Source organism: Rhea pennata, chromosome 3, assembly GCF_028389875.1.
Source record: "Rhea pennata isolate bPtePen1 chromosome 3, bPtePen1.pri, whole genome shotgun sequence".
NCBI lineage: Eukaryota > Metazoa > Chordata > Aves > Rheiformes > Rheidae > Rhea > Rhea pennata.
In genome coordinates this window covers 79,125,760-79,245,478 of record NC_084665.1, presented here as the reverse complement: position 1 = coordinate 79,245,478, position 119,719 = coordinate 79,125,760, and the positions used below count along the sequence as shown (strand labels likewise).

The 119,719-nt window shown below is 40.8% G+C and overlaps 2 protein-coding genes across 15 annotated transcripts; one reads left to right on the top strand and one right to left on the bottom strand.

The window, feature by feature from the left end:
• Positions 1-3,774: 3,774 nt before the first annotated feature.
• On the bottom strand, positions 3,775-84,760 carry SESN1 (sestrin 1). 3 transcript variants are annotated; one of them, XM_062572663.1, is made up of 10 exons: positions 84,341-84,760; positions 13,034-13,099; positions 11,850-12,050; positions 10,770-10,952; positions 9,256-9,498; positions 7,816-7,963; positions 6,896-7,008; positions 6,456-6,646; positions 6,070-6,214; positions 3,775-4,906 (listed from the first exon to the last, which is right to left on the bottom strand). In XM_062572663.1, exons 1-10 carry the CDS (start codon positions 84,635-84,637, stop codon positions 4,820-4,822), a joined length of 1,674 nt encoding a protein of 557 aa, XP_062428647.1. In that variant the 5' UTR covers positions 84,638-84,760; the 3' UTR covers positions 3,775-4,819. The 3 variants fall into 3 exon arrangements, with proteins under 3 accessions (XP_062428647.1, XP_062428648.1, XP_062428649.1); XM_062572664.1 differs by lacking the exon at positions 84,341-84,760 and adding an exon at positions 56,191-56,249; XM_062572665.1 differs by lacking the exon at positions 84,341-84,760 and adding an exon at positions 20,169-20,278.
• A 566-nt stretch (positions 84,761-85,326) lies between these two features.
• On the top strand, positions 85,327-109,542 carry CEP57L1 (centrosomal protein 57 like 1). 12 transcript variants are annotated; one of them, XM_062570974.1, is made up of 12 exons: positions 85,327-85,403; positions 93,578-93,722; positions 97,971-98,118; positions 99,961-100,140; positions 100,735-100,856; positions 101,270-101,386; positions 101,692-101,769; positions 103,524-103,622; positions 104,334-104,411; positions 104,520-104,749; positions 106,832-106,988; positions 109,102-109,542. In XM_062570974.1, the coding sequence occupies exons 2-12, from the start codon at positions 93,720-93,722 to the stop codon at positions 109,324-109,326; spliced, it is 1,437 nt and encodes a 478-aa protein (XP_062426958.1). In that variant the 5' UTR covers positions 85,327-85,403; positions 93,578-93,719; the 3' UTR covers positions 109,327-109,542. The 12 variants fall into 12 exon arrangements, with proteins under 12 accessions (XP_062426958.1, XP_062426967.1, XP_062426968.1 ...); XM_062570976.1 differs by lacking the exons at positions 85,327-85,403; positions 93,578-93,722 and adding exons at positions 94,341-94,363; positions 95,598-95,737; XM_062570977.1 differs by lacking the exons at positions 85,327-85,403; positions 93,578-93,722 and adding exons at positions 95,185-95,230; positions 95,598-95,737.
• The last annotated feature ends 10,177 nt before the right edge of the window (positions 109,543-119,719 follow it).

Here is a 119,719-nt window from a genome sequence, read left to right as displayed (position 1 = left end):
AGCCTCAGTGCACCAGACAGCGCATCCAGCAGAGGCTCTCTGGCTCCTGTGCAGCTGCACCAGTCCGTGCTTTTCTCTGAGCAGAATTCGTAGGTAATGATTATGAGCCCTGAAATGTTGAATTTCTGATGTACTCTTATGGCATCTCCCACCATTTGACTGACTTTGCCACAAATCTCAATTCAGACGCTCTCTAGAAATTTCAGCAGCTCATTCTTGTTCAAGGAGCAATTTTTTTTACCCTCTGTCACTAATATTTGTTTGGGTTTTTTGGAAGGGGGTGTGTGTGTGTGTGCCTACAAACTTTTGAAGTGAAACTTAACTGCAAAGATGATTGGAAGATGAGCACTGATGGTTATGAATGTTCATTGCTGCTCAGCGGGCAGATGGATCTGCTGCATTTCTCTAGGCACAGATTAAAGAACAAAATTCTGTAGCCAGCCATTTAGTTCACTCGCCTTGGGCTGGTGCAGACAGGGTGTTCCCATGCTGTTGCTGGGAGTGAAGGGAAGTGCAGCACCACCTTCTTCTGTGTGACGAGTGGCCTCCTTTCAGGCCCCCCCACCTACGTCTTCCTTTGGGGAAAGTCACTGACCCTTGACGTGCCCATGAGAGTTGAGGATCAGGGGCCATCGCTGCTGCCTGTGGGCCACAGCACTTTGCAGCTGCGGACTGAGGCTCTGCAGGAGCTGCCTGTGAGCTTCCTGGGCTCACAGCTGGCACCAGCCAAGGGCAGCTCAGACCAGGCCGGGGCAGGGGCAGTGTTGCTCCTCAGTCCTTGCGGTCTGCATGCCGTGCAGCTTCTCTGTGTGGTGATGGACACTTCCATGGCATTTCTGATGACTTCTAAGGGTTTTTTTGTATTTAAGACTGTCCTCCACCAACTTTAGTTGCCACTGCGCTTAACAGCCTTGCTTGTTCTCTTCTTCTAGGGATCACAAATGCCTCCATGTTCTTGATGGAAAAACACTAGACATTTTCAGCTGTCTCCCACCTGTGTTGTCTTACTACTTGTGCCTTATGTTTAATGGGCTCTAAGCGCTAGGGAATGGCATAGCCTCTGACAGGTCTTCCATTTTGTTTTCAAATGAAAGATCTCTGTTTTTATTGTGAGCTGCCTTAAATGCAGGATAAAAAATCTTGGTACCTGTGGGCCTCCTAAGAAAGATCAGTGGGCTGGAGAGCATAGGACTGCTTCATAGAAATTATACATAGAATTACACTGGGATAAGTAGAAAGAGCAGGTAAATGCAGGTCTCTCATGAACTTCTTCATTAAACTGCTATCAAATGACCCCCAGTTGAAGGTGGGTGTTTCTTAGCAAAATCAGTAGATACCACTTGAAATTCTTTAGACAGTCCAGTAATAGAAATGCTCAGAATTCAGCGTGCATGTTGAAGCAGGAGCTGCTTTTTAGTAAAAGCAGAAAAATATCTGCTTGCTTTAATAAATTACTGTCACAAGACAGATGACTAATTTTTTTTTTAACCTTCTGGTTTAGAGAGATGCCATGTGTTTGTGCAGCAAAGTTATCAGAGCTCCTTAAAGGACTTCTTCAGATAAGTCCTGAGAGAATCCTAGCAGTGCCCTTGTGTAATGTAGGTCGCTGCTTGTAAGTCACTTTCTAAGTGTGGATTCCCATGAGCGGGTCTAAAATCCTTAGCAGTTTTTTAAAAATATTCAACTCCTTTCTCTACTGTGTTTATGTGACCAACCATGTATGCACCAACTGACTGCTGTGTCTGCCTGTGTAAAAGACTAATGCTGAGGCCAAGTGTGTGTGGGGGGGTGTTTTGTACTCTCTCTCTCCTTTTTTTTTTTTTTTTTTTTAACAGAAGTTACGGGATTAGCAGGCTCAAGTTTAACTGAAACTGGACAAAATCAGTTAGAAAAACAAAATCAGTTAGAAAAAAAATGGTATCTTCCTAAGGTAACAGGGTTGGTTGATAGTGACTTTATAGGTCTTTGTCTTCTGCAGCTGTGTACAACTGGGCTTCTGGTTTGGAAAAGTAACTGTGTACAGCCCAGGGTTGAGCCATGCTTTAGTCTTGCCATTGGACATCATACAAGAATACTTGAATAGAATGCATCCAAAAGAATCTGAATGTGAGCATATGGGGTGTAAATGCACCAGCAGTAAAACAACTATAAACATGCCCTTTCTCCAAGGTAAATAGCTTTGTGTTTAGTCCAGATATTGCATGCTCACTAGAGTTAGTTACTGCTCTGTTTGAGAATGGTTATGAAGCCACTTGCACACAGCAGTGTTGTCCTGCTTGGAGTATGTGCATGCACCTGTGCGCATCTGGAGCTCTCTGGCTGGAAATGGACAGTTTACCCTTCTTAAAAGGTTTCATGTTTCTCTCTGATTTAAAAACAAACAAACAAAAACCTGCAGAAACTTCATTTACAGACAGATTGGGAATATGCTTTTTGTACGTCTTTAGGAATAGTTTAGTTTTATAATTTGCCCTTAAACAGGAAAGTTTTGCTCTGTTTTTTGGAACTTTAAAAATCCTGTATTTTTAGTTAAGAGGAAGTAGCAGATGCTTCCTGTTAGTCACAATTTTGTGACAGTTTATTAATTGCTCTCCCCTAGATCATTTCAGGTATTTTAGTTTCTTGGACTGTAAGCATAAAACTGTTCTCAGAATGTTCTGCCGTTACACTGGGCTTTAGTTTTCAAGTATTGTTTGCTTGGGCTCCTTAGGAGTAAGAACGGACGGTGCAGCCTCTTTCCTCTTGTGTCACGGCAGCAGTCAGGCAAAGTACCTCATGTAATCCAGCCACCCTGGCCAGAAGCTGCACATCTCTGTGGTAACACCTTTCTCTGGAGGGACCCACAAAGCAACTGTGTGTTTATCTGTCTTTATGATGAGCAGTTTAAGGCCATGGACATCAGGTTTGTAAGAGCTTCACCTTCTTTCATTTCTTTTTGTACAAATGTTCCGTGTGCATCAGAACGCTGTTCTTAGTGCTGTCCTGCAGGAAGGGGTGACTATTCCATCTTGAACAGAAACCACTTTGAGCTAATTCAGAACTAGCTCAGGGAACAGAGGTCTGTCTTTAACTCAATTCTGCATGTGGGCTTGGGTAAATCCCTTTCTTTCCTGCCTTACAAATAAGGCTGGAGCAGTATCCATCTCCCTTCTTGCAGGCAGGCAGGAGTTTCTGCAACATTTGAGTGTACAACCCCACTGCACACCCAGCTCTAGGAACACATCCAGCAGTTTGTCTGTCACTTGTACGGTCCTGTCAGAGCTGTACAGCCAGACTAGCCCTTCTAATGCCAGGTATCTGTTTGGCACTAGCCTAACGTGGAACTAAAAGTTCACTACTGGAGGGTTTTAAAATCAATTTAATTCTCCAAACAATATTTAAAGCTAGTTATTGAAAAGAGGTGATTGATTATATAAAAATACAATTGAAATCTCCAACTGTATCATACCACCTGTGAGGAAAGAGAGAACTGATACAGCAGTGCCTGCCTGACTGTACGATGGAGAACTATGGGAATGATGAAAAGAGCAGGAGGCTGTGCTGGTATGAGAGGAATTCCTTCTGTAGTTTCAGTGAAGATCTACATGCATTTTTTTAACTTTTTCTCCTCGTATTTCAGACTCTTTTGAAAAATTCACAGTTGGTCATTTTAAGAACATTTGCTCAGTTACTGTCTCAATTGTTTTAGAAGTCTTTAATATAACAGATCCATGAATAAGGCAGCATTATAAACCAGTGAATAAAAGTGTAAAGTAACACAAACACACCAAGAAGAAAAGTTGTTACCCTTTATTTAAAAAATACCAATAATACTGACAAATTTAAAAAGCAGTTCACACTCATACAAAAGTATTCATGTGTTCTCCAAAACCACTGTATATTGAACGTCAGCATTTTAATCATGTTTTGATTTACTAAAAATAGATGTTTTTAGCCTAGTTATTTAAGCAACTGCAAAAATCAGTAAGACCAGCATTGGGCATGTAATACAGTAGGACTGTTTGGCAGTCTAGAACAACATTCCCATACTTTGTCTTAGCTCCTGGACAGGTATCAGTTCATCCTTGAAAAAACAGGAGGAGGAGCAAATGGACACTTCATGCAGTTAAACATCTAAAATGCTCTGAGGACCGAAATCCTCTTCTTTCCATAGGAAGACCATTGCACTTTGGAGCTCATTAAAACAATGCTGAACAAATGTCCTATAGCATTTTAAGGCTACACTACTCAAGAAAATTGACTGCTATCTTCCAAATTGTCAGTGTGGACAGAAGAGGTTTAGTTCTGATTAAAAAATAAAGCTAAATAACAAGGCTTTTTTGAAACCACATACAATAAAGGCTCAGACAATAGCAGTGCTCACTTTCACTTTTAGCTTAACTGGAACAGCCTGCATCTGTTCACTCCACCAGCACAAATAGCAGCATCAAGATTTTCTAGAATTATTCTTGTAGGGAAAGCAAATGTCACCAAGTCCCCCTTCTTTTCATGCTCCAACTCCTGTTGTATTTGCCTTAATACAAGATTTATATATCTATCATTTGCTATATTGCCACAAGTTCATAGAGTGTCCTGTGCTGTCTAAAGCCAAAATACCATGATCAGGCAGCACTTCTGCACAACTCTATCTTTTCAACTGCCAAGCATTCACTGCCTAGTGGCAGCAGTGATATTCCAAACACTGAAATAGCTGAAACTAAAGGAGTTATGGCACAATGGGCATCTGAATTTATAGCTACTGTTGGTCCTGAGGCTTCGTAGCTTCCTCTGCCATCCTGCAGCTGCGGAACATTCCAATGTCAACGGGTGGCTGGAGGCATCAGGTCATATAGCGAGTAATAGCTCTCAGAGCGTAAAGTAGTTCGGCTTGCATCCGAGCTTCTACCAGAAGCAAATTAACATGGACCTTGGGGGGGAGGGGAGGACAAAACAAAACAAAACAAAGATGTTGCACTTTAAAAATGTGCTCAGAATAAAGTTACTTTAGCAAAAAGAAGCGTGTGTGGGTGGGGCTGTGGTTTTTCATCCTAGTTTCTGAATTAGTGGCAGGAGCATGCACTTAGCATGTTACAGCTACCCCAATAATTCGTTCCATCTGTAAAGCTTTCTGAAAAAAGGAAAGATTTAACGGACAAGCTTTCGAGCTCACAAGCCCTTCTTCAGCAGCAGGCTATGTGCAGCTTGCACAATAACAACTGTTCGAAGTGAACCTAAACAATTTAACCAGTCTATTAAAGGCAAAAGGGTGGTTGATACCTATGGAGCAGGAGGGGTTTGTTATCAAAGGAAGAGGTGATGAGGTTGTTTGCCCCTGTGGGACGGACACACGCGCACACACACGCGCACACACACGCGCACACACACACGCACACACACACGCACGTAATTATCACCTGAACAACATGCAGTGGTTAGCTGAGGTGAAGCACTGGAGATATTGTAACATGCCATAAAACTGTTCTCGCTATTGGATATTATGGAGAGGCACAGTTTCAGACCTTAAAGAAGGGTTTGTGTGCTTAAAAAAATCTCAGCTTTATCAGTCAGTCAAATGAAAAATTACTTTCTATATGAAGTATTTTATTTCCACCCTTAAATCATCACAGCTACAGTGCTACTATGATAATTGCATATCTCTAAACTATTTTCACGAGGGGCTTAATGAGAAATAGAGCCTCAGATGATATTTACACTGACCTTAAGATATTAGACTGCTAAGACTTTGGCTAGAAAGCAGGCTGCTCTGGGTCTGAGGGCAAGGGATGGATCCTGCATCATTTCCCTCGCCTCTCTGGGTCCCAGGCAAAACTAATCGACAGTGGAGAAGAATACTGCAGCCCAGATGAAGCTTGAAAGCGTTCCAAAACTAAGCCGTATGCATCTAGCTGTACTTCATGTACTTCAGCGTTAGCTAGCAAACGTTCAGTATGGAAAGTTATTCCAGGCTATACCTGCTAACAGTTTTACTAAATACAAGCAGAATCAACTGCAGTTTAAATGCTGTCTGGGTAGTTGTGGCTGCTCATGCGGCAAACAGCTGTAGCTCCTGTGCCTCCCAGAACACTGTACCTTCTCAGAGTGTTCGAACTGCCTCCAGAAGCTGTCATACATTCTTTTTGTGGTCTTTTCAGGAGTGCAAACCACAGTCTTGATATAAACTTTAAAGCTGCGGTCCAACAACTGATTAATTTCACCATAGTCATAATCATCGTATCTGTTCAGAATTGAAAGAAAAGACTTTCATTTCAAGAACCATTTTTTTTTCACTTGCATTGCTCGTAAGTTTCTATGGGAAAGTAAATTATTACATAATGACCCTTCCCCATCATATAGCAACAGACAGTAAAAGATGCATGTATATTTGCATAATAAATGGCTTTGCTTCAATCTGAGAAAAAAAAAAAAGCCGACACTAAGAAATCTGATGTGTATAAAACAAAAGTGGTAAAACTGACCTTATTCCAAACATACAGTGAATATAGTTCCAAATAGCTCGTCTTAGCATTGAGGTATCCACATCTTTGTGCATAGCCATTGTGTTGTAAGTCAGATTATAAGCAATATGAAACTTTTCATCAAGTAGTTGTCCCACATCTGGGTAAAGACGATTAACCAAGGAATAGCCATGGTCTTCCCACGAATAATCCTTAGAATAAATAAAAATGCAGAGTGGAACATATCAGAAATCAACTTCTGAAGGCCTCACTAGCGCTTTAATGTAATTTTTCTCAGGGAAAACAATCCAGTGTGGGAGTTTTGTCTGTCTGCTTGTTTTTAAGTCTTCTCAGACATGGAGAAATAAGTTAGTTACAGCAGAGAAATTTCTAGTTTTGGCACCCAGCCCAAGCGGCCAATTGCACGGTATGCTTCCTGCGCCAGCCCCCCGCTGCGGTACCTGGACGCGAAAGGTGGGCACGTGCATTCCGTGTCTGGAGAAGTCTTTGTAACCATAGCTGGTATCCTCAAAGTGGCGAGACACATCTCTTGCTGGTGCCGATTCTTCGTCTTCTGTTAATTGCAAACAGAATTGCACAAATCTCAGTCAGAACACAAACTGGAAGAGTACTAGTGGGGCCACTATAGATAAATGAGAGTCTCCGTTAAATAAGCACATCGTTTCACTGGACTACCTGTATTATGGCTTTTTAAGAGGCAACACTTGAAAAACATTCAGATTCTTTCTTATAGGGAAACATCTTTTCCTCGCTTCTTTTGTGTACCAATCTCCCTGCACTCCAAGTCTAGAGGACACTTGTCTCCTAACTCAGGGGGGCTGTAAAAATGTCAAGGGAAAAGTGTGTTTTGGAATTGAGAGTTTAGGCAAAAACAGACCTTTAAGTCTTCTATACCATGTTTATTTTAGAGAGAAACTCTGTGGAAGAACCAAAAAGAAAGCTAAGCTTGTAACAGATTAACTGTCATTTCAAAGTCATCTAAAAAGTAGTATTTTCATTAGATAAGAAAGTCTTTTAAGACACCTAGCTTTTCTTTTCTTTCTTTTTTTGTTTTCTTTTTTTCTTTTTTCTCTTGTGAGATTTATGTTTCACATTTCTGTTGGAGGTAAGTTTCTAGCAAATATGTATTTGTCAGTCAGTATTATGGTATGTTTGAGAGATGTCACGAACTTTGGCACTACTTTAACTTCTAAGTGTCCCTGGAAGAAAACAACGCACTCAGTCTTGATCCCTTTAAAGTAATGGTACTGGTTTTGAAACATCTAAAAAACCTTTTTTCCCCTCCTTTGGTAATAAATACTTCTCCAAGTAACTTGGAAAAGTCTAAACAAATGGATATACTACATCTGTGCATCTCTACCTGAGGAGCACACAAACATGCTTTCTCTCTTCTCTCTTTCAAAACGTGTAGCCATCTCTTCCTGGCTGGCTTCTTCTTCATCTCGACACTCCTGTAGCTGCTTCATTTTCTCCATAAGAGCTTCAACTTCACAGACAGACTCTGTAGTCTTGAAAAGGAGAGACAAACATGTCAATCTCCTGTGTAACAAAACTGACGTCTATAGTAGAAATCTTCAAGCCCAAAAATTTAAACTCAGGCTGTGTCCTTTATTTGCATCTTTAAATACTGATTTTTTTTTAGGAAAACAGCTCTTGAAAGAAATCTGTACTGACCCAACAGTTCAAATTTAGTCATAATCTTTTCTCAATTAGATCCCTGATATTTTTAGTATATTTGAAGAGTCACAGCTTTTTGGAACAAGTGGTTCTCACACTAAAATGAAGATTATTTCTCTTGCTAAATCTAAATGTTAAACAACTGAAAAACAAGGAGCTGTAACAGAAATTCTCATAGAGGAAGTAACCGCAATTTACTACCCAACTGTATTTTTCCCCTTCTCTGCTCACAAATATATCAAAGGGAAAAGGAAGACTGAGTGTAAATGGAGGCTTTATGAAGCCTCAAAGGACAGCTAGTCCAAGCTAATCTTATTCCACGAAAGGTGTTTTAACACTTTCACAACACAATATTAGTTCAATATCTGGTCACGTAAAAATCTATCAGCACAAAGCAAAATAAACTTATGCTCAACTTAAGACTATTCTGCTCCTTTCCTCTCTACCTTTCGCAATCAGCCTGATAGTTCAGACAACCAGCAAGCTCATCAGACAAAATGCAAATACCACCCACATTATTGCAGAAAAGTCTCACAGGCAAGGAACGCATATTGAAAATATCCTCTTGTCACTGCCCTTAAACCGGGCTCAGTTCACATCATGATCTTCAATCAGAAGCAGGTACAGATCACTGAGCAGAAGTGCTGCGGGTAGGAAGTGCTGTTTTAGACACCCAGTCACAAAATTGTGAATGATCTGTTGTGTGGTGCATCAGAAACACCTCAAAGCAGCAAAGCCAAAGAGATGGGAATCAAAGAGTCGGATCTCCACTGCACAGATCAAACAGGCGTTCCTGACCGCTGCTGCTCAGGACGAGCATCACGAACTAGCCAAGGCCAGCAGTACTCTCAGTTTGCCTGTCTGTACTGCAAGAGACAGAAGACACACAACAGAGATTGTATCTCTGTCACTTCCTTTAGTCGCTTCCTCCAGCTTGCCAGTGACATTTCGGCTTCACCTAAACGCATCTTTCCAACTGCTCAATCCTCATCTTGATTAGCCTGATCAGCTGTCCCACTCTCACTGAGCAGAAAGAGATACAGACATGGGCATCTGCTGTGTGTTAAGTCTGCCCCAAAACTGTTAGTACTGAAAGAGACAGTTTGTTCAGACATATACTTACTGGAATACTTCCCGCTGGGCTGCCGTGATTCTCATCCACCCCGTGGTAACCATTTGCAATATCACATATACAATAGTTACTGACGGAAGGGGGCCTGAAAGTATGACCACCTTCACAGTCAATCTCTGGACTGATTCCACATCCAAACGTGAAGGAAGCAAGGGAGTGGTAGTGTGTGAGGAGAACTACTGCATGAATCAGCTCTGCCAGGGACCAGCTGTTCTCTTCAGTCTTCAAAAGTTGCTTTAAAAATAATGTAAGATGAAAGTGCTGATTTTAAAAAGTGGTTCAAATGATTCTACTACCTACTGCAGTAAAGATAAAATAATTTATCTACACATTTCTTTGCCAGATAAAGTTGTTATTCCAAGATCCACAGCTGCTTCCTAACTCTCTGCTGCCCTTAGCATGCTCAGTGTCCTGTTACTGGGTTATTTACTACCCACAGATTCACATGGTTAAGCTGTGTAGCAGATAACTCCTCTCTGCCCTTCCAGTCCCTAAACAATTATTGAATCAGTTGTGGTTTTTACTTTGCACCTTCAGGTTTCTATTAAACCCAGGCTGACTTGTGTTGAAATTTCACACCTCTGATGAGGATGCAACCACAACAATCACTTGTTTCTTCAACTGCTCCTTACAGTCTCAGAAAATCCTGGACAACAAGATCGCATAAATTGGTTGCATAAAAACCTGGTATTAACGCAGGACTCCCTCCATCTTGTCCCTGTGGGTGGAATGCTCTACTTTTGTTGAGAAGTTTCAAACCCCAGCTTCCCCTTCGGGCAGGAAAGTGTGGGAGGTTCGGGGCCTTCTGGCAGAGCGTGCGCCCTCCCCCACAGCCCTGCGTCTTGCCTCCCAGCAAGGCCCGCCACTGCCTGTCCACCTGGCAGACAGCACTGAGCAAGTCCCAGCACCCACTTCCTCCCTGCCAGGGTTAAAGAGGAGCAGAGGAGGACAGTAACCGCAGCCAGCTCACCATGCCACGAGAGCTGCCATCACAGCTGCCACCTCTTATTAATGAAATCTGCTTTTAGAAAGTTATCTTAGGTGCAAACACCAGGGACTCAGAAATGCCTGCACAGAAGATTAGAGGAAGAGATCTGAAAACTATGAATTTGAACCAGCAGCAACTGAGAAAAAAAAACATACTGGCTGGCTTGTGTTCAGTCTAACCTCTGACACCATCTCAGAAATGCTCAGGGCTTCTGCTTACTGAAAGCGTATGACTTCAAGGAAATGCACATTTATGCACACTGTCATCACACCAACAATTCTGACATGACAACTCTGAAGTGTCACTGTATTGTCAATTAAGTTTGTTAGTGATCTGAGACCAATAATGATCCTAGTTTTACAAAGGTATTGCAGGGCTTCAGCATAAGTGATGTATCATGCCGTATCACAGCAATATAACATTGAAATAAAAGTCACTAACACAGAGCATCTTTCCCTGTCTCTTAACCCTATGAATAAATAAGAGTATGTTCCATGTTATTTAACAAAATATTTACCTCAATATGTTCTTTGGTGATGAGCCAGGGTCGGTGGGCCAACATTTTGTTCAGTTCTCCTAAATTTTGCAGTTTTTGAGGTGCATTTTCCAGGCCATTCAGCCATTTGGGGTCTCCACCGACATGAAGGAAATCATTCACGTGGAGGTTAACAAGGTAAGAGCACTGATGTCTTGCTGCAGCCTAGAAAGGAAAACACAACTGTGATACAGAAAACAATTACAGTAAGTGATTGCTTTATGATAAATACCACAAATCATCATTTCCTCCAAGTATTCAAGAATGAGACTTGTGGTAAAAGAACTTGGGGGAGGGGAGGGGAAGAAGGTGGCCAGCGCAGTAGCCTGTTTTGATTATTGTTCTAACACCACAAATATTTTTCATTCATGTAAACTACAACAATACTGACTACAGGTGCAATATGCCTATGTCCAGGGAGGAGAGGTACAGGCGTACATTTATCGTCTGTCCTCTCCAGCATGGTAGAAGCAAGATTGCCTCTAGCTGAATCTTTAACCAGCTAAAATGAAGGCAGATTGTTGACTGCAGAGCCAGAGAAACTAAAGGCAGCTTTTCAGCAGAGAACAGATCAAGTATTACTTATCTATACAGTAATACCTTCTCCATCAAATGAAGACAACCTTTAATAAAACTTGCAAGGACAAAGACTGTTGCACTAGCAGATTGGAAATCATAAAAACCAACCACTTCTGACAGAAAACTTATTTTTGAATGTAGAGATTCAGAAGTGGATGGTGGAACTGCTGAGTTAGAACACACAAAAATAGACTGTCTTAAAAAAAAAAGATCAGAGATACTAAAGAAACCAAGAGTAAACAGTTGTCTTATTTTTATAACAGAGGTTTTTCTCTCTTCTTCACATTCCTACTGAAACTATGAACATAAAGTACTGGTCTTACAAAACAATTTATAAAACAGATACAAACAAACCTACTCTACTTTTCCCCTTAACTCTCTCCAACTAGAGACTACAAAACACAATAATAACTGCTATAAAAGAAGATCAGAGATCGTTGCCAAAGTGGCTGTGTCTGCTTGCTGCGTTATGTTCCAGCATACCATTATCCCGATGTAGTGTCGGTAATGAAGAGGGAGTGGACCATCCATTTGCAGGAGATAGTGCTGAGTTTTTAGAAAGCTTTCAAGATACTGTGGGTGGAAAACCATCACCAAGGTAACATTGTCCAATCGGCCCAACGTAGCAAAAGAATCCGCAAACAGCGTGTGCATCATGGCGTCTTCGTTTCCCACTTGAATGGTCTGATTCAACAGAAAGAGCAATTAGCAATATTGTCTAAGAAGTAACAATAAATTAAACAGACTAACTAAGTAAATATATTACTACAACACCCAGAGACCCCAGTGAAGTTCTGCTGAACATGCACCAGCAAGAAACTGTATAATAAATCTATTAATGGCATTAAATCAGTGTACATAAAGCCAGGCACATAAGATATTCTTTAACACCTCTCATTCTGGAGATCACAAATGGTTACACCAGCAAAAGGAGACTTTTGCCATTACAGTTTCTCATGTGCAACGCTGACTTTTCACTTTTAATTGTTTCATCTTCACTTTCTTGAATGCCCTAAATAGATCTCACTTACTTATTTATAATAGCAACAGGCAAACTGAATAATCATTTTTACTGAGGCAAAAAAAAAAAAAGCAAAGAAGTAAAAAGCTAGCAACAATGACCAAAGAGAGAAATAAAAGGAAACTGAAGCTTAAGGCTCTAAAAATCCTAGAAAACTGCTGGCATGTTACAAACCTTTCAGCTACTCCAAACTTTCTTGCCAGCCCACTGAAACACAAGCACCAGAAACGCTCAGCCACGGCTCTTTGAAGCTTGTCAGATTATTCAAAATGGTAGTGACAGCTCAAGAAAAAGCACCAAACCCCAGATCAGAGGGGTAGGTGCTGCGTGGACCAGTAGGAAATTACATCCGGACGTTCACAAGGAGTGGGAGCTCGCAAACAGACACTCTTACAGAAAACAGTATTGGGTTTCTGTTATGCTAGGTAGGTAGTACAAGAGGTGTCAGAACCGTTCCAAAGTCCCCCGGGATCTCATGGCTTTTGTACATTAGAACTGTGGCCAAAGTCTCCGCAGGGCTGAACGCGATCACTACTGAAAATGTTTTGCAGTTCAGCAGCTGTCCTGAAACCAAATGTGGGTTACTACTAAAAAGCTGTTCCTTAAAAGCATAAAGTTCACTGTGTACTTGAAAACAGCACCTCACCTCCTTCTCTGGGATGAATCTGCTTGGTCCGTGCCCCAGTGGTCTAGGAATTCTTATTCCGAGTTCCTAGAAAAGAAAATTACACCATCTCAGCATTTAGTTACAAACAACCTCTTGGCTGCGGTTGCAAGAAAGAAAAGAATCCCTCATTCAGAGCTGGGCTTGTTTGGTACTTATGGTAGGTACCCTTATTTGGGTACTTCCACTAGTACCAGTTGTACCAATGCAGTTATTTTTCTGCAAGTGCTTCATAACTAACCACACTCGTTTACAGTTGCTGGAGTATACTGAAAACTCAACAACAAAAGCCCTACCAACCAAAGAAAATACACACAAGCATATACATACACTACAACTTGCTTCACAGAAAATTTTTGCATAAAGCATGTTTTGGCAGAGTGTCCAGGACAAGTAGTTCAGTACATAGCTGGCTGCTATGTGCTTATGCCACTGATACAAAATAAGACTGATGTACGTGTGTATATCCGCAGTAAGCTGGCACATAACACTCCGTGCATCTGTCAGGAAATGAAACAGCTGTAACCCTAATCAGATTTCTTTTTCCCAACCTCAGAGAGGTCTTGAAGTGCTAAAGTACCTGATCTACGTTTGCATCTGCTTTCTTTTCAAGACAAGATAAATAGCTATTCAAGTGCACAAGGATGGAAGGGATTTTTGCCCAGTCAGAAGAGCAACAAGATCCTTGCACGCGCTTGCGCGGACCTCGGCCCAGCAGTTCACCGCCTGCGCTCTCCCGCCTCAGCTAGACGGAGCTTCCTACCGAGCCCGCAGCACCCTCGGGCCCTTCGCGCGGCCGAGGAGCAAGCTGCGTTAGAAGACCTGAGCGCGCCCGCGGCCAGCCAGCTCCCTCGCGCAGGACGGGGGCCCCGCGGCAGGGGCCGTCTCCGCACTGGGCGCGGAGCGGCTTTCAGCGGCGGCGGCCACGGGGCAGGCGCCAGGCCCGTCGACGACGGGGCACAAAGCGGGACGCGGCCTCGCCTCCCTCACGAGCCGCAGCCCCAGCGGCGCGCGCGGCACTCGCTGCCCGCCGCTCTCCTGGACGGGTTGTTCCCCACCCGGCGGCGCAACCCTCCCGGGAAGGACGGAAGCGCCCGCGGTCACCCAAGCAGCTCCCCGCGGGGCAGCGGACGGCCCGGTGCTCGTACCCGTGGAGGGAGACGTGGCATTAAAGCCGGGCACGACACCGAGCCTCTGCGTCCCGAGCTCGAAGCACTGGATTATAAACTAACAGCAAGGGCTCCGTATTTGTGCCCGCTCCCCTGGCTGGCCTTTAAAACCCATCAGTCGCCTCCATTTCACAGACAGCCAAAATCACACAGAAACGTGCTACACGTTTCCTGAAATTACCAACCAGATCAAGGCCCTCAACTGGGTTTAGACGAACAAATACTCTTTCTTGAGCTAGTTTTAGGTCTCAGGGTCAAATGGAGCCCCTAATACTGCCTGCTGAATCCAGTCTGAAGCTTTGCTTCTCATGCAATGAACTTGTGCAAATAGAAACCTCAGCTAAATACAGAAAAAGTGCAGTAATAAGCGACACCAGTATTGCTTGTTTATAACAACCTTTATCTAAGTGGAGAGAATGTAGCAATTTTATTAATCAGTTACTGTTCCCTGAACTTTCCCCTAAGATTAAAAGCCAACTTCAGAAAGCTGGAAACAAGCGGCGGCGATCTAAGTCAGACTGTCCAAATCCACCAGGGCTCTGACAGCCTCCAACTCCTCCTTAAATCCCAAGTCAGATGCTTTCACTTCTCAAGTCTCATTTGGATAAAGCGAGGTCAAAAAGCAGCTCTTACTGCTAAGCCTCTTCCCGTTTTCCAGGGGACGGTGAAGGGTGCGGGGCAGCCGTGCGCCGCGCAGGGTCCCAGCGTGCAGCGCGGGGAGGGGGGACGACTCGCATCCCAGAAACGCTCGCTCGCCTCAAAGCTCTCGCACAACTTCTTATCTTGGCTGCAGCTACGCTAGTGAATTAGAGAAACATCTTACATCCAAATGACAGCGAGAAAAAAGGCTGTACACAACATTAAATTTAGCAGATGTCTGCAGTTGTCTGCCAACTCAAACACTCCGAGAGAAATACCTTGAAGTTTAATTCCTGAACAACTACGTTTCAGCCTTTCTCCCTTCCCAGAACAGTCGCAGGAAGAGAAAAACGGAATTCCACAACCTGAGATTCTGCTAATCCTGAGAGCCTGCTAATGTATTTTGTCTCACAGTCTAAAATACATAAATACACTTTGTATTTTTTAAAATATGCAGGGGTGAAAGTACTACTATGATAATGCTGCAAAAAGCAGGTTACATTAGAAAGACATACTAAAGTAAAGAAAAAAAAAACCCTCTCTGCAATGTGACTGAGGGTTTGGGGTTTTTTGTTTGTTTGTTCTGGGGGGAAGATGTAGAAGGAGCTGCTGCTTTTTTCCTGGGAGAGGAAACGTCCCCCCAAAGTCAGGGCACCAGCGCAGCACTCGAGGAGCCGGCATCCCCGTCTGCCCCCACCGAGGTACCTATCGCAAAGGGGCTGTGAACACGTCACTTCTCCGGGCTCCAGCTTCCCATCTGCAGAAGGGGGGTAGAGAGAGGCGTGGAGAGAGAGAGAGAGGCGCTTATGGTCAAAAAGGAGCTTGGTCAGCACAGTCGCAGGGCTGTTCATTACTCCAGGCCCAGACGAAGCCTTCTGATAATGCTTATTCTTCAGTTACAGGCTGTAACAGACCTTTTAGAAATGGTTTCCACTCCTGGTCCTAAGCAGCATTTAATCAAAATCTCCTAGTACTGCAAAAACACCAGGCATCTCCAGGTAGTCCCAGTATCCCCGCATTTCAGGTGCTATACAGACAGCACACTACTAACTCACAAAACACTCCCAGAGGATCCCTTAGTTTCCAAAGATCCCTTAGATCCCAAACACTCCCTTAGTTTGAACACACGATGCCCTTCACTAAGCCTCCGTTTTCCAAATACTTTCAACTCAAGGAGCGCCTTCAGCCTTCTCCTCCCCTGCAGAGCCCAGACCTGCGCCCTGACTCGGGCGCAGCCCCAGTGCCCCGTCCCGCCGCGCGGTGCTCCTCGCCTCGCGCACCGGCCGGCGATCAGCCGCGCAGGGCTGCCGAGGCTGAGCAGCAGCTACACACCACCAATATTTATTTTGGTTGTTACAAAAGCACAAGCAACTTTCACGCAATTCCAGACCATCAGGCTACACACCTAAGTGACCTAAGTGCTGCGTTTTCTACATCAAACTTTTCCTGCCTTCTTTCCTCCTGTTTGTTATCCTTGCCACACCACTTCCTTCAGTCTAGAAATTGCTGCTGAACACATCTCCAAGCTCAGCAGAAAGCCAACCACAACTGAGGCTTCAGGTGCAAACAGTAAGTAATAATAATCCATCACAGGCACGCCATCTTCAAAGCCAGACTATAAAACCCAGTTGGTTACAAAGCTGCACATCAAGGGTGGAACTGGCTTCACCAGCAGCACCCAGAAAGCTTGAGAGCTGCTGGAGAGGGGCTGGTGTCACCATCCACCCCAGTGCTGCTCACCATCCAGAGGCACCTCTGGGGAAAGGCAAGACTTCAGCCATGCAAATGCTGTGTCTCTAGGCTGGAAGAGACAAACTCCCGAAATCAGGGAGAAGTCACCTCTCTTCCCTTCCATAATGTAATTATGTTTCTGCATAGCCACTATTATTATTCCCAGGGGAATCACGTTCATAGATACCTATCATTTCCAAATCTGCGTGGTCCTTATCACTGCCATATCTGAGCATCTCTCACCTTTTATATATTTAATTCACACAACATTCCTGCCACGTAAGGAAAGTGTATTATCTCCCATTTAAAAAAAGAACTGAAAAGCAGAAAAGCTACACATCTAATAGAGGCTGCTAAAGGAAGATCGGAGGCTTGACGAAAGCTCTCTCAAGTCACAGGCTAATGCCCTAACCATTAGGCTAGATGCCTTTTCGGAGAGACTTTTTCAGCCAGGAAGAGTGTTTTAGTTTATGCAAATTTATACCACAAAACTGAGCTTTTCAGAGTGGGGAAATGAGAGTTAATGAGACAAGACTGCAAACTTAAATATACTTCTCAACTACCATACCATTCTCTCTCACCAATCCGATTCATTTAGTACATCTACCTCAGTGGTGCCAACCAGACCAAAAATCTGTATTGCCTGCACATACATGCTGAGAGAAGACCACTCATTATACAACTACAAGCATATATAATTTCTCTCTACTTCTGGCTTTTCTGTAACTTGACTCTGCCAATCAAGCCCATTTTTTTCGCTAAATTTTTTAGAAGTGTCTTTGTCAAGACAGCATTCCTATCAAACGCCAGTAAAAAGCTTGGAGTGGAATGAAAGCTCATCTATAAATGTTTAAGTAACATTTTTCAATACCTAAAGAACAACATGCATCAGCTCTCTTAGCAACAGAGTATCATCTACTTTGGTTATGATCCTCTTCAAAATACAAAAGAGGAAAAAAGTGTTATTTCTAAACAGGCACCCACCATCAGAAATTCCACCTTGAAATACTGAAGCACAGTTAAGCTGCAAGCAGAAATGAAAAAGCAAGCCTGGCTTCTTCACCTTACCATAGCTGTTGCACCACACGGAGCCCGAAATGCTGTTTCTGATCACTGTCCCTCCCTCACTACTGGCTCTCAGCAGCTTAAGCTCTGCCTCCTCTCACCAACCTCTCCCAAAACTCGGTTACAGTTTTGTCAGAGGAGGACGGTGCCTGTTACCAAGCTGTTAACTTTCAGTTATTCAAGATACATGAGCTGAGCGCTAACCATGAACCGCAACCTTCAGACTGCTTCCCTGGTGTTAACACAGCGAGTCATTTTGCTCCCCTCAAGTACAGGCAGTACCAATATCAAAGGTTACATCTCCCACAGAGACTAATTTACCTATTTACTTAAGCCCCTCTAAACAGCAAAACAGAACATTTTATCACAGACAAACCACGGGAAAAGCAGAAATATAATGATCAATTTACTTCGCTAACTGCATTAGCATCTTCATGCGAATCATCTGTGCCTTGATTAAGCACTAAATGCTGCTAGATTCAAACAAAAATTACACAAAAATCACAAGCTGTAATGCAAAATAAAACCATCTAAAAGAAGAAATCAAAGCATGTAGGGAAAGGGAAGTGAGCTGGAGACGACCTTTTTTTGGTAGTACCTTCCTTGACAACCAGTGGCCATTTTACATTATCAAAGCACATTCCTAGCCAGGCTTAGGATTAAGAAAGATACAAGAATCATAAGCTGAAAACTCCTCAGCTGAATTCCCTGGTAGATTTACAATTAAATTTTTTTGTGTCCAATGTGCCAGTGCCAAAAATTCAATTTAGCATATTATGATAAGCTTTTGAAACTGAGGTTAAAAAAACAAAAGAAAAACAGAACAAAAACACAATACAACCCCCCCCCCCCCCGGTTCAGCACTTTTTCTTATGGGATGAGGTGCCACATGGGATCTAAATGACCAAGAACCTTGCACTGCATTTTCAAGAGAGACTTTGGCACTGACCAGTTTAAGAGGCTCCTTGATGCTGCTGTAGTTGCTGTGTCTGGTTCCCTAATTCCCCCTTTAAAAGTCAATGCAAGCAAGATCTTACTGGTGGGAACGCTGACTACAAGGCTACGAATCTGGAACTTCCTTGTTTAGATCTTAAGGACACGGACAGACACCCTGGCATCACAGGACAAGTGACTCTGAACTCCCTGTGCTCTGTCTCCAAGTTGACACATACTCAACTGAAATGCCACGTTCTCAGTTCTGCTAAACATAGCAACTATTGAGGCCTCACTGCACGGGTAGTTTCTGGAAATAAATGAATGAAGAAATGAAAAATGTGGACCAAGTATGATTAACCCTTCTCCTACAAACACTTAAAAAAAAATCCACAAGCCCTACATCTTTTTTTAAAGATGTGGCTAAGTAGAACTGACAGTTTTCCCTATTTTGTTCAACACACTGACCAAATCCAAAGTATTTCCAACTGCCTACTGCTTTCCTAGACAAACCAGAATTGATATTAAAGTGGCAGAAAAGCAACGCAGAAGATGCTAACCTACTCGAAACGTTTGCACTGGTTTCATTCGCTGGGTCTCTTGGAAGCGTCATTCAAGCAAGCGGACATGTCTGCACATGTATGCCCCTGGACAACTGCAAGCAGCTCTTCCACTCAGCCACAAAGTGCCTAATTCAATAGCCCTACTGCTCTTCACTGTAATTAAGAGCACAGCCAGCATTGAAAGGTTTCTATTTTAAACACATTATTCTTATTTTATTTCAAGTATTGAAGTTATTTTAATTAAAATATCCGGAAGTGTATTTTCTCTGAATGTCTCGCAATCCTTTAAAATATCAGATGTTAGAAGCATCCTAAGCTGCTTTATGTGGCTTAATTCAACATGCAGGCTCAAGGCACGGGGTATGTATGTGCCTAAGGCCCAGTCTCAGTAGCCCACAGTGGAAGGACTATAAAACCAAAGCCTTGAACCCTCCGTCTCATGCGCTACCTACTGCCTTTTCTCTGGTGATCTTCTAGGATTAAACAAGAAGAGCGGGTCCAGCTAGAGCAGTCTCACGGCACCTAAGTGTTACTTCATTCGTCCTCGGCAGCAAAAACTCCTTTTCGAGTCCCTGAGGTGGCTTTGTGGCACAACTGTCTGGAGACCACAACCAATTCACTTACGGTATGAGCTCACTGAAACCAGGAGCCCGAATCTGAGTGGTTAGAGTCTAGCTTGTCTACACGCTGGTTCAGTAATGCACAGTGGAAATAAAAAGTTTCAAGAGACAAAAGATTTGGAAGGAAGGAGGGCAACTTCCATGCCGTAAGCAATGTTTAAAACCCAGTAAACCAGGGACACAGAAGGAAACAGCTCTGCACACCCCAGTTATCACCTGCGATACGCAGACTGCACTGATGCACCGTGTCAACACAAAGCATTTTGCGCCGAACTGGTACTGTGCCTGCACGGACCAGCAAAACACGAAATGCCTTCTCCAGCGGCCTGCAGTGGAGTCTGGGGAGTAACAGGCTTAAATAATAATAATAATAATAATAAAAAGGAGAATGCCTTACCGGGGGGAACGGGAGCCCTCCGCCAGGACCGCCGCGGCAGCACTCCTCCGCGCACGGGCTGGCCGGCCGCGGCGCACGGCGGGGGCACCCGCGGCTCAGCTCGGCTCGGCTCGGCACCGAGGGGCCCCGCTGGCCGCGGGCACCCGGCGCGGGGCCTCGCCGCCCTGCTGCTGCTGCCGCCGCCGCTGCTGCTGCTGCCGCTGCCGCGGCAGCGCCGAGCACGGGGCCGGCAGCGACGCGCCCGCCGCCGCCGGGGAGGGAGCGGAGCGGAGCGCAGGGGCGGGACGGGGGCGGGACGGGGGCGGGACGGGGGCGGGGGTCCAAGAAGAGCAACCCCTCCTCCCCCCCCCCCCCCCAAAAAAAAAACCTCCCCAGAGAGGGGGCAGCAGCCAACCCCCGCAAAGCTCCCCCCCCCCGCGCTCCTCCGTGCGGGGGTCCCCGAAGTACCTGCTCCCTCTCGGGGGCACCCCTGCTGCTGCGGCAGGAACCTGCCCGTGGGCCCCCGCCTGTCCTGCCCCGCTCTCCTCGCTGTCCGTCCGTCTGTCCTGGACAACACTTTGGGATTTTTCCTAGAAGGCACGGCTCCTTTCGCCACTCAGGAGTTTCTACCTTCTCTTGAAGCCCCGAAACAACGATGCCTTTTGGAACCGAGGAATCGCAGCAGGTCAACACGCCGCAGAGATGCGTGTGACTAAGTGTAGGGCTGCAGCAGTTTGGCCTCGTGCCTATTCCCAAGATCATAGCAGTCCTGGGCAAACATATGTTTTGCAATCACATCAGCAAAACACTCAGCCTTTGTTTGCAGCAGTCTGTACTTCTCTCACCGACCCCCCAGGGCTATAAACTCTACCCAGATGCCTTTCATCTCCCACCTCTTTTAGTTTGGGATTTTATGGCATCAATTATTTCAAAGGAAATAAGTCCCCGAACCAGACCACACGATTTTTAGTCTATAAAGATCTATAAAGCTGAATTCCATTAAATCGTTTTCAATCAGATTTTCTGAATTAAAAAGTATGACCGACCCTAAGAGGAGAATTTCCATTACTTTTTTGATCTGAGGCGGCGAGGACAGGTACAGACCCAAGTCTGAATCCTAATAAGCTATCTAATAACCACGCAGGGAAATTCCATGATTCTGAACTTTACACTTTTGTTAAACGTAAAACTGAACACTGGAAAACTGTGTAGGCTGTTCCTGTTGTGGATGAACGGCCCTCGCAGCCAAACGCAGTAGCCACCGAGCACAGCACCGTCCGGGGAGCGTAGCAGCACGACTCAAGGCAGCAGTTCTGCAGGTTTCTAAAGAAAAGCTTTAAAGGCTTCCTTTCCTCCCCACTTTCCAAATACCACCACCTCCCCGTGCCATGCAATTAAATTCTGAAGAGGCAAGGGATAGTTTCTACTTCTGCAGATCTAGCAGAAAGGTAATATCAAGTTAGCTAGAGAGGCGCAGGTACCACAGCTCCTTACTTGGAGACTTGCCTTTAAGTTGGTAAGTCTCTCCAGACGAAATTAAGTGCGCTTCATGCCTATTTGTACTTCTTAAAGTGCTCAAGAGAAGCACAGAAAAAGAAGAATGCAATATTGGCAGAAAGGTTACATTTTGTGAGCTAATAAAATAAATTAATAGAGAATGTTGTTTAATTCCCACTGACTACTTTCTTACTTCAAACTAAAACATAACACAGAGTCAAGGAATGGGCTCCTCTTACAACACAGGCTTGTGCTCAGAAACACTGCTGAAAAAGAGTAATTCCTGAAAATCTGAAATGAAAGCAGTCTCACCATGAGGAGTCTTCTTGGATGTTAGATAAAATGTTTTGCCTTTCAATGAATTCAATTAATACCCTTGAAGAAGAAGAAAATGGCAGCATCCCCTCAGTTCCCTGCAGCGTTTCTCTTGCGCCTTTTGCTGATTGCCTTGTCTGGGGATTTGCGAAGAAGCTTGTTTATATTAACACTTGCTCCTATATAAAGGAGCTCGGTAGATAAAGATTTCTCTCGGACGTCAGCCAAGAGAGACTATCTATCATAAAACAGCCAAGTCAACAGCAAAAAGTGATTAGGAAATTCTACCATGTTCCCTGTTTTCTGTACCGGGATAGATAAAGGCAGTGATAATCTGTCAGGAAAAGTGCCATCCACAGAAGGATTACATTTAACATCTGTGCTCTCCAGCTTACGTCACCAGAAATACAGTTTTTCCTTATTGCTGCAATTAAAGAAATGAAGCAATGAAGTCAAAAGGAGGCCGATCAGCTACAGTGCGAAAGGCCTGGTCCCACTGACACTCACGGCTACACTCCCATCCACAACTTGGTCTGGTTCCCTTGCAGCCCAACACGGTGACTTCTTGAGTAAAGTTCAGCACGTACAAATGAATCCGAAGACCTGGCAAGCCGAACTCTTAAATTCTTTCCCTAGCAAAGCTATCCAAGCAGAAACACTCGAAATGCCTGTTCCTTCAATACCCTTGACATCAAATTAATATCTCAGAGGATGATCAGACTATTCTTTCCCAGAAACATTTACAAGTAAAAAAAGATAATTCTTTGCTGCTCTGAACACCTGATTTGCGTGAGTTCTTAGAACTGTATTTTTCTCTACTGTGGTTTCACAACATGGTGCCAACTTTGGCAAGACGTAGCAAGTTTAGCAGAGCGGACAGGAATACGCCAGCATTTACGTCCGAGAGCCTTCGAAAACCCTGGGGTGGCTAAAGGGCGCAGGCGCCCGCCTGCTCGCATCCACGGATACGCCAGCCGAAGGGGTTATGCTACCAACCCGCGCGCCACTGCCCCCCCCTCCATCGGTTGCTCTCTCTCTGGAGACCTGCTCAGGGGGCTGCTGCTTTGGAGCCTTCAATGACCACAGCAATCGGATACTCACTCTGCTTTAATTGCTCTAGCTCGTTTTGACTGATAGGGGTTGGCATCACTAACGCGGACCGATCACACGGGCAGGATGCACGGGGGCAACAAACTCCTTGGCCAGAACGGTTCAAGCAGCAGCACGTAACCCGGCGCCTTGAGCAAGTCACCAGGTGTTTCATGAGCGACGGAACGGCCCCACACCCGCTACTCCGAACACTTCGCCATTCCTCCCATTCCCGGCTTTCCAGAGCCGCTATCCTCCTCATCGCAATTTTCAAATATCTCCTTACGACTTTATTATTACTTGTTATTTCTGCCACAGCAAATCGTCTTGATCACAGTAACAATATGGGAGGCACAGCAACTGAACCATATATTGATCAAATCGATTTCAAAGCGTTTTTTATTTAATCTTAATTTAATTTGTCAATCTTCAAAAAACCTAGCTCTATTATTAGAATTAGTGCGTAATTCTTGGGAGGGTAAACTATATTCTTTACATATAACAGTCTAAATTCTTACTGTACACACCACACAGGACCAGGCCTTAGCATCTGGTATTTTTATAGTAGTGACAAAATGCAAGTTATTTAGACAAACAGAGGGCTAACAACTGACCACAACAGAAAATCTTAAAGCAATATATAAAAGCTTCCATTTCATAGTCTTTAGGATTGAAAGCCTGGTTAAGATTAAAAACTTTAGAATATTAACAGATTATATTTACTGCTTGTTCCTGGAACCTTATCTATACTTGAAACACTATTTTATTTTTCTGTTTGTAAGTCTTATTTAAATGTTGCTTTCTTAATAGACACATCAACAGGCAAATGACTTGTAAGTAATCAGTTTTGTGATCAATTGCACATCAGCCCATTCCTAGCCTATTGCAGCCCCACAGTAAGACCCCAGAGCCTCTTTTCTCAGAGCTGCAAGAGGCTGTAAAAGACTCAGTTGCCACCTCTGAGCTGTGCTCCCAGCTGACCGGCTTTAACTCACTAAGCTCAGATAACTTCAATGCCTTGTAGTCATTTATCTGTTCCCTGAACTTTTTGGTTTGACACTTGGGAGTCTTTTCTCCTATTCCACCAAAAAAAGCCATTTTCTGTCAGTTCTAGCAATTTCTGCCTTTGTTCAAGATTTCTACAGCTCATCCCCATGTTGACATGTGGGTGTGCAATAAAAAAGAAAGAAAGTGTCCGAATTTAACATCCGATCCTGCAATTATTAGGTATTAGAAGTACTTTGAAGTTTAATTTAGGGAGCTATAAGAAGTTGAGACCTTGAGATTATTTATGTTCTGGCAAGGACACAAAAACAGACTTATGGTTTCTAAAATTACTCTAAATAGGTAGATTAAAGATGCATGTCTGAAGCTTAGTAGATTGAAAGAATGTCTTACCAGATTATTCTGCCCTCTTTTAGGAGGGTACACAGCTCCTCCTAGGCCAATAAACAGCAACTGAAGCCATTTGGCGGACTTGCCGTGCTCATCCAACATTAGGAAGAGAAAAACTCTGCTACGGTTGTGGGCTTGTGCACTGTCCCCTCTGCGCTATGCAAGCGAACTCCAGGGTCAACGTCTCCTCCAGGGCACAGCTCTCCCAAAGTGAAAGTCTGCGTTAACTAAGTTCAAAGCAGACCTTGGTAACCCACCGGTAACTTCTGACCTCCGGGGGGGCAGATAGTACCCAGAAAGGCGATGGGGTCTCCAGCGGCAGGCTGCTGCCCCCCCGGGGGAGGCAACACCTGCCAGCTGCCAGCCACGCTGCGGTCACTCTTGGTACTAAATCAATGCTAAGGTTAAAGAACTAATTTAACCTTAATAAAGGGACGTATTTGGAGCTTAACCAGGGAAAGTAGAATTTTAGCTAACTTATAGCTTCGTAGAACTGGCGTGGCTAAAAGACACCTCTCGTCCTTTCGGTTAGCCAACTAGCAGGCCGCATCAACTCCCACGACATCTTGCAGAGCCCCCTGGAACTGGGATCCTATTTTGCTACCTTTCTGTCAGGCCTTCCCTCCCGCAGATGAATATTGAAAAGGGACAAATACCCTTTCTCAGTTGAGCGAAAATCCACCCTCTGCAGCCTCCTGCAGCTCGTCATCCTGGTGGCTGATTCAGTTAACAGCAGCGAGGCAACACCGTATCCGACGTTAAACCCGCGTGCGACCCCGCGCTCCTCGCAGCACTGCCTGACGCGGTACCTCTTCTCTGCTGCAGGGCCATCGCAGCGCTGTCCGGGACGCGCTGACGCTGCTGTCTCGCTTTAGGCAATCCAGGGCAAACAAAGCCTCTTACCCCATGCAAAGGCATTTTTTTAGAGCAAGAGAAGGCCAACTGCTTCATCCCGACGTGTGAGTTTAAGGTTTCTGTTTTGCTTTTTGTAAACCACGTATAACCTCAGAAATTGTCGTTACGTGAGAACAGGAGAGACAGCAATGAAACACAGCCCACTTTTAACTTCTGACAAAAATCAGACACACTAGCAAACACACGCTGGGGGAGGCAGAAGTACTCGCCTGTCAGCCCGGCTTGCTGGAACTGGATCAGGCCACGACAGCAGGTCATCACAGCTGCCCTGCCGTGAAGTCACAGCGAGCACGCAGCGAGCGCTGCGGCTCTGTCTGCTGAAGAACACCCAGCTAAAACCTATCCTCATCCTCTGGTTTACACAGACCTCCAGCCCAGAAGCTGTTCTCTGCACTAAGAACATTTTATCATCTTTACCCTTACGGGGCTAAAGTGTGTGTCCACAAAACTGCCTGAAACTTTGAACTGAGGATCATGCCTGACCGTGTTGCTTTTGCAGGTATACCAAACAAAAAAGCTCATTTCTGCAGAGCCTTCACCAAAGAATAGGCTAACAACTTACAAAACATTCTGTTACAGTTAGACAATCTTTAATCTCACCTGTATCCACCTTACAGCCAAAACTTAAGCGACTTTTTTTTTTAATAAATTCAACATTTTTCCCTCGAAAAGAAAGGCAAGATGAATGTGGCAATTAACAGGCTGCAGGGAGACACTCTGCTATCTTTCCATAGCCTGATTGTTACCGAAAGATAAAATCAAATAGTGCTAAACGAACATAGAAGTACCACCACAGATTCAGAAACCCCTGATTCAGTTACTGCAGTTTGGGGAACTGTTTTGTGGCTTTCTTCTTATGCTTGTCATTTTTAGGAACAAAGCAGCAGACAGGAAAGAAAAAGAAAAAACTTTTTTGGTTATTTTATTTTGAGTTTCTATAGTCTAGCTGTGACTTAAGTCGCATCGGCCAATACATATTAGGAGGAAAAAAAAAGAGTTTGCTGGTTTTTGAAAACTATCAAGGCATTTATATTAGAAAAAAAAAAATCCAACTATCTACAAAGCTGTACTGTCACAGCATCTCCTGAAGTGACCAATCTTGATGGTCAGGCTACAACCTCCTCAAGACTGAACCTTCATTCAGTCTTGTTCAATACACATAGAATGACATTGCAGAACTGACCAACTCCTTCAGAACATTAACTTGCCAAGACGTACACATCAACATCCTAGGAAAGTATCTCACACCACAGATTTAACTACAGTGCTTAGGAAAACAGACCATCCTCCAGGTGCTATTCGTGTCCTGACTGCTGTAAGCTAGAGAGACAACACCTGAACTCCCACTGCCACATCAAAGCTGCTTCATTTTCTTTGATACTCAAGGATAGGTCCACAAAGTCCTCCGCTTGAGGAGAAACATGGAAACAAAAGCCAGATGAACCACAGATTCCTTAGCGTTTTGGTAAATTATCACTGGTGCTTTGTTAAACTCGAGACACTGCTGCATTTCCCGTTCCCTGCCTGAGAAGGACGTAACCCAGATACGACATTTTGACCCAGATCAGTGTACTGGCCTCCGTCTTCTGTAACAGGCAACCGTGCTACAGCCCTAGCGATGTGAGCCCTGCAAGGGCCACCTCCTACTCACTCATCGAGACCGGTTCCTTCAGTAAGTTTTATTACTTTGGTATCTGCATTTATGTGCCATTTCTTGATATTACCGTCAGTCAGAAACACACTGACAAACCAAGGAAAATACTTAAAACCCTGATTTCAAATATCGGGTGCCTAACTGATCTATATTGTATCACGTTACCTGACCAAGGGCAAGTTGAGAAAATTCAGACTGCTGAACGGCACACACGGCCATAACCTTTTAGTGCAATAAGCTGCAGTCTTTTCTGATACCTTGAAAGGTTTATCACTAGCGGCTTGATCAGTTTGAGAAAAACCTACTCCGCGTATTAGGCACACGCGGACCGAAGCGCTCCGGCTCCCCGCGGCCGCAGAAGCCACGCGCTCAAACCAGCCCCCTCCGCGGGAGCGGGCGGGGCCTCCGGCGCGGGCGGGCGGCGCCGAGAGGGCCCCGCCCCGCCCCGCCCCCTGCCCGCCGGCCGCGCCGCGGCCCGGCAACAGCGCCAGCCAATCGCCGCCCGCCGAGGCGCCCGCGCCCCTGCCCGGCGCGAGGGGAGGCGCGGGGGGAGCCGCGTGACGCGGCGCGGCCCGCCGGGGCGGCGGCAGCGCGGGGCGGCTCCGCGGCCGCGGTGCTCGGGACTGGTCGTGCCGTCGCCTGGCAGATCCGCGTTTGGTGGTGGGACGGGGTCAGAGGCAGCTCGGAACACGTGCGAGCAGCCTCTGCTCGCACGCGCGTCTGTTTGAGAGCAAAACAACCCTTAGCCACAATTTTGGAACTTGGCCTTAAAACCACGGTTCGTTAACAGACGTAACTTTAAAATCAGCCAGTTGCAGTTCGGGGGGGGGGGGGGGGGGGGGGGGCGGCGGGGGGAGGAAGGGCCACCTGCCCCAGCCGGACCACCCTTGTCGTACCACGCTGTACTTACGGCCCTGGGAAAGGGCAGCACTGACTACGTAGCCCCTCAGGTTCAACACTGCTGCCACCGCCCACCAGACGGGCCACAAAATGCTTTCAGGTTTCCATAGCAGAATCAATATTTTTGCAATCAAAATACCATTACAGTTTGATTTTTAACAGTTTTCAAATACCAGAGGAACAAAAGGATAAGTAAATAAACAAAATGCGCACGCACACACACACACTATACTTGAATGTATTTTTCCTTGTTCTAATACTGACTCAAGATAAAGAAGGGCTCTGGGGTTTGCAGCTGACATCTCAGCTTAGAAATCTGTTCTACTGGATATGAAGCAGTAACAGTCAAAACACCTCGCCATTTGGGCAGTAAAGGTAGAGATCTAAACCTGCCCACCTGTTTCTCACCAGTGTGCCGACTACCATCAAGCTGCTTAGCAGCAGCTCCAAGACAGCACAGTAAGAGGCAAATGAAAACTTCAGCAGTGCTGGACCAAGTTTTTGCTGCTGATGAAGACACAGCACTGACCACCAAAGCTTGTAAACTAAGTTACCTGCACAAAGTTCTGGCTCATTCACTGATATCCCTGTATTACTGGCAGTAGGATGATTTCCCCTTGTCACACCAAATGTTTGGTATGTTTGTCATCTTCCTGGGAATTCCTCCTCATGAAAGAGACTCCCACAAAAAATGGCTGCACTATTTGCATTTACCACTGGAAATATATTTCCCCTTTTGTAAGGTAAATGTCAGAAGAGCAACGTGAGTTGGGACATGAAATTTGACTCAAAAGAACTTCATAGAATTTTACATTCTCTGTGTCACTTTTCTGAGGCTGGCAGGACTAAGGCTAAAACTAGGCTAGGACTGTAGCCAGCAAGGCCCAGAGACCTCACCAGAGGGCTCAGGCCAGAAGCAGCTGTCACACTAGATTGAGGACGTGGCACGCAGGGAATTACTTGGCAAAGCTTAGGCCTGGAGTTGTCAGGGATCACTGCAGCATGGCTAAAGCAAACTAGATGGGGCTGAGTCCAGAAGTCATTTTAGTGGGCTTAGGTCTGGGGCTCTCCAAGAACCCAGAGCCAGGGGTCTGCGTTACAGCTTGGGCCAGCAAAGGCTGCTAGGGCAGAATTTGAGCATCAGGCCGGGGAACAGCTCTTGAGGCTCACCCAGACAGACATCAACGTGAGCCTGAGGGCAGTCATTTTGCTAAGGCAAGATGCCCACAGTGAGCAGGTGAAATTCAGAGCTTGCACTATCAGGACCCAGAAATGTAGGTTTAAGTGTGGGAAACGAGCGAGGTCCCTGGGCTAAGGTGGGATTTGCGCCAAGACAGTTAGCATAAAAGACAAACAGCTCTCTATGTAGCAGGCATGCACCCATTTGATAGTCATGATATCTGATCAGTAGTGAACTGGCTCCAACTTGATGACCTACAGGGTTGAAAGAAAAATAATAAAAAAAAAATACTGGGAAGAGGCAGAGGGAGGGGGGCTGAATGTTGTCTTGTCTTGTTTCCAAGAGGCTAATTCTCTGCTCTGGGAAAGTAAATGCATCCCTGAATTCCTGCTGCAGTATTATCTCTATCCTTTCTCGCACATGTAAGGGCCACATTTTCTGCAGTAAAATCATTCTCAGGGCCCTAGAAGACTTAACGCAGCATTACCGACACAGACAGGTACTTTATTAATAGCTGTCCTGTTCTGCATTATTTTTTTTGCTGAAATACGATCAAGACATTACTGGAAGGGAATGTTTTATACTGGAACCATTTGAGACTTCAGGTTGTTTCTGGCAGCTTGTTGCCCTGCTGAGGGAAATGGTCTTGTACAAGCAATCAAAATTCATAGTCTGACCACACCTAAGCTGACCTAAACAGGAAAGAGAGATAACCCCCATATAATCTTGTAGAACAAATACATTAGCAGTGGTGGACTTTCCCCCTTTCACATGATACAGCAATTGGACAAACTCTCCTAATGGCTGTGAACCTTTCTTAAGCACAGTTGCTCCAAGAGACAGAGGGAAGAAGAAAAAAGCTAGAAGCAAGCTGGGGAGCTGGTTTCAAAGGAGAGACCAAGTGAAAGAAATCATTGGATAGAAACCCCATTTTTCTGGATGAGAACATCAGCATAACCCAGGTGGCCAGCATGCTTGATGCTAGCTCAACAAATTTTGAAATTACAAAGACTAGGAAAGGTAGTTCCAGTGCATGCAGCACACATCAGGCTCCCTGCACGCTGCCTGGCCATGAGTATCATGTGTTGTAGGTCTGAATGTGTCCCAGAGCCAGCACATACCTGCATGTATGCCCAGATACGTCCTTCACACAGACTGCACAACCAACCACCAGAAGCCTCAAATGATCAAATTCCATTTTTCCTTTGTCTATACAAACTCTCAGGAGAGGAGGACAGGGGAAGAAGGGACAACGTGTGTGGGCAATGGCAGCACTATCTATGAGGTCCTAACCACAGACTGACTCTCTGCAAGGGCACCCACTGGAGAAAACAACACAACTGTCCGACCTGCCTCATAACAATATGGAGGTTCTCAGAAACAAAACTTATGCTTAGATTACTGGACTCAAAATTTTTGTCTCTTAAGTTTTGCTCTTCATGTCAAAAAATAATCCTTCGTTTCAAGAAAGCTTTACTGGCCACAAGTTTCCCCAAGAGAGGCACACTACATCCTCCAGGCCTGGTCAGGTAATAAGACAGGTCTGCTTGGTAATAAGTGGCCAGTATGTCTGGGATAGCTGGCACAAATCCAGGTCTGACAGTGGAAGAATCACAAGATTCCTTCCCAAGAGAGGTAAACTTAAGAAGATACTTGCATACAAAAAGGTCAGAAAGGTACTGGATGCAGTTATCCTATAGGCCTGCTATGCTGCCTTGCATGCCAGCTTTGTGATGCTTTTGTGGCTACTAAAGAGAGAAAACCCACAAACAAGGCAGTATGCAAAACTTTTCTTCTCCAAGCACAGCAATAGGAATGCATAGAGGCGTCCAAGCCAAACTTAAAGCACTCAGCTTCAGGTCGAGAGCTCTTGGCTAATACTTCCGTGTCCATAATAGCTAAAGACATGCTCAGTCCCAAGCACCTAAAGCATAGGAAGGACTGCAGCTTGTGATTCCTGTTTGAAAGTCAGAGATACAATCAAGTGCTGCAGGAGAAACCAAACTCTGAACTTGGCAAGTTGTCTTGCCAAGTCTTTTCTATTTAGAACAAATTCTCTTGATGGCAGTTATCTATTTTAAAGTAACTCAATTTTGCATTTGAGTATCCTATGAAATTCTTAACTAATCTATGCATGGTTAAAATAGTTTTTCCTACAGAAAAGCATACTATGAGAGCTGTTTTTTTCTTAGGGACAACTTGTTCACAGAATAGAGTAACAACACTTTACATCGTGCTTTTCAGACAGTAAATAAAAGCTTCTATAAAAACAAATTAATGTTTTCTCTGCCAACTAACAAAGTATCAGCTAAATGTTAATGGCATTTATCCTGCTATTTTAGTCACCATTAGATTTGAAGGAATACAGCTGTATCCATTTTTTTCCCAAATGTACTATACAAGTCTCTCTGCCTGAATGTTTTTCCTCCTCTCCTCACACAAAACTTCCACCAACTGTTGGAGCAGCCATGCTATTGCGTTTGACACTAACGTGAACTTCCTGAGAAGACCATCTATAACCTTTATCCCATCTTGTTCCCAGTTGTCTCAGGGGACGAAGGCAGTGGGCAGCTGCTCAGAAAGTTTCTAACAGCACATTGTGAAAGGAACACAAAGAAGAACGGGAATTGGGAGTCAGCAAATTAAATCTGAAGATTTAAGGGAACTGCCAGGAGAAACGGCACATATTTTTAGTCTAGTAACAACCTTGAATGTTATATAAACATACTGTGTGCATTACGCTGGACAGAATAGTTTGTGTGACGGAAGGGCTGTTAACCACCTTGGCCTGCTGCTTAGAAACAAGAATTTGCATCAAGCAGAGGAGCCCTTCTTAGATGCCCTTACCTCGACTGGAAAACTTGTTTACAAAAATATTGTTGCAGCTGTATGAAAAATGGGTGGGGAAAGACCCAGGAAGAATGTTTGCAAGGTCTTTAATTAACCTCTAAATAACACTCCTTCTAAGAATTAACACATTTGTTCTATACTTTGAAATTATTTTTCCAACCTAATCCTTTGCTTAGTATCTTAATTCCTGAAAAATGACTAGGACAGCCAAACATAGATGGCAGACTCAGTGTGCACACACAAAGATGTGTTCCTGTGCAATACCATGGCTTCCTGACCTACTTTATGAAACATGCATTTTCTTAAATATGAATCAAATGCAGATATCGGAGCTCTTCACATTTAGATGCTACTGACTCATGCACATATCCCTAATACAAGTGTACTGGCTGGTAAAGCTCATACAACCATTCTTCTCAGATAGGAAGCCCTTTCATCAAATACAGTCAAAAAGTTCAGAGGGTAAAGACCAGTTACTGAAGTAGATGCCTAAAAGGGACCAAAATGGATAGAGAACACCAGCAGCTGGGATGGTTAGATCCAGGTGGGCACACACAAATCAAATTCAGTCACAAGCTGACTTCACTCTCACCCTAGGCTCCCTCCCTGCTTTGTCTTTGCCAGCTCATACAAGACCAGGCAATACAGGCAGAAGTCTGGGTAACATTTTTCTACTGCTTTGTTTTCAGTCTCTTTTGCCTCCAGTGCTTCCCAAACTAGGACAGCTCAGCTCTTTGCGACATGGGAACTAACATTGTGAAAGGGGTTGGAGTGACCACACTGGAGCTAGCTACAGGGAAAGGCCCTGCAAGCAAAGCAGGCACCCAGTACTCCCCGAAAAGCTCCACCCACAAAGACTGCGTTTAAAAGTGAGAGAGTATATTTCTGCTATGCTACTTCCGTAAGATCTCTAGCTCTACACAAACGGATTATTACTTTGCTTATGGCTCTCTATCAAAGGTACTCACAAAGTGAAGATGATGCCTGAACTGGCCCCGGAAGCACAAGACCTGGCAGAACTTGACCAGATTTGAGCATGTTATTACAAACTTGAAACTCAAAAGAGTTTGCTGAATCCAGGCTGAGTTTCATCTTGTTTCATGCCACAACGTCTTTCTACCTCAGAACAGCTCTAAAGGTGGAGACTTAAAACTCTCCTTGCACACTATACACACTGAGAAGTAGAAGCAAACAGGCTGTGCTCCTCCCCAGCGTCTGATCACTGGATCCACTTGGCGTTAAGGACAGGGGAGAAAGCAAAGTCAAAAATGGCAGTTTCTGGAATTGGCGGATGGCAAACCAGAAGGCTTAGATGGGGACAGTAACGAAGAGCCCTTGGGGCTGAGTGCTGCTAAGAAAAAAAACTCTCTCTCCTTGTCCAGCTTTTATGGACAGTCCCCTCTAGCATAGGGACAGTAAATACTCACCCCAGGGCAGCAGTTTCATGCATCGCTGTGTAGTGCATCAGCTGTGAACGGAAGCCACACAGCTCAGGCAGAGGCAGTGCTGGGGCGAGACAGGGGGGTAAGGACTGGGGCGCAATTGCCAAACACAGTAACTTCACTGAAATTTCAGACGGCGAAAGTTTATGATAGCACAGGCACCTCATGGAAAAACCTGATTTTATCCAAGCTGAGTGTGTGACTAAACTGCAACTAAATCCTTTCCAGTGGCCTAAGAGCTTTTTTATATAAACTGTGCAGCTGGATTTGTTTCTTAAAATTGAACTTTCCAATCTTATTATTAAGCAGTGCTGCAGGTCAGCAGAAATGCACAAGTTCTATGTTAAAACAACAACCAGACAAAAAGGTAGCCTATCTGTTCCTTCCTTTGCAGCTACTGCATTTATTTTCTCACTTTGGGCAAACTCTCACCCAGACTTGGGGCAATTCCAGCTGGCTACATCAGGTGTTTATATAACAGTGGTGGCATACAAAAACTAGCCTTCAGTGTCATTCTACAGACTTTATTATTACCAAATTTATTACAAGAGACAGCCTTATATATTAGTTATATAGCATCTTCAAGCTGGACCTGGTCGTCATTTGAGAAAGAAAACCCAGATACTTTTATTTCCCTTCTTCAGAATAAACACAATAAATCACCACTACAAACATCACTTAATTCTTGCACAGATTTTTTGGAGACATCAAACTACCACTTACTCCGCAGTTAGCACGACAGCCCAGTGACAAATGACGTAGCAGGATCTGTTAACACATAACGTAACAGAGACGGTAAGTCCTAAAATGAAGAGGAATGCAAAGCCCTTCACTGAGCAAGAAATGGTGGGCACCTGGCAGCAGTGTAAGAGATTTAGTGAATACAGCAGCATTCTGTTGAAAACTGTACTTGAGGAAAGCTGAGTTATTAAAAATTCTCCATTTATAAACTGTGTTGACAGGATTTAAACAGCCTATGCAAGAAGGATTAAAAGTCAATCAAAATGTCTGTAGTGATAAGAAAGTAACAAGAAACTGAGCCCCTGAATTGCATACCATTAAAGACAAGAGTATCTAATAAGCATGTTGCTGTGGAGTGGTCACTGGTTTTGTAAGGTAAAGGCCTATGCTGCAGTGGACCCATTTCAACAGCCACATGCAGTATGTTCCACACGAACAGAGAATTAAGAAAAAAAAACTGCTGACTTTTAATTCTATGCCCACGAATGACTTACTGTTTAACCTTATCACTGTTTCAGTCTCCTGGCACACAGGGGTGATAAAGCAGGCTGCCTTATACATAGCCAGTGAGGTAGGCTCCATGCTAGCACTGTTATTGGCCTATAGCTTGTCCAATGCTTTGAGCTATATCTGAGCTGACTCTCACCTCCTTCCCTCCCTTTTAAAGCTATATACTAAAAATCATTATCTCCCATCCTCATCAGGAGCAGGCAGCAGACACCAAAAAGGCATAAATTGCAACAGGCTGTCCAGGCATGCTACAATGATTTGGTGTTTTCCTCCTTTACGTAATCGATGATCTTGCTATTCTCTGTTAGTTTTTTATAACTGTACACCTTCAATATAACTAGTGTAAATATTGATGCTGAGGGAGGCAAGTGGAGATTTCTGGGAAGAAGAGTGGGTCAGAGGTAAAATCAAGGCTTTAATGTTTTTTTCCTCTTGTCTCGAAAGTATCCTGTAATACCTTTCTTTACACAAAAGCTATTTATTAGGGCTTCTGATTTATGTATTGCTTCTTAGAGTAACAAGAGAAACAGAAACACACAACTAGGCCTTTTCTTTTCATTCAGTAATCCCTCTATTACCCTTTCTCACTTCCCAAATATTGCCTTTGCTTCAGACAAAATCTTCACTCCAAACTCCACCCTATCCTGGTAACTTAAGTTGCCTATTTCTGTCGTGTCTTTTGTGAGACAGCCAAAGCTGAAGAGCATTCAAGGTGAAACTCTACAATACAACGTCTTGTCTTCATTTCCATATCCTGTAACATAGCCTATGTTTGTCTTGCTTCCTTTAGTCTCCTCCTAGAAGACAACAAGAGCATTATGAAAGAGCCCTGCAAGAATCTGGGCCACTGATTTGAACAAGGACTCTTTAGATATAACACGTATCACCAAAGAGCGCCACTCAAAAAAGTCAGCTCTGGAAGCAGCATTGCCATTTTAGCACAGGGCTCTCAGGGCAGAGCAGAGCAATGCAGCAAGGCTGGCGGCTTCCGGGACCTGAGATCATCCCCTCGCGCAGCCCTTCACCGCCCTTGTACCGGCCTGTCAGGGCTAGTTCAGGTTTGTCCAACACAGCACCACAAAACATGTCATAAACATATTCTTATTACTTATCTGTGATGATTATCATCATAGGCTTTTTCCAAGGGATCACACGAGCCATTACATAAACATATAATCAGGGTATTACTTGTAGAAGGGGACAGCTATTCCACTGGGAAATAGAGTTATGTTTAAAAAACAAACAAGGAAGCCACAGCTATTTGGGGGTACATCACCTCCATGCAAATGTAGGGTGGAAATGAAGAACATCGGAGTACAATAGCACCAAGGGAGATCCAAGTAGCTAATCAGCTCATTTGCAGTATTTGTGTAAACCACACAAAATACTCTGATTCTGTTGGAGATATGCTTTCCTAGCTCCTAATATTGCAAAGATAATCTTTTAAATGCAGTTTTACTGCAAGTCAACACTATCCTGTTTTCACTAGCCTAGCAGTGTGTGAAACTACCATGACAGCAACAAACTTCTCTCCCTCCCTTATCTTCATGTAGATGATGAAGCTAAAGCTCTAGTCTAAATATTTGGATGAATGACTCTTTTGACCAATTCCATCATTCAAGCTCATTGCATTCATGAGTGTTACAGCTTGCTCTTTAAAAGTGTGGCTTTATATCCTGCAGAGTAAGATTGGTATTGTCATTCAAAACAAATACTTGAGATTGTTCATTTTGCAGTAACATGTTCATGGTCCAGTCCTCACTCTGGAGGACATACCCAGGTAATCTACATCAGGGAAGCAGAAATAAATGCAGCAAAAACAACCCTCGCCTTAAAGTGCATCACTTATATTAGGATTTCTTACTGCTGAAAAAATAAGGGTTTCATTGCTGTTACTCTGGTTTGGACTGCAGAACCAGCATAGATAAGACAGTTGACTCTCAGTTTCTTAGTCTGTAAATGTTAATATGACAACAGAAAGGACTGGACTGCAATTCTGTAAGGGTTATGAAAAAAAGAAGTGAACCGTAAAGCCTGAAAGCCTCCTTGCATTCAGGCAACCACTTCACTGAAACTCCTGATGAGTGTTAGTCAACAGGTCTCCTGCTTCAGTGCACGTAGTTAGAGAATTATGATCTAAAAAAGTGCAGTTTGGCTCCCTCACTGTAACCTCATGATGTTATTTGGGCATTTGTGAATAGCCAGATCTCCAATGCTGGAGAGCTGCTAATAGCATGACATGTACCCATCACACTGCAAAGCAAGTGACCTCACCTCGGCAGCTTGCGTAAACACAGCACAGTCACATACAACAAGCTTCTGAGAGTATTTAAGGTTATTCTGTGAAATTTATTTAATGTGTTGCATGGAAGAGCATAAATAGGGCTTTGGGGGGAATTTCTTTTCTTTGCTTTTTTTTCCTCCCTCACTATAAAATTTTCCATAGAGGAAGTTAATGGAAGGAACAAAGATCCCTTAAAAGTAGGATTTTGCTACTGTAGTAGAGTAGCATACCATACTTTGAAGCATAGTTTTTCTGAATAGTCCTTCCCAAAACAGCAGTCTTTCCTCTTTAATACCCGTTTCCATTAGGAAGCACTCTGCTGTTAAGAGTCGAGAACTGACTGCACGTCAGAGTGCCCTGTTTGAACAAGCATAGGCTGCTGGAATACAACACATCCTCCCCAGGATGCGTTTTGGAGCATAAAAAGCTCCCGTATAAAGCTCCCTGGACATGAAAGCAAAATTGAACTTGAATTCTGAAAGAAAAAAGTTCAAACCTTGAACTTCTTTCTAAGAAAGAAATTCCTAGAATTCACATAAATTTTTCTTAAACAAGGTAGATGTTACTTACATGTTGACAAACTGACAGGAAAATTGAAGTCTATGGGTTATTCACTGAGATCTGCCAGAAAGACTGAAAAACGAAGACTGGGTACACTTAACTTTCTGGTGGTCTCACAGAGAAATGGCTATTGTGCCCAAAATAGAAGTCTCCCCTATGTTATTACATGTTCCATTAATCTCTGGAACAGTGTCACAGAACAGAAACCTCACAGGAGTAAAGATGAAGATTATAGCCCCAGAGAGACAGCTCTGAGGGGAGAAGCATCTGAATTGACTCTAGGAAGGATAAACAAGGACAGAATCTACCGGAAGTTTGTACAAATCAGGCTGGCATTAAGCTCAGAGAATGCTTTAGCCCAGTTCCCATGTGTCCCATTTATTAGGTATTCAAAAAATTAAGATAGGGGCTTTAAAAGTTACAGCTCTTCCATATAACTTAACTCTAAAAATACAAAGCCACGTATAATGCCCAAAAGGGATGCAGAAACCCTCCTGGGTTACCCCATCACCATCTCCTGATGAAAGACAGTAAAGAGAGAAGCCTCATCTTAACAAAAAAAAAAAAAAAAAACAAATAAAAGAAACAAACTTCCAAACATAAGAAGATCTCTAGCAAAACCTCTTTTTAAAAACCCATATCCTAATTCTGTATATTCACAGCTAAAACTCCCAAATCCAAGCATTTTAAATTTAGGCTAAGCTTCCTTAAGAGGCAGGTTTTCATTCTGCCAGTCCTTTAACAGCTGAAATAAACAGAGTGCCTAGTTATCTAGTGCCAGAGTTATCTAGGAATGCCACTGCAGAAAAATGGTTTGCTAAGAGTAATCAAGACCTGAGATCCTATACTGGCATTTTATCGTGACAAAGATACACAACCAAAGGTCTGTGAAAAAGCTGGAACACTATGAACTGTGGCTCAATACATCTTTGATGGGCAGTGTTTCTTAGAAAACAGAAGCAGCCCCTCATGTTCCTATTTCATACTGATTTACGAAGTTTAAAACACGTCAGTCCTATCACTGAATACGAAATCACTGGTTTGCAAAATATTTATCAAGGAATCCTGTAAGAAAATAAAGTTTATCAGGAGAAGTAATGTATACCATTAGACCAACTGGTAGCTGGAAATACAAGGGGGCAAGCTCCACCTCAGTTAAGGCTTGAAAGCTTATCTACTTTTTCCCATTGTATGAGCTGATCTAAGAAAAGCCACAACCTCTCTTTACATGCCTTGTTTGCTGTTATCATAGCTACAACACTATTTCTATTCAGAAACAGAAATAAGAGACTTAGAAGTATTTCTTCTCCTGTTCTAGTATTTCTATCAGTGCAGCCCTCAAGGAAACAATTGCCATTTTGACCACAGGGAGAAAAAACCCAACCCTAAAAACTTCTAAACACGTTTTCTTAGACAACTTATTTTAAAGATCTAGATTAATTGGTATTTCAGAAAAGAAATGATTTGCGTACTTACGCACTTATACTAGCCAACTGGTAAAGAGATTTAGCCAACTGTTTGGTATTTTTAGGGTATTGTTGTAAAATGAGAGGCTATTTAGTTTCCATGTATAGTTGACTTCTGCCCAGCTAACATGTTGGATACAGAAAGGTCTAATGAGAGTGAAAGAGAACTATTACATATACTTAAATGATTTAATCCTCATAAAAACTAACAGAAATTCTTTTTTTAAAAAACGTTCTAAAGCAAAGGATGTAAAATATTAAGGAAGCAGTCACAAAGAAATTACAAAATTATCACAGGTGTAGAGAAAGGACAGGTAGGACCCTGGAAATCTACTAGCCTCCTGCATCTCAGCACAATCAGCTACAGCTTTTTGTCCTCTCAGATGTTTGCCTAACCTGTTTGGAGGCTGCTAATGATGCCATGATCTCCCAAGGTAATCAGTGCTTGATTATCATTATTAAGATCTAAATTTTACCTGGTACCATTAGTCTGTGTTAATCTGTGAGTGCAGAATGACTCTTCAATGTCATACTTCCTCTAAAGTAATGAGAACACTACCAGTTTCTTTTCACAGTAACAGCATATCTTGCTAAGACAGACTTTACAACGCCAATGCTAACCACAAAAGTACAGCTGTATTTTCATCCAGGTAAAAAGTGAAACAAACACAAGTCTAGAAACATGAACAGCATCAAATAAAACGAATGGCAGAAGTACAGCTGACAGTGGATATTTAAACTTATGCATGGCTCAAAGCATCATTATTTTCAATTCTTCAGTGGCCACAGGTAATTTGTGATTAAGAGGCAAGAAAAAAAAAGGGTGATTAAAATTTCTGAAGAACATTCCCTCTGTGATAAAGTTTTCAGAACAGGGGAATGAAGCTACCAAGAAAAGGTAGCTGCACATAATCTTGCAGCTCCTCAAAACAGTGCTCTGATACTGTAAAGGGTAAGGACAGGGGAAAGAAAGAAATGAAGTGAGAGCTCTTCCTATTCCCCAATAAAATCAGTTGCAATGAGCCACTGCAAAGGGCACTTCAAAAGGTTCAGATGTCTCTTCGCTCCTGCTTTAGTGAACACTCTTGAAGAGGGATGAATTATATTCCCCTGACCTTGGCATCACTGGAGGCAGAAAGTTCTCTCCAGGTCATTTTTCTGGGCGTCCAGTTCTAGCTGATCCAACAAGTTCCCAGGTAATCCACCAGCGGATCAGTTCCTCACATTTCATGCCTTGTTCTCCATTCTCAAGCCAGAGACCAGACCTTTTGCACCTCCAGCAACAGTAAGAAGAGGCCCAGTGAGAGTTTTATAGCTGTGCTTCCTTAATAGTAGCTGAAGTTCAGAAGGAACATTTCACCCATGCCCTGTTCCATTGCTTCTCTGGCTGACAGTTTACTACGATTACATCCCTATCCTCTACAGATACCAACTCTGCAAAGAGAAGCAATCCTGTTCTACATCTTGGAAGGCCCATATATTTTCTTCCTCCCACAATGTTATTAGCTGTATCATCACATCAAAGAAAAGAGATCGTTTTCAGCAGGCTCTCATGCACACACAAGTGGAAACAGGAAGACATAACTGTGATGAGTCTTTTTGATGACCTGAAAATTCACACAAAGGTAGGACTGATGAGTCCCCAACAAAACTTCACCCATGTGGATGATGTTCTTATTTCCAAAACACTTGATGCAGGGAAAAACTGTGTGGAAACTTCCTTCAAGTTTTCATGAGCGGAGATGAAACAGAAGTATGGAAGAAGTGCAGGCCCCAGCAAGGGTGAGGTGTAAGCGACGGATGGATGACAGCAGGTTTTCTTGGGGTCTTACAGAGTCAGAAGTGTTAAGGGATATTCCTAAGTAACTTTAGTATGGAGGAAATGCAAGGCAGAAGGGATAGAGCTTTCATCAAACCTGAATGCAGAAGAGAGTGAAGAGGATCCCAGCCAGCTTCTACTTGAAAAGAAAGGATGAGATAGGGAGAAAAAAGATCTCTAGTTAGTACTTAGCCAGATGGTTAGATATAAGATGAAAGATTCCAAGCACATGAATTTATAAAACCAATGATATGAAGAGAAAGAGACATGACAGCCAGCTCAGGGAAGGAATTTGGAGATGATTCAACCTGACAGAAGCAGCACTTCTTGTCAATCAAGACAGCCAGCACTCCCTTAAAATGCCAACTCAAGCACAATCTGATCCAAAGGAAAATAAAACATGCACAGCAAATTCCTATAAAGGCCACTAGCTGTCTTTCCTTCAGTTTGTTTCGACAAGTCACTCTACAGAACATCCATAAAGCTGTAACTGTCATTAAGGAACGCATTTTTACATGGCCATGGTAAGTTCAATTTGTTAGGTGTTAAATCCAGTCTATCACTAAGGAAGGAATACAGATTGGCAGCAGCTTGACACATACCAGAATGGGTACATTCATTTACAAGATATGTTACTCTTCCAGAATACCACAGCTATCTCAGGAAAGCCAACTATTCAGCATGTCCAGTGCCAGAACAGCTCCACCTTACACGTGCTCCACATGCCTACCGTGCCTCAAGGTCACTATTGGTTGTTGGCCTTTCAATGCATGTGACTGCAAAATTGATCCCATTGCAAAGAGGAGGAAACAACGTTCACTGCAGCTTCCAGGTAGAATGGAACTCTTACGCCATAACCTTGAACTCTGATAGACAGTGGTGAAACTTAGACGAGTACCCTTTCCCTTCACTGTAGCTCCTGACTGACTTGAGAGCGTTTGCTCCAGACAGAGGACGAGTGTACAATGGTGTAGTAAAGAAGGGGAATGGAAGCTGTTAGGAAATTGGGGATTTTTAAGACCCTGTGCTTTCTTCTTTCATCCCATTCTAAAAATAGGACTCTTGTTTCTTTTCAAAAACTTCTTAAATACAAAACTGTGCTTGGGTGCCTGTGGTCATGCACATAGACCCTATTTCCTCCTTTACTGGTTAATCAGTGCTAGATTCTCTTCTCTATTAAATTGGTTACTTATTTGTCATTATGGCTCATGATTCCTGGCAATTACTGAAGAACAGTTTGAGGCCGTAATTGGGCACATTAATCTAGAACAGCTATTCTGGAATAATTTCTCATACAAACAAACTCTTAGGAAGACCTTTTTTTCTTCCTTACAAGCTCACAATCTCAGTGGAGAAGAGTGGAAAGAAAACATTATGCTACAACAGTTAGCACTGTGAGAACCCAGTCTATGAATACAACTTCTAGGAGCCCCCATAACATAACAACAATAAATGAATACCCAGGGAAAATGATTAAAATCTGTTGCTTCTCAGATTATAATACAAATTAGTATGCCAATCCACCAGGGAAAAAGCTGACATATATAATTAAACTCAATGTGAAATCCTGCTCTACAACTATTTAGTGGAGATTTATTATTCTGTCCTCCTTAAACATGTTAGTCTTATTTATCAAAGCACTGTACTTAACTGAAATCAAAAGCTTACTTCACCCTCAAGAGAGAGGATTCTTTTCTTTTCCCACAGTAAACATCTGAAGGATTTTTTACATCTACTTTAAAGTGTAATTTTGCTCAAGCAGCACTCTTTGGTTGCCCTTTGCATCTCAGTGATGCCATAAGAAATATACTTAAGTCCATAAATAAAAACTTCTCTCTCTCTCTCTTTTTTTTTTTTTTTTTTTTTTTTTAAGGAGTTTTATACAACTGTACAGTTAGGCTTGCTAATTCACCTGGATCCAAAAGTCTAAAAACTATGTCTGCAGGTAGCAGTCCTACACTTACTCTGCCAGTGCAATAAGCTGTCTGAACACAAGCCACCTTCAGTCCAGAGACTATATAGCCACGACACGCACCACTTCAGAGCTGATATGCCCTGCCTCTTAATGTGAGAAACAGGTCTATGCCTCCTGGAAGATACTCAAGCATAATGAAGGTCAAGTTACCTCCCCATTAAATACTTGCAATGTCACTCTGTTCAGATCATTAATAATCACACAAACTAAAGCCGGTAACTGATTAGAAGCTAGTAAGATGGCTCGGCTGATGCTTCTCAACCCTGGACTACAGCCTGGTTTATTCTTACTACTAGAGTGTCCACAAAACTAATAGGAATCAAAGGCAGTAAGCGTTCATCCTAGTTATGTTCAGCAGATACCATATTGTGAGAGGAGCTTTGTGGAGAAAGAATCCTTTTTCCCAGACTTATCTATATGTAGTATTTGTAGTTAAACTGCAACCAAATATTTAAAATGGTTTTGGTTAAGCTGTCACAAAGCTATGTGTGCATTTTGGAACGCTATTTATAAATGGCTTAAACAAGAAAGAGATAAAACTGAATCAATAATGAGCTGCTACTAAGCCAGTATACATGTATTTACATCTGTGCTCAAATTAACTTGTATCTTACTGAAGAGCATTTGCAAAACAGAACTCTACTGCCAAAGCTGTACATACACACGCCACCACTCCTGCACTATTGTCTATCAGCCTGGGAACAGCTACTGCTGCACTTTCCTTGAGAAAGTGTGAGCACTGTAAGATCTGGTAAGAGTCACCATAGGAGTATATTATAGTAAGACAAAGTTCAGTTTCTAATCTTCATCCTAATAAATACATGAGGATAACAGAGGCTCCATGTGACATACCTGCCAAGTACATAAGGACTTTTAACAGGAAACCTCTATGTCTGAAGCTTGAGGATTTGAACATAACAGTTACCTATCAATACTGGGTGGTCTAAGCAAGATTCCAAATTTTGGTGCTTTTCAGCTTCAGAAGAAAATACTTATCAAAATCTTAGCTTCCAAATTAGCAAATTTAAATAGGGATAATCCAAATATCTGCATGCTGTTTAACTGTAATTCCAAAGTAGCATAGAGTTCTCTGCAGGTGCACTGAAGAATCTTGCTAGATTATTTTTGTCAATTTATTGCCAAGATGCCGATTCCACAGAACTAGCATAAACAGGGAGAAGAAGGGAAAAAAACTCAAGAATCAAATCACTCAGCCACTACTCGGGCTTCCACAGATTGTTTGCTCTAGGTGACCCTGCTGAGCAGAGGGGTTGGACTAGATGATCTCCAGAGGTCCCTTCCAATCTTACCAATTCTATGATTCTATGAACAACCTCCCTTATTTCTCATAGATGGTAATACATCCTCTAAAATAAACAGTACGTTACCTGGACTGTAATAGTACAGAGAGAGGCATAAGCAAAGTATGAAGGAGAAACGGCTTTCTTTGCTGTGGGCTGATACAATGAGGAAGCGCTAGAATTTGACAAATCAAAACTTCAAAAACAAAGAAGCTTGCTTGCTGTACCGACTGTGTGATAACAGCTCAAAATGATACACTACATTGTGGTACATTGTGTAATTAATCTTTGGAAAGACTATGTTGAAATACTTGTATAATATGAATACTTAAAGCATTTAATTTTTCAAAACAAATTAGCAAAGAGACACTGATTACCGTTACTCAAGAAATGTCTGTTGTATTGCCTAATGAGAGTAGCACAATGTTTAAATGGATTTGCAACAGTCTCTTTTAAAGCAGGGGAGAAAGCCTGCATGATGTGCTCCTCTTCTGCTTTCAGAGAGAAGGAGAGGTAGAGGAAGTTTTATCTGCTGACCTTGGAAATTCAAGTCTTGTCTATGTGAGCCATGAGAGAACTAGTACAGCTACACTGCACTTTTAAGCAAGTAAAACTCTGATCATAAATTACAGTATGACTCAATCATTTTGCAACTATGCTTTAATATCTAGAAGGCCTTGCCAATCGGACTGTTTCCAGGAATGCCATCTTTTTGGCACATCTGCGTAATGGTTTACAAGCAGAACGCCAGGCTTTTGCTTTTGATGAGGGAAGCCCTTGCTCTAGCGCAGTTTCTGCCTCCTAAGACACCAGCTCCCTCCAAGTGTGAAGCAGGCACGAAAGCAGGAACGCCAACGGATTAAGGAGCAGCCTTGGCGACAAGGCGCTCTCCAGACTCTGGGGTCCTGTGGCCCTGACTTATGCCACATGACTTGACCACTACGGAATACTACTGCGCTCACCTGGGGTGAGGAGGGAACGGCAATAAAGGGTGGCTACAAAAGCACTTTACTGTAGATGAAAAGGGGTTTTACAGAAAATGAAATAGAGGAGAATCGTATCAGTAAGCTGCACTCATCTTCTGTTAAGTAAAGCATATTGTTTTCTTTTTTGCTTCTGTTAAATAAGTAAAAATGTATTACAAAGATCAGAGGGGCAAAATATACACTTACATTGAAAAAGTATTTATTTATAGCTTAGTTGAGAGATTGCATTAAATCAATTCAACTGTTTCTTTATGAAGAAACTGTTATAATCATTTTGAACAGGAAATCTCTATTTTCCTTTTCAATTTTATAACACAAAAGAATTGTTAAACATTCTATCATTATGAAAATTTAGCTATTTTCTGAATTCTGAAACAAAAATTCATCTTTTCAAAATATGCCTGCACAGAACACCACCACCAGCAAAATCCAACTCTTAAAATATCTCAACACATTCCTGTAATTAAGCAGACACTCTAGATTACTGGAACTTTCCTAAACAATTCACAACTATCTGATAAACATAGGAACTACTGGACTCCTTAAATGTTAAATGCTACTTATGCCTTTATGCCATTTAAAGCCCTGCTTCCATAAAAACAGCTAAAAAGCTTGTATTTCAGAGCTCTGGCTTTAAACTAGTCAAGCAATGAAACATTTTCATGTTAGTCATAACATAATGCGTGAGTATGTATGCACACAGTATGTATTTTTTCAATAAAAGCATTTTCCTGACAAGGAAACAGCTCTCAGCTACAAAAGCCATAACCGACTTCCTGCTCTTTCATTAAATCTAAATAATAAGTTAAGACAAATAAAGTACACACAGCTACTTCTCTGGGAAAACACCAGTAGAAGCTATCTAACATTCAGTTAGGGAGTTCAAGTATCAAGACCAAAGTAGCCTGATATTATCTTGATAAAAATCCTTGTCTGGTGCTTCTGTTTACATTTCAATTAGAAATGACATTATCCTTGCTTGCTTAGCTTATTTTGGCCATTACTGGCCAAAAATAACTTCTGTTATTTGCTAAAGCTATTATTTCTAGTTACAGATGCAATCAAGGCCTAACAAGAGGTTGTGGCAAAAGCAAAGATGGCTATACATTGAACACACACCTATATTGCCCTGAAGGGGAAAAGGCTGCCAAAAATCTCAGGAATTCAGGTTCAGCCTTTCAGCACCTATTGTTCTCCCAATCTGGAATTAAATGTAGAAATTTAGAAATCTGGAGATGAGAAAATAAGCAGAGTGATAGATAATAAAGACATGAAGTTACTCATACGAACTCGTTTGAATTTCCTTTTTATAATCATCAGAGTTCAACAGCAACACAAAATGTCAGACTAGGGAAAGGTAGGTCAAGCTAGGAACAATTTAAATAAGTTAGATCTTTTCCAATTGACTGGGGCTCATTAATTTCACCTTAACATATTTTAAAGAATTTACTCAAGTGGCTAGTGTTTTGTTTTGTTTTGTTTTTTAAGAATCTATGGAGGATGCAAAAAAAAAATCTATGGAGGCTTAAAAAAAGAGAGAAACAAGAAATATTGTGCTTAAAGAAGGGAATAAAAAAAGGAACATGTTCAAGTCAGTTGAATTTCAATTCCTGAAAATCTCTCAAACGGAACCAAAAACAAACAGACGGAAAAAAAAAGCCCCTCAAAACAGTTTCAGAATGTCTAGAAGATAATATGTGACTGAGTGAAAGCTTTAAAAACAGCTTAACGTGCCTTTTCCTCAACAAGTCTTTCTAACTTGCCTTCCACAACAGGATAGTAGGTTTGAAGAATTCAGTAGATGGTATGATCTTGTCTTCAAGCAAGCTAACGAAACTTCTTGATCAGATCACTGCGATGTAAGAAAGAAACTGGCTTATGCTCAAAGAACAGTCGTCAGTGGCTCACTGTCAGTATGGAAAGATGCATCAAGTGGGATTCCACTGCATGTCTCCCCCTAAGGCTGATTCTGCACAGAATGATGACCTGAATTACGGGATCAAGAGAAGGCTGACTAAACGCACAGATAGTGCAGAGCTTGTAAGGACTGCAGGAACCTGAGAGGACAAGCTTTGACTTCTAAAGGTTCTTAACAAACTGAAGAAGTGTTCTGGAATCACCTAAAAAAGGGAATGCGATTACTCTTTGATAGAAATAATTGACTATATATACAAAGACAGGAAAGGGAAACAAGATGCTAGGCATACTCTGCTTTAAGAGATCTAAAGGTTATAAAGGATTATGGTATCAGGAGATTAACATGAAAAAGCACAAATGCCTTACTGTGATTCATACGCAGCAGTTTAGAGTTTAGCTTTCAAGGCAGAGGAAGTAAAGCCTTCTGTTCTACTCAGCAGGAATGCCCTGCAACGCGTATCAAAGGTGCGAACTGAATGCTGTCCCCCTGCACTCTTATCAACAAAAAATGATCATCTACCTGGAACTGATGACTGAGAAAGAAAGACAGGCAGAGGGAAAAGCCAAAACATCACAAAGGCATTTTGCCTAAAGAAAAGGAGACTAAAAGAGAAGGGAGATTCTGTAGAGACTTCACTGCTGGCAGTCCTTAAAACAGTCAGAGAATCTCCTCACACATGGCCTAGATAAAATAATTGGTCCTTTCTTGGGACATCTTGATAGATCTAACACATTTTTTCAGGCCCTTTCCTACCCAATTGTTTCTATGATTCTATGGAAATGCATTTTAATAATAGCCAGATATCATATATGTAAGGATAAAGAAAATAATCAACATGTACACACAGGAAAAGTAATTTGGAAAGCACTGCCTCCAAAAAGAATATTGGGCATCACAGATAAGACTCCAGTGTGTGCTTACAGTGTAATTCTACTGCCTGGAAAGCTAATGCAGTCTCTCAGATGTGAAAAAAGAGGAATATCAGGTAAAACAAAGAACAACTTTTCCTCCATACACTATGCTGATCTGACCTTTTAAGTATATGGTAAGTTTTATGCTGTCAAAAAGGATTTGAAAATACTGGAGAGATTTCTGTGGCTCCCATTTGACTTGATAATGAAAAGGGACCTCTTGATGCAAGGCATAAAGATCTTGGTCTGTTGAACTAATTAAAGATAAAGTTGAAAGATGGCTTGATTTTTTGCATATATACACACATATTGATATATATATTCATATACATTCACATACACCCCTACATTTGTTACTAGATTTGAAAAAGGGAAAAGATTGAGAAGACGGATTTTTCAGATTCATAAAAAAAATCAGAAAACTACAACAAATGGAATCTGACATTACATAAATTTAACATGAAGAGATAATATTTCTTAGCAAAAAGATTAAACACTGAAAGCTCTTACTATGGGAGATGGATGCCACTGCTTTGAATTTTTTAAACAAGATCTGAGATCTTTCTGAAAGATACACTTAGATTTAGCTTCTGGGGAAAAAAAACAGAACACTACAACCTACATATACAAGAGATCAGATCAGTTTATCATAATTATCTAACCTGGCCTAACCGTCTAAACACTTTCTTCCCTCAGCTATTCTGCTGGATCCTTCCTAGTCTCTGCATTTTCCAGCAGAAGAGAAGCCAATGGGACTGAATGTAAAAGTGACCTGATCCAGAAACAGGCAGAAAGGACAGGTATCTCAAGGTACGTCAAAAGCGATAGCCATAGAAACATCTTCCTTAAAGCAAGACCTTTCAGATTTGGCAAGGTAGAAAACTCAAAGGGCCATACAGAGAGGAAAGGAAGATGGAGAAAAATAAATGTAGCATAGGGAAGATATCCACCATCCATCAGAGAAGAAAGGTGAGTTGCTTCTTGAAAAGGCTCTAGGCAAGAAATTATGTGCATAGAGAAACAAAACTCATCTGCCTCAAAGATGGAGGGAAGAAAAGAAAAAACATTCCACTTTCCATAAAGGCTGCCTGATGTGTTTTGTGTTAATTTTAGCTGAGGCTTTCTGTTGTGTCTGCATAGGCTGTGATGCCACAGATTGCCTGACAAAGCAATTCCAAAGTCCTTTTGCTTTTAGGGACCTCGCAAGTAATAAGGAGGCATTTTATTGTTATTGCTCTACTGATTAATCCATGTCTAAGCCTACACTGTACATTACATGCAGTTGGTGCATACATTTTAATTACTTTATTAGCAGTTCCAAATGAATCTCCCTATACTAACAACTAGAAGAAAATTGTCCGGTACGAGATTGTGCTTCCAAGTGTGGTTACTATCATAATGACTTAACCTTCAGCCCATCTGAGCAACTACTGCTAGAACAAACTCTCCTCTTGGCCAGCAATGCATCAAATTGTACTCCAAAACGCTGTCAAGGCTGCTACTGGATGCTAAGCAGAAGACTTTGGCAACATAACTAATTCAAACTAAATGTCTGCTAAAGAAAATTTAAGCTGAGTCTTTTCTGTGACAGCACAATAGCATATCTGACATACTTCTAACTTACCAGCTTTCAGGTTTAAGGTCTTAGTATTTGTGTCACAATGCTGTCAGCAAAACAAATTAGTAGTAATGAGAATTTTGCATGTCAAAAAAATATAAAATGGTTGGAGAACAAAACTTAACTTCTACATATCTATTTTTTAAATGAAGATATTACTTTAGAAAGGATTCCTTAAAATACAGTAACAAGAAAGATTTGTTATGCTGCAAACACATGATTCTGGAGCAGGCAAGACAAGTTACTTGCTCATAACAGAGTAAGGCGTACTTTAAAAATTTTTTGCTGTTTTGGAATGTACTTCATAGTAAGCAAGATTGAAAGAGATACAGAATGCAGTCATACTGCCTATATGTTAGTATTATGTTAATGATATTTGAAGAAATACATAGTTAGATTACCCAAGGTGGGTACTGGAGCTTGGACAACAACACTCTAAAAGGAGTCCGAAGGAACGACAACTCAAGGAATGCAAAGTCCCCAAACAGAAGAACAGAAGAATGTTGTATTAGGGCAGTCTTCAAGCCCAAGAACCCTATGAGATGCAGGGCTAGGCAGGAGGGACACACAAAAAAAGCCACAGACAGGATTAAGTGTGGTACAAGGCAGACAAGAAACTGGCTATGGAAAAAACTTAGTGATTTAGGACTGAAGTCATGTGCAGGAAAATAACAGGAGATCCTGAATTGCTTTGGAGTGAGAATGCTAGAGCAGAAAAAGATGATTTTTACTGTCCTACTCAGACCTATGCTTTTCTTATGTTAGTCTCAGTAATGAAATAATTAGGGTTTGGAATCCTGTGCGCTTCTACCCTGTGCCTCTATAGGACTGCTGTATGTCAAGGCACCCAGAGAATAGAAAGCAATATGGAAAAGTGCATCCCCGCTCTCACGAAAGAAAAGAAAAGAGGAAGCTCTAGAGCAGCTAGACCCCAAAGCCCCCATTTCTGCCTGAACAAAATTTTAAGCTAATGGGACAGAAAGATAAAATCTTGTTTTAAACATGGTATGGACTTTGAAATAACATAATGTGGAAGTCTACATATGTGAGGAAGAGAAAAAAAAGAAAAAATAAAAGAAAAAGGATGTGCTGGGAAGAAGAAAGTGTAAGATGGTGCATACTACAGACCTGAATAATAAAGAGAAGGAAAATGTCATGAGCGAGGCATACAAGAAAAGAACAAAGCTGACTATGTAAAAGCACTTCTGGACCTATGCCATCTGCCAAAAACAGGAAACATTTTGAGATGTAAAATGCTCCACAAAGCATATTAAGACAAAATACTTGTTTAGGAGATGGGAGGGATTTTTTCTGCAGTATTTTAAGGTAGATTCTGCTCTTCTTTTGAATATTTCAGCTACTTTACAGCCACTTACAGAACTGTAATTTAAAGCTATCATCTTCTAAAACTCCTAAGAGTATCAAAACCTCTAAAATCCTGATTTTAAATGGTCATAAGATTTGAACTTAACTTCAAATGTCTTATAAACAGTGCTTCCTGCACAGAAGAACAACGCTGTATTATTAAAACAGAAGCCTGAGTTAATGCCATTGACTGAACGTGCTTAAAAGAGAAGCATCACTTTCTAAAACGTTCTGGAGAACTGCTTTTAATATAGATACTTAACCTTAGCTAATATTTTCTGAACTCCAATTTGTTGTTGTGAATACAAATGTATTTTTAAGCTTAAAGTGAAATTTAAAGGTCTTGTTATTACCCCAGAGATGAATTAGCAGCAATATCTTCTATTGAGATAGGACTTACCCATGTGAAGTGTGCCATTATAGCCCAACCACTTACCAGCTAAACAGACCAATTGGAAATTGTCTGCTTCAGTCAATACTTAAGTTTTGGAAGTTAAGACCATAGGCAGCCTACCTAGGAAGAACAACTTAAAACTTTACAAAGCATTCAGACTCTCAGCTTATTTTTACCCCAATATCTGAACTGGTGCCAACACTGCATAGCTGTTTTCTTTAATGTCAAATTACTTCAACCAGCCAATATAGGATTCCTGGGAGAGATCAAACACCTCTAGAAGCTGAAGCAGGTTTGAGTTTTCTACTTAACACCAAATTAATTAATATTGTGAATCAAACAGTTGTTCTGTGAAGTTCTGAAAAACAATCTTTTTTTTTCTTTTTTTTTTTTCTTTTTTTTTTTTTTTTTTTACTAATTCTGAATCTACAAACAGTAGACTGCTAAGAAGCAGTACTGATAGACTTGTATTCAGCCTACTGTTAAATGATCATAATGCTCAGATGGTCCTAGGAAGGGTTGTAGCATATTCATATTTACCATTCCTATATGTGAGCTATATACTAAAATAGGGCATAATTAAAACTTATATTTCCCCCGCCATGATGAATAAATACAGTACACAGCTTCTCCTGTAGGAGAAAGCTGATGAAAGCAATTAAAATAGAACATGCTGTATAATTGCTTGGGAGCATACTCTGGTTTTCTGCAGTTTCAGCATTTCCAAAACTTGCAGGAAAGCATAAATAGATTACAACAATGAAGCAGAGCTCCGCCAGAGATCTCACACAATGTACGCAAATACAGGAACTTCCCTTTCTCAACTCTTGATATTCCCTGACCTATATAACGTGCTACACCAAAAATCTTTGGAAGATTGAAGTTGGATACTGGAGAAATGCAAAACTCACCACTGACTAAAATTTGTGAGTTTACATTCTCAGAACTTAATCAGACAGCGACTGCAGTGAGGGTCATGGTTACCAAGTAATTGAAGAAAATAACATAATACTCAAGGAGACAGAATTTAGATTGCATGAATGATTTCAGATACAAACAGCACCCTGCATAAATTCTCAGTGAGCTTTAATCCCAGAAACTTTGGCACTGCAGCACAAGCTGCTGATACCCTGAAGAACAGGAATAATTTACTCACAAGTAGGTGTTTCTTTACATACCACAGGCTCTCAGACTCCAGAAATTCTAGTCAACAACAACTTTTACACTCATTTTCCAACTGTAAAGAAATGTTTCTCCCCTATTTCATGTCACAGCTGATCTGGTGGCTCCCTTCTACTCCCAAGGCAATACCTGGAACTGCTGCAAAGTTTTTGCAAGGATGTAACTGCGCAAAGGGAAATCCTTCTTTTTAACACTTACACCTCTGACAAATCCGAGTGGTAGTCAGGGAACAAAGAAAAGGCCTGTTGTGTAGTTCAATTGTTCCTGCAAATATTAGATCTGCTGCAAAAAAATGGAGAGCTGAAACTTTCTCAAAGAAAAGGTCATAAGAATCCTTTCCACCAAGGACAAGTTGGGTGTATCTATGCAGTTTTTATACATAATATTTACAGTGACTTAAACATTTACATATTTTGCCCTACTTTCCACTTGAAGCAGAATGGTATAACTCAGTCCAATCCCTCTGTGAAAAAGGCAATTATTTATCAGCTTCCTTTTGGCAAAGATTTCTTTCACCTCTTATTTTAAGGCACTGAGGGTACCAAGGTGTTTCCTGTTCAGCCATTTATCACAGCAGGCTCAAGATTTATTTTAACAAGAAACACAAGATAAAAAGGATATCACAGAAAGCATAATACCCCACAGTACAGAGGAATTTGATTCTAACAACCACTAAGACAGATTTCCAACTCTGAATATTTTTTCCTACCAAAGCAAACACTGTTAATGCATATTTAGTCGCAACACTGGTATATACAGGAATTAGTGCTCTCTCCCCATCCCTACACATGAGATTGCTCACAATATTGTGGACAAGTTACATCTTAATCTGACATAAATAACTGAGAGTTTAAAATATATACACACACATAACGTTACCCTGGATTCTTTGAAAAATTTCTTTCTTTTTCTTCCTTTTTTTTCTGAAGAAATCAACTCCTACATGGTTCCATCTCCACTTTGAGGTATGACTGATTGCTGTAAATAATGGTTAGCACCAACTGATAAAGCTAACACATTGGCAGTTCTTGGAAATTGGTATTTATATACCATATATAACACTAAGCTCATCATTAACACTGAAGTCACTACAGATTTGATAAAACTATTTCTTTATTTAGTTTTAAATGCTGACACAACAGGCACACTCCCACTTCCTCCAGAAGACATTTAACCTTATTCCAGAACTCGTTTAATGTTTGTGTTCTGCCTAGTCCCTGGGCCACATAACAAAAAGATCCTGGACAAGTGCAAAGCTAAATATTTCTCTCATTCTGGGATAAAATTTTGTCCTATTTTACATTCTAAAGACAAAAAAGAATCCATACTCTTAAAAACACCTTCATCCTTCACTCAAGGGTTTAACATGAGGAGTTAAATTTACACTCAAGAAAAATTTGCACTTTTACATTTTATCTTTAGCATTTGTAAACTATTGCATCCTCTCTGCACAAGGAGCTACATCCTCTCAGCACAAGGAGCTAGTCAGTTTGTTGCTAAGCTATCGCACCAATCCATGTTCCATTTTTCCCAGCCAAAAATCTGTACGTGCCCTCCCCCATCTGTTCTTCGTGCAGGAGTTCGCTTGCCAGATCAACTGCTGCAATTTCCTTCTCAGTTTCACTAGACAATAGATCACTCCCTATTTCATTGCTTTCCTGAATGCCTTGTTTCCATCACACCATCTTCCCTTGGCTAAACTGAGGTTGTAGGAGGAAACGGGACAGGCGGACACTTGTGTCCTCTGCTAAGACAGACACACAGACAGACAGGGATATCTTGAGTTTAGTTCTGGGTAACTCGTACTTGCTAGGCATTCCAAGATTGAACTTCAGAGATTAAGAAAAAAAGACAAATCAATTTGGAATGCAAAGACAATTGCAGAGTAAGGAACATAAAAAACACACTACATATGCCCTAAAACAGACCAGAGAGAAGGGCACAGAAGGCTATTTACAAGCAATGCAAACACATTCCTATAAACCACAGTAACCGCTGTTAAACATTTATTTGTTTTTGTCTGTATGCAGTGTTACTCAGATAGCATTTTATTTAATAAACTAAATGTGATGAAACATGCAGCTCACAGCTTATTTCACACACACACACACACGTATATACACACACATAGAATTCAGGTTATAAAAACATGCATCTGAGAGAATCAAATTAAAAACAAGACAAAATCTGTAGTAAATAAACTCTACATGCTAAAGAACCAGAAGGCAATAAATAAAACCTACAACTTATTTTGGTAAGTCTCAGTTTCAGGGGCTTGCTGGGAGTCAAGACTCTGCTGATTAGACCAAGAAACTTAATTTTCTCCACAGCAGATTCAGTCTCAAAAATCAAGTCTTTCTACCATTCTTAAAAAATTGATCTGCATTAAGAAGTATGACTTTCAAGAAGTAGACTATTGATAACTTATGCTATTTTCACAGATTGTGGTAAAATAAAAAAAAAATCTAAATCATTTGTTTTCCTTGCATCTAATGGGTGTCACCAAATTTGGATGTGTATTTCCTGGGAGGTTTTATTATTGTTTTTTATAGTTCCTTTTTAATACACACTATTAAATTAGTACAAACAGTTAATTTCAGATTGACCTGATAGCCTGTCTCAAACAAGGGTGTCAAACTCCTACTCTACAGGCTTCCAGTTTTATGTCAGGTCCTTCTGTGCCTTATCAGCACACTGGTACCTTGCAGCAGTGTGGTAAGTAATACGAAATTTAGCAACTAGCTGGCTAATTCCTTTCCCAGGAAGAGGTCTGTATGTGCAGTATCTTCTTTTCATAGGGCTTCTGATTTATTCTTTTTAAATTAAAGATAGCAAGTTTGATGTAGTCTTTTTTTAGACTTGCAGGCGGAAAAGAACAGGTGAAATATTTGTATGTATTTGTTTCCCATGGAAGTTTAATCCATGATCTAGGGATACTCATCTCCTGCTAAATGAGTAAGTCTGTCTCCTGTAGAGTACTGTGTGCCCCAGATTTCAAACATGGTCTTGGTTGTTAAGCTTTTTGCAAGCTAAGGACTCCCTTTACAATGCAAATGCTATGCCCTAGTGCATCTTTTAAATATTGAAAATAATTGGTGACCTGGCAAAATCCAGGAATGCTTTACAAATCAGAAAGAAAAGATTACCAAGATTAGTTGTAGAAAAGAGCTAAATGTTGCACTGCTTAAATCAAACGTGAAGTGACAGTCTCTCTGAAAAAAAACCCACTCACCTCTTTCCTATCAGCATCTCTAGATACCCTAATGATTAAATTTCTTAAAATGTTGCCAAAAGTGTGTATATATATATATATATATATATATATATATATATATATATAAATAATATTTTAACACAGTCTTACACCTGGCTTTAAAATTGCATCATTTCTCTGATATCAAAGTCAAGAATTTGAGTTGGCTGGAGATTTGTGATGTAATTAACAGGTCAAATTTAGAGAAACAGATATAAAGGTCTTCAAATAGTTTGTAGAACTGCAACTGTACAAAGATAAGAGTCTATGTACTCTCCAACATGCATTACTTCTTCCTATGGGATGGTAAGATCCACTACAGGAAATTAGTTTCCACCTAAAGGATTATCTATCTATCAATACTTTCTTGCCTTGTCACTATAGCAGCTACTGCAGCAAATGTGAACATAAAATATTTGATCAAGTATAAAGACTGATCTACTTTGTACATGAAAAATAATACAAGAGTCTTACATTTCAGTGAGATTTTAAGTTACACTACACAGGAGAAATAAAGCTTACCCAGTTCTGATCAGAAAAGCATATGGAGATTCAAAGACTTTATTGCTTTTTCTCAGGAGCTAAAACACAGAATAAAAACACATTATTATTTTATCTAAAAGATTACTGTGTCGATGAACACAATACAACTGAGAACAAATATAGTGTTCCTGGAAGAAAATCTGGAAATAATACAACTTGCCTTCCAGCAATTACTAATTCCTAAGCAGCAATTTTCCAGATTTCTCTGGGATTTGATGTTTCTGCTAGCCTATTAAAAAAACAGAAATACAAAAACATGAACATTTCTGGATTTTCTTGATATGCTGTGTTGACATTCTAACATGTTTATTCAACTTTTTTAATAAAATAAAAGCTGTAAATGACTGTAGTATGAGTGTTGAATTATTTTGCAGACTTTACTAATACCTGGAGGATAAATAACATTTAGACACTGAAACACACAGGTGTGAGTATATATTACTAGGTAATATTATAGAATAGTAGCTGTCAAGTAGACCATGTTCCTACTTCCATCAGGACTGAAAGAACAGTGTTAAGAAACAGCTCAGCTACAGTAATCCTTCCCAGCTTCTGACAATTAGTAACTGCAGAGATTCCTGACCTAAAGCCCTTCACATTTAATAGTCATTCACCAATTATCCTCCAAAAATTTGTCTAAATCCTGTTCTGAATTAATTTATGCCTCTGCCCCCTAAAGCGCTGCGGTAACGCAGGATTCAGTAGATCACCAAGAATATTTTAATTCTTACCAAAAATACGATTTCAAAAACCCTCTTCCCTTTCTATTCTCATAAGCAACAGCTATTGACACACTTGTAAGAGAATCAAATATTATAAGGATTAGACAGATAATACTTTCATTTATTCTTGCACTTTATTCACTTTGTACAATAAAGGGTATTTTGAGTACATATCATTTTCTGTTAAAACAGCAGTGCTGGGTCAGAGCAAAGATCGAGCGAGCCCAGGAGGCTGAGCCAGACCACAGGATGTGCAGGATCCTTTGGGAAGGGTGGGGAAGAGCTCACTTTGTATTTTCAGCCAGGTTCACACCTCTAACCTCTAGGCCTCACAGAAATTCCTACACAGTGTCAGTAATCCAAAACCAAGGCAAGTATCTTCTTCCACCAGCTCCAGCACACTCAGTGGCTCTTTACTACCTACTGAAGGGCCTTCCTAAGACTCCTCCAAGCTGCCAGGCTTTTACCAGGGTTTGATCAAGACTTGGAAGTGCTTTAAAGCCATCAGTTCTATCAAAGCCACAAAGAGGGGGAAGGAGACCTCCTACCTGAGCTGCTGTTGCACAACATCTGCCTCCCACACAGGTGGCTGAGGCCCTTGGTGTGCTGCAGGGTAGTCTGACAAATGCTATCAAAATCAGAGTTTGCCTGGATTATGATTAGCAGAATCCAATGAACCCCACAATGATGGAGCTTAGGATGCCCAACTTCTCCAAACACCACCTATCATGCAGAGCTCCTTCTCAAACTTTTGCAGAATGAGCTTCCCAGTCACTTCCCCTCTCCTCTTTCGTGCACCATTTTAGCAGGTCAAACACCACCATCTGCAGCACCTATACCTTGGAAACAGCAGCGCACAGTCACTCTCCCTTTCCTCAGTGGCTAGTCTCACTGCTGAGATATAAAGCATTTTGGTTTTTTGCAACAAAACAACCAGCCAACAAGAAAAATGGCAGAAAATCACTTTTACTCAGAACCAACTCCAAAACAAGTTGGGGACATCAGCTGGAAAATTCTCTCCGCAGCTTTGGCTATAGGTGAGATCATGGCTGTTCACAGGGTCCTTCTGCAGAAAGAGGGAGGGTCTGTGATTCATAACAGAAGCATTAGCTACTCAAAATACCTTGTTGAGATTTTGATTGCACTTAACCCTTCATCTTTTTATTTATATCCCTTCCCACCTGAGGGCCTAAAAAGTTGGGGAAGAATGATTCTGCAAGACAGACGTAGGTTTATGGGTAACCTATCAACTATGGGGTTTGTTTCTTTGCACCTCTCATTTCACATATGCAAGCAGAATATTGCAGAAAAGCATCCAGCCTCCAGCAATCCTCCTTGAGACACGTTCAGTGAGGTAAATCCTGTTAAGAGATGCTCTACTCAGCACCCCCTCATTTAGATTTTTGGTCTTCACCTTTTTCTTTCTACCTGCATTTATTCTCAGTTGTTTTGTGTTCATCAACATAGGAAGCTTTTACTCTTAGATGAAATCATGTGTTTTTATTTTGTGTTTTAGCTTCTGAGAAAAAGCAATAAAGTCTTTGAATCTCTATATGCTTTTCCAATAAGAACTGGAAAAAGCTTTACTGTCCTATGCATGTTTCCCTATGAGCACCCCCAGAAATTTACTGTAAAGCTGTAAAAGCTTTACTTGTCCTATGCATGTTTCCCTATGAGCACCCCCAGAAATTTACTCCACTGAAGTTTTTCTGTGGTTTTTGAGGGAGGGCTATTAAGTGCATTAGGGAAAAAGCCACAGTCATTCCTCAGTTATCATAACAGGAATAGCAATCAATACAACAGGCCCAGAGAACAGCATTAAGTAGAAGTTTCACAGCCCAATCACCCTGCTAGCACACTCCTTGTTTCCAGCAGTCGGCAACTCAGAGACTTTCTGAGCCAGAGATGGGAGTAATGCATTTAATATCCTTCCACACATGAATACAAACTACAAACAATTGTTCAAAAAAGGTCTGAACATGGATTTAAATAGCTTTCAGGTAATCACCTTTATGATTTTTTCCTCTGAATCCTATTTCCCTTCCTATTCTCCTGTAAATTTTTGCCTCTAAAAACAATAACCCCTGTAGTCAATATTGCTGCATCTAGTGCTTGCCCAGAACCTTGGTTATTAGATATAAATAAATAAAAACCAAGTTCCTGTTTTGTGAACTAGATTTTCACAACTGTCTGGTTCTGTATGTTATATGAAACATAACAGAAGTAATATGTATTTTCCATATCATTTTCCTCTCTTGGAATTTCATATTTTATTTATTTTTTTTTTTTTGTGAGGAAGTAGGTTAATGACTTCTGATGGATTCAGTTATGCCTGATACTTACTCAGTTGGAACATTCACTGTTGATCACATCTCTCATTCAGTAACAGTGTGAAGTTATACTTTGCATAGATCCTCAGGACGTTATGGTTTTAAAATCCTAACTTAGCAAGAAAATCCCAGATCTATTTAAATTGTGCTCAATAAAGAGTGAAGACATAACTCACATGATTAGGAATAAAGTTACTAGACATTCACAAAAATGAAGAAAATATGATTTGTGGCCTCAAACAATTTTACAGAACAGCTATAAAAATAGCTTTAAAAGAATAACTGCTTTCAGTGTAAGCCCAAGTTAGTACATTATGAAATCTGTAAAACAACTTTTAGCTCTAGTTAAAATGCAAGAAACTTATTCAATATCATATATACCCACCCAGAAAAATACTGACAACAGATCTAGACAACTTACACAGGCCTCATTGTGCTCAGAAGAAAAAAGAAAAGAATTCATTCCACCCATTTAGCTAAACTATTAAGGCAGTTCCAAAGAGGTTAGTTAGATTTGTTCAAGTTTATTTGTATGTCAAATGCTAGATGAAAGATCTCTAGATGAAATATTAAAGATTGTATCTTATTTTTAGGAAATAAACAGATTCCAGAGGCGTGTTGCTGCTGGGCCAATCGCAAGGCTGTAGCACAGGGCTGCTGCTTGCCCAAGCCCAATCACGGCCTCCAAGGGAAACTTGTTTTGCTGTTTGTCTCGGCAGTGCTGATGATGGATGGCTGCTTCAGGGGAAGAGATCAAGCCGTGTGGTAAATCTTCCTGTTTGTTCCATCTGCTTTTCTATTTTAAACAGCTGCAGTTATCAGCCAGGCACCCTACATTAAATACATTTGAATTTCACAAGAGAAAACATTTATGCAAGTAAAAACATTGCTTAGCTTTGTCTTTCCATTCTTGAACTAGAACTTCTGGAAGTAGCTGCAGCAATTTACTATTTTTTTTAATCCACCTGTCAGAAAAGAAATGACCTGGCATAACACAGTTTGCAGAAGGTGAGCTTTGCAGCTGTAGCAATTTCCAGCTGATGGCACTCCTCACCTCTCATCCTCCTGCTGCTGCTAGCCCCACTTTGCAGCATGACATGGAGGACAGCAGAAGTAAAACACAAGCAGAGTATGTTTATTAAAATCTGCCCTTCAAATATACGAAGATAAAGCATACAAGCATTACTTGTCTTGCGGTCATGCTGAGGTTGCACTAGCGTACGTTACACCAGTGTAGCCTGGCTCCAAAGGTCGCCGTGTCAAAGGAGCGCTTTACAAGCGGAGCCCATTACAGAGCGCTAAGCTGAAGAGAGTGACAAACATACTGAGACAAGCAAAGGTTTGTTTGGTTTTGTTTTCAAACAGCATGCTTGACTAAATTAAGCCCAAGCTTTCTGGCCAGATCGTAGTTTGGTCAAATTCTGATTTCCCTTGTACTTTCAGTACGTTAGTCTTTGTATCTTGACACACTGTGCAGTACTGTTGTGCACTGGTAAAACGGCTCCCTCACTTCTCAAAGCTAGCTATATTTCTGCGGCAGGGAAAAAAAGCTCTGTATGCTAAAGATGAAAGTATCTAAACCCAAGAGATTGAAGTGTCTTAGGATTCTAAGGAAAGAGAACGCAAGCACATGTGGGTGCAAAGACTGTCAAATGGTTATTTTTGACTCCTCCTATTACTTATGCTCTATTTCTCTCACCCAACTTAAATCAGATTTCTTTGAAAGTTTGAACAAAATGTTGAACCATTTCTGAGTTAAAGCAGATTAAAGTTAAAAATATTCCTCAATAAAACAAAGCAAAAAGGCAAACAGCAGAACTGTAGTACTGTTCATAGCATCAGGAAAAAATCACATCTCTTAAGTATACCTATTCCATCTACACATAATTTTTCTCAGAATTAAGTTACATTAAAGGAGTTTTCTAAAGTGCAGTAGCATGTACAAGTTAATATCCCTATAACTTTACCCTAGGACTTTTCACATAATTTAAAGTTATTGTGAAATTTCATGAGCATTATTTCCATTCTACAGGTAGGCACACCGAGAAAGGGCTATAATTTGTCCAAGATCACACTGCAAATCAGAGTGGCAAGGCCAGGAACCAAACTTGCCTGTGCTCCCAGCCCCATGCCACAACTGTTATGCTCATCTCAATATGACTGAAGAAGCAGGAGCATTTTAGAAAAAAATGCCAGAGGAGGGTTTCTCAGTAAGGAGCCTTGAGAAGTCAGAGGGAACACTTATGTGCCAAGTCCTTGCAAGATTAGCATCTTGATTATATTCTCCTCCCCTCCTTAAAACAAATCAACATAGAAAGTACCTTTCAACAGAAGGACACAAGAATGCGAATGTAACACCAAGTTGGCAAAGGCTTCAGAAATGAAGGTATTATCTTAAAGGTTACCTGCAATACCTTTTATTAGCAGAATTTGAAGCTGACAAGTTCACTGATTTACTATAAAGCTTTGTAACTATAGCAACTGAACAACAAAATAACAATCTCAGTATTCAGTTCTAGAAAACTAATCAAAATCACTTTTTACTAAAGAAGCGTCTATTTGTACAATTTACTTCCACATTAGAAAGCATTTTCAACTTCACACCAGTTTTAAATTTGTTGGAGAAGTGTAACCCCTGTAAGACAAATTCCAGGACAGGAATTATCTTCTGTATTCAGACAGACCAAGACTGGAAATTTTGAATGATTTTTTTTTTTTATAGTAATACAATACACAGTTTAGTTACGCTACCAAGCATTTGGGGGGGGGGGGGGAGGGTCATCATTAAACACTGGGAAGATAGGGCAAAAAGTCCCTGTACATCAAAATAACCCAGAAGAGAAAGTGCTTTCAACTCTTATAGCTGTAGATCTATGCAGAAGCTTCTTAGTTTTTGTACTCTCTGGAGCAGCTGCAACACTAAATTTTGACTTCCCACAGGTTGACAGTTTTTCTTTCATTTGGGGTTTCAGACACTTAGATACTGTTTGCCTTATTTCCTCCTCCCCCCCCTCCATGTCCTGTCTCAGCAGGATGCTCTTCTGTTACGCTGTTGTGCGTCAGAGACCCAAACTGCTGCAGAGCATCTTAACTGCCCAGCATCCTGCATGATACAAATACATGCCATCTACGAGGACTGATACAGGCCAGTATGGCACACACTTCACAGGTGCATAATTACAGTGAGCCTATCTGTACAGCCAGTACAGAGATCAGTAGCTTCATGTAGCAAGAACAGTGGAAGTGAACATAGGTTTAAGCAGCAGCGTGTTGATCTCATGATGAGTTTGCAGTTTTCCACTCTACACAGGAAAAACTTCAGGGAGACAGATGTGTTGAGGGAAGGCTTAGAGGACAGCAAGCTACCTCAGGTAAGGATTCACAAGTATCACAGATGTTGAAAAACTGAAAAATAGTTGGAATTACATTTTCTTGAATAATGAGTGGCATGAGGGCAGGGAGAGAGAGGGGCAAGTCTTGAAATTGAAGATATTAAATTGACTGAGCATGAGACAAATACTGCTAAGGTACAGTAACACTGGGCTGTGATAAGACTGGGACACAATTTCTAGAGATTTAGGAAGATAAATATGGAGACTTCAGAAGGGCAGATGTTGCATTTCTGACCAAAAAAAAAAAAAAAGTACCTTAAACCTGGATAAAACAGTAAGAAAAATTCTGCATACACAGAACAGGAATTAAACAACATGATTACTTAGCATCATGAGATACAGTAAGAAAACAGTAAGATGATGGCAAAGTTGTAAGCAAGTGTAAGCAGAAGATTGATAAAAGCTGATGAGGACGCAGGGAAGGGAAGGATTGAAAGGTGTTCAATTTAAGATTTGCTAACTATAATGGTCAAATATAAACATGAACTTGAGCTGATTACAGGCAGTTGAGACTGAAAACTAAATCCGCAAATCAAACACCAGAAGCTGGTCCATCTCAAAGGAAACAAATAGGGAAAACAGTGAAGAGAAAGTTTGATGGTGTAAAATAGGCAACAATGCAAAGAAGGCAGCAATGATAACACATTTCAAGTCTAACATGGACACAGACAACTTGCACAAAAACACTACTGCTGAAAAAAACTTTATTTAACCTACACATAAAGAAATTTATTGACTTTATCATTCACATGGCTTTCATCTCCAGACTCAGCAGTCTAACGTTTACAGATTACACTATTTCGTTCGACAGCTGCCTACAGAGCTCAGATTGATTTCTAACTGCCATGTATACTCCTTTCTCAGTAGGATATATACCACTTCACTCCAACATTATAGTTAAATTTGGCAGTTGGTGCAACATAGGCATTTGCAACATACGCATTATAGATATGATTCACTACTTGCTTATCTCCACAACCTAACACTGAATAAACTTCTCCCTGCCATTTAGTGGTGAGACTATTAAAAGGCTAAAACATGAAAAAAGAAAAAAAAAACAAAAAGAAGCTTTTGATAACTTTGTCTACCAAAACCTGTGTATTCCACAGGGCCATTCTTAATGGCAGAAACATTGACTGATCAGTCAGAACAGGCTAGATTTTAGGGCAATATTTATTACATTACTGTTAGCTAGGCTTTATTCTTATATCCTTCTCTACTGCCTTAATATACACGACCACACAAAGCTGCTTTTTATTGGAAAATAACTATTCATTTCTGAAGATGTTTTCTAACTAACCTATCCTCTCTCAACTAGATCACTTAACGTTTATAAAGTACAGAACCTTCCTTATTCTAAACATACAGCGAAAATGAAGACAACTCTTACAAAGCTTCAGGAAATCTTCCTAACTTTGCACACTATTGTTTCATCTCCTTCACCAACCTATACCTCTCCTTCCCTCTCCAGAAACGGGAAACAGACTTCATGTCTTGCCTCAGCTCTAACTTCACAGCAAACTGCAAGCAGCATGCACTGCGATCCTATCTCGGTTCTCAGCACTCCTCCTCCAGTGCTGTCAGGCCTGGCTCTGCCTAGCTCTAAACTCACAGGGAGCAGCAACCCAAAAGGCTTCTGTCTCCCAGAAAACTCAGTCTTGAGACAAATGTGTAATTGTTTGATTCCCATTAACTCAAAACCACCTCTCAAATTCTTCTATACTAAAAAGAAAGAAAGAAAAAAAAAAGCAAATAATTAGAATTAATAGGATTGTTACTGCTTGGACAACCTTCTCACTCCATGAAAGCTTACTGCCAGAGTTAAGTATCTGCTTTTCCCTTCAGCGTGTAACTTCGCTCTTTAAAAGGTTAAAGCTCACAAACTAGCACTTGAACAATATAAACTGTAGAGCCCCCAAAGTTCATTATTCTTTCTTACATCTCTGCTATTCTTGAACTGTCAGTCCAGGCACAGGACCAATTATAAGCCTTTATAGAAGTTACCCTTTTCCCATACAACTGGGTCTAATGACCCAGAAGGCCTAGCTAACATCTCAAGCCCACAATGAAACAAGCTACCATGGGATAGGTTAAATTGATAAATGTTTACATAGTTTAGGCTGGGGGAATTCCAAAATTTCCACAGTGCAGAAGGCAAACACTAGCAGTACATCATCAGGCAAACACAGTCTCACTAGGTTGCACTTTGCACTAACTGCTGCTTTCTCTAGTTCCGTATTAAGTATAAGAATCCACAATAAAGCATTGACTGGAGTTTGTTCTTCCTTTCAAGGTCATTGATAACTTAATCTTAAAAGGAAAGCTACCTTTTTTGTTTTTCTCCGTTTTTGTTGCTTGTTTCTCCTTTTGACATTTTGAAGATTACAACTTCATAGGAAGAGGGAAAGAATAATGACAGCAGATGCCTGCTAACCTGACAGTGGGCCAAGCTTCATTTTTATGCTAGCTATTCCAGAAACAAAACAAACAAAAAAGCCCAAAACACCTTTCTGAAATTCAGTATTTATAACTCCAGGCTTCTGACATCCATAAAAGGTTTTACAACTGGGAGGTCACTGAACAGTCACCCCAGGAGTTGTGCAACTAACTCATATCACTTGAGGGAAGAAAAAAAAAAAAAAAAAAAGCCTCATCTTGTGGAAAAACAAGGAAAGAAATCACCATTATCTGCCATCTTCTTTAATCTACTGCCAACAGATTAAACCAATAATTGTCAACAGCACCACTTTATGCTTGGTGTTTGCTACATTTCCTTCTCTTCCAAAATCTTTTAAGAAAAATATTTGAAGAAAGGATGATGGAACAGAATGCAAGCATGCTTTAACATGGAAAGCAAAGTAAGCATTAATAAGTACCCTTACCAGAATAAGTTCACACCTGCAAAAATCAACTCACCACAGCCTTGTGAGTTAAAACTTGTCAACTGAGCCACAATTAACAGTACACTCCCTACTCAATATGTTTTACACTGAAGATTGGACATGTCAGTTTTTACAGATGAGTTAGTTAATGTAATTTTGCTAAACTGTGGTAACTTAGTTCACATGTAGTTGCATGAAGACAGCCTACAGCAGAACACCGGAGCAGGAAAGGAAGTGCTGCAGCATACCCCATGAGATCAGTCGCAGAAAAACTCATTTGCTCTTCAGGTTCCAAAGTTTCACAATATGATTCTCAGCACCTCTGGTGCTGCAGGATTGCACAGTCATCCACCATCAACAAGATTAAACAGCACACGGATCTATTTTGAATGAAGTCTATTAAACATAGTTGAAGCACAGTGCCACTGAAAAACCATGCATTTCTATGCCCTGTTGTTCAATCTGATTAGGGGATGGGGAAACAAGAAGGCCTCTGCACATTTAATATATGCTGTTATGTCATTTAGTCGCATATTCACTAGAGGCTTACTTCATCTGGCCTGAATATAAACTTGGAAGAACTTCAGGTTCTTTGAATGGTAATGATCTAGTTCCTGTATAGTACAGTCAAGTGAAAAAGCTTGGCATTGGAAAACTTAAATAGTAACAGAAGTACACAGTTCTCTTCAAGGATAATTTAAGCTTCACCCCATGCTCCACTCAGTGCAGCACAAAATGCTCACTGACACTGTTTTGCACTTCGAGGCTGTCTAGTAGGTTCTGTAACCCTATTTCAGCCATGTAGCCACATTAGTGCGGGTTAAATATTTGCATCTTGTTGCACCTGGGTTTTGAAAGCAAACTGCAAGTGCACCTGAATGAGTGATTATTTCCTTTCCAAGTGCCAAACTGTTTGTATAAGACTCAGTATTGTACAATACTGAAATCTTAAGTATTTACCTCCTCCTCCTTTCACAGTAAGTTCTAGATCAGAACTTACCCCTCTAAAATTAAACATAAACAGAGAAAACACACCCCCACAATAATTTAAAAAATGCTCAAGAGACACCCAGTTCTGGTTCAAACCTCTACTAAGAGCTTGTAGGGCCACTGAAGTATAAAGGAAGAATGAAGCTGCAGTGCCCTCAAGCGTGAGGGGATGTGAAGTGGAAGGAAGAGGTCTGGAGATACACTGGGAAGAGAAAAGGTCTCTGGCTTTCAGGAGGACCCTTACTAAAGATAAACATGCTTCCTTGTACTTGAAAAATGAACTTTATCCTTATACATTATAGACATACTATGTATTATAAACAGGTACAAGAAACAAGTACCAAAGACATCTTCACTTTCAACTGCCTTTTCAAATATTTGTGGGCTGAAAGTGTTATGTTCATTCTCACCACAGGAACACAACAAAAGCATTTCAGTTGTCTAGTGCAGAAGCCTCTAAACAGTATTTAAAGCAAGCAGTATCTCCGTGGAAGGTCAATTTTAACAGCGCAGAGACACAAGTAGTGATGCTCAGTCCAGGACAACAGCACTTTCTCAGTGCCTGAACCTCATAGCAGAGAGCATGCTTCAGTCTACCAGCAAGGTTTCCTTACACAAAATTTGAGGAGAGAGTAAGGCATCTTTGACTAGTTCTCAGAGAAATATGCAAATCAAGTTGGAGGTCACCTAAATTAGGCAACAGGAAGCACTGAGGACAGGAGCATATCTTCAGTCTCATCTCTCAGTATTGCTGGGGCTTTCAGTCCACCACCAAGAGGCACCTGCATCTGTTCAGGACCACAACCTCCAGCCCAGACACTGGCTCTCTCACCTCAGCGGTTACATCACTTAAACAAGATACAAGGGGCCCAAGTTCAATTCATTTATAAGCCTGAGGGGATTTCAACTCCTCCTCCTCCTCTCCAAACAATTAAGCCAAGCTATTCAACCACAGGTACACTGCCATCACTTTCTACTGTTTTACATGCAATCCTTAAAATATTCACTGGCCCAGAAATAAGAGCAAAAACCAGTCCAATTCTCTCACCTTGGGAGCCTGGGCACATGGGAGGTACAGGTTTGAATTCCCTTGGGGGGAAACTCCTTGGGTGAACCTGGAGTCCTCACTCTTTGGGAATGCTCTAACCACTAAGCTATTGCTCAGGTGCAGGAGGAGTGGCTTCTGTTTTGTTTTGTGCAAAGCCCATCTGATAGGTCTTCCACAAACACATGCTGAGAACACTGTGTTCTCCCAGCTCCAGCACGAGATAGAGAGGGGAACATTTAATCTATGGATCCAGAGTGAGCTTGAACATTAGATAGGTATGGAGCTACTCCCTACTCGCAGTACAACCGTGGGTACAGCTGAACATCTGATGAAGTTCTGCTTAGGCGCTTACTGAATTCACCTCCAATATTAGAAGAGTCCTGAGCAGAAGCTTTGAGGTTTGGAGTTAGGGTATAAAAAACTTTCTGGAACTTCTGCTACAGCATTTGGGCTGCAGAATTGTCTTTCAGTAACTTGATGAAAACCAGGAGCTTTCTCTTGCTGAGCAAGTATTATATAGGACAGGGGAATCCCAGTATTGCTGACCGAGTGTTGCTTGAGCAAATCTTAAGATACTCCTCTCCATTGCATTGTACTATAAAAGCATCAAGTTTGAAAAGCAAAGCATTCAGAAGCTAGGAAATACCAGAGTTATGTCTACTCAAATCATCCCATCTTTCAGCCTTTAAGTTTACTTCTATTCTAGGAAATGCTTATTCTATTAAGATTACTTCTTCATATCATGCAGACTGTTGAGGAACCTCCTCTCTTTCACTGTTACTGTGAGCCAAGCACAGCACACAAGACAGGGCAAACTGATCAAGGAAATGCTGAATAGTAAGCTCTGTCACAATCATAAACTAAAGGCACACTATCTGTCTGAATTATCATGCAGATCATCTTTAATAGAGGCTGCCACATACACACCCAGAGCTGTAAGAAGTAATACAGTATTGCATGTGCACATTCCTCAAAGGTATTTCAGCGAAACTTTTAATTGCATACATACAGTAAAGAAATAGAAGCAATTACTTCAAGTAGGATTTTTCTGTCTCTAAAAAGCTGCAAGTTCCAACACTTTTTTTCCTTCTTTAATGAAAACAAATTATCAAAAAGCCCTACTAAGTTCTGATGTATTACACAGCCAGCACAGGCCAGAAATGCATGTGGTCTAGTGGGTTGAAGCAGAAAATACTCCCTCAGACTGGAGGAGTCCTTGCTATCAAATTAAGTCACATGGCAGGAGAGAAGCCAAAACGCAGCCCAGCAGTGAGGAAACTTCACCGAGCAGGGTCCCCTTGGGCATGTCAGACCAAGTCCCCTGAAAGGAGCCACAGCATGTCATTCCTGTTCCTCTCGCATCGGGAGCGCATGAGGAGAGCTGGTAACAAAGACTTCTTCTCTTCCACTACCTTTAATAGCGGAAGACTAACATTATTTAAATAGGATTTTGAAAATCTCTGCCTGGACAATGCAAAAGTAGTTTCACTCTACTTGCAGTAATAGGAAAAAGAAATAAGAGTAACAAACAGTAACACTACAGTGCAACAGAAAATTCTTCCTTGAATGCACATACGTTACACATGATATTATTTTATATATAGTGTACTTCAGCAAAGAATGGACTTTCCCCTACGGTTAGCTTACACTCATTCACTGGTTAAGTTTTGTTTGACATGAGCTAAAGGGTCCCAAAATATTAAATGTCAGTACCCACCCAAACTAGTGTTTTGTGGTTTCTCAACTCGGAAATTAGCTGCTGTGCCCAAATTTTAAATTCTCCTTTGTTAGCTGCTAGTGAAAGTCAGGAGTCTGGTTATTCATCTGGGGTCTCTGACAATTCTATCATCCACTCTTGGTAGATCCTTGGGAAAAAACAGAAACAAAAAGACTACGCTGACTACAGCTGTTCTATTCTCCTAGTATCCATGCCACTATTTTCTGATTAGGAATACTCTGTTCCATATTCAGCAACAGAAGACACTATTATACATACTCAGAGATCTGATTTCTTTCATAAGCCTCATCTTTCTAATCTCAACTGTTTCAAACTACTAACATGTCCCGGATGGGTTATTTTTTTTTTATTTTAATTTGAGGGGTGGAAGGTGGAAAGCATGTCTCCTGTATTCGGGAGAAGTAAGCTTTTGCTGCTCAGAGCTTTATGTTTTGTTTTTAAATGTACTTGATGCAAAGTCTTGATTAACTCTAGAGAGATCAGATCTGGGAAGTTTCAGCTGAAGATAAGTTCCTCATAAAGCTGAGATCCTGAAAACTGGGAATTAAAACAGAAATAGGCATACAAGTTTAATACAACAGTGAGTATTCACAACTGAGATACGAAGTAGAACAGCCATCTAGTTCATGTGCTATTACTAATTCTGTTATTCGTGCATTCTACTCTTCCCCCACAACTTAAAGCATCACTCATCTATACTTTCATATCTAGAGGCCAGTTACGATTACATCATATTTTTAAAGAAAATTTGTAATATCATCAGCAACAGAAAACACCTAAAAATAGAAAACCAAATACCTCATGTCAGGATGCTACCAGTAGATAATATTCTGTAACTAGAAATAGCACATGAGACAATAAGTCAAGGGCAGAAGTTTCATCTTTCAAAAGTTTCAGGGATAGTAGACTAGGATTTAAAGTGATGTTACTTTAAACAAATCAAAAACTGAAAATAAAATAGCACAAACATATGAAGTCTCCCCCAAGCGTTCTTTAAAAATAATTACATCCTTTGGCAGCAAGTACATCAACCTAAGTTCATCTAGATCACCTACAAATTAAAACATCATCTGTGTAAAAACAGATATTGTACAAGGACAGTGGTTTGCACCAGCACAGCTAGGCATCTAAGAAATTGCTATTCCTATCTGTAAGAAGTGGGGCAGAGCTGAAGAGTAGCAGACTGTCAGACATCTCAAACCCTTTCCATAGGGTATCTTGATGCCAAGCATACTCATTTCAGCAAAAGTTTGCTTAAGGCTAATCTGAATGCAAGCGCTGGCATGGATTTATCTATTTATTACTATAACTGGCACTTTTGTTAGCCCACAATCAGTGAGTCAGTCTGGTCCTGAAAATACTACAGCTGCATTCATATGACATTACATTTAAATTTGTAGGACCTGCTACAAGATGCAACACCACATAAAATAGAGTTACTATGCTTTCAGGCTAAGTATGGCACATCCAAAAACTACTTCTCTCTACTCAAAATGTAACTTTGCAGACTAAGAGACAACTATGACCATCAGCTTGGCATAATGAGCACCAACATAATGGCCATTAAAAAAAAACAAAAAAAAAACTTAGAATTTGAAACCTGTAAGGAGAAACACAGTTGTTTCATGATAAAAGCAAGCATTAATATTTCAAAATATGGACAATAAATAGAACTCTGCAGCAAGGTATCAGGGTGCTTTTGGACAAACCTACCAGCACACAGCCTCAATTCTGCAAACACACGTATGCTTCACTTTACCACACACGAGCAGTCCTGCTAGTTCAGGGCTGCTCCCATTAACTACATTAAGCAGTTGCAGGTCTTTTCAGGATAAATGCTGAAATTCTGTTACACACATAGCATTTTTAATGAAGTATCTGCTGGGTATTTCCCATCCATAACTCTTAGATTATCAGATAGCAATAATGTAACTACCCTCAGTAAACAGTTCCCATTGCAAATGTGACAGTAGGTGGTCAAAGCAGTACTGTTAAGACAACAAATACTCCAGTTCCAAATGAAAATCCTTCAGAAAAAAAAAATCTAAAACAATCTTCTAAACAAACAGGCTTGGTTAATAGCATTAGAAGTGGCACAGGGCCACAGACCCTTCATCTGAATAAAGAAGAACAAACGCTTTGCACCCTAGTGGAACAAGAAAATACTGACCTATTTCTGTAGAACTAAAGTACTTTGCTTGGGTGGGGGAAGGGGGAAGAGGTGGTTTTTTTTTGTTTGTTTGTTTTTTGATTTTTTTTTAAGACCTCAGTAGCTGAATGCTTAAACAGACCTTATAAACACGGGCTTCATCCTTGTTTTCTGACATTAATACATTTACAAATGCTTATAAAGGAATAGTAAATACAATGAACATGGTTATTACCAAAAGAGTTTTCATACATGTCTATCAACTAAACTGTTCACAGCTTACTTCAGAACACTGTTCAGCTCACCTCATTAATCTAGAAACTGTTTTACAACTACTTAGTCTGGGGAAAATTCATCATTCCACTGCAGAGGGCCTTAGAAACTTTTTCACCAGTTAGACTTTAATACAAAGGCTTTTGCATTGAGGAAGATCAATTTTGCAAAAGCTTGACAGCAGGTATTTGTCTAATCTAAAGTAGTTTTAAGACCTCAGATACTCAGATTCCCCCATCTGAAATGCAGTCAACAAATAAGACCTTCCAGACCGAGTTAGGTCTCTTACATGAAACCTGGTGTTCCTCTTCTCAAGTACCAGTTCAGTCTGGGTATTATACAGCATGTTGAATGTGATCCTCATGCAACCAAGGTGCAATAATCTCTAACAAGATTATTTACCATTTTGGAAAAAGACATTCAGTTTCTACAGCTCGAGAAGATCATTTTGAATATTCAGCTGCCCTTTCAAGCCACTGATCCAAGATAGGCAATAAATAGATTGAAATCTCAGACCTGTATACTCCAAGTTTTGGCCTATCCTGTTCTTACTATTCTCTCCAGTTTTGAAAGGACTTCTATCCTTTACTGAAGGAATCTTTCCCAGTAAGTACTTCGTAAAAAGCACAATGTTTTCACAAGAAGTTTTGATTTTTGCTAGATTAGTCTTCTCTGGAGCAAACAAGAAAACAGATGTTCTATCAAAAATGTCCCAGCAAATTCTGAACATTTCTCTCTCAAATTGCCCCTAAAGACCTAGCTGAAATATAGGGTTCCTGTCTTCATTTAGCAACCTGCACCACACTTTTCCTAGACTCATTTCCACAAAAGAGAAATGCAGAAGCTGCTATAAGAAGTTTCTAGAGCTTTACCCTTTGCTTTAGAACAACAGCATCCACTTTCAGGATACTCTCCTGCAGTTCACTCTGGACTTCCAACTCAAGAGTCTATGAAGAGTCATTATTTTACCTAACAAAGTGAAGGAAAGCAATTGCCACAAGTATATAATAGCTGCTTCTCTTCCATGTTCACTTACAATGATGAGTGTTACAATAAAATGCTATACAGCATGCTGGTTCAATTCCATATTAATTCTAGCCTTCTAGCCTGATAGTAGTTGCATTAAATTCTTAGAACAAGCTCACCCTTGCCATCTCAAAGCCCAGTGTTTCAGTTCTTCCCAGATAGAGCCCAGGATTCAGGAGCACAGCCTACACAAGAGGTATCACTCGCACTGAAAAGAGAATAGCTTACAGATTCTATTATCCACTTTAAGACCATCTTAATTCTATGGGATGGTGTGCTTGATTTCAGTGAGCATCAGAATCTACTGCTGCACCGTACAAAGGAATCGCATCTCAAATGATGCTAATTACTAAATTACACTATTTTCCTGTAAGTAAAAAAAGCCAAGGATAAGGAAAAGATATTTCATACAATTTTATTCCTGGAAAAATTCCTCTGTGCTATTTCAATGTGAAATAAATAGGTTTAATAATGATTGGCTTCAGAACTTACTGACAGCTCTTTGTTAGACTGCCTGACTCCTACCACACCATATATACTTAGTAACAACTAACAGCATGTGCTCTTTCCAGTTTAATTTCCATTCAATTTCTTAGAAGCTTTGAACAACAAAAGGAATTGAAAATTTTTTTATAAATCCTACCATGTACATTTGAATGTTCTACTCTGCTTTTGTAAACAAATATTTAAATATTACATAGAGGAAAAATTTAAAGAGTAGTATTCATTTATATGCTGAAATTACGAAAAAAAATGTAACATGATAGAGATTTGTATACTGGTTTTGTATATTGTTACAGAATTAAACATTTCATTACAGTAGCCTAGAAAACCTACTTATCAGAAAATAAATCATATTTTTCATAATACAATCCAAATGCATAGCCTTTGGGAAAATGAGAACATACCCAGTATCATACAGAATTGCCATCAAATGAACTACTTCGACCGCCTGTAAGCAACAAAGGGCTTTGCTCAGCTCCTCATCTGCTCAGCTCTAGACAGCAAGGAAAGTACGCCATCATGAGATCCTACGCTTGACCCTATATAGTTCCATCCAGTACAGTGCCAGGGCAACCAAGGTGAGATGGTAACAGTCAAGTAGATCGTTCCAGTTTGCTCATTTGGCAGCTCTAGAAATTGTATTGTAACAAACTAGAAGAAAGATGTTATTGTTCCTCTCGCCCTCTGATAACAAGCTCTTCTGCAAGTGCTCTGAAACAAATTTCAAGCCATTCCAGATACTGGCTGGCACAGCCAGACAGATTTCTGCTTTCCCTGAACTGTTACTGCATAAGACACTCAGAGAGCATGGCTATGCTCATTCTAACAGGTTACCCCTTTGGTTTCTAGCCCACTTAATCTCCCAGCCAAGGCACTGCAATCTTCCAGGTACAAAGAGGAAACACGGGATGCGAAGTACTACTGGGCAGAACCTCCACATGCAGACCAGACCTTATTATGCAGGGCAGAACCAGACGGTAGGGTTGTAACAGCGCAAGACAACCCAGGATAAGTTTGCACCAAAGCTGTTATCTTCTGCACAAGGAAACAGCTCTCCATTGAAACACTTGTGCAACCCTCCCACGCCAGGCTCCGTGGAGGAAGGCAGGCACAGCTATGCAAGTGCCACTTGCAGCTGCCACATGAAGCAGAGCATTGCAAATGAGGGGCACATCCAGTTGCCACTGAGGCAGCATTTGTCAGGGCTACTTTGATGAAGTTGCAGCATTAGTATGATTTATCAAGAAGAGGCAAGCACTAATGCATCTAAAGCAACCAGCTTCCTGAACAGTCCCCAGGTAGCACGCCATTTTGTCCTTAAATCAACACGAAAGTTTACAATAATTCATTGTAAACAGGTCTACATTTTGCCCATTTACTTCAGAGAAAACTTCTCAGATTGTACAAGGAGTATTTACAAGTATTGCCTCAGAAACCTGTATGTGATATAAGCTGCCTGAACAGAAGTGAAAAAGTTCAAGTTTTCTTTCAGGGGACAAAGACACTAACCCGTCCACTTCAAAGGACCCTTTTATCCAAATTCTTACCTCTACAGTCATGAGTCAACCATAAAGGTATATTTTCCATTTAGAAATAATTATGATGTTTTTCCTCAAAAAAGAAAAAGGTCCTATTTCCCCTCAAACACCGGTATTTGTTCAACCTTAATGTCATTTCTGTTTTTCTTAAATAACATTGCTATTGAAGTAATTCACAGCAAACCTATTTGGAAGTCTATCATCATTAAATATTAAAATCCAAGAATCTTTCCTTCTTGACTGAATAAACTAACTTCAGTGAAAGTCCTCCTCCCTTGCTTCCTATGCAAATTACTTCTAAGAACAATTTCCTTCAACTGGACTGCCCCTTGAATAAAATCTGAAAAAAAAGCTATATTCCACAAGAAATCTTTCTTCTTGAAGTCATCTTTAAATGGACAGTTTGGGAGTATGTATCTAGAGAAATCCTGCTTCCCATCCCCACCAAGAGCTGTTTTAGAACACAGCACTAACAACTAAGTTTATGTTTTGTAAAGCTATTTTTTTTAACCTCAGTCCTCACAAGTATGTTTTAGCAACTATTTCTTTTGAGGAACAGTAAGGTATTCAACTTCCATATTAGATGTTCAGAAGAAACCTCCAAATTTCGTTCACATGTTTTTATGTATATGCATTACTTAGAAATAATTTTGAGCCACATCACTACCCTGCCCCACAGGATTTGGGATTCCAGAGTCGTGCCTCGCCAAAAACATGCAAGTCTGTCAAGCAAGTTGCAGTGCTGAACCCTCAGACTTTTGGCTCTGAGAGAAGGAGCATACATGAGAAGCTCACCACACTTACTACAAAATTAATTGTTGTATTGGAAATACCATGAAGCAGCAATATTTTCCACTGTCCTTAGCAGTTACAGTTTGAATTTAAAGTGAATGAAGACTGCACTTCTGCCAAATCTCCTCTACTAGTATAAGTAGGCAGACTAGCTAACCTTAAAAAGGAGAAAAAACACAGAACAATTTCTGCCTCAGTGTCAGGTGCTCACTTAATGTATCAACTATAGAGTTAGCTACTACTTTTAGAATCTGAATTTTCAAAATAATAATGTGCAATACAAAAATATTTTCTGCATTGAAAAAGACAATTTCCATTCTTACTGAAACCTTACCAAAAAGCTTGAATCCTTCAAAAGACAGACTTGAAACTAAGTATTGAAAGAGACTCAACCTTTAACTTCCCCAGTTTACACATACTCTTCTTCTGACAGATTCCAGACAACATAAATCACACAATTGCTATGTTCTAAACAGTCAGAAAAGCAGCAGAACACTAAGAGCCAAGACACCAATATGCTTGCTAAAACCCAGACAAAAACATTTCCATTTGGCTTCCTTTTCTATGTACTGGAATAGTATAGTAGCAATAAAGAGTCAGAATTAAGCTTCTCTTATAGAACACTATTTATACATTTATTTCTAGGTAAATATAAGCAACTATTGTAAAACCTACCTGTAAAAAAGTAATCTAGACTAAGTTACAAGGCTTCCAATATCCTTTTCTGTAACACATGGGCAAGGATAGATCGGACATATATAAAGTCAGGGCAAATATTGAAAACATTTCAATCTTGGCCTGATAAGGACCTATCCTCATAACATGCTGAACTCCAGAAAAAGTGTGCAACAGCTGCCAAATATTTCTTTCTGTTAACTGGCAGCAGATAAAACTTTGCATTCAGTATAGACTAGAAATTCAGAAGAAAAAAAAAGTTTGAGGCAAATCTTTTGCCTCTCTTCCATTTTCCTTCTACATTAAAATCAGTGCAAATCTAGATTAGAACTAAAATTCAAATAAATGGAAAACCCAAACAAACAGTTTAATCTGAGTGGAATGTTCTATTGGCAACCAGGCTGCATTTTAAAGCTAAAAGTTTTGTTGTACCAAAACACCAGGAACAGTGCAGGCTCAGCAATACACTGTAATGGAAAATCTTTCAGAAAAGAGGTTCCCCTCCTCTGAAGGGAAGGAAAAAAGCACATAGGAAAAGTTTTGGTACCTTAAATTTAAGTTTCCATTTTCAATTCCATTTGCTCTTCCTTTGAAGAAATACCATATTATTTCATACTTACCCTCTAGGAGCTAAGAGATTCTTAACAAAACACTTACCTTGGAAAAAAAAACTCTTTAAAAACAGTTCAATAAAAACAAAGAAAATTCAAAAAAAAAGTTTAACTAAGAGGATGTTGCACCTTAAGACTCAAAACTTAGCCTCACAGGGACACTCAGATGTTTAGGTAGGTAAAAGTTTTGCCATGAAAGACCTGCAACTGAGAAAATCCTCTTATTTACTCCAGAAAGCAGAGGGGAGTGATGAAAACAGCTAGTTTCCAATTAATTCAGAGAAAAAAAAGACAACCATACATTTTCAGAAGCACTGTGTTTCCTTCTAGCACAACGCCCTCATCAAAAATTAAGTTCTTGTAGACTGACAAACGGAATAGTTGGAACAGATTACATAACATAAGTAGCAGTACCTGCTCTAGCATCTCCTCTGCATTTAGAAGTTTGGTTTCTACACAAACCTAGAGTAAAGAAAATGGTTAACTGCTTACCATGTTTGAATAGTACGAAACCAATTAATTTGCCTAACTCAGCTTTTGGCAGTAATCTAATCCAAGTTTCCTGGGAGAATACACAAAGGAAAAGGGGAAAAAAAATCAAAATTGTTGAAAACATCAAGAAAGTGGTAAAGAGCAGAAAAACTACTACTTAGCCTTTTGGATTTAATTCATATATGTAGCCTAAGTGAAGATTTCCATGTTTGACTTGATTTCTGAAGTGAGAGCTAAGCTTTTTTTTTTTCCTCTCTTCTTTTTTTCCTTCCTTAAAGTGTAAGCAGTTTACTGGAATATCTGTGACAGCAAATCATATTTTTGGAAATTTAAACACTCAGTATCCACAGGAAAACACACTCAAGGCTTTGTAATTATTTTTCTATCCCACAATGGTATATTCCTAGCTGTGAAGTCAGAATCAGTACTTTTCCACTATGTTCATTTCAAAAGGAGAAATCCTGGGCTGAAGAAAAAAGAGTAAGAAAACAAAACAGAACTTCTTCAGTGCTCACTTTGTGGTTGTGACAGTGAGACAATATAATTTTCCTTTAAACAAACTATTTTGGTCCAACTCAATGAAAAGCTATTATTTTATACAATTTCAGAGCTCATATACTCTTTACTTAATACTTTGCATACTAGTATGCCAATTTCTAAATCTTTCCAAGTTCTCAGTACTTTTTACTTTGACCATCTCCTCAAGATGTATAAAATTGCTCCATATGAGTAAAGAATAATCCTAATGTATGCCAATGGCCTAAAATGAAGACAGTTGTTTACATAAGTAACAGGAAAACTAAATTATGAGAGCTTTTTAGAAGAGACTAGAAAGAAGCTAGGTTTTAGACACAACAGAATTAAAGCAGCGAGCAGAAGGATCACTGCTATCCCTACAACATAAGCATTAGACTGAGAAAAATAATTTAAGATAAAGGACTAAGGAGACATTAGAATACACTAATGTAGACTGTCCAAGGATCCTCTCTAGCTAGGAGCTTAAAGCACAGTCAACTTCTCATGGAACAAGCAGGAAGAAAAAAAGGTTTAAAACAGAGTTCATGTAACTTAGCAATTCCTAGATCAGGAGGAACAGACCCTTTTGCCTACAAGCTCAGGTACTCCTGATTCTGCAGATCTCCTTATATTAGCTGCTATGAAAAAGTAAGCTTTTTTTAAGCCAGCAGTGCACATTCTACTACTTACCTCAGTAGTAAACAAGAGATGAGAAGTTTGTGCTCAATTTCTTCATCTTATAGCTTTCAAATTCAGTCAGAAAATATCAAGCCAATATCAAACGCCTGCTTCAATTTTCACTTTTTTTGAACACAAAAACTCTAGTTATGGTGCCCTGAAAACTGATTCACTGGAATTACAGTTACCCTGATCAAGTTATCCCACACAATTGTAAGAAAAAGATGAATAAACAAAGGTCATTCCAAACAAGAATGCTATCCAGCTAGCATGGAAAATTATAGAAAGGCTCCAAACATTGGAACAGCATTAGAAGTGACCTAGATATCTTTCTTTATACCACTTTGAGAGCCTCCACTGTTTTCAAGCAACTCTCTATCCCATGCAAAGATGTTCTCGGGGCCAGACAATTCTGCAGATGACAAGGTTGAAAAAAGAAAACTTCCTTAAGCCTCCCTCAACAAGTGGACTGGAGCTTTCAGAAAGCAGAAAGTAGGCTGAAGGAGGGAGGAGTCAGAGAAGGGGATCTAAGGGTTATTGATAATTTCTTAACTTCAAAAATATATATACATGTTTACACCCCACTTCAGAACACTCCCTGACCTTTTAAGATTAAGCCTTCTGCCTTAACTTCACTAGACAGCCTACCCCGCCACACATACACACAAGTGATAAAGACCCATCAACAGTACATACTTACAATAAATATTGTAGAGGTACAGTTTGATTTTCTAAGCTAGCAGAAGCTGCAAAGACGACCTGTCATTTAGGTGTGTCATATTATTACTTCAGTATTTCTCCTATTACTGAGCAAAGTATCTGAATTCCAGATGACGAGTTCTACTGCTGCTGCATATCTGGTAAATACAGTCTTGCAAAGCAAAGTAAATAGTATAGCTCCCCACAGCAGTTACTAACACAAAAGACAGAAAAGGAGGATAGAAGGAAAAACCATCCAGTTAGCAACATTCTCCCTTTCCCAAAGGGCAATCAAATAAACGTATCACTCCTGACTGATGTTTAAAGAGCAGTTTAGACAAAGAGCTCTAGCAACGAACATGACTCACTCTTCCTGGACGGTCTGTGCCATTGCTTTACTACTGTAATTCTTGAAAAAAAATCTGTATGTCTAATGCAAGTCTGCCTGAAATTTAGATCAACTGGTCATTCATCCTAGTTCATGTTTCCTTCCTCTTTGCAGCAGCCTTGTCATCTCCTCCAGCCCCCATGTATTTCGGGATGTAATGCCTTGGCCTTTGTAGCTGACTATTCCACCACCAATTCTTTCAACCTTTCTTCAAGAAAACTCAAGAGATCTAGAAGATACAATCCAAGCTCCCATCAGTTATCAACATCATTTCAAATGCTACTGCTGTTATCCAGGATTCTAACTCTCCCTCCCAGCTAGTCATCTGCAATTCAACAAGCACCAACCAGTATATCCACTCCATTAATCAAGATCCTGAGAGTACTGCACAGGACCTTGCAGAACCTGTACTGCACGCTTGCTTCTATTTTAATACCAAATCTCTATAAACTACTCTGAAGGTGGTTTTCCAGTTAGTTTTACACTCATTGCAAAATATTTTTTAGACCATGGCTTCCTAGCTTGTTAATCAAAATACTGAGGACTCAAACAGCATCAACATGTTAACAATATAGCTCTCACTGTTCCACAAGACCTATTACTCCATCGTAGAAAGTGCAGAAATGTTAGATTTAAAATAAATCATCTTTGATAAGTTTGTTTTGGCTGTTGCTCAGCATTTTTTTTCTAGGCACTGAAAATGTGTTTGATCACTGGCTCCAACATTTTTTTCTGCCAGCTAAATTTATAATTTACCAGTTCCTCTTCATCATACCCCACTTGCCCCTTGCTGAAGATCCACACCTTATTATTCTTTTTCAATTTATTATTTCTGTCCACTATCAGGTCTGAGATTGCTTCAGTTAGTTAAGACCTTTGAATGAATTTCATCTGGCCCTGTTAAGCCAAAGATTTTTGGACTATCCAAGTAATCTACATTTTTTTTCCTCTAGTCTAGGCCAAGTACTATTTACTATTTTGTCTGTTATTAACTACACTGCCTGGATTAACCATTTCAGAGACTGTATAATCACCTCAGCTTTCTCAACATCATCTGTTAATAATTCCCTACTCTATTAATCTGTGGATCTTTTTTTCTTGGTTTCTTCCATGATCCCTTTTAGCTGTACGTCATTACATATTTGTCTGTTTTGTCCATACCTCCTACTGCACTTCATGTAGGTCTTCAACAACCTATGCCAAATTTTCTGTATGTTTCCTGTGTTTCACGTTCCCTGTGTTCTAATGAAGAGCTCATGATTTAAGCAAAGTTCTTTTTTCATTACTTTACTTCCTTCTGCAATGAAATTGTGTTTGGTACTACATCACTTCTAAGGAAAAAAAGAAACTGATCTCAACTTCTTAAAGATTTATCTCTGATGAAGTTTTACATATCAATTCTAAGCTTTATGACATTCATTAATTTTTTTCCACTAGTCTGTCATCCCCTAGCCTATGTAAGCTAATGCCTTGTTGTCACTCGTGCAGAACCTACTTCCCATCTACACGATCTCAAACTCTTTATTTTTCATGAATTCACAGATCTCAGTGGAGCAGTATGTTCTGTCTAGTCTTCTCAAGATATGCTGGATGGTAATGAGAGATTTTAACTAGTAAATCTCATACTTTGGATGATTCTTCCCCAGCTACTGACATTCACCTTATATTAATGTTGCAGTCATATATATCTAAGTGATCTGATAGAGGCTATACAGAAGAGTTTTAATAAACACACGTTAAGACCTTCCATTGCTGTTCTTTGCCTGTATCTTTGTGTTGGCATGCAGAGATCTAACATACTGGATGGACTGACCCCCTCGTCTGCAAGATCTTGAACAATATACAGTAAATACATGCAAAACACTGAAAATGAAAAAAATATACATCCACGTACATACACGCTCCCACATTCCAGTCCACAATAGGAGATTCTGAATATAAGTTAAAGCAACAGGAATCTACATTAAGTAATAATGTATTTTTAATAGATTCTGACACAGGCAATGTTACTTATTAATCAGAAACAAAGAAGAGAGCTTGCTTAGGATTCCACTGTATTTCAGAGGAATTTTTCACTAGAAAAAAAAATAGAGTTTTCCTCTAGAGGCATGCTCAGAGAGATGCCAAATTAGGGTCCTAAAAAGGAGCCATGTTGACACTGGCAGCTGCCAAGCCTGCAGCTTACACCAGCCATTTGGTACATTCCACCAACTTGCTTCAGACACACAGCTGCAAAAAAAGGCCAGCCGCAGAGCTGTTCACACCCAGATATTTCTTGCTTACCCCAATGGTCAAGAGGGCACTAGGCCCAGAAAGAAAGAGCTACCAGACTGTGAGTAGGGGTGAGGAGTGGAGAATTCATATCTTTGATTTCCTCACTGACCTGCATGCATAATAGGAAGAAGAAAAAAAAAGAAAAAAAAAGCACATTTCCCATTTCTGCCTTTCACAGAGAAACTTGGACTACCATCCCACAGGACAGAGAAGGTGGACAGCACTGGTTCCCAGGAGAACCTTTGGTTCAAAGTTGCCTCTTTTTGCCCTGGGCTTTTTGTCCTTTTATAGCTTAGATAGAAAATAAGGTTAAGATAGCATAGCAGTACATACTACTGTGGACTTGGAGAAAGATTCTTTCATATCTTAACACAGGAAGATAAAGTAATACAAAGAGTCCTTTAACTACTGATACTAGTCTAAACAGAATTTCATTTTATTATAGTATTACTAAGCTGTTTACCCTTTGAATCGCTGCTAAAAGCTGCAAATTCTATAGACTAATTATATTTTGCTTAATATTTTATCTGCCATTTTCATGGCAGAGATTTGAATAAAATTCCTCTTGGCCATGAAATTAACAGAAAATCATTTCATGTCTGAAAACAGTTCGCAGCATCCCAGATGGAATGCTTGGATTGGATTATTTCTTCCATGAATGCTGATCTAAAGATTACAAAGAATTTGCATTTATGAGTACAATCTTAAAGAACTAAAATTTGCCATTCTCAATTCAGAGAAGATATTAGCTTCTTAGGGAGTAGATACAGACAAGAAAGAAGGGTTACAAAAAAATCTTTTAATTAATGTATTTGCTTTGACTTTCCTTAACTTGTTGCAAGACCTGCAGCTCACATACACATGAATGGTTTCATATTCATGTAGCTCTTTTACCCTTTTTACTATTAGTCAAGCCAGCTATGACCATGTGATGTGAGCTTGTACTTGCTATATCAAAATGCAGTGAACTTTAACATTCTACTAGGATTTTTGGTCTACTTAAAAATGTTAGTAACAGTTTCTAAACAAGACAAACTTTAACTAGAAGTAACTTCATAAACGTAAACCCAAAGGGGAGTTCACAGATCACAGTCTGACTTCCTCCATAATTTAGGTCAGAGATCACCCACTTGGCCTTTCAATAAACACTGATAACTTGTCCTTGATAAAAGCAAGTCTTTTCCTTAGCAGTCTGTTCGATTGAATCTGTAACAGAAAAGATGTTGATACAAAGGTGCCAGGTTAAGTTATCAAGCTAATATTCATTTTTTTAAAAAAAGTATAATTGTCAAAGCCTTCCACATAAATCATGTGGCAGTTATAGCTTTGCACAGCAAAATCTGCTTTGAGAAAAATGTCCCATCCAGCCAAAATTGTATAAATTAAATTACACTGTATGTAAAGTTTATCACACAATTGAGAAGTTCTACAAAATAAAATAGAGCTCTCAGCTTCAACCAAAATCAGAATTTCTTCAAATCAGCTCAAAGTAAGTCAAAACAAAAATAGAACTAGATGCACTTTTTTTTGTATATAGAAAATCTTTCCCTAGATTCCCCTACGTTATTAAATCTGCTAATGTGCTCAGAGAGAAAGCACAATAAGCAGGAATCAGGGAATTAAATCCAAGCGCAGTTCTATGTATTCACTTGTGATTAAAAGAAATGCCTCCGTTTCCTTTCTCTACTGTGCAGAGCATAGATTTTCAGAAGGGATGCTGTATCGTTTGATACAACTCCATCATTCCACCAGAATTTTAAGATCTTTGCAAGCCCTTTAAATGAGCAAGAAAATTGCAACAAGAGTAACTATACTTGGGCTGTAACCAGCCGAGAAGTAAAAACAGTTTTGTTAGCAAGAAAGGTCAACAAGTTTAATCTGCTATTGGCTGGAACCGCTTGTGAGCTTAAAAAAATAGTTCGGCTCCATTTCCAGTGGAGAGACTATTTACCAACAAACAACAGCAAAACAAGAAATTTGACAAGCTCTGCTTTAATAGTCTTAAAACTCGTACAGCTCCTAAAAGCTCAAAAACGCCCCATACTGATTTATATTTTTATTTCGCAGCCTGAAATGTTTGCACCCAAATCTTTCCTGCTTGCATATCATAAGTGAACTGCTAATATCACAGCACTGGTAAAACGGCTGAAACGAGAAACGTGCGTTTGTCACTTTAGCCCTTCCTTCTGGATGCCCTCGCGTCCCAGCGATCGGTTGCCTTTCCAGCAGCTCGCAGCCTGCCCTCGCACTGGATTTCTTCGTGCATTCCCCCTCCCTTTCAATAACGCCTTCCCAAACCTCCCTCCTCGCGGCGGCGGTTGGGGCGGGCAGGGGGGTTAGCGCACACGCTGCACAAGTCCAGCGGAGCCCGGAGCGCGGGCTGCCCGCTGGGGCCGCCCCGCCGGCGCTTACCTGCACCCTGCCGAGGATGGCCTCGCTCTTCTCCCTCACGTCGCGGAAGGGGCAGCGCTTGGAGAGCATGAGCAGGCGGGCCAGCGCCGCGCTCAGCCCGTCCCGGGCGGCGGGGGCCAGGAGCCCGGCGGCGGCGGCGCGGGCAGGCACCGCCGCTGCAGCCGCCGCCGCCACGGGCACCACGGTCTCGCTGCGGCGGAGCACGGCTTGCGCGATGTGGTCCAGGGCGGCGGCGCGGGCGGCGGCGTCGCGGCTGCACAGCCCGTCCCAGCGCACCTCGCCCTCCCGCTCCTCCATGGGGCCACTCGCGCGCTCCGGCTCCCCCGCGGCCGCCTCAGCAGCCCCGGCGCGGCCGCCGCATCGCCGCGCCGAGCCGCTCCCGGCACCGAACCCGCCCACAAGGAAAACAAACTCGGCGGCGGCGCGCAGAGAGCGCGGAGCGTGCGCCACATGGGGGGCGGGGGAGGGGGGCGGGCGGGCACTCCCCCAGTCCCGGCGGGCGCCCCGCCAACGGCCGCCAACGGCCGCCAACGGCCGCCAACCGCCGCCGCGGGGGCCGCCGCCGCCAGCAACGCCGCCGGGGCCCCGCCGCGCCCGCTGGGGACCGGGGCAGCCGCCACCCCACGGCGCGGGCAGCTCCTCCTCCGCCCCGCCGGGGCACGGAGGGAAGAGGCCGAGGCCAGCGCCGGCCCTGCCTCAGCCGCCCGCCCGCGGCGGGACAGAGCAGCCCCCGCCGGGGCAGAACCGCCCCCGGCGCACCCCTGCCCCGGCGGGGGGATAGCTCCCCGCCCAACAAGGCGGAGCCCACATGATGGACGCGGCCTGACAGCCAATCGTGTTTCAGTGCTCTCCACAGGCGGCCCAATCAGGGTGGGGAGCCGCTGTCCGAGGAGGGCATGCTGGGACGTGTAGTCCTGCAGAGGAGAGCCTCTAGCCCCGCCCCCGAGAGGAAACTACGTGTCCCAGGAGGCAATGCGCGCGGGGCTGCGGCCTGCGTGGGGGCCGCGGCTGGGGTCGGGGGGGCGCTTGGCGGTGCGTTTGGAAGGAAACGCTTAACCTCTAGGTAAGGGAGAGACTTTGCCGTCATTTCTGCACATTTTTTTTTCCCCTCATGATTTCCTTTCCAGGCGCGTGGCAAATTTCTAAAAAAAAAAAAAAGTCCTAAGTCCTTTATTACTGGCGACAGCGAAGTAATCCTGCTGGTAACTTTACTTTAGAAATTTGCATTGGCAAAAAAAAAATAAATAAATAAAAAAATGTGCACGTGTTTTAGGCGATTCCAAAGGCTTTTCAAGTACACACTTCAGCTGAAGCCTTTGATACAGGCCAAGTAAACATGCCCACAAAGGGAGAGAAAAAAAAAAAAAAAAAAAAAAACACTCCATACAAGTGAAATTCAGTACCTTCAAATCTGAGAGTAATACCACACACAAAAAAAATCTGTAATGCTCAAGTTGGGCAGCAGTTCCACAGTTCTTTAATCCAAGATAAATGCAGACTGCTAACAAATGAGATGTTCTTGTTGTTTCCCTGGTCATATGGTCTCATTCCTTCTTTTTTGTGGAAAATGAATGCTTTTTTTTGATAAAGTTCATTTTCAGCCAAGTCAGTTCCCTGATCGCATCCACCTCTTGGCTGCATGGTTGCTAGGGCTGGCAGAGAAGAGGCGAGGGAAGCATGTAGACACAGGCAGAACCACACATTTTTAGCTGTTAGCTTAAAGCAATGGTGCAACCGCAATTTCAAGTATCCCAAAAGCAAAAAGAATGGTTGCAAGTAAATCAGCAACAGGACACTGGTCTTGCATATTTGTTTGACATTTATCATGCACAAGTTTCCTGCTATAAAATTCAAAACTCAAAGCCAAAGTTTAATACAGAGCAAGCTACTAGTATACTGTGGAAAAACATAGAAATGGTTTCTGATTCCAGGAACAAGGCTTGGACTGGCTCACAAAAATGAGCCATCAACAACTTTTTTATCTACAAAGAGTCTGTTGTCTTCATCTGCCATTCCTATTATTTTTTGGCACAGTTTCTCTGAAGCTTGCAGAATAGATATCCTTGTGTCGTTACCTGTATCTTTCGGGAAAGGCCAGTCTCCTTTTTCCCACTCCTCCTGTAAAAAAGTCATTCTGCAATGAATCTGAGTTACCATTGTTCAGCAGTGTGAACAGGCCTGGACTACTTCATGCAGCTGCTTCCTCTAGGCCTTTGGCACCCTTGTGAGCAATACATCTACCAAAATCATCGGTGCTTTAATACATGTGAGTCTTGACTAAGCAATCAAGGCCTTCCCTCCCATCATAACTGATGGTTTCAAAGAAAATACCATTGCCAATGCCTGCCTCTCTCTCTCTCTCTCTCGCTCTCTCTCTCTCTCTCTCTCTCTCTCTCTCTCTTAATTAGCTACCACTTTGGCTACTTGTCCTGTTCTGTTGTCACTTATTATGGGTCTCCTAGTTTTCTTATGAGTAGACCTATCGCATATGCTTCCTTTATTTCTATCTAATTTTTAATCTCCAAGAGTTGGATATATCTCATTTTTCCTATGACAAGTTTGTACCTGCTGGATATCTCTGACAGTGCCTGCATACATCAGAGATCAATACTAAATAGAATCAAAACAGAAGTGTTGATGTTATACTTTAATATGGCTATATTCCCACACTGAATGGTAAGATTGATTGAAAGTCAGAGCACTGCCTTTTATCTTTCAGAAGTTGTTTTTTCCACTGGCTGCAAATGAACTCTTGCTACAGGAAACAGATTGTGAAACTGGCTCAAAGGCCTGAACTCCAGATTTCAGCTCTTTGTTTTATAGGTTTTTCTGTAGTGGTTTGGTAATGGAGATGAAGGTAGCTTTTATTTTTTCCAAACCAAATCTCTGCAGTTTTCTAATACTAGGTCAAGCTTCTGTATATACTGCAAGACATTGTGGAAATCAAGGTCAAAGACTACTAGCAGAATTAATCAGATCTGAAGTTAGAGGAATGTATTTGTTTGATTTGTGTATTCAGTGACTGAAGTTAATATGCTTGTTTTGATCCATAAAGACTGGATAAGAGAAAAGCAGAATTATGAAGGAAACAATCTGGCAACTCATCCAGAATTACAGAATTTGAGTTTTTAAGATGATAAGCTGAAGTAAAACAATTTTGTGGCTGTTTTAAACCTCAGTGTTTCCTTCCTTGATTAACTTCCCTCTTTTTTTTAACTAGAAAAGACTTTCATAGTTGTATGCAAATTATATCCAACTGCAAAATTATTGTTTTTAATATAAAGTAATTGTATTTATGTCATTTTCTCTTCTTCCTAAGGCATAAATAAGGTTTAAAGTATACTTTATTTACTTTTAGAAGTTAGTATGCCACAAAATAGCTCTTTACTGGAGAGTTCACTTAGGCAATTGCTAGAGAACTAGTAACAACACAGTAAAACTTGTGCACTTCAGAAGAAACCGCTTTTAATTAGATTCCTTCAAATGGTTTCATTTACACCCATTTTTGTTAAAGCCTACTTAACTGAAACTAGCGAATATGTAGGAAGGGTCTCTGTCTTCTAAAGGTCCACCCTGTTCTTCCTTTCAGATCTGGATTTTGGCTTGTTGCCACAGTATTTCGGCATTTCACAGTACTTAATGCATTTTTCTTCACGGTAGACCTTTGAGGAAACAAACTTCTGTGACTCCTGTTTTACAGGGAGACATCAGAAACCCAGAGGCTACTCCTGTGCTGTCTTTGAACTGAGGCCCAACCTTGTTATCAAGCCCAGACTCATATGTCATCCTAACAGACTGGGCTCACTGATCAGGCAAGCTCCAGCATAAGGTGTGGAGAAAAGCTTGGCCTTGTTTTACTTCTCAGCACATGCCTGTACATCTGCAGCGTGATCTGGCCTAGTGTGGGCTGGGTATGCACACCAGAACCAGCCTCTGCCACCCTGCCTCATTAGAGGTCATAAATGCAGCAAGGCTGCATAAGGTGCCCATTGGCTTCTTCTTAGAAGAACAAATCTTTCCAGCAGAAAGACTATAGAATAGTTTTATGCTGAAGTATGGGTTGCTCTGAGAAGATCTTGGCTGCAGTGTACTAGAACCACAGGCATCTTAAGGCAATGCTCTGCTTTGTTGAGTCACTGGCTATATTTCATTTAACTGTGTAAGTGTAACCTGAAAGACGAAGGGCTAGGCCCCAGAAAATAACACGGGTAAACTAAAAATTCAGATGCAAAACAGCTCCACTGAGCAACACTGAATTGTGGTAGTCTGTTTCTGGGTAGAAATGTTCTGAATTGCCCCAAGTTGAGCACCCTAGCATCTCTTTCCCCTTTGTGCCCACTTGTGATGCAGGAAATAGAGCAGCTCCAAGAGAGACCCAGCTGAGGGGAAGTTCTCTGAGCTCAGCAAGCACATCCCAGTAAGGTCAGGTTTCTTGTTATAGCCACTGCTGGTTTCAATGCCTGGCCACCTATGGTGGACTATTCACCTTCCAGGCAGTAGCCCAGTGAAGTGAGCATTTCCTCTCAGTTTGGGAGATCAGCATCCAATGTTGACTTCAGCTTGAGGGGACTTAGATCAATGTCTTGTACCTCTCAGGAGACTGTCCTACATGCTCAGATGTACTGGAAGGTAGAAGGGAAGTAGTCACCATGTCATTTGAAGGTGTGTCCTTATCTGAAAAGAAAGAGACACCAAGTGGAAGTATGACTGTAGCCATAGTCACTTACCTGGGAGAGAAGACTTGCTGGTTTTCGGTAGCTATTCTCAAGTCATTTTTTTATTTTTTTAATCCAGGGACTATTTGCTGTAAAAATGCATAAATAGAATCCAGGATTCTCTTCCAGTGGGTAAACTAGATGACAGAGACACATCCTATTTTACTTTGTCCTTCACCACAGCTAGGTTCTCCCCCTCCTAGACCCTGACAAGCTTGTCTGGATGGGGTAATAACTTCAAACGAAAAGGTAGCGACACCCTATTTCCTTCCTAGTCTTCCTCCTCCCTGTCTAGCATGGTAGTCAGGGATGTGGCATGAATGCTCCCCAGGAAAGCCATTAAACTCCCACTTCCTGGCCAGTGCTCTAAACTGCTGGGTAACTGCATAGGGGAGATGGACACCACTTCCTCCTGCTAGACTTTAAAAGAAAATGAGCTCTGCTTACTGGGACTCTTTTATTCGCTGACAGCCAAATAGACCTTTTAAACACCTTTGGCAAACTGTGTTTTAACACAGATCTTTGTATTTTCCAGTAGTAACAAAAAGAATAGTACTGTGGCCAGCATCCATATGAAATGAAGTCATAGACCAGAGAAGCTACAGGTGCTGTTTATTTGTTGGTCTAAGGAACAGATTTTGGCACTTACCACCAGAAAAGGACTTCAGATTCTGGATCTCAAGAGGACAAAGGTGCCAAGCACCAGAGAAGGGTGGGAATTCACATACATCCGTGTTCATAGTGCTTCCCATGCATATCTCGTTAGCTCCCCACTGAGCATGCTGTTTGTTTTGGCCCTGCACCCACTCCTCTTCTACATTCAGGGAATGAAAGCCTGTCGTTACCCAACTCAGGACTAGGCCCTGATACTGAACAGCTAGGTGTCCTGGCACATCTGTCCCTTATTGGTCCCATCCCTCTGTGATTTATGCAGACAGGATTTATGCAGGAACAAGACATCAAGAATTTAAGTTCCCACATTTGCATTCTAAATTGTCATGCACTCAGAAAGTGTGTGTCAAGATAACAGGAGAGAAAGAGCTCTTGAATAACTGATAATCAGTTGAAATTAGTTTTATATATGCAACATTTTGCAGGACTTCATAGCATCTTACTCAGATTTTTTTCCTGCATCTTAGAAGTTGTGCTAGTTTAAATATGCAGACTATGAGAAACAAGTATCCTGTTGCATAGCTTTGAATGTCATAGTTTTCCTGGACTGCTCCAGACAGACATAATGATGTAGCATTTTCATTTTCTTAGGAATTGAGTATATTGTTCTATATACAAACTATATTTGGCATCAATACTTAACAATATTATGCCTGTCCAGGATGTATGTGTAATGTGGATTTCTTGATGTTGCTATGAGTATTCTAAATTCTGTAAACAGATAATATTATTTAAAGTTATTCTTTGACACACTAGACATCAAAAAATAAGGTTGATGAGTTGCTGTGACTGAAATCTGGTTGCTGTTTTTCTGTGTCTTTAACGACATTTGTTGTCAACAAAAGATGACTTTGGGGATGTTTTCTTGCCAGGAGTGAAACTTATCTTTTTGTTGTTAATAGCTTTCTTTTTGGCTGTATTTTTTCTTAGGTTGCCCAACATAAAAATGAAGAATGGAATTCTTGTTTCTGCCATATACTTAGTTATCAGCAGCAAGGAAGAATACGAAAAAAAATGAAGGGGTGGCAGGCAGTAGGTAAAAGGAGGCAGAACCTATAAACAATTATTCTCTTTGTGTTTCTCAGCTCTTCCATGTCATGATTTTGGCTAAAAACCTACCTCCTACTCCATCTGCAGGCTAGGTTAAAGGATGTTGGATGAAAGGAGACTGACGTTTTATCTGAGAAAGTATTGGTGAAAACATAAGTTTACTTTGAAAACAAATTCCAAAGCAATAGTGTGGCATCACATGCACAATCAGGCTGTTTCATCTGCCTAGAGGGCAAGCTGCAACATCCAGAACCATCTTTCAGTGATCCCATTAAATATTTGAGATGTAAAAGAAAATTACCCTGCAGTAAGTGTTTGCTGTGAATAAGTCAGTACCTGCAGTAACTAACCCCTACCCCATTATCTTTCTTCACTGTAATTGTCACTTCAACCTACACTCATATTAGCCCCACCTTACTCTAATGTGTCTCTTCCTTTTTGCATTTGCCCTTCTCATCTGTGATTATTCTGTCTCTACGCAGATGCATAGTCTTCTATACTGGAGAAAGTTACCCTTTAAAACCTTCCCTTTCCACAACCGCCAGGTCTTCTTTTTAATCAAGGTTCAATAGCCAGAGTTAGTAATTTCATCCTGCTTTCCAATCTATCAGGACACATATAGCCTGCTCTGCTCTCTAGAAAGCTGTGAGAGCTGCTTCCAATCTAATGAGCAAAAGCAGTTTGTTCCTGCAGGTGAAGTGACTGAGCTGAGCAAACTGCAAAGAGGAGATAGCATGATGGCATCAGCAGCAGAAAATAGCACTGGGGAGGCAAAGTAATATTTTGCATTCTTCAAGGAGAGCACTGAGGAGAGCATTTTCAATTTCCACATCAATCAGTATACTACGAGCAAACAGCATCTCCTGGAGTTGGATCTACATATGAAGGGAAGGAATATGATAGTTACATCTGAGAGGGAGAAAATGGCTCTTTGCACTGTGTAAAAAAACCCCCAACTTTTTATGCTAAAAGTAAAAGAGGGAGAGAAAGAAAAGACGATGAAGGGAAAAGAACAAGGAACAAAGATACAAGGTAATACTAGGAAAAGAGAGTAGATGAGGGAGAAAAAGCAACTACAAGGTAGAATCGATGAAAGGAAAAAGTAAGTGCAACAATTACTAGGGAAGAAAGGAAGAATATTAGTGAGCATATATATATTGTGTTTCTACATACATACATATATATATATAGTGTTTCTATATTTTCTATACATTCTATTCTAGTTCAGTTGCCTTTGTGCTAACACAGCAATTGTTACTAGATCTGTACTTGCAGTCTTACTCCTCTACACTGGACTGAAACACTGAATTCAGTTATAAACTGCACTACAGGTCAAAGCAGTTTGCACCAGCTCCATTTACTCATAAATACTGAATATGATTTTATGATGCACTTTTGCCCGAAAGACACAATTTAATGTGGAGTTTGGTCTGTTGTACTCATTGAAGATAACAACAAAACTCTGAAGACATTATGACCAAATATTGCTTAATACACTGTCAGATTGGAACCCTTTGCTAAAAAACTTGTCTCACAAAATCTTTGTTTTTCCCCTACTTTTCCTCCACATGATTATTTCTCTGCTTTGTTCCCAAAATACTTATTTAACTCATTCTACTTTCCTTCTACCTCTTTTTTCATTCTCTCTCTTTTATCTAGCAACATGACACTTTCAGGAATATGGGTATGAATGTTTAGAAGAACTGATAAAAGAAAATAAAGATCTCGGGACTTTTTGTACAATAAAATTCCAGGTGCCTGTTTGAAATAATCTATAGTACATACAGGGTAGTGAGAAAGTACGGAATGTAGCTTCTATCTTCCAAGACTGAAAAAAAAGTTGTACAAAAGTTTTGCATAAGGCTTAAAATTTAAGAACGAACAGGTTTTGATACAGTAATACCAGCTGAAGAGCCTGGGCACTAAACTTTTATTTATTCAGTTCTGATACTCTCAATATCTCACAGTTGAAAAAAAATAAGACAACTCCCATGGATTTGCCTCTGCCAGTTTTTCAGAACTCCGTACAGCCACCAAGTTCCTTAATTATTCAAACAACATGTTTAGTCATTTGTTCAAAATCCATTTTAAACTGGGACTCAACAGAATTTAAAAACATGCCAAAATGCTTTGTTGATTCAGTTTGATTTCACTTCCTATTAGTTTTGCAACTATCACATTTCTAAGCCATGGATTAAGGAAGACACATGAGTACCAGTTACTTAGGTATGTCCTGCGCAAGGATGTATTATTTATTTTATGTTTGATTATTTGTTTCAAGCTGATTAAAGTGGTTGTATCAGGATGCTAGTGACTGAATGTTCCCAAAGCAGCAGTGAATTTTGCCTACAACATTACTTGTTTATTTTTGTCAGTGAGAAGGAAGGGCTATTCCTTTACCTGTCAAGAATGAGGCTAACAGAATTTATTAGCACAGCTAGTACAGCTGGTCAGGCTTTTACCTGGAAAGTAAAGGGGGAAAAGATAGACCAGTTTGAATTGTGCCATGCAAATGCCTCTAAATAACCTTTCACCAGCAATATTTGACTCAAAAAGACGGGCTTCGGTCAGCGTAATGGGAGTTTCTTGGCGTAGCCTGTGTTGTGGCAATCCTTTAAAGTGTCTCTTCTAGTGTGCCAGATAAACACTGAATCATTCCTTGATTCACCTGGAACTTTATTTTCAACTACGAAAAAGCACTGTAATTTGTGCGTGCCCATTAGGTTAGGTCAGGAGATAGTCATCTTTGTGTTTCACTCTGAATAGCGCTTTGATCCTCTCTTCTTTTTTCTCTTTGGAGGTGTTGTGAAAGCAGCTTAAATGACAGTTTCTTAAATGCTAAAAGGTTGCCCTCACAACAATTTGAATAAACCATGACCTCTGGAAGATAAAGAGCGCTGAAGAAGTTACTGTAACATCCCTTTCATCATCCCATTATTCCTATGGTATGTATTTCTAGGGAAACTGTTAAGCCAGCATTATTCCCTGAATCTGTTCACTCCTGAAATGCCTTTCTATGTGTTACAGTATGTGACATGCTGTGTATGTGGCAAAACATTTTCAAACTCTTCAAAAGAGTTTTTTGAGTATGATCTGGCTAACACTGGAGAGGAGGAACAGGAAGGAGGGAAGGAAGAGGATGAACTAGTTGTAACTGGTCTTTCTGTAGCATTTAGGATTTTAGCAGTGTTTAATAATTCCCACTGTTGATATGCTTACTTGTGCTAGGAAGCAGTAACTGCAAATTCAATTATTTTATACAGCAGCCTGATCAAGTGCTCTGGCATTGAACATTCAGCAGCAGTTACAAAATAAATACGGATGACATCAGTACTTGCGTGAGCATGATGAAATGGCAGATTGTCTGTCTTAAGGTACCGAACGCAAGCTGGCTTGCTTTCCTGCGATATAAAAGTCACATATATGGGTAAGAGCAGCTGGCGAAGGGAACCGTGCCGACAGCCTCTGCGCACGCTCCGCGCTGCTCTGCTCCGCTCCGGAGGCCGGCAGTGGGCTCGAAGCTGCACCCAGGCAGGCGGTGCTGGGGGGGTGGTGGCGGGCAGCGGCGGCCGGGGCAGGCAGGCAGGTAGGCGGGTGGGTGCGGGTGCCCCTCGGCCCCTGCGGGCTGTGCAAGCCGTGGCATGGGAGCAGGCTGTTTCTTCCTCCCCTCCGTCCTGTCTCTGCCTGTAGCTTGCGTGGTATGTCAACCTCTAATACACTTATTTCTCTAGGCTGTTCCTCCAACTAATGCACTTGTTTGCTTAACTAAGAACATGTCTAATCAATGGTCTTTTGGCTACTTTAGGGGTGGTAAAGTGCTAATCCCCCCCCACCCCAAGCGTTACATATTAGCACAAGTATTACTGTTCAGGAAGCAGTGTTTTACAGCACCTCCCTGTGGCAGTGCACCTGCGTCTCTGGTGCTGTGTAATTAAATAGCAGTAGGTTAAGCCTGCAATAGGCGTAGGCTGTGTAACCCTTTTTAAGAAACAGATCTGTCCTTGATGGTTGTCTAGAAACTTAATCTAAAACATTAATGATGGAAAACCTTGATAGTAGGGTAGCTGACGTCCAGGTGTATTTTTGCTATTTGTTTCCTAACAGGTTTCTTGCCCGAATGAGCTGAAAATGGTCAGGATATTTGTTTGCCTTTGCAGACATAGAGTGACTTAATCCGTTTTCTGGCCTATGTCCTTGTCTTAGGCCTGTAATGCTGTAGATATTATCACTGTGCAGAATGGTTATTATAAACTATATTCACTTCCTAAGATACTGAAGGACTTGTCTACATTAGGAGCACCTCTACTGAGGTAATTATGTTGGCAGAGTCTCCTTGGGTTAAATACTATAGCAGCAGGTCCTTCTGCCTATTTTATACCACCTCCTTGTTGGAGCAATCTGTGGCGAAACAAAGAGTCCATAACTATCCACAGCGGCACGTCTGCAAACCTAGGTATGTGAGCTGTGCAGCTTCAGGAGTTCTCACCCTCAGCTTCCTGCTCAGCCCCAGATTGCAGCTTGTTACCCTCTCTACTATGCTGGTAAAATCATGGGTTTGCACATTGCATCCCACACTGGATTAGATGGTTCTCCAGCACTGGAGTGGTGAGCTGGCTTCTGTTTCACTTTATTCCTCCATCCATTACAGAACTAAAGTGCTTTTTTTCTAACTCCCTCAAATAGGTGTTTTTTTTTACTATTTGTGCGATCAGAAATTCTCATATTTTCTGGTATTTTATTCCCTCCCTCTTTGATTCGTTATTTGCTTCGGCTCACTGCCCTTCTTACAACCGTCAACATACCCATCTCCTCGGAAACAGCAGAACTTGTTTACGTGAAGGTCGTAAGGAAACTAATTCCTATGTAGCAGCTGCAAACTTGCAAGAAAGCCAGATTCCTCTGGAGTACTCCTGGAAAAATGAGTCTGTAATTATGCTGACTTCTGAAAGGGTTTGCTGGCGTGAGTAAAAATGACCTTTTTATGCAAAAGCTTCCAAAGTTGCATTCCAAGGATAATGGTAGTGGTAGAAAGTTTGTTGTGGGTGTGTGTATATGCATTTTTATGGACCTTTTCTTTAGTCTTTTGAGAAGCAACGGGAAGATGGGTAAGTCTTGCTAATTTCACATTTTTGGAGTATCAAGTAGGTATGATGGTTTAAACTAAAGAATAGAGAATGGGGGGTTGCTTTCAAAGGAAAGTTAATATAAAAGAAAGTGTGAATTTACATTACACTCACTAGTCCTAACTAGCTCCCTGGTCAGATGTTTTGGTGTACTTTGCTAGTGGAGTAAATTCACTGATATTGACTGTGCACCAGAATTGGGAGGCTATAGAAATTGTGAATCCATATCCTGCTTCACTTTGCAATAACCTCATGTGTAGGTAGACTTGGGAAGAAAAGTATTCAGCCATTCTTCTGTTTGATGTTGCAGCTGTTCTTTTTCCGGACAGTAACAATCAGAAAGCTATGGCACACAGGAAAGACGATAATGGAAAAATAAGTCAAAACTGTGCCTTTCCTTTTGGTAGAGCCTCAGCTTTGCACTTGCAGGATGTTGCTCAGCAGAGCACCCCTAGATGGGGACTTGCTAAAGTGTGTGGAAGGGACATTGCTTCGTGGGGAAGTGCCCACCTTTGCTGTGCAAAGCCCTTGTGCTTTCTGTGCTAGTGCCTGGTGAGCACAGCAAACTGTCTGTTGCTGCTTTGTATCCGTAAGATACTGAATTCACTTCTTCCTCGCCAGGTTTCATGAGGGCCCCCCAAAAAGAGCTTTGGCAAACAATAATCAAAATAGAAACACTTCAAATGCTCTTTCTTCCAGGCCTTCCCAGGTGAATGTGCCAGTGTGCCATGCCATGTGTCTCCTCCTCTATCTAAAGACAACAGCGAGGCCGTCTGTGTGGGCACAGGATTTTCTCATCCTTCTCTGAAATTTCTGCTGCCTTCTACTTCTTGCTTCTGCCTCCTGTGCTGCTTGACATGGTTAATAAACCTGCCAGGGGCAGCCAGGTTGGGTGTTTCCCAGTACTCTGCGGGGGCTACAGGATAGCAGAGGCTGGTGTCTACACCTGCGTAATGACAACTAGGAACAGAGCAAAAATATTTCTTAGTATCTTTGTTTTAGTGCCTAGCTGTGTGGATGGACATGGATGCTTTTATTTGTTATGGTGCTGAGAGAGCTTTTCCTAGGCACTGGTACCTCCACTGGAAATCTCCTCCCACCCACCCCCAGCAGGAGTGACTTCTCCTAGAAAGCACTTTGTAATTGCATGACTTTTCTAAGGATTTCTTCCCCCTGTTATTAGGTACCTCCTTTTTGTGGCTTCCTTGGGAGTTAGCAATACATAAATGGCTTTGCCTGAGCAGAAAACCTGTTTTAGATGTGTGGTGTGCGGCTCCTGGGACATGTGTGCGGAGTTGTGTGGTAGGTAGCGTCTTGTGGCAGGTACGGCCACGTCCTTGTTACCGTGCAGGAATTTGCCCTGTATTATAAACTCTTGAGTGATAGCATTTTGTGCAAGTTTCGCTGTCCATGTCTTGGAGATTGAGGAGGATCACTGTTTGGCGCAATGCAAACAGTCTTCAAATGTGCTTGTGATAAAATAACTTGAAAAGGTGGTGCAGAAAGGGAGTGGAGAAACAGGACTTAATACATAGGTTTAGTAACGGGAAGACTATTGGTAGTAATCACAAGAATATTGCATGTTAAATATCCTTTCTGTTACCTCCATGCTAGATGTTGGGCACCGTGACTTTATTGTATAGACCAACATATGTAAAAAGGTAAGTATGAAAGCACTGAGGAGGCTGTAAGTGAAAACAAGTTGCAAGACCTCAATGCTAGCTCTGCAGAGAGTACTGCAGGCAGATGCGAAAGTCCATAAAACAGATACTAGAAAAATATTAATCTTTGGCTTTTAAAAGGAAAAATAATTAGAACCAAGAAAAATCTTACAAACCTTCAGGTCCTTGAGAAGAGCTATCATTAGTGATGCAAAAGGCATTGATTTGGAATTGCCTAAAAATACAGGATTGCTGTGCGTGTGTGTACGTATGTGTGTGATTTATTTATTTTTGACCAAATGATCTGATTTGATACAAACAGAGCCAAGAACTGTCCAGTGATGTACCTTGAAAACATTGTCACTATTATATAGTTCATTAATGGCATTATATATCTCTCTTCCTACAGGCTATGGATTCTGAATCAAAGCACAGTTTCATAGGAAGCTTTCTTCAGCCACCAGATAAAATACTTCCTGCAGCCTTTACTTGTAGAGAATCAAAGAAGTTGACAGCTATTGGTGGTGACAGGCTATCACCTATCCCCAACAACCAAGGTAAAGCCAAAATATATCCATAAAGTGGTCTTTTTAATTGCTCCATGCAAAATCTCTAGAGTAAATTCCGCATTCTCTTTTACTCTGTTGAATGACCTGCTGTAATTATCAGACTGACATTGAGACAGGATGTATATGTGTCCTGAGGGAGTGGTCCCTGAAGTCATACTCCTGGAATGGAAACTGCCGCGAGTCTTCTAACATCCTTATAAACTTTGGCTTTGAAAATTGTTTAACTTAAAAATTGTCAGACTTCCTCTGTAAGCAAAGGAGAATGCTTCAAACTCAGCAGAAGAAGTTCGTGACTTTAAAACAACAACAACAAAGTTCATTAGTGGGCTACTCTGACTTGAAATTGGCTTTGTGTAGTGTTGTTTAACCCCCTCTAACTTAAAATTACTTCTAAGCTTTTTGTGTGGTATGGTTCCTTGAGAGACCTTGTGAATAAAACAGTCCTTCAGAAAACAGTTATCAGCATATTGGGCTGCGTAAGATACGGGCCCAGTTCTGTGACAGTTGCAAGTTACTTGCTCTCAATACTCTAATGAAGCAATAGGGAATACCGTGTACTGTTTCTAGCACAGATGCTCTGTGCTGCACAGCCAGATTCACTGGACAGAGAGAAAGCCACTAGGTTTGTCCCTTACCTTAACTGATGACTGCTGTCTGGAGCTCGCAAGACAAATGCTTGGTGGCGTAGCATGTCCAGAGAGCTCAGCAAATCACGAGTGTACCATGCTCAGTGTTAGTGTCATGGCCAATTTTGGGAGGTTGCACAGCCATAGCCTATGTGTTTGCGAGCATTGCTCTTCACTTTGTGGAAGCATTTGAAGAATCTGTGATTCCTGTAATAATTTTCTCTCATACAGTATTTGGGAGTTTTTGTATTAAAATGTTCAGTTTAATGTTACATGGCTAAGTGTTTAAGTGAAGAAGTGTTTTGTATGCCTGTAGAAAGATCTTGTATGGCATTGCTTCATCTTTTTGCTCTCTTGTCTCTTGACTTTTTGGTTCTGGAGGAGGTGGGGAAGCTGATGAGAATTGTTATGGAGCTAGCACTATTTGCTGAGTATTCCACCACCAAAAGTATTGGTATAGGGAAAATATTAAGGTTTGTGAAATTTCAGATAAGAAGCTTAACTTGTTACAGAACATACTTTAAGTATTCACAGATATGTATGTTTTCTGGAGAGCTGATAGATTTTCATTGAAATTGAAGTTGGAACTGTGATTTTATTCTTGATAGAATTTTGACTCTTCTTTCAGTTTGAAGCTAAAAGCAGTATCTTTCAAGTTCATTTTTATAGTTTAAAATATCATTTGATACCAGAAGTTAGAAATTTGAATTGTTACCTTTTGAAACAACAAAGTTTTTAGAATGCACCCTCTACTAAAACATTCCTTTGTATTTGTTTCCCCCCATCACAGTGTCCTTATTATCTGTCCAAACCAGCTCCATTACAACAAAACTTGTGAGCTAACTTTGATACCTCTTCTCCCTCCTTTTGTGCAAGGAGATGCTCACAGTTCTAAGTTCTAGGCTTTGTTCTATTTAATTTGTTATGAATTCTTTGTGCTTACTAACATTTGGAATGAAAATAGCTTTGTTCATAGGACCTGTGCTTTATACCTCAGTTATGTAGTAAATGTTCTTTTTTTTTTTTCTTTTCCTAAATGCGTTTTGAGTGTTTCAGTGCTTTGTTGGGGCATATCATTCACTTTAGGAGAGATCCTAGAAAGAAAATTTAGATAGTATTTTGCTTGTTGAAGTGGTTTATAAAAATAATAAGAATAAAGAACTGCTGTAGGAGCTGAAAGTGTAACTTTTGCATTGTTTGCTAGCTGTGGTGGCAGCCCTGAAAACCCTTCAAGAAAAGATCCACCGCTTAGAGCTGGAGAGATCACAGGCAGAAGATAATCTGTGCAGCCTCTCTGCAGAAGCTGCTCGATATAAGAAGGCCTTAGAGCATGAATCCTACAGAAAGGAAATATCACATCAAGAACTAATGCAACAGAGGAAAGGTATTTCTCTGAGTGATAAGGTATAGCCACAGCAGCTCAAAGACTGCATAATCCAGGGAGTGTTTGTTTATTTTGCTAAGTTGCTAATTAACGCCACCCCATACCCCTCTTCCTTTTTTTTTTTTTTTTTTTTTTTTGCTTCAGAATAGGGCAGGTGTATTGTCCTTCCTGATAACTCTAAATCTAGTTATTTTTACATATACTAATTGAGTATTGCTTACTCCATAATGCTATTTTAAAGAATGAGCAAATTTCAGGTGATATATTTAACTCCTACAATAAGCAAACACCTGTTTACTTGTATAGCACTGCTAACTTGAGAAAAAGTGAGGGGCGAGAAAGAAACTGAGTTCTGGTTAGATATCTGCTGGTATAAACCAAAGTAACTGCAGTGCTTATACCTTTGGAATTCATATTAGGGTCTAGCTCTGAAGAAGCATCCTGATTTTTATGTCTTAATAGCATATATTTTTGTTCAGACCTACACAACTCTTCTTGCATGTTTTGGAGGCTAAAGAGTTCTTCAAATGAGTTGACAAACTAGCTAAATGTGTAATTCCTGTTGCTGTACTGAATGTCTCTGCATCTCTGTAGATGTAAGTGTGCAGTTAAACGCAGCACAATCCCGCTGCTCCCTGCTGGAGAAACAGCTGGATTACATGAAGAAAATGGTTTCCAGTGCAGAACTGGAGAAAAATATGGTTTTAGAACAACAGGTGAGACTTATTAACGTAATTAACAAAGCAGTGATGTTGTACAAAAGTATAGAAATGTTTAAGATCTGAACTGTTTGTCCCTCATTCTTCCTCAACTCTGCTCAGGTTGACAGTAAATAGGCAATTTGCTGTCTGACTTGCTGATGCCAGCCCATTCAGTGAATTGTACAAAAAGACTCCCTAGGTGAAATTGCTAATGAACAAAACCATGTTAACAGCTGCATATTTGGAAGACAAAGAAACTGCTGGAAACCTGAGTTGTCTTTGTCTGCATGGTGTTTTTCATCGCTTTTCAATTTTTAAAAATATATCATTTAAACTAGGTAAAAATCTTTACTGTAGGGTGTTTATTTTTTTGCTGTCTGAAACAATTTCAGTCAGCAACCAAATCAACTTTGGCTTATTTTTTTCAGACCCAGCTTCAGAAGGAGAAGAATCAGAACCAGGTGGAATTGCATACAAAACTTGAAAAGCTTGAAGTGCTAGAAGAACAATGTCTTAAACTTACTGCTACTCAGAGAATTGCAGAAGTAAGCAGGCATGAAGTGCCAGTCTGAAAGTCCTTCATTTCATATGATTTATATGGCATACTGTTAATAGTCCTAAGTTTTGCAGAAGTTTCCTCTGCTAAAGCTAAGATAATAAAACACACCTTGTTGAATTTTGTTGAATGCCTCCTGACTTGGCTTCATTTCTGTAAGCCTGTTTTTTCAATCTGGGCCTTAAAGATTCCTACAGTCCTGTTTTATTCCAGATTACAATTGCAAGCAACTTCATACTTCTAATTCAATGTGACAAACTGAAGTGTGACTAAGCATTTTGCCTTCAAATTCAGGACAAGATCAAACACTTAGAAGAAAAGCTTTGTAAAGAAGAACATCAGCGCAAGCTAATACAAGACAAAGCTGCTCAGGTAGAGTGAAAAGGTTTTATTTTATCTTTTTTTTAATACTGAAGAAAGTTATTCTCCCTGCCCTTTTTTATTGCTTTTAAATTTGACATGATTATTAGCAAGGAAGAACTTCTGTAATACTCACTGGACCAGGAATAAACTATGTAATAGAAAGCTTGTGTAGTGTCCTGCATGTCTTGCTCCAAGAAGATTCTACTTGTTTTGTTGTTGTTGTTGTTAATAAATACATTTCATCTGCCAGAAAGCTGCTATAAGTGATCTGAGTAGAAAATGAATTTCTAAAAAAACTGCAACTAAATCAGATAACCTTAGCTTACAGTAACTAGAAAGTGGATCACATAAGAAACTGAGCACGCCAAGTAAGGTTGGTTGTTTTGTTGTCTTCCTCTTTTGAAGATTTGTTGGAATCTAATACACTAGATTATTCTTGGAAAAGTCTTGAATCAGTGATACTGTTACACCATTTGTTAAATGAGAATTTGAATAGTTCACTGTTCTGTGATTTCATAGTCAGTTCTTGTGGGGCACCATCCATTGAGAGAGGAGTATTCCCCAAAGAGAACAAAATCAAGAATAAAAGTGATCTTTTGTTAAAGGAGCAAAGTGACTTTAGGTGTTCTAAACCTCACTTCATTGAGAAGTAGCAGCTATTTTGAAAGAAAGCAGTTTGTTGTGACATTCCCCAGGGGCGAATGCAAGAGCTGAAGAATAGTATTATAAGAATCTAGCTGTAAGCACAGCTAATAGCTTAAATTAATTCATCGTTGCAGTCACTTTCTATACCTCTTCAAAGGCCTGTTGGCTTTCATCAGTCCAGGAACCTTGAAATAACCTGCAGATTGTAGCCCAGGTGTGTGACCACTTTCCAACAGAATGGCACAGTTGGAAATTTGCAGTTTGGGGGGTTTCTTGAACTATTTCTGCTGCTGCAGAGCAGAAAGCCTAGTATGAAGATTTTATCTGCTGAGAAACATAGCAAGAACAACTTTCCCAGAGCAGATAGACTGACCTTAGCAGTAGTATAAACAACTGTTCAAGAAAAGACTTCAGTGTAGTAAATTGAGTGCTAAACTGGTATTACTCCTATCTGAGTTCACTGCAGGATTGATTTAAGTTTGTTGGGTCTGGGTTAGGAAACGGCGGGTGTGCTGTGGCTGCCTCAACTTCCTTTTGAGAGAAAAGCCAGAATAATCTCTTTAGTGGTAAAGTTCTAGTGCTGTTTATCCAAGTCTGCTATACATGGTAAAGCACAGCCCTTGTTGTATTTTTAATTGGAATGGCTATTACCTTATTTATTATTGGCTTTTATATCAACTTTGATCTACAGAGCAATCCCTGGATGATCCAGCAGGTTTGACCTCAGTGTTACATGAATGGGCTCGGTTCTATCTGCCCCCAAATGGCAAGATCCAAATGTGCATACTCTTCAGGATTTTATGATCACACTACTAGCATGCAGCAGAATTTACTTACTCAGTTCCTGGGTGTCAAAGCAGAGAAATATGGAGTTTCTTGAATTATTCTTGAACTGCTGAAAATAGGAACTTCTAAGACAGTATTGCAAGATCTGTCTGATATCATGCCATCCTAGTAATCTATTCAAATTTTAAATGTAGCTTATACTTCCCAAACAGAACAGTTAATAGTGTCCTTAATTGATTCGCATCCATGCATGAAGGGCATTAATCAAACCATGTGATTTCAGACTTATAATATTTCATTAAATACTTCTTTTTCTCTGCTTTTTCCCACAGCTTCAAACAGAATTTGAGATAAACAGAATTTTGTTGTCTTTGGTTTCATCTCAAAATGAACCCAAAAAGAAAAATAGAAAGAAGAAAAAAACTCAGAAGGTAACATGAAAGTTTATCATTAGCATACTGTTGCTGATAGGATCTGATTTGTAGAGAGACAGGAATTTGCAAAAAAGTGGTGACGCAAGGGGCACTTGACTTGTCTGCAATGCTTTATTCCCTTTCCCAAGGGAAGAACAGTGCTGAATACCTCTCTCTTCTTACCCTCCTCCCCCTGCCCGCCTCGCTCTTGTTGAAACTGGAATAGGGCTGTTAACACCCTCACCAGCATGACAATAACCACTGTTACAGTCTTACTGCCTGCTTTCTTGTCCTATCTTAGCTGCTTTTCATTTTATCTGGCAAAACTAATTCTCCTCAATTTGAACTAAGTAATCTTAAGATGGTTGTGGGGGGAATGCTGAAATCAAGAGAATTCATTTAGGAACACAGGTTACAGATTGGTCAAAATTTTGCAACTCAGGTTTTGCAAACTTATGTAAGCAATGCCCAGTTTCTAATGTCAATCTATTTGTCAAACTATCTACTAAGTACATCTGGAATAGAATTTATTTAGCTGTTATTGTTGGAAAATCTTACTTCTTCCATATACAGGAGGGATTTTTCTTTAAAGAGGGAAACTGAGTTGATGCATTTCACTGTTTGTTTATTTGGATTTTACTTTTTTGTTGTTGTTGTTGTTTAAGATTTTGCTGTTGGCCCAGCACATTGGAATTTCTTATCTTACTTTTCCTTTATATCTTATGGCAGAAAAATACTACTGTGAAGAAAACAGGCCTTCCACAATTTCATGTAAAGGCTGGTGTGCTTCCTTTTGTGGCTGGGAAGGTGAGTGTAATGAAATGTTCTTACTAAATTGGCATCTACAGTTTTAATAAGTCTCTTCATTGTAGTTGTTTATTACTTCTGTAAACCACTTATTAAGTTTTCTTCAAGTCTGCCAGCTCCAGCCATTCTGTTACTGCAAACGTACAAAGCGTATTGCATATTATGAAGCACCGCAATCCTCATTTCTCATCGCGAGGCCAAGAAGGAGCTGCACCTGGGATTTCAGGACGAACTGTTGCTTCAAAATCTGCATCTGCTTGTTCCACATCATCTTCTGTCACCAGAAATATTTCTGACCTTCTATTGGCCATAGAGGATGAGCTTGGCCAAATGAGCTTGTGAGTACTCATCTCTGGTATAAGTGACTTCAGTTGTGGCCCTGAGAAGCAACAGGCATGCTATACTTGAACCTAGTTAATTTTGGGTGCAGGACTACTTGTGGGAAGAATAGTCTGAGCAGGTCTGATTTCCAAATGAGAAAAATCCTACCAAATTGTTGATCTTGAGAGCAAGCAACATTCAGCTAGGTTTCTTCTACTTCCGCATCCTGTGCTCAACCCTGCTGCTACTAAGGTAACAGCTGCAGCAAATGCAAAGTCTTTTAGGCCTGTGCTTTTTGGAATTTTTAAACATTATGTTCTACCAAGTCCACCAAGAATATTCTCCTGGAAAAAGCTGCCAAGGTTGTCCTAGTATTGAGTAGGACTGCAAAAGGCTGTCCGTTTGGGTGATAGCATAGGTTATTGCAGTGGTGGTAGGAATAGTCCTGTCACAAACTCTAGCCTATTTTACTGCGTCCTCACTCTTTCTGTGCTCCCTCCACACTAGCTTGGTGCATATCCGATGAGTCTTTGTGCTGAGACGCTCTGGGATTTGTTCCCTGTCAATAGCAGGAAAACTTGCCAGTCCTGTAATGGGGTTGTGAAATAGGGACATTTTCCTGCCTCCTGACCAGAAAGTGGGCAGGGCCTGGAGAAGCTAAAGCACAAGACAGGAGTGAATGTATCTTTCTAGCCTTACAAGTAAATGTGAATTACAAGCAGTCATGTTCTTAGACATTTTCCCGTTAACACTAGCTTGAAGAGCTGTGGGCTAAGGAAATGTAACTGGTTGTAGTAGTCGTGGCAGTGGTCATGACAACCAAATGTGTGGGAAAACTTCTGGTCCTGGGGCACTTCTGCAATACAGAACAGAGTTGGTCAGTCTGTCACTTCTGTTCAGTGTCTTAAGACAGACCATTGAGATTTCATTCCTGTGTGCCCTATCCATCATGGGATCGGAAGTATAGAAGCTCTAATTCCTATACAAACTGACTTAAAAGTGTCTTTTTACATTACTGAAATATTCAAGCCTTTTATTAACCAAATATTTTGTTGATTGCAACTTCTCTAAACATTTCAACAAGTTGAGCTGTGGTTTGATCAGGTTAAACCAGTGTTGATTAAACTAGTTAGGATGTTGGCACTGGTTTGAAATCCGTAATGTCTCATTGGTACCTGATTAATCCTTGGTACTATGAGCTTCCCATATGTAATCCAAAGTGTGCATTGAACTTCTATTTGCATTTCCAAATTGCCATCTTAATAATGAAGTAAGAGTTTTAGGCTCTCGTCCTCGGATATGTGGCTTAATTTATACTTGCAGCCAAATCTGTTCTTTGAAAAGCACTGATGGGTTTCCTAATGAAATGTCAATCCAAGGGCAAAGTTTTTTTTTGTTGTTGTTGTTTTTTTTTTTTTTTTTAAACTAGACACAACCAGTCGCTTCAATTAAATTGACAAGGAGCAGCAATTTACTCAGAAGTCAGAAAAGAAACCATGACCTCTGGAAAGAGATTATTTGTCCAAGCCCTTATTGGAAAGTTTTTTCTCTGTTTTTGACTAGTACAGAGATCTAGATATCAAGTAGCTTTAAACTATTCCTTTTGATTAGTTCAACAAAGGCGAACACCTTGTTACTGATCTTTGAGTAGAATGTTTTAATTTGAATTATCTGTCAGAAAAACTGCAATTTAAAATGTTGTAGTTGAAACAAGGCTTTTCTGTTGTACATTGTCTTCAAAGCCTGCACTAAATTGGGCAGGAGGTGAAAATACTGTATTGCGTAGCTGCTGTTGGCTTCTGTTCACTTTCCAAATTCTCATTTTGCACAGTGTTACACATATACTTGTAATGACTGTGGCTAGCGGGGTGGAATAAGATGCATGTGAGCTGAAAATTTGCAATGAGAAAATTGAACCCAATGGAAAAAACTTTTCCTTTTTAATGCGAATATATTCCAGATGAATGTGTTTTGTGAGGGTAAATAGTGCTAAATTGTTAAATTCCAGAGGAGGTGCCTAGCAACACTTGCAGTATATCAAAAGTGCTGGAGTTAATCATTGAGGCTATATCATGAGTACCATTTTTTGTCTTTAATAGTGAGCATCAAGAACTCTTGAAGCAAATACAGGAAACTCACAACTCCAAAGTTCGTGAAGACCTAGAACGGGAACTGGATTGCCTTGTGAAAAAAATGGAAATTAAAGGCGAACAAATATCCAAACTGAAAAAGTATCATGCTAGTATAAGAAAAAATGTAAGCTGTCTAGCTAGTAATACACTAACTGAATGGTTGCTACAACTCTGCCTCCTGTTGTCATTAATTAAAATGTCACTGAAATGCTTAAGCCAGGATGTTCAAATACAGGTGACTAAAATTAGGCTGCCAGCTCAATATTTTTGTACCTCCAGTTTCTCCCTTTCATTAAGAAAATACTTTACAGTTGGCAGCAGGAAAACTTTGGTCCTGCGGTGCTCCTGCCACGCAGAACAGGGTTGGTCAATCTGTCAGTCCTGCTCATTGTTTTAAGACCGACTGTTGAGATTTCATTCCTGTGTGCCCTATCCTTCAGGAAGGATAAAAAAAAAAAAAAGTCTAGTTCCTGTACAGACTGGCTTACGTGTCTTTTTACATTACTGAAATATTCAAGCCTTTTATTAACCAAATATTTTGCTGAATGCAGCTTCTCCAAAATCATAGCTAGATAGACCTTTGTCTTTTTAACCCTAAACTGTATGCATTCCGACAGTGTTTGTTACAGATCCATAGGTTACAGCGCAGCGTACATGCCCATATAAAATCCCTGTTCTGTAGATGAGCTGTTTAAACCCCTTATGGCAGCTTGATTTGGAACATGTGGTATGAAATACAACCCGTAGTACCATCTGATATTTTTCTGTTCCTCCGTCTGATGTTTCAGGATAAATAGGTTCACCTAAGAACTTTGCTTATATAAGAAACAAAACAAAAGTGTTTGTGAAACCTTATGGAAGAGTAAGGCGATATTTAATTTAAGTAAGACTATTTCACTTGCATTTATTCTTTGATAAATTTTATTTGCTCAAACTTTTTTTGTCCACATGCTTGCAAGCACCAAGATAGTTATGTCAACATAGTCTTACCATGGTCACATGTTAGCAACATGGACATAGGCCATTGACTATCGAGTCCTCACGGTTTCTTTTGGGTTCCTCTTACTTGGCAATAACAGCTGTTTTTTGGATAAATCTCATGGACTCTTGAGTCAGCAATCATTATGGCATGATTCTCTGCCTCAGAATCTTGCTGACTTCATCCTCCATGAATCTTAAGAAAATGGGCAACAACTGCACCTTTGTTTCTTCATTTTGTATGTCCTTATGGCTATAGTTTATCTTCCTCTTGCTTTTTGGGACGATAGGAATAGGAATGGCACATGCAGTGTCGTGCAATCTTGTCATCCTCATGTTTTCAGAGTGCAGATCTGCTAGCAAGTTGCCTGCGCTGTGGTGTGGCCTTATCGGAGCACACACCTTCTCGTCATGGTGTGAAAAGTGCATTCTAGGGTTTATCGATTTGCCTGCTGTCCATCCTGCCGTGGTTATCAGTACAGGCCATTCCTGTAACCCTTGCTCTGTATTGTTTCTTCCAGTGCTTTCACGCACAGACACATCCATTTGTATTTTGTACAAGCCAATCTTGATATTTTTTTTATACAACTTTCTATATTTTGAACCTGTCTCACTAAAAACACTGTAACCATTTCTGTATTTTACAGTTAATATGTTCTTGAGTGCAATTAAAGCTAATCATTTATAGATATAGACTTGAAGCCTGAATTGGCGTGTGGAATGGTTCCAACCTAATTTTATCTTTGTCAGTGACCTTTTCATGCCAAATATAAGTCAAGGCATACTGTTGACATTTAAAAAAAAATCATACGTTCTGTGGTAATTCAACCATATTTATTCTGTTTATGTGTTTTGCTAGGGGGCTTCCAAGTTACTGCTTACATGGAGTAACTGATAATAGATAGTATACATTTTATAACTCTTTTTTTGTTAGAGTAGTATCATTTGAAATGAAAAAAGACAGCCACAAATAGAGAGTGGTCATAGCAGATGATATTCAGGCTTTCTCAAGCAAGCTTTTATATACCTTAAGGAATGTGTGTATGTGTGTAGGAGGCTCAACAACCTATTAAACATGGGTGAGGTCAATTTTTGGTAAGGATTTCTGTTTCTACAAGACAATTGTACATCAAATTAGTAGCTTTTAGCATTTTTTGAAAGTGTCCATTAGACATACTGAATTCGGTAGAAATCTGGTAAGCTATACATCCATGTGTCTTCTGAATATGTAACATTCTGTTGGTAATCTTTCTTCCTAGGTCCAGAAAATAAAGCAAAAAACTCAGAAATTGAAGCAAGAGGCAGTTCATGTCAAATTAAAATGTGGTGACCCAAAGGAAACAAAAGAAATTCCAGTTGCTATAAAGGAAAATAGGTCTAAAACTTGTCCTGGACAGAAAAGCAAAAGCTCGCTTCAGCTGTTAAAAAATGTACAGAAACTTCAGTCTACACTGAAAAGAGATGACATCATGTGGGAACAATAGTTCCAAAATCTACCACATTAAAAGTCTTTGAAGTTGGCTAGAAACTACGAAATTTTAAATTTCATTATGTGGCTTTTAAAAATAAAATAGATACAGCATTTCACATTCTAAACTGCCTAAACACAAGTAGGTCAGTTTGTTCACCTCAGAATTAACTTTCATATAGCGTGACTGTAGTTCCACTACACTGACTTTTAATAAAGTATTTTTAATGTATTAATGAGATGCTTACTTATTACCTTGCAAATAAAACTTTATCTTTTTTACTTTTTTACACTTAAAATAATATGCAGTCTTTGGATTCCCCTCCCACACCCAAAGATACTTAGAGTTTGCTTTTCCAGTGTGACCAGGACCAGTGCTGGGATGCTTGTTTTTTTTTTTTTTTTTTTTTTTTTTTTTTTTTTTTTTAACTGAAGAATTGGATCATTGCAACAGAGGCTGAAAAGGTTGTATTGTCTCCTATTTGTATGCCTTATTATTTATTCTTACTTTTTATTATTCTTTATTAATTTATTATTACTACTCTATAAGCTTTAGTTACAGTGTTAATATTAAAAACAACTGCTATTGGAAGCACAACTGAACAGCTATGTGACTTTGCATGTGTAGGCCTCCCCAGCTATTGAAAGCCAACTGCTTCATGGTAGATTCCCATACACAGAGTCCTGGTGTTTAACAAGTGTAAAGTGACTGTATAAGAGTAAGCAATTTTAAATAGCTTTCGTTATGCCCCTGTGTAGAAGTTTGCACAAATCCATTAATAAGCTGATGTGCTTTCCCCTGGGATCTACAGTGTCTGTAAGCTTGGGGTTTGTGATACTGCATGTGAACATGAGAAGGAAACAAAAGGGTTAAGGAGCAGAGGTGGAGAAGCAAATGGCAGGGAGGGAAACTTGTGAGTTTTTTAGCTTGTTTGGAGTCTTTCTTTCTTTCCAAGGCAGTGGTTATAGCTCTAGCACATTTATTTCTCTCAGCCCCCAGGATGGCCCAAGTGAGGGGAAAAAAAGGCATTTTCGTTTTGCAGAAATGTACTTGCTCTGTTCCAAGTGCCTTCAGTGTACAGCTCCACTAGCTGTAACATTTAAGTGAATGGCTCCATAAAACCTTCTATAACTTCCTAAAAGTTCAATTCCAACTTGAGTAAGGCATGATTACAGCTAACGCATGAAAACACCCCTATACTCATGATGATTTTCCTGAGTGTTCACATATGCTAGAGAAAAATTGCTTCCATGGGATGGATCAGTGAAATTCTGCTGTAAATTTCTGGTATGAAAAGAATACAGTGGTCTTTTCAAATCCCTACGTAGGTTAGACAATAAAAATTGGAGACGTGCTCTGTTGTCAAGGGTTTTGAATAAAGGCTAATAATAGCATAGAGTCCTAATGAAAAGTTGCTTCTCTGGATAAGGTTTGCTCTGGCATGCTTTAAGAAAAAGATTGTGAATTTTTTCAGACAGTAATTGAAATTTAGAATAACTTGTTTTAGTCTTTAACAGCAGTGCTGTGCGGAGGCTTTTTGTGTGTATGTGGGGGAAGGTTGGTTGGTTTTTACATGCCCTGAACATCTTTGTCAGAGCTGTGGAAGACCAAGTTGCTCAACTGATACCTGGGGACAGATTTCTCTCATTTTTACTTATGGATTATCTCTAGCCTAGAAAAACATGCTATACACTTAAAAGCATTTAAACATACCCCTAAACATTTATGCAAAGATGTCTCTAATATTGTTTTTATTTGGAAGATAACAAATCAATGTTTGAAACAGCACTTCAGTTATTTTTCATGATAGAGTTTCTGAGGTAGGTCTGTGCATCTCTAGACACTAGAATCGCCGATAAGGGAGACAAAAGAAAAGCGAGCCTTTCTCCTAAAAATATTTGCACATTTTATACATTCTACTGCCACAAGATAAACTTTAACCATTCCTAGAGGTAGTTAAATAATCTCTAAAGCTCTGTATGTGTTTGGGCATGAAAGGGCTACATCATGTCCTAGGGAGCCTGAAGCATTTTATCTGATCTGGAGATCCAGCCCTAGATAAAGTCATCACAGATCGACTGAGATAGGAAAAATTTGCCAGCATTTTGCCCCAAATGCATACAAAATCAGGTGAACAACTTTGCACTGTGGCAGCTCGGTGCAGGGGGTTGCTATAGGGACAGCTGGGCCTGTCCGGGCAGGGAAGTGGCACGTGAATCAGCTGCTCCTGGTGTGCCTGGATCTGGTATTTTTGTTGACTATAGCAACCCAGGGAGAGGAGGCCATTTGACGCTACAACTGGAGAAAAAAGACCCAAACTCCTCTCTCGGTGCTGTTTAGTAGCTGTGGCGGAGGGCTGGTGCCTTTGGGACAGCTAGCCAGGTACTATATGGGACCGAACTTAAATGGCAAAAGCACTGAATAGTCAGTCTTCAAAATGTGTGTGCCTACAGAGGATATCCAGTCTAGGAGCCCAGAATAAAACCGTTTTGTTTGCCATTTTGTGGGGTGTATGGATAGAAGGAAAGGGAAAGCAGCTAATAACTAGTCCTGTTGACAGCTAGTTAATTTGGATCTGTAGCTGATTTGAAGGGGGAAAGGTGAGCTGAAAAAGCTGTCTTAGAGCCTAGAGCTGTGATCTGAGAGGGGAAAATATGAATGGATATAAATGATATGAAGTCTTGTGTATCTCTTGTATTTCAACTTGAAAATTTTTGCATTTTAATAATTTTGTGCTGCCTGTCTTCAGGAGCTATTTTGTTTTTCTAGTGTGTATGTTTTCACACAGTAGAGCAAAGTGGATGCACTTCTGTATGAGCTGAGAGACTCAAACTGGATATAAAGTAAATGCATTCAAAAAAAATCGTTAGCTTGCAGAAACTCATAAAATTTGTTTTCAGGTTTTATCAGTATCAAGGAGCTGTGGAAGCCCTGCTTATATATTTGTTTATTAGCATATTCATAGTCTGAGGCAATTGTCAACCTCGTAAGTCTTCAAAAAATAGGGAGCAAGGAGAAATTAGGCAGAAACTGCAGTGGAGAAGTTAACCTTGTACATTAACTATTTGCAAGATTCAGGTCCCAAGAGAATAAGGCGCTCAGATTCCAGTGAGTTTTGCTGGAATCTAAATGCTTCACTTTTTAGGCTCTAAAAAAGCTCTAGCCTTGAACTTTATAAACATATATTTGGAGAAAGCATTGTGGTTAAAGCTGTTGTCTTTACAAGAACAATATGTTTTGGCATGGTAAGTGCTTGCTCCACTCTTTCACAGATCCTTGTTTTGATTTGTATCTTCCATGTTTATGTTTGTCTTCTCAGATGAAACTGTACTTGTTTTGTAAATGTTTTGAATCTGACTATAAAGGGCAGCAGGCAAAAACATGCACTGATACCAAAAAAAGACTAATTGGTTTATTTACTCCAAATCCTAATTCTTCTCTGCTGACTTACGCAAAATTGCCACAACAAGAATTATCATTGACAACGAGTTTTGTTAGTATTTTAATCTAAGGTCATATTTTATGGCTGGACAGTAAGGAAATAGGATAAAAGATGTAGGTCAAACAGTATAATTAAAAACGCCGAACAGCAAATTGTGTCCAACAATAGTTCACTTTCCTGCTGCTAATGAAATATGCTAGCACAAATTAATGGCTTGTTACTTAAGCCTGCTGGAAAGACTTTGTCCCAGTACAAAAGGCGTTCAGTTTGAAAATGTGTGTCACGATCTTCTACCCAGCGAAACTAGAGATTGGACATAGCTATAAATCCAGCATGTTCTGGGAATAGAAGCTGGCAAAAACACTCCTAGAAAAATATCAGGGCAGGATCTCCCTGGGATTTGGATCCTGCCTAATGTAACTAGCTACAGATGTTTGTGTGGACTGAAAGATCTATTGACAGACATTCCTGGCGTAAGAATACCATACAAACTCGTGATCATTTTTATAGCAGAAAAACAAAGAAGTGGGAATAATCACACATAGGCTGTTATTTCTGATGAAGCATTTTCTATTTTCTTCAGCTTGCCTGTCTTGAAATGGGCAAGGCTGCCCCTACAGTATCCTCCGCTGGGGCACAGTCAAAGCTTCTCTAAGTCACCTGGGTTGGGACCCTAACGCCTACCTGAAGCTCTCCATAGGCTCCCTTTATGGGTCCCATAGGCTGTCTTTAGTCAGCAGAGAGAAGCAAGCATTTCTGAAAGCGTAATGCGTCGTGCTCTAAAGTAACAGCTAAAATAATCAATCAGATGAATTTTGCCCCAAACGCCTGGTTGTCTTTACCGACTATAAAGGAGTCTAGGGTGATTAGCTTAAATGAAGACCCTTACATTCCTTGTCCAGATAATTTCAACAGATAAATTCTGATCCAAGATGGAACTCTTAATTTCTAGGAATTCAGGATTAGCGCCTTAAAGGTTTTGATGACAGACGTACTGCGTAAGCATTGGGCCGCTGATTGGTTTTGAATCCGACGTAGTACGCTGCATACGATTATTTTTCCTCCTGTTCGTCGTGTCAACCTCTGGTGCCTTGGCCTAAAGGCGGGCCCCTTTCCCGAGAACGCTTACACCATAACTCTCCCAGGACGAGTGGTCTCACTAGCTTGAACCTGGGAAATCTCAGTGCTCTGTGGTTCAGGGAAAGATGAAAGACTTCAAGGAGATACCCAGCCCGCCCTATGGGTTATAGAGCCCTTTAGCAGCATAAGCTACCCACTCTTTAATTTTTTCACAAACGTTTTTGAGTTCTGTCTGAAACTAGGTCAGGTTTCTGTCCCCAGCTCTCATATTGTAAAGCCATTGTAGGATTTTGTTTCGCTGGTGCTTAAGATGGCTTCTTTTTGCAATCTGAACTTATTTATGGGCAGTTTTACTATTGTGCCAAAATTTGTCTTTTAGCTTAAATAGTTTCCTGCTGTTCTTTTCTCTGGTGGTTCACAGTTTCTGCAGAATCAGTTAATATACCCAGATCTTTTTTCTAATCTTCTAAATCACATCCATATGGAAAGAATTCTTACTAGTCCCTTTAACACATAAATATGATCGTTACTAAGTTAGTCTGTGCTGATTCATTTTTGGTAAATATTTTGTATTTTGTCTATTGGCATCCATGACTTTTTTTCTTTCAAGGTTTGTACTGAAATCTTGCATGCAATTGGTATTTCATTAATGGTCCTGTAGTTGTTAATATTTCCTCCTTCGTTTTTTTCCCTTTGCTCATCCTTCTCCATCATCCTTTTTTTTTTGTACCACAGTACATCTTTGCTAGCATACCTCCCACACATTGGGTGTTTGGAAATTAAGTTTGTCCCATCCTCTCAGTTTGAATATAATAAGCTCTCCAAATTTTGCTTCATCCTGAGAAATGGTAATTTATATTTCCACTACTTCATTCCCCTCAGCTGTATCCTAACCTTAACTCCATCTTCTATATCATAGCTCTTTCCGAAAAATTTGAGCTAATTTTCTCTCTTTAGTTTTATAGTCATATCTGATTTCTATTTTTTTTTCCTAGTCTAAGCTCCACTGCCTGCATAGTTGCATCATATCTTTTCTCTTATGTCCTTCTTGCCTGCTCTTTATTTTCCTTTGCGATTTTTAATTTAACTTGACTTCTGGTATTTCTTGCTCTAGTTGTCAGCTTTCTGGCCCACTTTTTCTTTTTGGTCTTGTCCTTTTTTGGTTCTCTGCCTACTCTTTGATTGGCTCCACCATCCTTCTTCCAAATACTTCCTACCTGCTTTTATTTTAAGTGCAAGCTCTGGTTAGATTTTGCACTACTGATTTAAAGACATTCTAGCTTCTTTAGCATTAAAATCTTTTGAGATATTAGTTGCATTTGACTTTGCTGATTACTTTTAGTAATGTAATGAGTAGTAAAATTATATTTTTGTTCTCTAAATCAGTCCTTCTGGACTTTAATACTTTTCATATGTGTCTGTTTTTATTCTTCCATTACAGTCACTTCTGTAATGTTCTCACTGCTTACGAAAACTATCTGAAATATAATCTTGCGTCAGTGACCATTTGAAGACATTTGTAGAGCATGATTGACTTTTTTTTAGTGCTAATCTAGTAAAAATCTTTATTTTCATTCCCCAAGGTAAGTCTAATACAAATAGATTCCCTTTTACCTGTGCTAGCCATTCTTAAATCTGTTAATTCAGTAAAATGTCATACTCTTCCACAACTTTTAGTGTAAATTCAGTCTTTCTAAAATGTCTCATAACCTGCTGCCAAGGTGTGGTGGCTACTCCACGTTGCTTATATTATCCTGCTTGTGCCAACTTTCATTCTCACCTGGGCCTCTGTGTTTAGGTTCCTGGCTGGCTTCAGTAAAATCTTTTTATTCTGATTTTTATCAACAATAATAGTTCCTTGCTCATTGTAGTCATCCTATCCCTTGGTGTTTGTACCCTTGTTTACCTGAATTTCCTCTCACCTCAGGTGTGAAATCCAGGCGCAGAAATCTAAATTCTCTGATTCTTTCCCTCAGTTGCTTAGTTTGCAGCTCGTATTATGAGCTAGGCCAATCCCAATACCAGAAGACAAGAATTTGGTCCAAGACCTTTGGATACTACTTGCCAAGAAGAACCCCAAGATGTACCCACTCCAAGATCTGTGTTTGGCCTCTTGACCGTTTCCTATGTTTGTCATGTCAGACCTGTGATGGGATCAATAGCTGTTATCTTTCACTGCTCTTTCATTAAAGAAAAAAGGAGAAATGACATACCCACAGCTGTCGAACAGTTTCTGCAGCCCACTGGGAAAACTGCAGATCATTATTAGAAATTGTGTTATTAGAAATGAGCTTACCCCTTCTTTCCCTCTGCCTCCCCAAAAGAAAACCCAAATCTTTCTGCAATGGCTTGCTTCTTCCCTTAAAAAGGCAACTCCCAGTTTTCTAATAGATTATATTCCTCACTGGCAAGTGAATACAATGAGCATAATTCCAGATGTTGGGCTTTAGAAGCTCTCACAAGTCAAATGTTTCCCATTAGAACAAAGCAAGTTATTATTAGTGGATTTTTTTTTTTTTTTTTTTTTTTTGCAGATAAAATATTTGTCAAAAACTGGTACTTGCAAATTATTTCACCCTTCTTATTCTGGTCAACCTCAAGTAGCAGCCTCAGAGGAAAGAAATGGGGAGAAAATGGGTTTTGAATGTCCATGTTTTTTACTTTGAAAAAAATAAAGCAGAGAGTTTCAATTCTTTTGTAAAATGTTTTATTCAGCACATAGAATTTCATATTTTTTTACCTAACATCTTTTGCCTTTGGAGGTAGAAGGGAAGAGATGGCATTTTTTTTGTGGGGGTGCAGAGGGATGTGCTTGAAAATTTTTGGCCAAGACCATTTTTCCACTGTTTTTCTCAAGCTAGCAATCAAACTGGGAAAAATCACTTTCACCCAGTTCTGCTTCAGATACTAAAAGAATATTTTTTGTTGTTAAAAGAGATGCTGAATAAACTTTTTTTTAATGTAACTGCTGCATAGTGTACATTGTCTATATAGGAATGAGGATTTGTGCTTTCGATGTGAACAGTTCTCCAGGTCCAGAGTTTGCATGTGCCTCGTGCTTGAGAAAGGAACTTCCTCCTGACTGCTTCGTCTTTTGGCCTGCCAAACTGAAATATGAGAAATGGATGAAGTGTACACGGTCTCGTCTACCGAGAGGGTCCAGCAGCTGGAAAGAGAACTAGCAGCACAGCTGGCAGAGCTGAAGGCAGAAATAGAAGACAACGGGGTGCTCCAGGGAACGCCAAGTAGGGCATACAGGTAATAAGGACTTTGGGGGGAATGAGGAAGAGGCAGATCACAGAATCAGTAAGGTTGGAAGGGACCTCGGGAGATCATCTAGTCCAACATCCCTGCTCAGCAGGGTCACCTAGAGCAGGTTAGACAGGGTTGCATCCAGGCGGGCCTTGAAGATCTCCAGAGAAGGAGACTCCACAACCTCTCTGGGCAACCTGGTCCAGTGCTCCGTCACTCTCACAGGGAAGAAATTCCCCCTCACGGTCAGGAGGAACTTCCTGTGCTTCAATTTCTGCCCATTGCCTCTTGTCCTGTCACATGGGACAACTGAAAAGAGTTTGTCCTCGTCCCCTTGACACCCTCCCTTCAGGTACTTGTACCCACTGATAAGATCCCCCCTCAGGCTTCTCTCCCCCAGGCTGAACAGGCCCAGCTCTCGCAGCCGTTCTTCAGAGGGCAGATGCTCCAGCCCTCTGATCATCTTTGTAGCCCTGCGCTGGACTCTCTCCAGTAGCTCCATCTCTCTCTTGTACTGGGGAGCCCACAGCTGGATGCAGGACTCGAGATGAGGCCTCACTAGGGCTGAGTATAGGGGCAGGATCACCTCCCTCAACCTGCTGGCAACACTCTTCCCAATGCACCCCAGGAGACCATTGGCCTTCTTGGCCACAAGGAACATTGCTTGCTCATGGTCAACTTGTCATCCACAAGCAATCCCAGGTCCTTCTCTGCAGAGCTGCTCTCCAGAAGGTCAGCCCCCAGCTTGTACTGGTGCCTGGGGTTATTTCTCCCTAGGTGCAGGACTCTGCACTTGCCCTTGTTGAACCTCATGAAGTTCCTCTCCACCCAACTCTCCAGCCTGTCCAGGTCTCTCTGAATGGCAGCACAGCCCTCAGGTGTATCAGCCACTCCTCCCAGCTTGGTATCATCAGCAAACTTGCTGAGGAGGCACTGTCCCTTCATCCAGGTCGTTGATGAAAAAGTTGAACAGGATGGGACCCAGGACTGAGCCCTGGGGGATGCCACTAGCTACAGGCTTCCAACTAGACTCCACGCCACTGATGACAACCTTCTGAGCTCTGCCTTTCAGACAGTTCTCGAGCCACCTCACTGTCCACTTGTCTAACCCACACTTCCTGAACTTATCTAGGAGGATGTTATGGGAGACAGTGTCAAAAGCCTTGCTGAAGTCAAGGTGCACAACGTTCACTGCTCTGCCCTCATCTACCCAGCCAGTCTTTCCATCCTGGAAGGCTATCAGATTGGTTAAGCAGGATTTCCCCTTGGTGAATCCATGCTGGCTACTCCTGATCACCTTCTTCTCCTCTATATGTCTGGAGATGACATCCAGAATGAGCTGTTCCATCCTCCTTCCAGGGACGGAGGTGAGGCTGACGGGCTTGTAGTTGCCTGGGTCCTCCTTCTTGCCCTTCTTGAAGACTGGAGTGACACTGGCTTTCTTCCAGTCCTCAGGCACCTCTCTGGTTCTCCAGGACCTTTCAAAGATGATGGAGAGCGGCCTGGCAACAACATCCGCCAGCTCCCTCAGTACCCGTGGGTGCATCCCATCTGGGCCCATGGATTTGTGGATGTCTAGCCTGCCCAGAAGGTCTCTAATCCTATCCTCCTCAGCCAAAGGAAAGCCTTCCCCTCTCCAGACTTTCTCCCTCATGTCCACGCTACAGGATTCCTGGGGGCTGCCCTTAGCAGTGAAGACTGAAGCAAAGAAGGCGTTCAGTAATTCTGCCTTCTCTGTATCCCTTGTCACCAGGGCCCCCGCCCCATTCAGGAGCAGGCCCACATTTTCCCTAGTCCTCCTCTTGCTGCTGATGTATTTGAAGAAGCCCTTCCTGTTCTCCTTGACATCCCTTGCCAGACTCAATTCCAACTCAGCCTTAGCCTTCCTCGCAGCATCTCCACATACTCTGGCTGCATTCCTACAATTCTCCCAAATGGCCTGTCCCCTCTTCCACATTCTGTGTACTTTCTTCTTCTGATTAGATTATAGCGCTGTATTGTATTGTGCTTTCATGGGGAGGTCATGATACAAATGTCATGTGTCTATATAACTGTTGAATTTGGAGACCTGAATACCCACGTGGGAGCCAGGAATAACAGCTTTTTTTATTGCACATCTGCCACAGAGCTACTGTTGAAATGAAAGTGAATATAAAAAAAATATAGCTAAAGCTGTTTTATGTTGTGTACTGCAAGCAAAACATTAAATCTCTCCATAATGTCAAGTATTTCCTTCTCATCCCAAACAGGAAGTAGCTTCAAATATAACACCAGGGTGTATAAACAGAGTGGCCACGTGTAAGGCAGCTGCTCGTACTTTGCTTGGCAGCAGTGAGATGGCAGCGATGGCAGCACAGCCAGTTTTGGCAAGATGCCAAACCTGGAGACCACCTGGAGAATATCTGGAGGGAAACAGAGCTTAATAAAGCTTGAGCAGGAGACTTGAAAAGATGAAAGGAGCTGGTCGTACGCCTCCACTCTATCTTCTCTAGATTATAAGCTTTCAAACATATGGGAGCCTTCTGTAAAGAGGGAGGAAATAAACTCTTAGTGTCCACTTACGAGTAGGACACAAAATAACGGGCTAAAGTTCAAATGCAGAAGAGCTTTTCAAGACAGTATTAATTAAACACT

Coding starts and splice junctions, on each gene's coding strand:
- SESN1 (XM_062572663.1), bottom strand. CDS start 84,637: ATGGAGGAGCGGGAGGGCGAGGTGCGCTGGGACGGGCTGTGCAGCCGC. Junction 7,964..9,255: donor GCCCAGCGGGAAGTATTCCA/GTAAGTATATGT, acceptor CTCCTTTTCAAG/ACTACAGAGTCTGTCTGTGA. Junction 7,009..7,815: donor CATGTTTGTGTGCTCCTCAG/GTAGAGATGCAC, acceptor TGCAATTAACAG/AAGACGAAGAATCGGCACCA.
- CEP57L1 (XM_062570974.1), top strand. Junction 98,119..99,960: donor ACCTATCCCCAACAACCAAG/GTAAAGCCAAAA, acceptor ATTGTTTGCTAG/CTGTGGTGGCAGCCCTGAAA. Junction 100,141..100,734: donor ACTAATGCAACAGAGGAAAG/GTATTTCTCTGA, acceptor GCATCTCTGTAG/ATGTAAGTGTGCAGTTAAAC.